This window comes from Furipterus horrens, unplaced genomic scaffold, assembly GCF_987537825.1.
Source record: "Furipterus horrens unplaced genomic scaffold, mFurHor1.1.pri manual_scaffold_5, whole genome shotgun sequence".
NCBI classification, from domain to species: domain Eukaryota; kingdom Metazoa; phylum Chordata; class Mammalia; order Chiroptera; family Furipteridae; genus Furipterus; species Furipterus horrens.
This window is the reverse complement of record NW_028327175.1, coordinates 119,873,936-119,978,879: the sequence shown is the minus strand read 5'-3', so window position 1 is coordinate 119,978,879 and position 104,944 is coordinate 119,873,936. Positions and strand designations below refer to the sequence as shown.

Genomic DNA, 104,944 nt, shown 5'->3' with positions numbered 1-104,944 from the left:
ATACTCATACACACATGCTCATGTATTCATCCACTTAGACATACACACTCATGCTCACATATTCATTCACACACCTGTTTACACAAACTCACATACACACACCTACTCATACACATGATACACTTTCATGCTGTCTCACATTTACAGGTGTGCACATGCCGCAATCATACACTTCCATGTGTGTGGTTACACACCCATGCACTCTTACTCACTGAAGGCAGATCAGAGCAGTTATCCCTTCCTCAGGCTGTGCTCCCCACCCCCAGAAACCCTGCTCCCCCAACAGGCACTCCCAGGCCACCCTGAGCCTATAGCTCCTAAAACCTTTGGGGCAGAGGGAGCAGTACCTGTCTGGCATCCACTCTGTGCTCTTCCCTCTTTCAGAGCTCATCCCTGCACTCTAAGTTCGCCACAACTAGGGGAGGCTGAGGCTGAGACTGAGGCTGCTGGTGGGGGTTACCCAGCATTCCTCTCTCCTGACATTGAAGGAGTCTGTGAAGTCCAGCCACGCAGAGAAATACCTGGGGAAAGGTATAAGCAGGAACTGGGAGTGGTGGAGGGGCCCAAGCCTCCCCTGGATAGTTCATACAATGCTTCCCCTTTTTCCCAGAGAAAAATTGGGCATCCATGACCAGTGTGGCTCAGTTGGTTGGGCATCATCCCACAAAGCAAAAGTTTGCCGGTTTGATTCCGGGTCGTGCACATGCCTGGGTTGCAGGACCAGTCCCCAGCTAGGGTACAGTTAGAGTATGTGCGAGAGATAACCTATCAATGTTTCTCTCGCACATCAATGTTTCTCTTGCACATCAATGTTTCTCTCCCTTTCTCCCTCCCTTCTCCTCTCTCTAAAAGTAAATAACTAAAATCTTTAAAAAATAATAATAACTGGGACCACAGGTCTCCTAAGGACTCTTCCACCAGATGTCGGAATACCTTGGGCACATGAGGCCCAGCCCCTCAAACCTCAGAGGGCCCACAAATGTGTCCTCAAGCTCTTTGCTGGTCTGGGACCAGGTGGCACTCTCCATGGTTAGCAAGCTATGTCCAATGTCTGACTGCAGAAAACAACCTGATCCATGGCTACACAGAAAATAAAGTTGACAACATGAGGTAGCAGCCAACTTACAGGTTGGCCCAGAGCCTGGGCAAGGAACAGAATCCTCTGATTGTATCCCCATCCATACTTTGGAATAAAGAGGTGCCTGAATGTTCCAGGTCCTCTATGAACACAGGTATATCAACATGATTCTTAGGTACAGGGACACAATCAAAGGTTTGGAGGGGCTAGAAGGGACTCCTTCACTAGTGGAGGGGGGTGACTACAGGTGCATTGGGAACAAAAGGCAAGAGGAAGGTTGCCCAGTGCTGATGCCCAGGACTCTTGCAGTCCACACATGCCAACCCTCCCATGCCAGGCTCTCAGCCAGGCAGGGCAGTCTCTCCATGTCCAGCATTCTTGACCCCTGCCAGGGATAAGCAGGCCTTTCCCACCTGGATGCCCATACTGTGGTGACAGGCAGTGCAGCAGTGTCCTCTCTGGAGCCAAGGCCTGGGCTCACCTCCAAAGCATGCACAGCTGGGTATCCAGTATTGGCAGGGCCCTTCCTGCAATGAATGCTCAGACCCGCTCCGCTGCCAGGAGCACCAGCTATAGCCAGCTTATGGCTGAGAACCCCTCTGAGCAGTCACCTTCAGTGGACAAGAGCTACCTTGCCCAAAATTATGCTCCCTCCCCAGAGAGAAGGTGTTCTATGTGTCTGGGAACAGGTAAATGGCCTCTCTCTCATTCAAATTACCTCCAAAGGGCCCAAGATCCAGTGGGATTCACAGCAGTATCTGTTGTAAGCCCTTGCTCCTCACAGGTGTTGCCCCCAAGGCGTGCCCCAGTATACCCTGGCAGGCAAATCCAGGAATCCCAGGTTCTCTCCCCACCTTGGCCTCCTGAGCAAGGACCCTGACATCAGAAGGATGGTGTGAGCAGAGAAGGGTCAGTACATGTGTGCTCAGGCCTGGACCTAGTCCACAGGGACACATGTATGTGCTCTGCCTCAAGTTTGCCCCACTGCTGTACGCCCTGGTGGAGAAGCCCCCTACATGAATACTCTGCTTCCAGTGCCTCTATTCCCTTTTTACCCAGCCCTGGAGAAATGGGCATCAGTTGCAACTGCCTAGCACATGGGTGGGTGACTGGGGGTGGGTGTGTCTGGACCACCCCATGGATGTGAACTTGGCTCTAGGACCTGAGGGGTTGGGAGCTCTGACTGGGAGGAGGAGTCCCTGCCAGCCACTCTGGAATCCTCAGCTCAGCAGGCCAGTCTCTGGGCTTGGGGGGCCTGGATGACCCCAGGACCAGCCCCTGGCTATTTGGGGAAGTGGCCAGAATGGACCAGGCCAGCCAGGGGCCTAAAGTCACTGGCTATTTCTGAGGCAGCTGCCCCTCCGCAAGGGATGGCAAGGGGTCCAGTGAGCACCTGGGCCCAGGCCCAGCTGCAGTGGCAGCACCATCCTAGGAAGGGAGGATGCAGCCCACACGCACCTCCTTCAGCTGCCCTCTCTACCCAAGGACACTTTGACAACACCCCTCCACCCATCAATTCTCCCTTCAAGGGTGTCAGCCGTCCCTAAGTCCCTACCCTAGAGAGAACACTAAGCCAGTGCTGGAGCTGGAGCTCTGACCTCTGTGGCTGATAGAGCAGCTGTCCTTTTTCTCAAGGCTCTGGTGACTGATTGCCCCTCCACAGGCCATGAGTTGGCCCAGCAAGGCTCAGAGCGGCTGACCCCAGCGCTGATCCTTTTGAAAGTAATGAGGGTGTCCTCACCTCCATCTCCCACTGGTATGCTCCAACATGCCTCTTCCAGCCCAGCGCAGGGCACTGGGGACAGAGAAGGCCCCAGGCCCCTCCCCCACCTAGCACCACCTTCTCTCACTCCCAGCCAGCCTGCCCTGCAGGCCACAGTGGGAATGCTTAACCCAACACTTCCAGCCTGCGGTGGGGCCTCAGACCACAGGCCAGGAAGTGGGGGGCTGGAGGGGGGAGCCCCCATTGCAGAGGTTGTGCAAGCCCCAGCCAGAACATCTGGAGAAGTGGGTTGCTGGCGCTGGCCCTGCCTCATCCTCCTGAGGTCAGGGCTGCTCTCCCAGTCGCTTTTCTCAGCCTCAAGATAGAGATGAAACACCCCTCTGGGCATGTGTGGACTCCCATGATCTCTATAAGGACCAAGCAACATTTGTGAAATAAGAATAAAAATTAGTACAAAACAGCACCCACCCTGCCCCTGCCCTCACCAGGGGGATGAAGCCTAACTGGGGCCTCAGTTTCCCTCCCAAAGTGAGGGAGAGGAGGAAGGGAGAAGGGAAGGGGGCTAGGCACACAAGAAGTCTGGAAGCCGGAGTCATTGTTTAGGCAGAGTGGCTGCAGGGGTTGAAGAGGAAAGGAAAGAAAGAGGTGGGCGTCACATCCAGGCCTGCCTTATAAGCAGGGGTTTATGACATACTGCCCACCTCCGGAAGCAGCACTAGTGCCACAAACTGCTGGGTGGCTTCCAGCAGGATGGAAGGCTGCTGCCCCTCCCTCCCCAGGAAGTCCTGGTTGGGGCCCTGGGGTGGGGATGGGAGGCTGGAGGGCTGGAATTCAGCCCGTGGGTTGGTCAGAGAAGAAAGAACATTTGGACACTAGGGTCCTCCCAGCTGGACTTGCCCTGAGACCAGGTGCCAGCCTCCTCTGAGGGCCCCCCAGTCACATGACCCCTCCAACACCTCCCATCCGACACCATTCTATGTCCAGTTGCTCTCCCAGGCCCCATGGGTACCCCCTCCCAGGACCAGGGTTTTCCCAGGACAGGGGTGGGTTGTACAGGGACCAAGACTGTGCCTGCTACAGCAGAGGGACCCTGCAGACCCCAAAAAACCCTAGAGTTACGGAGTAGAGGGGTTGCTCTGTTGCATGTCAGGTGTCACCAGTGTGCCGTCTTTCCCCAGGGAAATTCCCCACAACAGCCCTATGCCTGAACAGCCACTGCCTGGCGGTAGTCCTTCCTTCCTCTGGACCAGGCCCTGACTTACCCAGACTCCCCTTCCTCTCCTGGGGGCACAAATCCGACTTGAGGCATTATAGGAAGAGGGGGTAGTTGGTGCTGGGTGTGGGGAGAGGCATCAGACATGGAGGGCAGCAGTATTCCCCGTTCTATTTCTAGCTGCTGCTGTGCAAAGCTGCATTCACGGGTCCTCTGGGATCCCCGCAGCCCTAGTCCAGGCCTCAGCCTCGTGAGGAGGCTGGCCATGCTCCAGAAGGCCCACTCCAGGACACGGACGGGATCCCCTCAGCATTCTGTGGTGGGAGGGGTGGGGGCTCCACTGGTGGGACAGCATCCTCTGACTGCCTGTGAGGGCCCGGAGCCAACTTCCCACAGTCTTTCCGGGCCTCCTCCCCAGCCCGACCTGTCCTCTCCACCCACATGGCTCCCTCCAAGGTCCAGGAAGTCGTGCCCCAAGGACCAAGTCTACCACTACCTCCCTCACGTGACCTCCACGTGGCCCGCACTGTCTGCAGGCCACTTCCCCAAAGCACTACTCCTGCAACCAGGGCCCCTGGAGGGCCCAGTCAAGATTCATGACGGACCAGTCCTCTTGGTGGTCTGACCACCGGCTGGCGGTACAGTGGGCTCCCCGGCCTTGGAGGGAGCTAAGTGGAAGACGGGCGGGGGGCAGGTCACACTGGGACCGGAGTCGAGGTGTAGCAGGTCTCGCCCCAATCCCGGCCACCTTCTTCTCACACCACAGTGCCTCACAAGACCCGGGCTTTTGTCCAGAATGGGGAGGTGGGGCGCCTGGCAAGGGGACCTCCCTCTCCCTGGAGCCTGGGTCCCGCGCAGCCACCCCCGCGTGGCCCCACCCCGGCCCCGCCTACGGGGCGGAGTCCGCGCCCAGCGCCGGAGCAGCTTCCCCCGGGCTTCCGCCCTCCTCGGCGCAGGCGCAGGCGCTGGCTACAGCCCCCGGGCCGGGGCGGTGTTTCCGGGGTTGGCTCTGGGTGAGCCTGGACCGTGCTGATCTGCGTCGCGAAGTAGTCCCGGCCTGAGCCGCGGGATGCTCGTGCGTAGCGGGGCCCAGGTGAGCGCGCTTCTCGCCCCGAGCACGGCCAAGGAGCTGTCTCCGAGGGCGAAAACTCTCACCCGGAGTCGCACGACCCGCGGGAAACCAGTAACGTGCGCGCGGCGGGCCCGCAACAGGGTCTGCAGTTCCCAGGCGAGTGCCCAGCGGCGCGGTCGGGCTCGCGGCTAGGCTCCATTTGCCAGAAGTAAAGTCGAGGCCCGGTCCGAGGTTTCCAAGCAAGTCTGGGAGGGAACCCCGACACCGGTTAAATGCTGGGCACTTAGGCCCAGCTCAGATGTCCCCTCCCCGAGAAGCCAGCCTGCCGACAGAAGTGACCATGGGGTTGGCCTAGCAGTCAGTTATCCCTGGTGCCTGTCACAAGCAGATAAATGCTCTCCCTTTGTTCACTAATCCCGTTTGCCCAGGTTTTGGTGGAGGGCTGGTGGGTCCCTTGGCAACCTCCATCCAGGCCAGGCCCCTCCAGCCTGGCAAGAGACTCTTATTCCCAGGTTTTGCCCAGAGGTATCTTGGGTGGACAGTGTTTCTTCCATTCATTGAGTGCTTGCTGTATGCTAGCCAAGGGTCTTCCTGGATTCTCTCATTTTATTTGAAGTGCATATGTTGTTGGTTCCCTTACTATAGATGAGGAAACAGAGGTGGACACCCTTCAGTCATTTTCTGGGGCTTTTGACCTAGGGAACCCTCGTTTCTAACCAGGGCCAGGTGATGCATGTGAGGCACTCAGGTGCACGGTTTGAGGCAGCACTCACCCTTGGGTGCAACAGCAGGGTCGCCCCATTCCCCACCCCTCAGTTATACAGCCTGCATCACCATCACCACAAAGGCAGTTTCGAATCCTTGATCTATAATGGGGAGGCTAAGGCCTAAGTCCCTGGACAGCCATGAGTCCCCCACCACCCAGGGTGGGCCAGTGCAGAGACCCAGAGTGACCCAAGTACCATGAGGCAGGCCAAGGGCCAAACTCAGGGTGAGAGCAGGGGCCGCAGCGTCCCGGAGTCTGAGCCCATGGTAGGTATTGGCAGATGGGCTAGACTGCAAAGACGGTCACGTCAGCATCCATTCTCAGCAGACTGGCGGTCTCCGCTTGACATGGAATGTCAGCACTTATGTTAAAAATAATGGGTCTGTCACATGCTAGGGAGACATGGGTACTGCTGAAGATCAGCCATTGAGGATGGTGTTTCCAGGCCCTGATGCTCCCTTTACCTCCCCCTGCTCTTTGGAGATCAGCTGTTCCTAGAACAGCCAAGTATATGTGCTCAGGTTTCCTGGGGGCAGGGGTGGGTGTGGGTGTGGAGGGAGACAGCAGAGGCATTGGTGGCAGGTAGGAGGTGGGAAGTGGTCAGGGTCTCAGCAGATCCTCCTCATCCCTCAGGAGACCTCACAGTTTCCCTACTTGCTCCTTATCATTCTGACATCCTGGTTCATGAGGCAGAGGACAGTTGGGGACTCACTAGGGGGTCATGAGCTTAGAATGGGGCCAAGCAGATGGTCAGCCTGGTGTTCACCCACCTGTGTGTGTCAGACCTGCGCCATTCTGAGGCGGGGTCTGGCACAGTGCATGTGTCAGCTGGGGTGGGGAGGTAGATGACACACTGATCCACAATCCATTCCTCCACCAAATTCCTGGTTAAGGGCAGGTGCAGATGGCAGGGTTCCAGAAACAAGCTCAGACGTTTACTTGATACCCATGTGAGAAATGGGAATCAGAGGATACCAGTTCTCCTGTCCCAGGCTCGTGTGCCCGCTGCCCCTCCCTGGGCCCTGCTGCCCTCTTCCACTGAATTGTATATGTGCATGTGGCGGACGTGTGAAGCAGACTGGTCATCCTGTCATCACTGCCACCAAACTTTCCTCATGTGCACTCATTTCCCAAGGCATCCTGGGGCCCAGCAAGGGGGTAAGTACATCAGGTCTGGCATTCTGTTTGCAAAAATGGTTTTCCTCATTTTGCAGGTGAGGAAATTGAGGTAGGCAGTCAAATACAGTTCCGAAGCTCCACAAGGCTGACTTCACCGCACTGTCCTCTGCCCACTCCTATTCAGATGCTTTATTTTGTTTTTTCTCATTACAGCTTTCCCGCAAACTGGGACAAAAAAAGCAGCAACCTTTGGAAGCAGAGCAGCATCAGAGGCCACCAGATGGATCCCAAACACCTTCCCCCAAGGATCCCCACCTGGATCTTCCCAAGACCCTGGGCCCCCAGTGCAGTATCTATTTTTCAAACCGCCCTGTTCGACTGGGATTAGACTTTTTTGACCAGCCTGCAGTCCCCCTAGCCCGGGCATTTCTGGGACAGGTAATGTAAACGTAGTAAAGTGGCCTCTGCTAAAGTGGTCATCATCATGCACTATCTGTGGACCCCAGACCTCTCACCACTGAGCTCACATCCCTGACTTGGTCCTGCTTATCCTCACACAGTTAGCTGCTTTGACCACACTTGTTCCTGGATAGCTTAACCCAGTCATCTAGGGCAGGGGGTAGGTCTGGGATCAGTTGGGAAGAATGCTGAGATTGTTGGTGGGGGCAGGGGAGCCACTGTCTGCCTGCCTGCTCTGGGCACTGAGGACATTAACCTTCTCCACCTGGTATTGCCCTCAGAGCAGGTGTCTGTGAGGGGTTAACTTTGTCTGCCCTGTCCCCTGACACAGTGCCCCTCTGTAGCTTCCATTGCTTTTAGAGAAAGAGGAAGGGAGAGAGAGAAACATCAATACAAGAGAGAGGGATCAGTTGGTTCCTCCCATACATGCCCAGACCTGGGACTGAACCCACAACCTAGGTATGTGCCCTGACCAGGAATTGAACCTGCAACCTTTTGGTTACAGGGCAATGTTCCAACCAACTGAACCACACTGGCCAGGGCAGTGGTGACAGCTTTTAGCCACATGAGCTTGGTGACCATGGCCTACAGACTGCCCGATGTCCAGATTGCCCTGACACAGCCTCCTTCTCACCGCAGCAGCTGACAGGGCCAGTGCTGGCTCCCCAGAGGCCCCATAGCTCAGAGCAGGTCCCGGACCTGGCCCAGGAAGCAGGGATTGTGCAGGGCCCATGTGCCAGCAACAGTGGAGTTTGGCTGCATCTGTCTGGAGCACCTTCTGGGTGTTGCTCCTGGGTGTCAGACTCCATGCCTGGTTTTCTCGACCTCTTGGAGATTCCATGGCCTACCTATGTCATTTCATGAGGCTACCTTTATGTTAAAAAGGTGAAGGTAAATCCATTTCTGTGACTAATAGAAAAATTGGTGCCAGCAGCTGGGTGCTCAAAGGAACAGACCCTAAAATGTGGGCCAGCGGAGTGCATCCTAAAGTGGGCCTTAGTCGGTAAGGAGCAGATCTGTTCCCACAAGAATGCTTTCAGCTGCAAGGGCCAAGAGATCCCTGTAAAAGAACTCTAGATAATGAGGATTTATGATCTTGCATACAATGGCACGGGGTGTCCCAGCATCAGGTCAAGGGCCCAAGGGCCTCAGTTTTCCTTTGGGCCCTCATCATGCCCATTTGAGCCCAAGGGTGGACAGGGTGACATCCAGCAGAGAAGGAGGTGTTTCACCCTGTGTCCCTTTGGTCGGGGAGGACGGCCTCTTTTACAGCCTCCCAGTGGATGGCCTTGCAGACCGCTCGGCCAGGCTTGAGCCATTCCTCTGCAAGTCATTGCAAGGAGCAAAGAATTGCCATGACACTCAGACCACTCCCAAGTCACCCTCTTGGCTGAGAAGGGTCCTGCCTCCCCCAGGACCTCCACCAGCAAGGAAATGTGTTTGTAATGGGCATGGGAGGCAACCAGTGTCTACTATCTGGAAATTTTATCAGAGTGAAATTCAGAGCAGAAGATTCAATTTAAAAAATGACAGTGAGAAGAGCCATGAGAAGCTCCTCTCCAGAAGGGCAACTGGCCGCCAGGAGGCCTCCTGCAGGTGTGGGAATACCAAGAGTGAAGCTAATAAAGGAATGCCCCCTTCGATCTCCTGGAACGATGGGAGTGGGGCCTCAACTGAGATGGAACAGGGCCTCCCTTTCTTGCCTGGAGATAGGCTTCCAGGGAGGCATCAACTCCCTTCTTTCCTCCACCCTGTCTCAAGGAAGAACTACCCTGAGTGTCCAGGCTTCAGCACTCACCTCCCAGTCCCATGGCACTGATCCTGACCATGGACACACTGGGCTCCCTGGGCCAACGCAGGGGTGGCCTGGCCTAAGGACAAGGCAGGTGCTGGAGACGTGTCTGGGAAGGTGGCTGCCCCCAGAACTCCACTGTGAACCCTGGCTGAGCCTGGCCTGGGACCCTGCACCCTGGGCATAAGGGCTCTTCATTCCCAGGGCCATGCTATGCCTGCAGCTGGGAAATAGTCACCCCACAGGGCAGACGGGCCCCAGTCTAGGGAGGAGCTGACCCCCTGGCATGCTCACACTCCACAGGCCCTCTGGCTCCCCTGGGCTGCTCTCCTAGGTGTTCTGCTGGCCTGAGAGCACCCACCCCTCTGGTGACAACCTTTGTCTACTACCCCGTGTCTTCAGCTGGCCGCTCTGTCCTCTCCTGGCCCCACCCCTGCTCAGGGTACTGTCCAAGCCAACCGCAGCTAGGCTGAGCTTCCTGGGCCACTGCACACTGACCCCATTCCTTGTGGAGCTGGCTACACGCAGGGCCACGGTTCAGGCCAGGAGCACTAGGGGGCAGCCAGTCCTGCTGTTCAGAAAGGCCCTTCAGAGCTGGTAGGTGGGAGCTGAGTATGACAGTGCTTTGTGGTTACTCCACAGGCTCTCCAGCATCCCAGGCAGTCATACAGGGTGAAATCCTCCCTAGCCTGGAGCCCAACTGCCCTGTGGGGGTGACAATTTCTCGGCTGCACAGCACAGCATGGCCCTGGGAATGAAGAACCCTTATGCCCAGGGTGCAGGGCCCCAGGCCAGACTCAACCAGGGTTCACAGTGGAGATCTGGAGGCAGCCACCTCCCCAGGGATGTCCTCATCATCTGCATTGCCCATGCTGCCCTGCCCCAGCGTAAGCATGGACGTTCAGGGGGCCTGGGGGCAGCACTGTGATGGAGGGCTCTGCTGAGAGCACATAGAGTGCGTAAATTCACTGGTGCTGGTTTGCAACCCAGCAATGGCCGCAATCTATGGACAAGACACTGAGTGAGCAAGGTCTGTTCTCTGGCAGTCAGGTGAGACAGGGGACACTGGGAGGAAACTGGCTGGCCCTGGTGTGTCCTGAGCTAGGGAGGTGAGGGCCAGGCTGAGCCCTTTAAGGTGGGATGGACCCATTCCTTCTTGAGCTGAGCTGACACCAACTGCCCCACAGGTCTTGGTCCGGCAACTCGATGATGGTACAGAGCTCCGTGGCCGCATTGTGGAGACTGAGGCATACTTGGGGCCAGAGGATGAAGCTGCTCACTCAAGGGGTGGCCGGCAGACCCCCCGCAACCGCAGCATGTTCATGAAGCCAGGGACCCTATATGTGTACTTCATCTATGGCATGTACTTCTGCATGAATGTCTCCAGCCAAGGTGAGCAGTGCTGGGGCTGAAGCAGGAGGCCTGGGCACAGCCCCCTCAACGGGCAGCTGGGAGGACCAGGATGGGGCAGGTCCTTGAGCGAGATGCCATGGCTAGGCTAGGTCAGGGTTTCAGGAGCTCTGGCTGTCATCACAGGATGGTCAGAGGGGCTGGGGCCCCCATTAGAGGTCACAGGTTAACCTGAACTCAGAGCAGACAGGTTCTATGAGGAGCCACTAGTCCCAGAGCTCAGAGCTGGCATCACCAAGGGCCCAGGGTAGATGCAGGAGGGGCTGGATGTGGGAGAAGAAGGGTGACACCTATCTGAGTTGGACTCAGGCAAGAGCCCTGCCAGGCTGCCAGTTATGGCATCTGAATCAGCTGTTCTCAAGCAGGGATGATGTTGCCACCCTTGGGGAACGTTAGGCAATGTCTGGAGACACTTCTGGTCATCACAACTGGTGGGGTGATGGCTGAACAGCTCACAGTGCACAGGAGACACCACCACCACCACCACCAAAGAAAGCCATCCACCCCAAATGTCAGTAGTACAGAAGGGAGATGTTGGTCTGGAGCTTTCAGGAGAACCCACTCACCTCGTGGGACCTTTCTGGGGCAGCCTCTGTCCTCTGTGAGCAGGCAGCTGTTTCTGGTTGTCTGTGCTCAGAAGAGCGAGCCCACATCACCATCCTATCAGAGCCTGACCAGGAGCAGGGTCTGCCCAGCCCACTCTGGCTAGCTAGTCCCACCGTCTGCCTGCCCACCCAGCTTCCTCTTGGCTGGTCCCAAGATGAACAGGTACTTGAAGCCAGTGGGGGGAGGAGGGGGAGCTTGTTGAATGATTATCCAGGGACTAGGGGGCTGTGATTGCCCTGAGACGACAGCTGAAACAGCAGGGATAGTGGGGACCATCCCACAGGGCCCTGTCATCACCCTGGAGAGCTTATTTTGGTGATCGATCTTTTCTTTGGCAACGGAACCAACCACCTCATGTGAGGTGGGCCTGAACTCAGATTAAGGAGAGGGACTTCCCAGAGATGCCTGGAGCTGTGGTCAGCAAGGGAGGAACCAAGGCTTCTGAGGGTAGACGGGGCGGACGTGGGAGGTGGCATATTACTTTCTGGACACATGACCAAGATGCCCCAGGAACATCTAGTTCAGGGGCAGGAAACCACATTCGTAGAGTCAAGGCCAAAGCCAAAGATTATCCTGGTACATCAAGGAAGAGGGGAGGCGGAGTACATCATCCATGCCCGCCTGCCCTTGGGGTGAAGGCAGTACAGAGAGGACCAGAAGAGGAGATAGCTGATATTGCTGAGGCCAGCAGGTGCTGCAGGCAGAGCAGGGGTGGGACTGGAGACTCAGAGGGAAGAGATTGTGGTATTATGATTTTTATGTCCAGGCGCAGGACTCAGGTGCGTTCCAGGAGGGGGAAGGGGTGATGAGAGGTGGGGTAGGCTGTTCCTTTGATCCATTTGGGGGCTTAGTGACACAGTGAGGGATGTGTTACACCCACAGCAGCTCAGGGTGGACAGAGGTAACCCTGAGGTTAGTGGGCTGAGAAGGGCCCAGGAATTACAGAGCAATTGGAACTTCAAGTCTTTGCTTGTCCTTAGGTATATCTTGAGGTCCTTTGAAAAATGGCTGGTTACAAGTGTCTGGTCACAAAAACCCCACTTGCCAGCTGCTGGCTGGGCAGGAGGATATGGCTGCTGTGTGCAGTCAGGGCCAGCCCCTGAGTGCTGATGGGGACTATATGGCTAGGTCTACGAGTGGGGACTGGGCTACCCATCCTCAGGCTGACCCTGTAAGACTCCCAGGTAGAAGGGGAGGCCAGAGTGAGTCAGGAGAGCCGGTGTCTTAGGAGAGTGGCCTTGCTGGAATTGGGGCTTCTCTGGCCAGGGTCCAGGTAATCACTGCCCTTAGCCATGCAAGGCCAAGGAAATTTGGACAGATGTGTCTCCCTGGGTCCCAGGTGTCAGTTTGCTGCCTGGCCTTGGAAGTAGCCTGGTCTGGTGGGGGAGACTGGGCCAGAAGGGATTCCAAGGGAGGTCAGGGGTACTATTGGCTGTCACCTCCTTCTGCCCCATCAGTCTCCTCACTGGGTCATGGGGTGGGGGTCATCAGCATTCTGTAAACACTGGTAGCTGCTCTGAGCCAACCTTCTGGCTTGCCCAATAAGACACTGAATGGTAGAGGCAGGTGGGGGACTCTGGGCCAGCCCTGAAGCTTTCTGCTTCTAGCTTCCTTGTGGGGTGACTGTGCCCAGGGAGGACTGGCTATCTGGGGTTTCCTTTGCCAGCCTCAAAGCTGCTGCTGATCACCAAGCTAGAAAAGCTAAGAGGAAGCCAACTACAAGCACTTGCTAAGCATTTTTGCCGGTTCTCCCTAGCTGGTGTTCAGGCCCTCTGGCTTCATGGAGGCCCCACCTGGGGCCTTGTGGGTACAGGTGTGCAGGAAGGAGTGGAGGGCATAGGAGTGCTCAGGGAGGCAGCTGCGTCATCCCTGCAGGACTTGGGGTGGGGAGAGTCAATTGCTCTCTGTCTGTCCTACAGGGGACGGGGCATGCGTCCTGCTGCGAGCACTGGAGCCCCTGGAAGGTCTAGAGACCATGCGGCAGTTTCGCAGTACCTACCGGAAAGGCAATACAGGCCGAGCCCTCAAAGACCGTGAGCTCTGCAGTGGCCCCTCCAAGCTCTGTCAGGCTCTGGCCATAGACAAGAGCTTCAATCAGCGTGACCTGACCAAGGACAAGGCCATGTGGCTAGAGCATAGCCCCCCGGGGCCCAGGGAGCCAGCTGTAGTGGCAGCAGCCCGAGTGGGCATTGGCAATGCAGGAGAGTGGGCCCAGAAGCCCCTGCGCTTCTATATTCAAGGCAGCCCCTGGGTCAGTGTGGTAGACAAAGCAGCTGAGCAGGACGCACAGGTCTGAGCAAAGGCCTGTTCAGGACAAGCTTTTTAATTGTTTAAAACAAAATAAATGCTTCATTTCTAGAAAACATGTGTTGCTTGTGTCTCAGCCAGAGCCCCCCTTAATGACCAGGGGCCTGATGTAGCAGGGTACCTAGAGAGCCCAGCCCAGTATGGACACCTGCTTCCTTAGGCCTGTTGCAGGCCCCCCTGCACCCCCCTTTTGAGAGGACTGGGAGCACCAGAGCAGACCCACCCCCAAGGGGGAGCCACATAAGCACCATGGATCGGCCCAGGCCCTCTTGCCTCCAGTGGCAAAGCGGGGTGGATGGCTTTGCCATGAGCTCCCTTGTGGCTGACACAGGGCTATGGTGAAGGCTAGGCCAGGAAAAGGCCACAGCGAGCTGGGAGGACGGGGCAGTGCTGGGCCACACAGGATGGGCCAAGCACTTGGCCCTCACAGTACTGGAATGACTGCAGCGGAGGGGGCCCAGGAACACAGGCAGGATTGGGAGGAAGGTCAGAGAAACATGTGACCCAAATCCCTGTGGGAAGCACGCAGGCCTCACTCAGAGCATGAGTCCTGAACGTTCCGCCCAGCTCAGAGCTTCACTGTCTCAGCTCAGACACTGGGACTGTTCTGAGGACTAGGTGAGTGACAATACAAAGGGAGCAGCCCATGGGGTGGCTGAAGTTGGGCCTTGGGGCTAAGAGGACTCAGGCCAGGTAGGGGGGGGAGTCCTGGGTTGGGGAGACGCCACCCACGGCTGTAACCTGCCTCTGTGTTGAGCCCAGGCTCACGTAAGCAGTGCCTGGAAGACTGCAATGACTGGGTCCTCGTGGGCGGTCACCACCAGCACACTGCGGAACTTGTCAAAGAGCATGAGCAGCTGGGAGCGCCTTGTGTTCTCATTGTACATGATCTCTTCTAGGTGGTGGCGGCCACGGAAGTACTGCAGGAGCCTGGTGGGGAGAGATAGCACAAGCCCAGGCTGGCCTCTGTTCTAACAGCCACTGAGCAGCCCACAGGCCAAAGCAGAACTAGTGGAAGGGTCTCAGAGGCTTAGGAAGGCAACTGCCCATACCCCCTGCCCCCCAACAGGAGCAAGTAAATGTCCTGGACCCACTGTCCGCCATAGTTCCCTAAAGTGGGTCAGTGAGGACACATTGCTGTTCAAATCCCAGAGCCCATGTGAGCCTGAAGGTCACACTCCCCACTCAACACTCTGACATGGGTGGGCAGCACAGGACAGCTCAGCCAGAGGCTTCTCTTTTTGATGCCACTATGGCAGCGAGCGCCTTTGTGGCTCTGGATACAAATGGGGCCACTGGTCCAGGGGGTGTCTGCGGCTGGGGCTGAACAGAGACCTGGATCAGCTGTCTGAAAGTGCTGCCTGGCATATGGTTCTTACTTGGGGGCTTGGTCCCTGACAGCCTGACCTCTCCCAGAAAACCATACACCCTCCAAGTCAGGGGTAGGTGTGACAAAGTCAGTGTCGCCTATGATATGGATTCCCCCACCCCCAGGCTAAGAGTCCTGGGAAAAATCCCTGCCGAGCCCCATGAGGATGAGAACTTCCTGCCCCTTCCTAAGAAGCAACCAGAAACACCCAGGAAGTATTGGTGATAGTCCCAAAGACAGAGGCACCAGACCCAGAGTCTCAGCAACAGACTGAACTCCTCACGCCTGGCACAAATAGGCACCAGGTAGGGACACAAGTGCATGAAGACATCACCTCAACCAGGGAGTGTCATCTGTCATCAACGCATTCAAGTTGGGATCTGTAGGATACATCCCCATCCACTTCCTGTCGTGACCCTAGACTTGGACCCAGCCCCACCAGTCACCCTGCTCCCACCTGGCAAACATGCGGAGATCCTCGGGGTTCTGGGCTGCAGGCACACTGAGGATGGCTGCCCGCTCGTGCTCCGACAGGCTGGCCAGCAGGTTCTCTGTCATCCTCTTGTTCAGTGGGGAGTCCCCACTGGGGAGAAGCTCTGCGCTGGAGTTGTCCATGCTGGGGCTAGTGAGCGTCATGTCATCACTGCTGGCTGTGAGTGGGTGTGGGTCAGGGAGCTGTCGGCCCCCCGAGGACACCCCTCCCACCCAATACAGACAACAAAGAGCCCTGGGCAAGTCAGGCCCTGGCACTGAGCCTGAAGCCTGGGGAAGTGCTGCCTACAAAGCCTTCCAGCCACCTCCTCCCCCAAGCCCAAGGACCTGCAGCTTGGCGATGGACCACTGCCTTTGCGGGCACAGTATGGCTACAATGGCTCTTTCAAGGAGACCATGAAAGTCTCCTCATAGGCCCCGGGATACAAAGGTTTCAGTTGTCCTGCTAGTGATGGATGATGTGGCAGGCTGGGGGCAGGCTGTTCTTGACCTGGGCAAGCCCCTGCTCAAAAGCCCAAAGGTACAGCTTCCTCCTCAGAGCCATAGAGGTGCAGAGAAGTGGTTGCTGTGCTCCTTTAAGGAAGGCTGTCTGCATGAAGACCCAGCCACCCACATGAGAGGCAGGTAATGTGTGCATGTATGGCCATGTGAAGGTACCTCAGTCATTCCCAGCAATACCTTCATTGGACCATCTGGTCACCACTCCCAGGTGTCCCCTAGGAGCTCACTCCCCCACCCTGCCACCACAGAGATGCCCTGGGCAGGGGACTCCTACTTGGGGAGCCAAAGCTGAGGGCATTGGGTGTGCTGAGGCTGCGGCCGCCGACCCTGGTAGCAAAGGGGACCTCGTCCTCACGCAGGCAGGGCTCATCCTGGCTGGGCGAAGCCATCAGGCAAACGTAGGTGTGCAGCTGTACCAGGAGTCTGTGCTGCAGCATCCATACCACCATCTGAATGAGCTGGGTCTGCAGGACAGGCAGTGTGAGCTGGGGCACTGGGAGAGGCTGGCCCCCCAACACATCCCTGTGCCCTTCCTGATGGGAATGGGATGCCTTGGCCTAAGACGCAAGCCCCTCAAGTCACCCTGGAGATCCAGGGGTGCATGAGCTCCAGGGGCCTGACTTAGGGCAGGAAGGCTGCTCCCACCTCAGGAGGGAGCTCTTAGCAGGGAAGGCATTGAGGCTAGGAGAGCAGTGGGGCCATGCCTGCACCTGCTCCCATCTCATACCGGGGCTGCCCTAGCGTCTGGCCTTTCTTGCCTGGAGCTGAGGACCAGGACCTGTGAGGTGGAGGCCCATGTGCCCCTCTGGCTCTGAGCCACCCCCTGCTGCCTTGTCCCCTGCCCATGGGGCCTGCCACTTGAGCCCCACCGCTGCCACACAGAGCTGGGCTTGTGTGCCTCCCTGTTGCCTGGGCACTGCTCAGAAAGCAGCTATGGGCAGCTGCCCCAAACACAGGAATGCCTCTCCTCTCAGCAGCCCCAAAGCCTGCCCAGGGACAGGGACCCCTGCTGAGCCATGCAGTCCCTAGGGCATGACACCCACCCCTCTCCTACATGCCTAGCACCTGCCAAAGAGCAGTGAGGAACCCTACATGGGCAGAGCTCCAGCACCAATGACCAGGAAAATGCACACACACGAGGTCCATGTTCTCAGACACACACATCTGACTGACCATCTTTGCAGGTCCCCACCTGGGGCGGCTGGCTGACCAGGCATGGAAATAGGAGTGTACTGTAGGCATGTATTACCTGGTCACACAGAATAGAACTGAAAAGGACTGTAAAATAAACTTCAGATTAAGAACTAAAATAGAGGCTCCGTAAGCACTGAAGAGCATATTCTAGGCCTGGAGCAGAAGGGGTAAGAAGCAGGCAGCCTCACCCCAGGACTGTGCAGAACAAATCCAGCTGTAGCTGGGCCCCTGATGAGGCATGAGGCTGCCCCTCGGGCACAGCCTGAAAAATCCACGCACCTTTCAGACCATCAGGAAATTTCTGCTGGGGAGGGGGGAGGGTGCAGATGCAAATGTGTCTTTCTTTCAGCTGGCATGACCTGGCATGGTTCCTGGAGACCAAAGGCTCCATGAAAGACGGCATTTAGAACTCTGTCTCACTCAGCATCTAAATGAACTGAGGAACCAGACTCGCCTTCTCATTCACAATTTCACAAAGGAAAGGTCTTGCTTCTAAAAACTGGTTTTGCCTAACAGATCTGCTGCTTATTAAAGTAAATAGTTTATTTTTGAAGACAAAGCCTTGAGAACACCCAGCCCCATCTCTGACATCTGTCCCATCTGGCCCTGCCCTGGGTCCCTGTCCAGAGCCCCAGGGCTTCAGTGGAGGGGAAGATCCAGGCCATACTGAACCCCGCCACAGACAGACAGATCTCACTCTATCATTCCACACGCCTCACACCTCCCTGGAGCCCCTCCACCCGGCCCTCGCCCTGCCTAGGCCTATCCTTTTTCACATGCTCTTGGATGAGATTCTGGTACCAGTGAACCTAGACCCAGTGACCACCTGAACCACAATGGGGAGGGAAAGGCAGGCAAGTCCCAGATTCAGTGAAAACAAAGCCAGCATCCTCCATCTGCGGGACCTAGGCCCAGAAGGGGGCACCAGGCGGCTCTGTCCTCCCAGGAAAGATCAGCATCTCCTGACTGGGCCTCTTAACATGGTTTTAGCCCCAACAACAACCCACTGCAGCCAGGATGGGCTCCAGGGAGATAGGGTGGGAGGGATTTGGGACTGCCCAAGTGTTGGGTCATTGGCCAAGCAGCTGCAGGAGGCCTGGCTGGGGAGCCAGCTTTCTGTTACCCTGGGAGGGCAGAGACCACCTGCACAGCAAGGCCCCTCCTGTCCCCCCAACCGAAGCTAAGGGTGTGGCAGTATTGAAGAGCCTTTGGATCAGGTTCCTGGGCTCCCCCAGTTCCTGAAACTCACCTCTTGCACAGGGGGCGCAAGGGGGTTCCTAAATTCTGACAAGGAGACAGGCAAGGAGAACTTAGCAAGGACAGATGGTAGATCATGTGACGGAAACTGGTGGGAGAACTGCTCGGCCAGTGGGGAGTACCTGGGGACAGTGAGGAAGTGTGTCCATGAGCTTGACAACATCCCCATCATGATTCACAGCTCTTGTGCCCCTGCTGTGAGCCTGTGTGGGCAGCAGGAAGTGCAGCATGGTGGACAGGTCAGGATGGATGCAATAAGCCCAGCTGCTTTCCCTCAAGGGGAGGCAGAAGCCATTGGTACAGGCTGCCCCACAGCACCTCTCAAGCCCCCAAATCAATGCCAAAGCTCCTGACCTCCCATCAGGCACCTCATACAGAGCTCACTAGCTGTAGGCATGGCAGGGGCAGGCCCTTCTTGGAGGCTGCAGGTGCTGGAAAAGCACAAGCCCAAGGAGGACCAGGTTGAGCTGGACCAGAATGGGAGCCTGGGCATAGCAGAGGCCAGGCATCCAGTCGAAGTGAAGGCCTAGCTGACCTGGGGAGCACCGCCTGGAAGGCCCTGCCAACCACACCCCCTTCCCACTCAGGGCCCTAGGCTGTGGCAGCCAGAGGTACTCACAGACACACGCTAGCATTGGGAGAAAGCATGTAGACATTGTTCTCACACAGCGGGTAGATGATGATGGCCTTGCCCCAGTACACCAGGTGAGCTGCAAGCTGGAAAACCTGCAGGCAGAGGGGGCTGGCAGGACAGTGCCTGGGAGGCTGACCCGCTAGGGCCTCTTCCCTGACTACCCAACTTCCCCCAAGGTCTGTACTGTCCTGGCTGACACTGAGGAAAGGTCCCAGGAGCATAGGGACATTCAGGGCACCCAGGATCATGGGGTCAGCTGAGCAAGGGACTTGGCTGGACATCCTAGCAGAGGCAGGCTCTCCACCACCACCACCAGGACTACAACCTGGGGAAGGCTTTCCATGTGACAGTGATTGTGGGAACACAGCACGTGCCCTCTACCCCACGCACTCATCCCGTGTCCCAGCCTCCTGGAGAATATCCCATTGCCCTGCTCTCCTAGACTCTTGGACACAGGATGGGCCACAAAGATGCCAGAAATCCCTTCAGGCCTCACAAGGGGAGGCCTGGGTCTGAGAACACGACACTGATTCACTTCCTAGAAAGAAAGGCACTGGGCATTTCTGATCTGGCATCACCCTAGATGAGCACTGTCCCTGGTGAGCCTGCTGCCCTCTTTCCCCACACTGTGTGCTTCCAAGGGGGTGAGTCACCCTACCCGAGTGCAGTGCCTGCGACACTGCCAGAGCCACCTCTTCCTCATTTCAGCATTTCAGCACGAGACCTCTCATGGCACCACCAACTTGAGCACAACGAAAATTTCAGTTCCACTGACCTGCTTCTTTCTCATCCCAAGTCCCATTGACATTCACGCTAAAGCAAGGACATGCCCACTCTCCTCCACCTCTGCCCCACTCTTACCCAGTGGTCTCCACCTCCTGCCTCCCCCTCCAGCCAGAGCACCATTCTGGAGACCAGAAATCTAAAATCACTATCACATGGCTGGAATCAAGGTATTAGAGGGCAACTCTCTGCACTGTTCTTGGCCTCTGCTAGCTACAGTGTTCCTGGGCTTTGGCTACATCATGGCCACATCCCTCCCTCCTTTTCTATAGTCAAATTCGTCTTTGCCTCCCTCTCACAAGGGCCCTTGTGACCACACTGGGCCCACCCAGATAATATAGGACATATGCCCCATCTCAAAATCCTTAATCACATTTGCAAAGTCCCATGGGGATTAGGACGTGGAGGTCTGTGGGCATTCTTCAGCCAGTCACAAGTAATATACAATGTGATCCTAATTTTGTTATTCAAAAATAATGTCTTAACCTATGAGAAAAACCTAGAAGAATCTACAGTAGTTACGACTGGAATATGGGATTGTGGAGACTTTCTCTTTTTGTGTCTATAATTTGTGTGCTATTTGAAGTTTTATAAAAAAGAACATATTAATTCTATCATGCAGAAAAATATCCCAACACATTTACTTGTAGATGAGATTTAAATTCATCTGCTGACACTCATACCTGATGCTGACAGGGGATCTCCACTGGGCCATCTGCTGAAGGAAGCAGCAGTCCCAGAGGATGGTGAGGTCCACCACCAGGGCTTGGCCTCAGGGAGCTTCAGTACAGCCACACCAGCAAGGGTTGTGCAAGGAAACAACAGTCTCCCCATGGCAAGGCCGGGGCAGGAAAGCAAAGGAGATATCACCAAAACTTTGTCTGCCCAAGGAGACTGACAGCAAGGGTGAGGCATGGTATCCAGACAGACTCCATGATGGGCAGCCTCAGTGGACAGTGAAGGGTCAGCATCTTTCAAAGCTTGAAATGGGAGCTGCAGAGACTCACAGGTATCTGTCACTTAACCAGTACTGGTCAAAACATAAACTCTGCAGCACATGCAGAACGTCAGTTAGCACGTTTACAGGTCTATGTTTTGTGGATGCTATGATGGCAAGCAGGACATATGAAACACCAAGGCAGAATCCAATAAACATTCTCACAGGGGGCAAAGATCATAGAGTGCAATGAAGAAAGGCCTCATTTTGGACAGAATCCAAAATAACTGCTTTGGCAAAAAACAGCCTAAGAATCGGGCCTTGTTGGACAAGCTTCTCTGACGCCTCTGGGGCTCAGGTGGGCCTCTTGCCTGTGCTCCCTCGCTGCCCCTCCTGCGAAAGCTGCCATCCATCAGCCTTTGCAGGAATCACACATCCCTGGGACAGGCCCTGTTGCCCTCTGGTGGCCACATGGTGCCCACTGTCACCAGAGGTTAGGTCCTGGCTCTGCACAATGGCTCTGCACATTGTGTCCTGCTCTCACTTCTGCTTTCTCACGTGGCCACACACTGTGTGCCCCTGCTGCAGCCCTGCAAGCCACCCTGCCCTGGCATCCCATCTTCCAGCACCGGAGGGCCTTACTCCTCTCTGTTGCAGCCTCTCCACACTCAAAGGAGGGAGAAGTCAGTCCTGCAGCTAGTTCACAAGCCAGCCCTGAATTCAGGCTTTACGCAGATTCCAGAACCTCCAGCCAACCCCAAAGCCTCTCGTCACCAGTGCTCATCTGGACAGAGGCCACCTGCTTTCCTGACGCCCCAGCTTCTCCCACCTTCAACAAAGGATCATCTGCTGTGACGTGTCCAGCTCTTCCTCTGGCCCATCCTTCCCTACCCAGAGTGTCTCCCCAGGACCCCAGAGCAATACCTGCAGCAAGGCCAGGTCTGCATCCTGGGCCAGCTGCTGCAGGTTCTTCACAGCTGATGTGGTCTTGATCACACGCACCAGGGCTGGGGAGCAGTCGAGCGGGAGCTCGCCCAGCAGAGACTTCTCATCGCTGAGCAGCAGCAGGGCATGGTACGGGCTGTGGAGCAGAGCCAGGTCAGCAAAACATGTGAGCCACAGGTGCCCTGGACCAGGTGTGCACCTGGAAGCAAAGGTGCTGCTGGGGTCCCCCCGGCACTGAACCTCAGAGAGGAGAGACCACAAAAGGAATTAGAGACAAAGGCAGTGGTATGTCCAGGGGGCTTTAAGCATCTGCAAGAATTACTGTCACTCTAAGAAAAAAAAAAAAAAAAAAACGAACAAAACTGAGGAGGGTCTGACGACCTGACTCTCTCCCACCTCTGGGACTGCCCAGCAAACATTGATTGAAAAAATGAATGAAGCTTTCCTAAGGAAAGAGTCCCAAATACGGGAAAAGTAAAATCGCTGCTGAGACTATGAATAGAACTCCATAAAAATATGCCTAGCAAGGAAGCCAGGAGGAAAGGCACCGACTTGGAGCACAGATTGGGGGAGGGAGAGAGAATGAGGCAGTGCTTTGCTTTCTCATCTTCAAATTTTCTGTAATGTGCCCAGATTTCTTTTTTAATTAAAAAATATTTAAGGAAACTGGGGGCCTGGTTGGAGATGGGAGATTGGGCTCAGCTCTTCCCTTGCAGGAAATCAATTAAATTAAGAAATGGAAATCCCACAAGTTCAGATTCAAATGCAGGAGGAACCAGTGAGTAACACCATGACAACATGCCTCCAGTGGTGCATCTTCTCCCCAGGATGCTCAAGCCCACAGCACACAGGACTAAGGTGAGGATGTCAGCATGGAGCCCCATTTACCCAGGCGGTGCCCAGAGGGCCCAGGGAAAACCTGGGGCTGGTCATTTCTATACAAAAACCAGATACAAGAACATGTGTTTTTACTTCTATAAAGACAAGACCTATCTGCCAATTTCTGTGGCAGGAAGAGGAAAAGAACTTTTGGAACAAAGTAATTGGTGTAACCTCAGGCAAAAGAGAAGGGGCCCCGCAGGGAGTGTGCAGGAGGCCGGCACTCACCGAATTGCCTTCAGGCTCCGCTCTATGGCTTCAGGGGGGATGAGGCTTGCAGCAGCATAGTGGATCTTGTGGGGCAGGCAGAAGCTCACCTCCAGCCAGCTGTTGATGTGCAGCCGCACCACGCCAGATGTACACAAGCTGCAGACAACAGAGTCCGTTACTGTCAGTGCCATCACCCACTCACACAGCAACTTCTGCCCAGACACACCAAACCCCACCTGCAGGGACTTCTTCCCAGTACACTGCTCCTGCTGGTCGGAGGAAACTCTGAAGTGGAGAAAGATGCAAGAAAGCATCTTTCCAGACCTCAGTATGTTGAAGAGAAGAAAATGTGTTTGGAACACATACACATACAAATTGTATTTCTGGCTAGCCCTGGACTTCGTGGTCCAACCAGAGTGTAAGGGCTCAACGGAAGCCTCTTTTATCTCTGTCCCAGAGACTCAATGCACCAGGAGTGTTCAAGTGCCTCCTCCTGCACCTCATGAAGGCCCCATCACAGGTGGGCAGTGAGGCAGAGCAGGGCCTGTCTCCCAAAAGGAGAAGTGGGCAGGAGAGAAAGGGTTGGGGGTGCCAACTCCCTTAGGATGTCCTGTCAGGGAGAAGCACAGAGCACCCACCTCCCTGCAGATGCCAGCAGCACCGCCGGTGCACCGCAGCAACTGTTTAAATTAGCCTCAGCAACAGCAATTTGGTTCTTTCAGGCCAAAACCTTGCTCAGGCCAAGCACGGCAATTCTCCTGACTCCTTGCTTCTCTCATATCCCACCTCAAACTATTAACAAATCCTGTTTGAGTCACCTGCAGAGACCTATAAAGTCTAGACCTTCTCAGCACTGGTCCCCTCTATATGCCCCCACAGACCCCCCAGCTCCCACTTCAGCAGTCCCAGCAAAGACCCCAAAATGCCAGCAGTCCCACATGATCTGCCCACATTTCTCTGACCTTGCTTCCTACCCCAGGTAGGTCCAGCTACACCAGCCACCTTGCTGTTCTCAGGGCCCTTACACTTGCCCTTGACCACAAGGCTCTCTCCAGGTGCCCTGGAGGCTTCGGGTTTCAACTCGAGTGTCACCTTCTCAATGAGATGAACCCTCACCAGCCGCGGCCCCACAGGCAGTCCTACTGCTCACTGTTCACATGTGTCTTGAGCACTTGGTCACAAGACACACCTACTTGTCTGCTGGTTAATGCTGGTTTCTTGACCAGAATCCTGTCATGAGGTGGGGTTCTGTGTTTCATTCACTGCTCACGCACAGTTGGTTCAGTGTGGGATACATGGGGGGCGCTGAGAAGTATTTCACAAATAGAGGAAGGAAAAGGGAGCATGGAATGTGTGTCCCACTCTGCTGGACTCTCTCTCAGGAAGCCCTTGCCCAGAAAGCAGGCCCCTGGCAGCTCTGTGTGGCCCCATACTCCCTGCACTGGGGAACCACATACAAAGGGATTGTTTTCAGTGGGGACTTCTGCTACTCCCCAACAGAGAAGCCAGCCCCACAACCTGGCTGCTCAGCCCCTGTGCTAAGTGCTGACAGCTCTTGGTGTTTGATGCAAAGGAGAAGCAACTGCTTGAGGAAAGTCCCTGTGAGATGGGGACCTGCGCCTACTGTGAAGGCCTGGCCTGCCCTGACCCAGTTAGGTTAAGTGGTTCTCTTTCAATCACATTTCAACCCTGATATACTATTCCCAGTTAGCTGGATACTGCTCAACCATATGCACATGCACTTTTCCATGTGTACCGACATATCCATAACATAAATTCCTTAAAGTGGAATTGCTAGGCCTGATGGGTAATATATATATATATATATTGAATGGTTCTCTGAATTACCATGTGATTAATCAATTAAAGGAACCCTGGCTGGTTTGGCTCAGTGGATTGAGCGTCGGCCTGCGAGCTAAGTGTCGCTGGTTCGATCTTCCAGTCAGGGCACATCAGAGAAGGAAAACTCTGACTCCAAAAAACCTCCGCTGCCTTGCGGCATACCTCTTCAGGGGAAAGGCTAAGGGAGTAAACCCCGACAGAAAATCCGGAGCCGGAGTCCCTAAGGCGGTTTGACGTTGTAGTCAACACCGGCAACTCCTGCGGCGCACCTGAAGCCAAGCTGTATTGACTCCGTCTTTCCCTTGGATCCTTCAGCTGCGAAGAGAGGGGGGTCTGCTGCATGGGCAACAGCAGACCCTCCATATCACCCTGCCCAGGCTCTGTAGCTTCAGCTTCACTGGAGAGGACACTCCAGCGTCATCGCAAGATGTCGATTCAACACGGGAGGAGACAGATACCGTGTCACTCCCGAGTCGGACTGCACAGCCATTCTCGGCGGTGCAGATAGACTCTTAAGAAGCTACACCATCGTCTCTCGAGACGGACGGCTGCCGACGACGACGACGAGTTAGCTGGATGGGCCAAGATGCCCGCATATGGCTGAGCATGGGGCAGGCCAGTGGCTTGGGGAGGGTTTGTGGGAGCCACCACATTGCTCAGTCTCAGACCTCCCTTGGGGGCATACAAATGCACAACACTGGGAAGCAGCCCTATGGCCCTGACTCCCCACACCCACAGGTTGTCCTTATAGTCTGTCTCCTGAAACCTCAATCAGCAGATTAACGACTCCAAGTTTCTCCCCACAGGCCCACTGGAGGGCTGGCAGAATCTGTAATCAGTGGTTTCAAATGCAAAAGTAAGTTTTTATTCTCTCAAGCAGGGAATGGGCAATGGAGAGAGAAAACAGTGGGAAGACCACAGAGCACATCTATCACCTTAACTACTCCTAGGATTCCTGCCAACACCAACCATTCGCTCCCCACAAACTGCCCTGCAGCTCCCAAACACTTCTGCCTGCCCTGCAGTGGCAGTGGGATCACCCATGCCACTCTCCCAGGATCTCAGTGCCACAGGGGAGTACCCCTGGCTGCAGGGGACAGTGGCTAAGTCTGCAAGGCAAAGGTCTGGTCACTACTGGGGCCAGAGCCCCACAGAGTGAAACTTATGAACAGGTCTTGATGAGTGTCATGATTTAGGCAGGAGACACAGGGTCTTCCCCCAAGGTCCCAGAGGAGGACCCCACTCTTGGCTTCTTCCAGAACTGAATGCTAAGCAAGCACATCTGAGTAGATGAAGGCTCCCATAGTCCTGCCCTTCCATGGCTAAAGGTCTCTCCTGGCTGGACATCAAACTCTGAGAAACAGCTCAGCCTCTTAAGAAATCAAAGGTCACACAATGAGAGAGTTGCACAGGGTTCCCAGATTTATATCCTCAGCATCCATATATAAAAGGGAAGAAGAAGGAAAATCAGGGACTGTAGGAATAATGATATGACCAGGCTTCTCCTCTGTTTCACTTTACATGTGGTCAGAAAGGCTGGTAAATAAAAATAAAATTTAGCTAGCCTTGTCTGGTGTGGCTCAGTGGACTGAGTGCTGGCCTGCAAACCAAAAGGTCATTGGATCGATTCCCAGTCAGGGCACATGCCTGGGTTGCCGACCAGGTCCCCAGTTGGGGGAGCGTGAGAGGCAACCAACCACACACTGTGTTTCTCTCCTTCTCTTTCTCCCTCCCTTCCCCTCTCTCTAAAAATAAATAAATAAAATTAAATTTAAAAAAAAAGAAAGAAAAGTCTATTTTTGAGTTGTCTTCTTTAGCATATTGCTCAGAGTAGCTGTTCAAACACCACAGAATCAGAATTAAACAGATTCCTATCATTTTTAAGGTAGCTGGGTGTTTTGTTTTGTTTGTTTTTTTTTAAATATTTTATTTATTTATTTTTAGGGAGACAGGAAGGGAGGGAGAAAGAGAGGGAGAAAAACATTGATGTGTGAGAGATACACCTATCAGTTGCCTCTCGCACACCCTCAACTGGGGGCCTGGCCCGCAACCCAGGCATGTGCCCCGACAGGGAATAAAACCAGTGACATTTCGGTTTGCAGTCCCGCAGTCTGGTGCTCAATCCACTGAGCCCCACCACCCAGGGCGGTAGTTGGTTTTGATGCGCCCAGGTGCCCAGCGATCCCACATGCATGTGCTGAAGCTCCACGTATGGTTCAGGTTCCTGGGGTAAAACCTACAACCCTGCACTTGGTGGGCTCTGATTCAGGGGTGCTGAGAAAGCAAACTGTATGGAACATAAGAAGATGGAAGAGACCTACAGGAAAAGGGACAAGTAGAGGAGGGTGCAGGGGTGTGCATTTGGGGGGCAGGTGTTTGGGGCTTGGGACAGGCCTCATGGAGAGACAACAGCAAACACCCAATTTGGGTGCAAGGGAAATGAATTACCGCATGTATCATCTCCACATGTCAGCTATCCCGGAGCCCTGACCATTCCATCTGGTGTACAGTGGCATGAGGCCCTCTTCTCAGGGAATGGGGGCCCACCCACGCTGATTTTCTGATTTCCATGTGGATACTACTCCACTTTTCCAAGCATCTGCTCACTTCCCAGCAACCTTCTCCCCTGGAGTGCTTTGCACCAAGGCTGGTGCCTCTCTCCAAACAGTGTGGAGACCCTGAATGCCACCCCCAGCAGCATTCCAGGAGGCCAGCTGAAGACCCTAGAATCCCTGGGAAACTCTGGAACAAGTCAGGAGGAGGGAGAATTGCTCTCAAACTCCCAGAGAAGCACGGTAAACCCCCCATGTCAAGAGGTGAGCTAGGAATTGCACTGAGATCTGTCAAAGGAGGAAGAGAAAGCTTTGTGCCTGTTCGTAAAGTATAGTTTTAAGACATGACTAGCAGAGTGGTGGTTTGGGCCCTAAAATGTTCCTACTAAGCTTGTATTTCTCTTTGTGGAGCAGTTAATGGTTTGATCTGGAAACACTGTAGGAGAAACGCTGCTCCCTTGAGAGGCTTATCCATACCCTCACACAGGTCTGGGCCAGAAGGGAGAGACCAGCCCTGTCTGCAACAGGAGATACAAGCTCCCGCCAGAGCCCCAGTCCTGAAGCGATGACTGAGCATAAAGCTATGCACCGGCCTAAAGTTATGTTCTTTATCTTTCACACCCCAAACAGAAATGTGTACAAGTTATTCCACTACCCTCAGATCTCAGAATCTGAGGAAGAATGTCAGTCCCTAACCTTTGGCTAATAACTGAAACACCTTTTGGTCACCCTTCTTTCTGCCTTAGCACAGAGACCTTCAACGCCAGCCCTACACCCTCTGGCCCCTTTGGTCTCATGCAACCAGGCTTCCTACTACAGGCACTGGGACTCTGCACCCGACCCAAGAGGTCTGGGTGCCTCCAAAAGTTTATATGTAGGTACACTTTATGGAAATATGGACTAAAACTCCTAGGATATTCACGGAGAGGTCTGTGGGTCCACATATGCTCTGGACAGGCTGTCATGTGAGGCAGTGAGAAGCAGGCATCAAGTCCCTAGCCCACCTACCACCAACCGCCCAGCCAGACCCTGGACAGCCTTCTGGACCCCACCACAGGCCCTGTTAGCTACGGAGAACAGGTCGACAAACACTTCTTCTTCAAACCCCACAGAATCCACATCGATATGACTCTTCTTTACTCTTCCTTTCAACCACTAGTGGATGAGCTGACCTTCTCCACAGGCCAAGCACAAGGGCTCTGTTATGGAAAGTGATGGGATGTTCCTGACCTTGTGGGAGACACAACTTGACAGTCGCACAAATGAGTGAGATGCTATCACTGAAGTCACCAAGTTCCACAGAGAGACATAGGTGCTAAAACAGCCAGCGTGGCCTCCCAAAGGACTCACAGGCCAGCCTACAGTCACAGACACTTAGGTCCTGGGGCATGGGGCCACCAGGTTACCCAGCCATACCATAGCCCCAGATTTTATTTTTTTAATTTTATTTATTGTTCATTTTTAGAGAAGGGACGGGAGGGAGAAAGAGTAGCAGAAAAACATCAATGTGAAGAGAAACAATGATTGGTTGCCTCTCACACACCCCCAACCAGGGACTTGGCCCACAATCCAGGCATGTGCCCTGACCAGGAATCAAACCTGCAACTCTTCACTTTGTGGGACAACCACCAACCAATTAAGCCACACCAGTCAGGGCTGGATTTTTAAGTAAAACACCAAATCCAGAACGATTCCTTTGAAAAGTCCCACCCCAATCTCCATCATCACTGCCTCACAGCTTCCTTTTATTTCTGCTGAGAAAACCTTTCCCAGGGATCTGTAAGGAAGTCGCCATCTGTGTTCTATGCTGCCTGATCAGTAATGGAAACCCAGTCTCCCTTTCTTAGCTCCAAGGTGCAGTCCATTCTTCAGGAGCAGGGGCAGGCCAGGGCAGACCCTCAAGGCCAACTTGGACCTGGTCGGACAGAGTCAGAGGGATGGCCACAGGCCATAGGCAAGGGAGGTTCCTGGGTGGTCGCAGAGCCATTGCTATGCCAGGTACAAGGGTGAACACAATTGCCCTGGCTTCCCTGAGGGCCGGCCCAGGACCAGGACTGGTCAGGGTGGGGTCTGGTAACAGGGTGGCTTAGGGGTTCACCTGGAGGAAATTTGATCCTGGGCACTAACACAACAGAACACCTGGGTTTAAGGAAGGAAGCTAAGTACTGGACTGTAGATCCTAGGAGCTGTTTTTGCCAAAAACTGATTCCTGTCCTTTTCCTTTAAACTGATGCCCACTAGGGGGCACTGGCTGCCTCAAGCTCTAAACTGCAGCCGGCCCTCAGATACACAATCCAGGATCTCATCCTCAAGTTCCAGCGCAGTTCAAACAGAAGCAACTGCCCTGGACCCATGTGGCTCAGTTGGTTGGAATGTTGTCTTGTAACCAAAAGGTTGCGGGTTTGATTCCCAATCAGGGCACATACCTGGATAGTGGGTGGGTTCAATCCACAGTTAGGATGTACACGATCCCTTGTCTGGGTGCCTACAGAAGGCAACTGAGGCAACTAATTGATGATTCTCTCTCACATCAATGTTCCTTTCTCTCCCTTCCTCTCTTGCTAAAACGAAAAAAAAAAAGTTCTCGGGTGAGAATTTTCTTTTAATTAAAAAAAAAAAAAGAAAAAGAAATCATAGTCTATTCTTTCTCCAGGAATATATAAAGTCTGTTTCTGTTTTCCTTTTTATTTTAATTCCAGGTTAGCCTGAATTTTGCTGTAGTCTAATTATAGTTGAGATTGCCTCTTGGCCTTTTGGCTAAGATCAAATGTAATCCTAGCTGAGGCATGCAAATTTCCACTCAGATTAAGGCAATGTTTCCAGTGAAGAGATTTCTGATACCAGTAACCCAAGACCAGAGGGCAGCAATTCTTTTACTCCAGAGAAAACTTCAATGTGGGACAGAAAGACAGGGTCAGACTCCAAGACCAAAAATCCCATTCTGGGTCAAGTTCTCCAGAGCAGGAAGGACCATAAATGAAAACCATCATACAGCAACGGCTGTTTTAGGCTGCCCTGATGTTCTCTAAAACCCAGGAGATACAACCAGCGGTTACCAAAATAAAGACAATGGAAACATAAGCTGCCCTCACAAAGGACAACTCTCCTTCTCTTATTTTTTTTTTTAACTTACCTTTTTTATTGATTTCTTTTTAGAGAGAAAGAGAAAAAAAAATCAACTTGTTTCACCCATTCATTCATTCATTGGTTGACTATTACATGTGCCCCAACTGAGGATAGAACCCACAATACTGGCTTATCAGGACAACACTCCAACCAACTGAACTACCCAGCCAGGGCATCTCTCCCTCCTTTATAAAGATACTTACACCTCCCAACAGAAAAACAAGCAAGGGATATGAGAAGAGAGCTAAGAGAAAAGGAAACATGGTTTAAACATGTGAAGACATGCATAAGCTGTAATGAGATACCATACTCTATGCACTATATTGGTTAAAACCGAAAAGCTCACCAAGGCCCTGTGTTGACAGGCATCTCACGTGCTGGTGGGAGGCACAAATCCTATATATATATATATATATATATCGTCGGCAGCCGTCCGTCTCGAGAGACGATGGTGTAGCTTCTTAAGAGTCTATCTGCACCGCCGAGAATGGCTGTGCAGTCCGACTCGGGAGTGACACGGTATCTGTCTCCTCCCGTGTTGAATCGACATCTTGCGATGACGCTGGAGTGTCCTCTCCAGTGAAGCTGAAGCTACAGAGCCTGGGCAGGGTGATATGGAGGGTCTGCTGTTGCCCATGCAGCAGAACCCCCCTCTCTTCGCAGCTGAAGGATCCAAGGGAAAGACGGAGTCAATACAGCTTGGCTTCAGGTGCGCCGCAGGAGTTGCCGGTGTTGACTACAACGTCAAACCGCCTTAGGGACTCCGGCTCCGGATTTTCTGTCGGGGTTTACTCCCTTAGCCTTTCCCCTGAAGAGGTATGCCGCAAGGCAGCGGAGGTTTTTTGGAGTCAGAGTTTTCCTTCTCTGATGTGCCCTGACTGGAAGATCGAACCAGCGACACTTAGCTCGCAGGCCGACGCTCAATCCACTGAGCCAAACCAGCCAGGGTTCCTTTAATTGATTAATCACATGGTAATTCAGAGAACCATTCAATATATATATATATATATTACCCATCAGGCCTAGCAATTCCACTTTAAGGAATTTATGTTATGGATATGTCGGTACACATGGAAAAGTGCATGTGCATATGGTTGAGCAGTATGTCTTACAGCAACAGAAGGTGAAACCAACTAAATGCCCAAGGGAGGGGGGTTGACTGACTATGTAGGGGGGGGGAAAGTCCTTATTTACCAGTACGGGCACAAATCTAAGTTATACTGTAAAACTGAGAAGGCAATAGGCTAACTGGATGCGGTATGCTCCTGCTGCATAAAAGGGAGAAAGTGTGTCAGTATTTGCCTGTATGCACCTTAAACGCATTTGTGAGGAAGGATGCATGGCATGTGACTGCCTGCTGAAACTCATCCTGCCATCAGGATGAGAACCTGGTGGGAGTACAGCAGGAGAGAAACTCAACACTCTAATTTTCAAACCTGATGAATATGTGACTTTTTCAAAAACTGAAGTTAAAGAAAAAAGAAAAAATTATCAAAATGTTCATAGTGACTATTATTGGGTATGACATTATAGATGACTTTTATCTTCTTTATACTTTTCCTTATTTCCTAAATGTCTATAATGCTAGTAAAACTCAGAAAAAATAACCTAATAAAGGGAAGGGCTCCTTGGTGAACCACTGCCTCTGGGCTTAGATGACACCCGGTGCGGTGGCCACAGTTCTTAGATGAGGACCACCTCCAGTGGGGAGAAAAGCCCCCTGGAATGCAGTGAGGCCTGGGAGGGCAGGAGGGAGCACTGAGCTGTATGCACTTGCAAAGGAGAGTGTGGAAAAGTAAGAGAGGGAGGGAGGGAAGGAAGACTAGAAGGCGGAAAGCAGCGATGGACCTGGAAGTCACTAAAGAAGCCTGCACCTATGTGCCGTCTGCCCAGGGCTGTGTGGTGCCCTCAGCTGTAAGTGATGACCCCCTGGGAGCCAGTGGGCTAGGTGCAGGGCTGGGAAGACAAAGTTGCCAGGTGAGCCGTCACATGGGCACCCACCCCCACCAAACCCTCATCCCCCTGCTGTAGACCCAGGGCCAGGGAGTGGTTGTCAGAGCCATAGGACCCCTTCAAAAAGAAAGTAAATTCTGCCCTGACTGGTGTGGCTCGGTGAGTTGAGCATCAGCCTGAGAACTGAAAGGACACTGGTCTGGTTCCTGGTCAGGGCACAGGCCTGGGTTGTGGGCCAGGTCCTCGGCTGGGGGCGTGTGGGAGGCAACCGATCGATGTATTGCCTGCACATTGATGTTTCTCTCCCTCTCTTTCTCTCCCTTCCCCCTAGCTAAAAGTAAATAAGTAAAATCTTTATTAAAAAAAGAAAAGAAGTTCTTTGCTTGTCCACATTTGAGTAGCTGCTGAGCCACAAACATAACCAGAACAGCAAATGTGAGGTTTCCACTGTGTCTCCAACACCTTGCTGCACTCAGACACTTACTGTCCCAAACTCCCACGTCTCCCAGGGCAGGGAGGAATATGGCCAACCCCAGCTCCACCCTCTGGGCCTCAGTTTCCTCGTGGGTGAAAGGGTGACAGTGACACCCACCTGATGGAGGTAGAACAGAACTTGGCATTGTGTCATGCTCAGTAAAATCATCTTGCTTTTGAGGATTCAAAAGCACTTCCAGGCTCTCATGAATAACTTCAGGTTTATTTTCTGGTTTAAAAGAAATCTGGAGGTGACTGCTCTAGCCAGGCATACACCAAAGGGGCTGGCACTTCTTGCTCTCTCTCACCCCTATTTCAGCAGCACAACAGAAGAACAGCACCCAACATAGGGAGTCCCATCTTCAGACACCGCTCAGGCAATAAGGCCCATGGGAAGGATGTGCATGGAGCATGTGCTGTCCACCTGTCTTACCTGTCATAAGCTTCCTTCAGGTCCCTGGCCAGCTTGCACTTGGGCAAGATGTGATGGAATGGGGATTGAGGACCATCATTTGCTGCAAGAATAGGAACACAGAAGGATTTAGAACCTCCAAAGCAAGGAAACTCACATAAGCTAGAATAGAAAATAGCTTTTAAAAAGAATTTTAAGTAATTTTAAGCCTAACATCAGGATATTCACAACTGCTTCTTATAAAATCTTTGCATTCAGTTGAATTAAAATTAGACTTAGGCTAATTTGTTTTACTGCTTTTATATAAAATAAATGTATTTAAACTTCAGCACTGGCCTCACCTGACCCTGTAGTCAGAGGCATCACAAGAACAAACTATTTCACTGGCTTCCCCTGAAGACTTCGACCTCAGACCACTAGAGCCACCTTCTGCCTCAGTGACCATGGAATTCCATGCCTTATCCCACCCTTTCTGCCACACGTTTATGCTAATGTAATTTATTTTTATGGATGAAAGTCTTTTTCATTAATCCTTTCTCATAAATGTCTAACAAATAATATATGTACTAAACTGAATATTTTTAAATTCCTGTGATAAAGTCACAGACTCTAAAGAAAATGTTTTTAAAAAATAAAACTTCCCAATTGTTATTAATTGGTATATAAAGCCAAAACAGAAGTATATTATATATTTTGATAGCAAATTGTCAAACATAAAAAGTGAATTTTGCCCTGGGCGGTGTGGCTCAGTGGATTGAGCACTGGCCTGCAAACCAAAGGGTCGCCAGTTCAATTCTCAGTCAGGCACATGCTTGGGTTATGGGCCAGGTCCCCAGTTGGGAGCGTGTAAGAGGAAACCACACATTGATGTTTCTCTCCCTTTCTTTCTCCCTCCCTTCCTCTCTCTCTAAAAATAAATAAAATCCTTTTTTTCTTAAAGTAAATTTTTACTAAAAATGCACCTGAGTGGGATAGTTCATGTATGGTGACCATTAATTTTCCTTATTGCTAAAATTAGACTGGTTCATCTTTAAATGTGTTCCTAGTTTCCTCTTTTGTTACAGAGGTGCTGACCTGAGAAGATGAAGGCGGAGATTTGTTATAGGTAGATGTCTCTCTGCACTTTGAAATGCTGACAGTATGCCAAAACCACAAAGTAAATGTATCTATCAGCAAAAAATTATCTTAATAATTTGTCAGCTGATAACTCCATTAGGTCCTCCTTCAATTTAGTTGGAAACAAAGACCTGGAAAGCACCCACCTCGTCTGATCAATATTCCCTCTGGCCCCTCTCATGTCCTCTATCCCAGGGTAGCCTGTCCAGCAGCACCAGGGCCAGCAGACACCTCCTGATCTGCATTAAGAGTCATCAAGCAGCACTTGTAGGGGTAGGAGAACGTTTCAGGCTAAAAAATGACTTTAGCACATCAGTTCAGGAAAGGGGGTCTATAGCTACATCCCTGGGAAGTCTTCCTTTGCACCAGGGGCATGCTCAGCCCAGGGGGAAGATCATGAAACCTCTGAGTACCTCTGCAAAACCAGATCAGTGTCCTGCCTGGAAACGATGCCTGTTCTGTGGTGCTGGGCCAGGAGAGGCTCCTGCCACCCTTACCGTCGGCCACAGCAGACACCTCGTCCTGCAGCGCGAGGATCAGCTTGGCCTCCCGAGTGAGGTACTGGCAGCGGCGCTCCTCGTGCTGCAGCACGGTGGCAATACGACGGGAAAGGTTGTGCAGGCAGTTGATCACCGAGGGGTCCGCGTTAGCCTGTGGGAGAGGCCACACACCACTCAAATGCAGCACACGTTCTCAGGTAGTACACGAACACAGCAAAAGCTCAAACCATAAAAGAATCCTTCTCTACTCCCTTTGCCCAGGCCCCTCTCTAAGTGCCACTGCTGTGCCCGACTGTCCGCTCTAGGGGCCATCCGCAAACACCAGTCCACTCAGCACCCTACCTTAGGGATAAGGCCTGAATGGCAGCACAGAGATGGCTCTGTGGGGTCACCCAGTGTGGGGTAGGAACCAGGCATTTGTACTCAGTAGAGAAAGGCTCCCACGCTGCACGGCACCACACCAGGGCTATCCAGGAAGGAGGGCACAGATCAGGTATCCACTCTGGGCCTGGCAGAGGCAGCCAGCGGGGCAGTGGAAGGTATACATCTCTCTACCCACTTGCTCTTTGACCCTGAGCCACAGGTTCCCACATGAGAAAGGACAATAGTGGCACATCCCTCACCAGTCAGTCAGAAATGTGAAGTGCTCAAGACAGCACCTACCCAGAGCAAAACCCCTGGCAGTGTTTGCGCTCACCAGTGTACTGCTGGCTGCTCACGGACCAGACTGGCTATGTGAGAAATCAGTCACACAGCCCCTATGACAACGGGGACACACAGTATAATAAACAGAAGTACATGGCTAATTGTTCACTGAACATTTGCCGTCCTCAAGGTTAAGCAGCTCTTCCCAGCAGAGATGACGCTGGCTAACAGGAAAGGACAGCAGGCTCCAGCCTCTCCCCTCCCCCTGAGCCCCCCCACACCCGAGTTAACTCTGGAAACTATCAGGGGTCCCAGCTGGGCCAGGCCAAGGGTGGAGCAGGTGGCTGAGGGGTCTGTGAAGATGCTCCTTGGACGAGATAACAGGCCAACCATGACTCAGCATTTCAGAAGGCCCCCAGGGCAGCTGAGTCATCCTATGGACAAATGGTGCTGCTGATTAGAACCTCTGGGCTGCCTCCCTCTCCCTGCCTACAAAGTGTCTACAGTAAACACTTTCATCACCTGGAGTTGGACAGATTTTCTAAACTCCCAGCAGATCTCATGTTCACAAACAGAACTTACACCTGGCAGCATAGCTATGCTGGGGAGAGAACCAAAGGTTGCTCCCATGCCATGCCCATCACTGGGCAGCAACCCTGTCCCTTATGTCAAAGGCATCCCCTAAACAGTGTCCCCTGCAAAACTACAAAATTGTAGAGTCTGGGTTATAGGGTATATACAATTGCCTCAAAGCAAAAACATTTTTAGAAGAATCTGTGTAAAAGTACTCCCACAGCAAAGCAGAGGTAGGAGAATGGACCTGGGCACATGATTATTCCCTTGAAGAAGTAATCAAGTCACACCTGAGAACCCAACTCTCTGCTAGAGGGCCCACCGGCTGGGGAGTACAGTACTGTCAGATGCGCAGGGCCTGTCTGTTCTACATTCGCAGAGATGCAAGGTGGTGCTCACTCAGGTGAGGCCCAATGACCAGCACTGATGGAGTGTGCCAGGGTGTCCCGTTTGGCTAAACAGGCCAGGCACTATTCAAGGTGCTTGCAGAGCCTGAGGTTATGTGTGGCCACACTGAGAGAGCTACCACCTAGGAAATGCCAGTCCTGACTGGGAGCGCTTAGAAATGCCACACTTTCCCCATATGTGACGTGAGGCAGCATGAAGTTTATGGCATCACCTGTGAGACGTTCTTGTCCCCAAAACTTGTATCCAAATAGAATCAGGCCTTCAGAGTTAATGTCCAGTTTGCAGGAACTACAGGGACAGAGAGCAAGGCTGACTATCTCTACAATGAGATGAGTCCAAACATGGAACATCTGATAGGACAAAGGGAGGGGAGAGTCCTACACTGGCAGAGATCTAGGGACAACACCACCTGCTTGTGTGGGCTGGGTTTCCATTCTGGTTCAGACAGGCCAACTGGAAAAAATGTTGTGGCAATTGGGGAAAGTTCCAATGGACCATGTACTAGTTGATACCAACTTATGGCAGATTTTCTCAAGTGTGAAAAGGTATTCTGGTATAAAATAAATGTCCATATTGTTATAGCAATGCCTTCTGAAGTATGTAATAGTGAACAGACATGAGATCTTAGGCTTATCTTGAAATAACTTAAGTGACAAGGTTGGAGGGGTAGGTGGAGCTAGGGGGTGCAAAGGCAATAGTTATGGGATCTCAGAGACAGGTGTATAGGTTTATTAAACTACTGTATTCAAATTCTTAAAAAGTGTACCTTTTTATATCACTACTGAAAAGGGAAAAAAAAAACTTGTCTACCCTAAAATACCAACTCTTTACATTACTTAAAATTCCTTCCACTTTCAACATTATGACCCATACTACCTGAAGTCCTATAGTCCTATACTATCTAGCTTCCTACTGCTTTTACCTGGCAGTAATCTGTACTCCTCCAAGTTCTGGTATTGTCCCCATTTAATGGCCACAAACATGCCAGTGAATAATAACCACAACCTTTTCCAATCATTCCCCAACTACTGGATAATAGAATTATTTCCAGCCTAATTATTATTATAAAAATCTTTACACAATTTTAAAACATGCTTGTTTTCTTGACTGCTACACATTCTGCTATCACACTCTGCCCAGAGATGAGGGACTGCCTGCAGCATCTGGGGTGGGGCTGTGGCTGCTTCTCTCTACCCAGGCCACAGGGGCTATCGGTGCTGACAGGTGGACAGTATTTGTCATGGTTTTTTGTTGGCCTGATTTTTTTACTTAATTTGAGTTCTCTTTGTGGATGTTTTTATATCTTGTAATTATATAAGTAATACAAGGATACTGTGAAGATGTAAACATTATGAAAGTTTACAAAGTAGGAAGTAAAGATCTTTTGGAACCTCATACTCCCACCACTAACAAATCATTTTGCTTTAACTTATAGTTTCTTATTTTTCAACAAGGCATGCGAGTTTGGAAGTTAAGCTCCATTCTAACGGAGCTTTTCTCTAGCATTATTTTGATACTGAGCCACTGACAGTGAGACCGGTATAGTCTCCACACCAAAAAAGCCACCGTGGAAAAAAACACGTTGAGACTTAGAATGACACCTAATTTTACAGGTTCCCTTTCTACTCAAGTCTCATTTCTACCACTCTGAAGGTTTTCAGAGCACACCCTGTTCCTTGTCACTGAAATCCACATACTGTCTCAGTCACATTTCTGCACAAAAGCCATCGAGCAGATCACATGCCTAGCCAGAAAGAACTGAGTTCTTTGGTGAAAACTGATACTGGGATATTTCAGAGGAATGCCATTACTTAATGGTCACTGAATATAAATTTCCTAGGTATTCCAGAGCCCCTTCATAATATAAGCCAGTCTTTACCCAGGGGTGCTTTTTATGTTTATTTGGACAGCTTTACTGAAAAGGAATTTCCTGTAACTAGTTAAAATACAACTTCAGAGAGTACTGAAAACCAATTAAGAACAATTAGGCTTAATTATTTTAAAATGGAAAATAATAAGTGTTGTCAGACGTAAAGAAATTGGAACCCTCATACATCGCTAGTGAGAATGTAAAATGGTGCAGCTGCTATGGAGAAGAGTGTGGCAGTTCCTCAGATGGTTAAACATAGAATTATCATATGACCCAGCAATTCTACTCCTAGATATATACCCAAGGGAAATTAAAACATTATGTCCATACAAAAATTTGTACACAAATGTCTTTAACAGCATTGTTCATAATAGCCAAAAGGTGAAAGAAAACCAAATGTTCATCAGCAGATGAATGGATAAACAAAGTGTGGCCTATCCATACAATGGAATATAATTTGACCATAAAAATGAATAAAGCCCTGGCTGGTGTGGCACCGGCCTGCGAACCAACTGGTCACCTGTTTGATTCCCAGTCAGGGCACATGTCTTCCCCAGTTGAGGGTGTGTGAGAGGCAACCAATCACACATAGATGTTTCTCTCCCTCTTTTTCTCCTTCCCATCCCCTCTCTCTAAAAATAAATAAATAAAGTCTTTAAAAAATGAATAAAATGCTGATATATATGACAAAGGATAATCTCAAAATCACTATGCTCAATGAAAGAAGCAGACACCAAGGTCATATATTGTGGGTTCCCATTCATATAAAACATGCAGAACAGATAAATCCACAGAGCTGTGGTTTCCAGAGGTTGGGAGGGAGTGGAGGAGAAAAGGAGGATAATTGGTCTCCTTTCAGGATAACAAAAATGTTCTAAAACCTAGAGAATGGTGATGGTTACACAACAGTGTTACTAGAGGCCACCAAACTGTACACTTTAGAATGGTTAAAATGGTAAATTTTATGTGCATTTTATTTTTTTTTTAAAGAGAGAGGAGAAAATAGTGAGAGTAGAGCAGTGCCATGCCCACTGCAGTCTAAGCTCTGTGTCAATGACACCCTCACTGGGAATGAGCTGCTCTTGTTATTCCCCCGACCCTCCTCCCTCTTCTGCCCATGCTCTCCAGCCATTTACACAAACACTCACCCTCAGTGCAAATACCACATTAAAAAGAATCATGGTGGGAGCTTCCCTCTTTGGGGATGGGTCTGTTTTGGAGACCTGTAAAAGAGGCATAATTCTTTTTTTTATTATTTTTAAAAGGCAATTTATTTAAATAACACTGAATTCTGAAATTTTTGGAAAGATAATTCAATCACATTAAACATTTTTATGAAAATAGAACTATGTGCAGTCCTAGTACAAAATGTTTATCAAAATGCCAATGTAAAAACTGGCATCTTAATTTTGTCCATGTTATATCTAGACTCCTTAAAGCTACTAAAATGATTGAACCTTTGTTTATGTGAGTTACTTCTGAGAGGCATAATTCTAACGAATGGGAGCCACCACTTCCCAAGAAGAGCTATTTAAAGCTATTCTACTTCAGACATGGGAAAGGGTTCTAGAATATAGTAGAACCAGAAGAAAACAGAGCCCCAGGGTCTTGGAGAAGTGATCAGCACTTGGCTGCACTGACAGGTGAGTCACCACTGAGATAAGAATAGGAAGGTCAGTGCTGACTCAAAGTGACAAGGCTAGGGTTCTGGCAGATGGGAGTGTTTCCTGCCCATAGCTCCCCTCCACTGCCATCCCAGTGTCCATCTGAGTTCTCCAGACTGTTTCTCCCTGTTCTGACAAGTACTCAGGATGATTAATAAGACAGGAGAATGCTCAGAGCCAGCAGAGACAGGGCTGCCACACCGGCATCCAGCCGAGCCAAGTCACCAACACCAAGTTGATTACAAGCGTTGCCACCAGGGGGCAAAGGAGGCCAGGACCCCAGCTCTCCCTGGGCCATCCGAACTGGATGATTACTATCTTGACCATCACTCCAGTTTTGCAGACCTGTGACTGCTGGCAGGCTGCCAAACCTCCCCTCCACCTCCCACAGGTCATAATTAGGGACTAATCCCCACCTTCAGGAGTGTCAGTGAGGAGGGAGGGTGCTGTCTGTGGGGCCAGGTGCACCCAGCCTCAGCTCCTGTTTTGGCACCTCCAACCACCTCAGAGCCTCCATAGGCTTAGTCATGGAGGAGATTTGAGGACCACATCGCAGATCCTCAGATTTCTGGATCAGGTACATGGAGCTAAATCTTTTACTGTCATATTAAAACCCTTTAGAATCTGAGTGATGCTGTCACTGATTCTGGCTGTGTACAAAGGACTGACTCACAGGTTATGGTGTGCAAATTCCCTTGGGTTACAGTGCATTCAATTTTGTTAAAAATCCCCAGTACTGTAACATTTCATTCATCAAAGAATGCATATAAAGGGTTTAGCACAAAAGTAAGAGCTGAATTAATAACATTGGTTGTGTTATCACTTAATAAGAAGAAATGCTTGTACCACTATACAAAAGCTAGGGGCAGGGACAGAAACTCTGGGGGCAAGGATGCCTGTCTCCTTCTCTGAGGGACCCATCCTCAGGGCTTGTGTGGCTGTGTAGCTGGCAGCAAGCAGCTGACCAGGCCGGCTGCACGCTGGCTGCGGTTACCTGGCGCTCCCTGAGGGCCCCAGATCGTGAAGGGCCAGCCTACCCAGGGAGAGCCTTATATGCTCAGGGATGCCCTTACCTGCCCCAGCGCATGCTGCAGGAGTGTCGGGTGCCCAACAAAACGCACATTATCAATCTTCAATTCAAATTTTTGGCCACACATTTCAGATTTGGTTGCCAAAATTGTTGCCAGAATGACATCTGAAAACCTTAAAATGAAAGAGGTGGAGTGGAAATAAGCAAACAAAGTGTCACAGTCCCATACCCACTGCCCTCAGAGGGGAAGAGTCTCAGTATACGGCAGCTTTGTGCGCAAAGTGGCTTGACCCGCACTGATGACCTGGAAGCTTCTATCAGTTGCCTTTTGAAGCAATCCCCAAGATTTGGGACATAAAATCACCAAAATTACAAGGTCAAAGGCATGAGAAGCATAGACTGAAGGCACATGCTATCAATTTTTTGGCATGCTCTATGAAATTCAGGAGAGAAACAAGTTGCAGTTTGCTTTTAAAGGGAGGAACAACAGCTGAAGCTGGCGCTGCCCTGAGGAGCTGCTCATTAAGGCTCACAGGTTGTGGGGGCTCTACCACCAGGCCCAGGTTTACCAGGCTGCACCCCTCCACTCCTAGGAACACCCAACCGCTCTGTGCTGTGTAAAGGGCAAGGATATAGCACTAATGGCAGCGTGCTAATTCCCTTCCTCAGCACAGCTGCTTGGCCCTTCCCTTACCCTGAACACCTGCACCTTCCCGTTCTTATTAGGGAGGAAACTTAAGATGTAGAAAATATGCAGAGCTCCAGATGTGATATGAACAAAGGGTGCACCAGACTGGATGCCACGTAAGAGTAGGTATGGCTGTGGTGTAGGTGAGAGCTGATTTGGATACGAGTTCACCCCTTTGCAAAACGCATCTGCACACTTATGTTTTCTTAGTGGCAACCGTGTTCCTTCCTGCCCAGGGTGGGGTGGGGGTCTGGATAAGGAAGAGTTGCCACAGGGAGGAGTGCTGGGCGGTGCAGTGTAGACTCTTATCTCAAGAGCCCAGGCTTGGGGGGTGCCTCCAATTTAGAAACACTGATGTACTGTATCTGAGCTGCACCCAGAGGAGAGACAAGTCCTGTGCTCATTTCTCCACCTGGGGAAAGCATTTCTAGCATCCAGGTTGGGAGGGCACACTGTACTGGGGAAAGTGGCCCCAGTTCCCCCAGAGCCATGCTCTGCCCTGGGCAGAGAGACCCCTATAGACCTAGAGGCCATCAAGGACAGACATTCCAATGTGCATACTGAGCCTTTGCTGAGGAGCTACAGTGAATCAGGCCCCTTACCAGATGCTTTTGTCCTGAAGGACCTCATGTGGGGACAGGGAGCGACTAACACCATACCTCTCCATTTTCTGAAGAAAAAAGATGGTCTGCTCCAAACTGCTGCTTCAGCTCAACTCTAAAATAACATGACTAAGATAAAAGGCTCTAGGAAGGGGGCCATTTGGTCTGGGCCCCTTACAAAGGCAGGGCTCACAACCTAATCTAAGGCTGACTTGGAGCCAGCCTGCAGCAAGGGCCTTGCTGACCAACCAGCTCTCAGACAAACTGCAAGACAAGGAGCTAAGGGACTTTCCCACAGGCAGGAGGGGAGCCTGGAATTGCTACGGCCTTGGGGGGGGAGGGTGTCACATTGGTTTCCAGCCTTCCCCAGAACTGACACGGTCCTCTAGGTTGCCCCGTGGCCCCCGGACAAACCAGATGTAGAGGGTTTGCCTCTTGCACAGTTAGGACTGCACTTGGTCCTTTTGACACCAAGGTTGTCAGAGACAGTCTGGGAAAAGTGGGACCCCCAGCTCAAGTCCTCAGCCACCCAACATGGGTCTCTCTTTGCTGGAATACTGCTCTCTGGAACAATTAAACCAGAGATGGAAGGTTCCAGTGTCTTAAACCAGAGGCATTAATTACATGCTTTCTTCAAAAACTCTAAATGGCTCACTCTGCCCTGCATAACTCCTGTCTGAGGGACACAGTGATGGTGAATGAGAGCTCAGGGCGATAAACCTGGACAAACACTTCTGCCCTAATGTCTGATCCAGTGCCAACACTTCACATCCTATCTGAACAAACAGCCCCTCCACTCTGCCACCCAAGGACCCAAGGACACAGAGATAAGGTATAGGAAACAACTTTCCACTACTCCGAAGAGTTCACTTTTTTCTGTGATCTCTAAATACTGCCATTAAAAAACTCTGCTCTGTCATCAAGACCCCCAAATGAGCCTCAGCCCTGGCCCTCAGCCACCAGCCCAGGAACCTAAGTTAGTTTGGCTGTGGGATGGGTCCTGAGATTCAGAGGCGGGCAGTGGTGGCATGGTAAATATCTACAGACACCCAAATCCGAAAGCACCCTTCCAAGAGCCAAATATAAAAGTGCTTGGCCCCAAGACCAGAAAGGCCAGGATCTACAGAAGGAGCCAAGTGGAAAGCCACATGCTGCTGAAATTAAAAGCCACACTGCCCTAAGTGGCCATTCAGGGAGGGCCCTCTGGGGCGGCCAGCAGGACAGTATTTGGCCGCTCTGCTTGTCTGAGCAAGTCTGGCTCCCATAGAAATCCACTCACCACTGCAATATTCACACTTATGATGAGAAACACTTGAGTGGCCTCATACTTTATAAGCTGTGTCTACTGACATAGTGTACACAAAGGCACAGAGTTATATCATGATATTTGGATGTTAGGGAGCATTACTATTGTAAAGAGCAAATTAAAACAAAAACAAGTGACAATATTTGTTTATTGTTTCCAAAATTTACAAAAATCCTTTTCCCTTGTTTTGATGGTAAAAGGCCTGGTAAATATATTGCACGCAATAAAACTGTTAGAAAAAAAAACAACATTCTAAGAATAACTTAGAAGTTAAAAAAAAAAACATACACATTTAGGAAGATGAACCAGCACAGCTGGAAAACAGGCCAAGACCTTCCATTCCCTCTGAAACATTTGGGAGCAGGGCTTGGTCTCTGGCTTGGCCAAAAAAGGGGACAGCACAGCAGGGAGCTTGACTCTGCCCCCTTCCATTATGGGGGGCTCTAAGATGCTCTGTGTACCTTCAATGCCCAGAGTGGATACCCTGTCGGGGGAACAAGAGGGTCCCACTTATTCACGCCCTCCTGGAAACGCGCTATATAAACTCCATGGGTACATTTTTGCCTCTAAAGAGCACACACAACAGTATCTAAGTTCAAGCAGTACATCTAACACCCAGCCCTTGGGAGAGGCCCCCACTAAACCCCTCTGAGAAATGAAGGCAAGGAGCAATAATCAAGGATCTCTCTAGGGAGCCAGTAAGCTAGGGAGATAAGGAACCTTGCTCCTGCTCACCTACCACCCTCACAGGGCCACTGGTGCCTGCCTGGAGGAGGAGGCTTGAGGGCATACCTGGTCCCAGAAGTCTTCCTGGTGCCAGCCAACCTTGCCTAGTCCTCTTGGGTACTGTGAAATAGCTGAGTAACTCCCAACAGAGAATGGGCAGGGATTGTGGGAAGCCTAGGCTCGTAAGGGCCAGGGGCAGTGAGTCTGAGCGAGAGCCTGTGGGCCTCATTAGTCACTCTTCAACACTGAAGGAGCTCAGGGGTCAAGCATAATTACGAGAAAAGAAGGCAGCAGGAATCAAGACAGAAAGATGGCGGAGAAGGCTTGGTCTTACCCTGCAACCAATTGCTCATCGGTTGGAGGACATGGCTCGCTGAAATGGGAACAGGACCATCAAGACCAAACAAAAACACATTGATTTTAAAAATCATGAAAATTTATAGTTGTTTTATTAAAACAGTATTAAAGTCTAGCAGAAGTACCACCATTAAGCATTAACTGTTGAGGTCAAGGCTATGCAACTTACCAGACAAGAAAGGATACAGACACTCTCGAAGTTAAAGACTTATCACACAGTTTTCTCACTAAAGCTCAAATTCTCACGGAGACACAGACTAGGCAAGAATGAGAGTCAGTTTCCAGAAACAAGAGCAAGGCCAGAAGACCAGGGCCGGAGCCACATGTATTGGCTAGATGCCTATGCACAAGTATTTAATCTGACAAACCGTCTCAAAAGGATCAAATAAGATCCCCCTAGGTAAAAGCCTTGTGAAAACCACAGAATGCCATTGAATATCTAAGCCTCAGTTCTTGAGATGCTGTGACTGCATAGCTGATCTCACTGAGCCACTGCTCAGAACGGCCAGGGCAAGGCAGTCATGGCAGTTCTGTATATACTTATGTTGGAAAATGTCTGAGACCTCTACACTATCCAACCTGAGCTTTTTTAGAAAGTATATTTAAAAGTTAAAGTTTCTGCCCTGGCTGGTGTGGTTCAGTGGATTGAGCACTGGTCTGCAAACTGAAAGGTTGCTGATTCAATTCCCAGGCAGGGCACATGCCTGGGTTGGGGGTGTGCGAGAGGCAACCAATTGATGTTTCTCTCCTTTTCTCCCTCCCTTCTCCTCTCTCTAAAAATAAATAAAATCTTTGAAAGTTAAAGTTCCCCTAAAGAGGCCTGTGTCCTGGGATATGCTGCTTTCCTAGTTTCCTGGAAATAGAAAGTAGGCCTGAACCCCATGGTGCAGATGGCACTGGAAGAGCGACAGCCTGCCATGATGCCACGCCATGCCCACCAGGCTGCCCTGCTGGGACTGCTGTTACCCACAGCTCTCACCGAGAAACACATATCGCCAAAGACCCATGCAAGAGAAACACACAATGCCTTCTTTTCAGCAGCTCCCAAACTTTAGCTCATCGGTTTATATAGTAGTAAAGGGGTCAGATGTTCTGTGGACTTTCCCAAGACCACCCAGAAAGTCGGAATCCAAAGAAGCTTGAGTGCAACTCCCACAACTTTATCTCCTATAACTAGACGGGTCACAACAAAATCCCTTGACTTTCAAAAGGGGATTCCAAGTGTCAGCAGTGCTCCATTCCCTTACTGGGAGTGGTGGTGACATGTTAAACTGCACAGGCATGTTTTACGGACTTGTGTCTGCCCCTCTGAGAAAGGCAGAGCCATCAGCAGGTACTCTCCCCTAACACAGATGTTCCCATGACATCTAGACCTGGGAGGGAAAGGCAGAGGTGTCTGCCACCTGCAGGCATCTTATAGAAGAGGCTCACTATCTAAGGAACATGCCCAAGATCATACACTGTAGGATGCAGAGTGAGAATCAGACCTGGAACACTGAACCTGCCCTGGTACCAGCATGCTGCCCTGTAGGGACATGCCAGTGTGGACACCAGTGTGGACCCTGCTGGGCCAGGAAAAGGGAAGGGAGATACCTAAGCTTGGGGACAACACTGCTTGCCCACATCCTTGTGTATTGACCTCAATTCCAGCAAGTAGGGGAATCTTTCTAACATATCTCAACACAAGTGCCACACAGATGAAGCTGTCAAAAGAGGCTCTGGTGGAGCCCCGTGAGTGCATGGTATGGAGGACTTGCATGTAGTGTGCCAGTGCACACTATGGCCCACCTGGCCAAGGCCTCCTTCCAACCTAGGATATGACTGTGCCTAAAAGCTGGACCCACTGCTTCAAGAAAGGTAGCCAAGTCTGAGAAGGGCAGCAGCGGCACCTGATTCCAGTGCCCCACAATGCCAACAGAGAAGTAAAGGGGAGAGACAGAAACGTTTCACAGCTATGGGAAGGTCTTCTGGATGATTTCTACAGTAAAATGATTTCAGAGTGTTTTGAAATGGAGTCAGCTCTTCTCCCAGCCACCAGCATCTCCTTCTCTGAGGTAGTAGCCAGAACACTGCTTGAAATGTGGAGAGGAAGCCAGAAATGGCCGTCCACGTTAGGAGTGACCGTGCCCACAAACGCCCTTCTGACAAAAATCAGACTTCCTCTCGTACCTCTTCCGGTGGCTTTGTCCCTGCCAGTGTGGGTGATGAAACCACAGATGTGATTAAGCATGAGTAACCTGGCCCCTAATGCCCAACAAACAAGGATACTACAACTGTTCTAAACTTGAATTTCAAGCCTTAGAGACAACGGACAATATCTATTTTCTTCTCTCCCTTCTGAATTCTAGTTAAGGTTTTTAAAAAGTGACCGTTCCTAGTCAGTGCACATGACTAGGTTGCACGTCAGGTCCCCAGTTGGGGGAGCGAGTGAGAGACAACCACACAGTGATGTTTCTCTCCCTCTCTTTCTCCTTTCCCCTCTCTCTAAAAATAAATAAATAAATAAACAAACAAATTAAAAAAAAATAAGTGACTGTTAATTCTTATACCCTGAAATGCATCATCCTGATGATACACCTTATAAAACCAGCCCACTCTCTAAGCCAGTACTGTCCGACAAGACTATCTAGTGCAGTGGTTCTCAACCTTCCTAGTGCCATGACCCTTTAACACAGTTCTTCATGTTGTGGTGACCCCCAACCATAAAATTATTTTCATTGCTACTTCATAACTGTAATTTTGCTACTGTTATGAATCATAATGTAAATATCTGATATGCAGGATGTATTTTCATTGTTACAAGTTGAACATAATTAAAGCATAGTGATTCATCACAAAAATAATATGTAATTATATAAATGTTTTCCGATGGTCTTAGGCGATGCCTGTGAAAGGGTCATTCGACCCCCAAAGGGGTCACAACCCACAGGTAGAGAACCACTGATCTAGTGATAGAAATACTCTAAATCTATGTCATTCTGTATAGCAGCCACTGAGCACCTGAAATGTGGCAAGTGCAACTGAGGAAATAAATTTCCAATTTTATGTAATATCAGCCCATTTCTATTAAATGGCCACAGTGGCCAGTGACTGTAACGCTGGGCAGCACCGCTCTGCACCCTCACTTCCCTGAGGCAGGCCACACCCCCATTCAGAAATTACCCAGGTGCCTGCTAACAGTGCTTCAACCTGGCAAACTGACAAGCAGGAACCTTCCACTGGTTCCAGAAGAAAAGTACCGCTGAGAACAACAATCAGGGAAAACAGGGAACAGGTATGACGCCCTTCACAGCAGTGCTCCAGGAAGATGCCTGAGGTATCACAGGCTTCCCCCAGGTGCCAGGGGCAGAGCAGCAGCTGGGCAGGCCTATGTGACAAAATTAAGCTGGGGTCCTAAGGGTATTAACATGTATCTCTGAAAATGTAGGGAGTGGGGTCATCAGATGCTATAATGTGCTAACATTACCAAATGGCATTACTTTATAGTCATCTTATTGTAAGCTTCTGGAAATTAACTGCAGGAACTACATGCTCCTGGCCCTCCTAAAAAATGCCTCTACACAGAACATTCCTAGAGCTCTTTCTGAGTCTTCACATCCTAAGCCTGAGCCTCACATCCATGCAGCTTGGAGGAAGAATGGCAGGCAGCTATCCAGCCCTGCTCTAAACTAATCTGTGGCACAGGTGGAAGACAAAGCAAACCCACCCGGTGTGGAGGGGTGAAAAGCTTTCTGTGTGCCTGTAATAAGAGTTTGTTCCAAGTTTCCAACTTTAAAGGACAAGACAACCACCGGACTCTACATCAAGCAGACAGACCCACGGAATGTCCAACAGCCTCCCACACCCTATCCTCTCCTGCTGGTCCCTCTTCCAAAGTCCGCTCCCTTCAGAGACAGCCACTGGTCACTTCAGAGGCCCCCAACATTCTCACACACACAGAAATAAACATGACACTTTTGGAACTGCACAACACTATGGGAGCTGTGGTGTCTTGCCAGAGAACCAAGGGAAACTGTGCTAACAGTATGCATGTCAAAGGCCCGATGTGGGGACCTCAGCTACCTTCCCATGGGACTGTGGAGGCAAGTCCTTTAGCTCACAAAGACCCCAGCTATGTTTAGGGGCACCAGAACAGGCAATTTACAATCTTTACTCCCTCATCTGGGCCTGTGTTACTATTTACTAAGCTTTAAAATGAACATAAGAAGGCAAAAGTGGTCACTTCTCATGTTTGCATGTAGCCCTTCCCACAGAGAATGGGGGGGGGGGGTGGCACACACAGGAAGGAACAAGACACACTTTTCATCTGTGCCCTAAAAGAGCAAGGGTCACATCAGCCCAACTCTCAGCCCATATCACCATCTGAACAGGCTGTACTGCCGCCAAGCACCTACATCTGACCTCTGGCACCTGCTTGAGGAATAAGGTCTGAGGACAATACTGGGGTCTGCTTTGCCCCATGTTCCTCTCATAGGAGATAAATGTCCCACAGAAACATGGCCTCATCTGTTCTCCGACCTCTCCAACTGCACCGCGCACAGCTGGAACATGTGACTGAATTATGCAGCAAGCCAGAATTATGTAAAAATCCCCAGCTCTGTGCTACCCCAAACACCCACCAAATGAGCAAAAGGAGCACTAGGTTTTTCAGGGGAAATACCTAGGTCAACAGGAGGTAGGGCTCTTCCCAGGCCTGGGGGCAGGACTAGCTTCAGACACCTTACCTGGAGTCACCGTCCTGATCCTCCGCATTATCTCTGGTGTTGTTCACAGCATATCTGCTACGAGGCTTATCTGAGTGAGAGCAAAAAGGAGACAGTGGCTAAGAAACCAGGATCCATCCACATATGGAGGATTGTGGAGTCAGTAAAAGTGATGGTTTTTAAAATGTGGTATATACACCCAATGGAGTATTAATCAGCCGTAAAAAAGAATGAAGCTCTGCCACATTCTACAATGTAGATGAACTTAAAAACATCATGCTAAGAAAAAGAAACCAGACACAAAAGGACAAATATTGCATCTATATAAAATATCTACAAAAAGCAAATTCATAAGAGACAGAAAGTAAGTAGATTAAAGGTTACCAAATGAGGGCAGGAGAAATGAAGAGTCATTGCTTGGTTACAAGCTTCAGTTTGGGGTAATTAAAAATTTTGGAAACAATGGTGCTAATTATACAATATGATAAATTAAGTATGGTGAATGTGATTAATGCCACCCAACTATACACTTAAAAATGGTTAAAATGGCGCCATGATGGGGTGGCTCAGCTGGTTGGAGCATCACCCCATACACCAGAAAGTTGCAGGTTTGATCCCCAGTTGGTACATGTACGGGAGGCAACCAATGGATGTTTCTCTCTCATACTGACATCTCTTTCTCTTTCTCCCCCCACCGCTCACTCTCTCCTCCCTTGAAGCCTCTCTCTCTCTAAAGTCAATGGATATATCCTCAGATGAAGATTTTTAAAAATGATTAAAATGACAAATTTTATTTTATTTTTTACCATAATAAAGTATTTTTCAAAAAAAAAAAAAAAAGGCTTCCAAGAAGTTATGACAACATAGGAAATGCTGTTGCTACTATTAAGCTAGAAAAAGAGAATATATACACACATACACACACATCCACTCAGTGTATGTCAACCAGGTTGGGAAAAGCACAGATTAAAAAAAAATTTTTTTTTTAATTTTTTAAAGATTTTATTTATTTACTTTTAGAGAAAGGGGAAGGGAGGGAGAGAAATATCAATGTGTGGTTGGTTGCCTCTCACATGCCCCCTACCAGGGACCCGGCCCACAACCCAGGCATATGCCCTGACTGGGAATCAAACCAGAAACCCCTTTTGTTCTCAGGCCAGCATTCAATCCACTGAGCCACACAAGCCAGGGCAGAAAGAATTTTTAAATGTCTACATACCAGTATCCTTCATACACACAAACAACAATACCTTACCAGACCTAAGGATGAACTTAAGTTCATCATGAACAGCTTCACCATGCACAAAAGGCCCATGAAGAAAACAGAAATGCTAACAAAAGAGATAAGAATGAATAAAAAACATACTATTTTCTTGAATGGGAAGCTTCAACATAAAGATAACCTTTCTTTCCCATTAATCAAGATATTTAAAATGACCTCCAAAACTACACCAAAGCTTTGGGAGTGGGGTCTAACACAGTCAATACGAACAGGGAAAAGTAAGCAAGAACTGCCTTATAATGCTGAAAAAGAAAAGTAACAATAGTGAATAATCCTGATGGTATATAATACAGTACAAAGTTACAACAATTCATTAATGTGGAACACACACACACAAACAGATAGACCATTGGGAGAGATATGAAATGTCAAAAATAAGCTCAAATAAACACGAGAATTTAGTATGTGATAAAGGTAGCAGAACCAATCAGTGGGGGCAAGGAGAATTATTCTATAAAATGATGTTGGGACTAGGTAGTCATATGGAAGAGAAAATTATGTTGGCTTTGAACTTTCCCCAGCTATGGGGTCCCATGTTCCCATGTCCTTCCTCATCCATCACATTGCCTGCTCCTCAGGGCTCCAGAAGGCAAAGAGGAGGCACACACATATAGCTCTCAGCAGGTACCCAGAAAATACCAACTCCTGGTAGGTGCCTTCACCATACAGCAAGATAAACACATTTAAAAACAAGACAATAAACGTTTGACAGAAAAACATGACACTCTTTTTCTTAATAATACTGGAAAGGAGAAGCCTTTCTATGTATAACAAAACTTAGAAACCACAAAAGAATAGACTAAAATCTTGACTCCATAAAAATCCAAACTCTATGTAGCAAGAATTACACAGAGGCAAACTGGCTAAGTAGATACATCTTTGTCACAGACAAAGGCCTGTTTTTATCCTTAATATATAAAAAAACTCCTTCAAATCTGTAAGGTGAAAAAAAAAAAAAATCAAACAACCCAAGAAGAAATTAAGCAAAGGTTATTGTTGGAGGAAATCAGGCCTCTGAGGAAGGACATGTTCCCATGCCTTTCAGCCCAGGCGTCCTGTGTCTCAGATAAGCAAGCTGGCTTTGCTGAGGCCTGCAGCTGCAAGCTGTATCAGGCCGCTGAGCCGTGGTATGCTGAGAGCAAAAGAGACCTTGCTGAGTACTCCATCTCCTTGCCTTACAGACAACATCTTGTTTGAAACCAGACCTAAGGACAAAGTTATAAATCTTTAGGAAGTTAAAGCCTCATCATATGTTATTCTGCTTAACTTTTGTAGATAATGATTATGTTCTGTAAAATTTTTTAAATTCTTTACCTTGAGCCTGTTCTCATTAATCTATTTTTTAGTATCATGTTAAACTCAATTAAAGGATGGACTTCTGCTCTGCTCTTGGCTGACTTGCCTGAGCGTGCAGCAGCCCCCCATTCGTCCAAGAATTCTGTCTGCTGGAATTACCTCAGTGTCACTTGATCACATACAACACTACATCTACAGTTATAATAGGTCTTTCACTAAAAAGGAAATACAAATGGCTCTGAAACAAGGAAACATGCTCACTCTCAACCCTAGACAAATGCACAATAAAACTACTATCAGCTCTGGATGGTAAGGCTCAGTGGATTGAGTGCTGGTCTGTGATCCAAAAGGTTGCCAGGTCAATTCCCAGTCAGTGCACATGTCTGGGTTGTGACCAGGTCCCAGGCTGCGGGCATGCAGTAGGCAACCAACTGATGTTTTTCTACCTCTGCTTCTCCCTCCTTTCTCCTCTCTCGAAAAATAAATAAGTAAAATCTTTAAAAAATAAAGGTATTACCATATAATGTATATAAAAACACTACTATCAGATACAATTTTTTGAAAGATTTTATTTATTTATTTTTAGAGATGGGGAAGGGAGGGAGAAAGAAAGGAAGAGAAACACTGATGTATGAGAGAAACATTGATTGCTTGCCTCTCACCCGCCCCCAGCTGGAGACCAGGTCCCCAATGAGGCATGTGCCCTGACTCGAATCAAACTGGCAACATTTCACTTTGCAGGAAGATGCTCAACCAACTGAGCCATGCTGGTGAGGGCAAGATATAATTTTTCACCTATCTATTTAATAAAGAAAAATCTGATCTATTAAAATAACTACGCTGGATTTCCAGCCAAGATGAAGGTGTAGGTAGACACTGCTGCACCTCTCTTCACAACTAAAAAGGAATACAACTACCTCAAAACTGGAGACAACTAGAAGTTTCAGAAAATCCAGCTGCATGGAAGTCCAACAAAGATATAAAGAAGAAATACTCATCCGGACAGGTAGGAGGGGCAGAGCCTGGGCAGAGAGGATGTGGTGTGGAGGTGGCAGCAACAGCAGATGTGGCCCACCAGTGGAAAGCACACTAACTCATTTTAAAAAGTAGGGAGAAAAACCTGGGAGCACTCCCAGCACCAGACCAGACTGTGCAGCTCACAGTTCCAGCACCGGGGAAAATAAAGCCTCATTGCTTCCGACTGTGAAAACCAGTAGGGGTTGGGGCAGAGGAAGAAACTGCTGGTCTCTCAGCAGAGTCCGCTTGTTTAAAGGGCCCCCACAGTCCTAGAATGTTCACAGACCCACCCACTCTGGAAACCACGGCCAGGGCAACAGCTAGAGAGGTGCCAGTCCCATACAAAAGTGGGACAAGTGCCTGGAAAAGGGGTGAGTGCTGAGCAAGCGACACTATTCCCTCTCAGACCCCTCCCCCGCATACAGCACCACAATGTGATGAAACGAGTTGCCCTCTACTGACAAATACCTAAGGCTCTGCCCCTTACAATGTAACAGGTGAGACAGCTCTACCAGAGACGCAGAGGCAAACAAACACAGGAGCCTGTCAAGTTGAGGAGACAGAGAAGTATGGCCCAAAAGAGGAAACAGATCAAGGTTCCGGTGGAAGAACTAAGCAACGAGGAGATAGCCAATGTGACAGACGCAGAGTTTAAAACACTGGTGATAAAGATGCTCACAGAATTGACAGGCATGATTAAGTGTGGCAAATGCAGAACGGAAGAAGTAAAGTCTAGACTAAGTGAAAGGAAGGAAAATCCACATGAAACCAATGGTGAAGGGAAGGAAACCAGGATTCAAATCAGTGCTTTGGAACATAAGGAAGAAATAAACAGTCAACCAGTACAGAATGAAGAAACAAGAATTGAAAAAAAAGAGGGGAGGCTTAGGAACCTCTGGGACAACTATAAATGTGCCAACATTCAAATCACAGGGGTGCCAGAAGAAGAGGAAGAGCAAGAAATTAAAAATTTATGTGATAAAATTATAAAGGAAAACTTCCCTAATTTGGCAAAGGAAATAGACATACAAGTCCAGGAAGCACAGAGAGTCCCAAGCAAGCTAGACCCAAACAGGACCACATCAAGACACATCATCATTAAAATGACAAAGGTGAAAGATAAAGAAAGAATCTTAAAAGCAGCAAGAGAAAAGCAAAGAGTTATCTACAAAGGGGTGCCTATAAGACCATCAGCTGATTTCTCAAAAGAAACTTTGCAGACAAGAAGGGACTGGTGAGAAGTATTCTAAGTGATGAAAAGCAAGGACCTACAACCAAGATCACTCTATCCAGCAAAGCTATCATTTAGAATGGAAGGGCAGATACAGTGTTTCCCAGACAAGGTAAAGCTCAAGGAGTTCATCATCACCAAGTCATTATTATATGAAATGTTAAAGGGACTTATCTAAGAAAAAGAGGATCAAAACTATGAACATTAAAATGACAACAAATTTACAACTATCAATAACAGAACCTAAAAAAATAAAAACAAAAACAAACTAAGCAAACCAGAATAGGAACAGAATCATAGGTATGGGGATCATCTGAAGGGTTATCAGCTGGGAGTGGGGAGGAGCAATGGGGAAATGGTGCAGGAATTAAGAACCATAATTGGTAGGTACAAAACACAAGGGTAAGATAAAAACAATATAGGAAATAATATAGGTGAAGCCAAAGAACTTATTTGCATGACCCATGGACAGGAACTAAGGGGGGTGGGATTGCTGGATGGAAGGGGGTTACCAAGAGGAGGGGAGCAAAGAGAAAAGAAATTAGGACAACTGTAATAGCATAATCCATAATATATACTTTAAAAAATAAAATAAATAAAAGCAAATAAAAATGACTATGCTCTCTCAAATAACAAAAAGCTGAAGTTCACCACCACCAAACCAGTATTACAAGAAATGTTAAAGGGACTTCTTTAAGAAGAAGAAAGGAAGGGAAAAAGGAACATAAATATGATCAATAAAATGACAACAACTAGGTACCTATCAATGATCACTTTAAATGTAAATGGTTTAAATGCTCTAAACAAGACAGGGTAGCTGAATGAATAAGAAAACAATATCCATACACGTGCTGTTTACAAGAGACACACTTCAGATCAAAAGACAAATACAGACTGAAAGTAAAGAGATGGAAAAAGGTATTTTACACAAATGGAAACAAAGCAAAAAAAGCTGAGGTAGCAATACTTACATCAGATAAAACAAACTTTAAAATAAAGGCTATAGCCCTGACTGGTGTGGTTCAGTGGGTTGGGTGTCATCCTGCAAACCTAAAGGTCGCCGGTTTGATTCCCAGTCAGGGCACATGCTGGGGTTGCAGGCCAGGTCCCAGGTTGTGACGTATGTAAGAGGCAAATGTTTCTCTCACATGTTAATGTCTCTCTTCCTCTATTTCTCCCTGACTTCCCCTCTCTCCAGAAAGAACTAAATAAAATCTTTTAAAAAATTATTTTAAATGAAGCAAAGGCTATAATAACAAAGACAGACATTTCATAATGATAAAGGGATCGATCTAACAAAAGGATCTAACCCTTGTTAACATTTAAGCAACCAACATAAAGCAAATATTAAGGGACATATTGAGAGAGATCAACAGTAACAGTCATAAAATGGGACTCTAATGCCCCATTGACATCAATGAATAATAGATCTTCCAGACAGAAATCAACAAGGGAACAGCAGCCTTAAATTGCACATTAGACCAGATGGACTTAACTGATATTTTGAGAACATTTCACCTAAAAGCAGAAGAGTATAGATCCTTCTCAACTGAACATGAAACATTTTCCAGGATAGACCACATGTCAGGCCACAAAACAAGTCTCAGTAAACTTAAGAAGAATAAAACCATACCAAGCATCATCTCCAACCACACTAGTATAAAACTAGAAATCAATTCCAAGAAAAAAATAAAAAACACACAAACACATGGAGGCTAAATAACATACTACTAAACAATGAATGGGTTAACAATGAGATCAAAGAAGAAATGAAAAGATACTCTGAGACAAATGAAAATGAAAACACAACCCAAAATCTGTGGAACACAGCAAAAGCAGTCCTAAGAGGGAAAAGTTGTAGAAATACAGGCCTAGGTCAAGAAACAAGAAAAATCGCAAGCGATTTAACCTTACACCTACAGGAACTAGAAAAATAACAACAAACAAAGCCCAGCCTGAGTAGAATTAAGGAAATTATAAAGATCAGAGTGGAGACTTCTGGCCAAGGTGGAGGTGTAGACAGACATGCTGCGTCTCCTCCACAGCTAAGAAGGAATACAACTACCTCAAAACTAGAAACAACCAGAAGTTCCAGAAAAATCAAACTGCATGGAAGTCTAGCAAACAAAGATATAAAGAAGAAATACTCATCCAGACAAGTAGGAGGGGCAGAGCCAGGGCGGAGAGGACGCAGTGTGGTGGTGGCAGCAGCGGAGGCAGTGGCAGGCCAGCAGAAAGCACAGTCACACGTTTAAAAGTCAGGAGGGGCACCTGGGGAGTGCTCCCAGCACCAGACCAGACAGCACAGCTCACAGTCCCAGCATCGGGGAAAATCAAGCTTCATTGCTTCTGACTGTGCAGACCAGTGGAGGTTGGGGTGGAGGCAGAAAATGCCAGTCTCTCAGCAGAGTCTGCTTGTGTAAAGGGCTCCCACAGTCCTAGAACATCCGCAGACCCACCCACTCTGGGAACAATGGCCATGGCAGCAGCTAGAGGGGCGCCAGTCCAGTGAGAAAGTGGGAGAGGTGTGTGGTAAAGGGGCGAGTGCTCGGCCGGCAGCATTGTTCCCTTTCGGACCCCTCCTCCGCATACAGCGCCACAACGTAGTGAAACAGCTCACCCTGCACTGACAAATACCTAAGGCTCTGCCTCTTACAACGTAACAGGAACGACAGCTCTACCTGCGACGCAGAGGCAAACAAACACAGGAGCCTGTCAGAATGAGAAGACAGAGAAGTATGGCCCAAAAGGGGGAACGGATCAAGGTTCCAGTGGGAGAACTAAGCGACAAGGAGATAGCCAACCTAACAGATGAGGAGAGAGACAAACTAACAGACGCAGAATTCAAAATACTGGTGATAAAGATGCTCACAGGCTTGACAGATATGCTTGAATATGGCAAACACATAAGAGAAGTGAAGGCTATGCTAAGTGAAGTGAAGGAAAATCCACACAAAACCAGTGGTGAAGGGAAGGAAACCGGGGTTCAAATCAATGATTTGGAACATAAGGAAGAAAAAAACAGTCAACTAGGACAGAATGAGGAAGCAAGAATTGAAAAAAATGTGGAAAACTTCCCAAATTTTGCAAAGGAGATGGACATGCAGGTCTGGGAAGCACAGAGGGTCCCAGGCGAGCTGGACCCAGAAGGCACCACACAGGACGCATCATGACTGAGATGCCAAAGGTGAAAGATAAAGAGAGTCCTGGGGACAGCAAGAGAGAGGCAGAGAGTTGCCTACAGGGGAGTGCCTATAGGACTATTAGCTGATTTCTCAGAGGATGCTTTGCAGGCAGGAAGGGACTGGCAAGCAGTATTCCATGTGATGGAAGGCAACCTGCAACCAGGACTACTCTATCCAGCAAAGCTATCATTTGGAATGGAAGGACAGATGAAGTGCTTCCCAGACAAGGTAAAGCTCAAGGAGTTCATCATCACCAGCGCATTATTATATGAAATGTCAAAGGGACTTACTTAAGAGAAAGAAGATCAAAACTATGAACACTAAAATGGCAACAAAATCACAACTATCAACAACTGAATCTAAAAAATAAGAACAAAATCCAACTAAGCAAACCAGAATAGGAACAGAATCATAGGTATGGGGATCATCTGAAGGGTTATCAGCTGGGAGCAGGGAGGGGGAGAAATGGGGATATGGTGCAGGGATTAATAGACAGGAGGAAGTTAAGAATAATATAGGAAAGGGGGAAGCCAAAGAACTTATATGCACGACCTATGGACATGAACTAAGGGGGGGGGGGGTGCCAAAAAGGAAGGGTTGTACTACGCAGAGGGGAGCAAAGGGGGAATAAATGGAACTACTGTAACAACATAATAAAATATAGTTTTTAAAAAATCAGAGTGGAAATAAACAAAATGTAGTCTAAAAAATACTAAAAATATCCATGAAATCAAGAGCTGGTTCTTTGAAAAAATAATACTGATAAACGTTTAACCAGACTCATCAAGGAAAAAAGAGAAAGAAAAATTGGGATAACAGTAATAGAACAACAATAAAATATTTAATAAACTAAATTAAACTAAATGTATTTAACAAGATAAGAAAAAAGAAGAAAGGGCTCAATTAAATAAAGTCAGAAATGAAAGTGACAATTGACACCATAGAAATATAAAAGATTATAAGAAAATACTATGAACAATTATATGCCAACAAACTGGACAATGTGTAAGAAATTAAGAAATTTCTAGAAACATACAATTTTCCAAAACTATAACAAGATGAAAGAGAAAATCTGAACAGAATAATTACTACTACTAAAATCAGATCAGTTATCAAAACACTCCCAAGAAACAAAAGTCCTAGACCAGGTGGCTTCGCAGGTGAATTTTACCAAGCATTCAAAGAAGTAACATATATCCTTCTCAAACTTTATTCCAAAACATTCAAGAAGAGGAAGACTCCTAAGATCATTTTGAGGCAGCATTACCCTGATTTCAAAACCAGATAAAGATATTGAAAGAAAGAGAGAGAGAGAGAGAGAGAGAGAGAGAGAGAGAGAGAGAGAGAGAGAGAGAGAGAAAGGAAGGAAGGAAGGAAGGAAGGAAGGAAGGAAGGAAGGAAGGAAGGAAGGAAGGAAGAAAGAAAGAAAGGAAGAAAGGAAGAAAGAAAGAAAGAAAGGAAATTATAGGCTAATATCCATGATGAACATAGATGCAAAGATCCTAAAAAAAAAAAAACTAACAAAGTAATTTCAGCAATACATTTAAAAAATTATATGGAATTCATTCCAGGGATGCAAGGTTGGTTCAATATTCACAAGTCAATTAACTTGATACACCACATAAACAAAATGAAGCATAAAAATCATATGATTGCAGAAAAAGAATTTGACAAAAGCATGCATGCATCCATTTATGATAAAAAAAAACCCTCAGCAAAGTGGAAATACAAGGAACATACCTCAACACAGTAAGTCCATATAAGACAAACCCACAGCTAACATTATACTCAATGAGGAAAGGGTGAAAGCGTTTTTCCTTAAGATCAGAAACAAGACAAGGATGTCCACTTTCACCACTTTTGTTCAACATAGTATTGGAAGTCTTAGCCACAGCAATCAGACAAGAAAAAGAAACAAAAGGCATCCAAGTTTAAAAGGAAGAAATACAACTATTTGCATTTGGCATGATACTATATAGGCAGAACCTAAAGGTTCCACCAAAAAAACTCTTAGAACTGATAAATGAACTCAGCAATATAGGATACAAATTAATGTTGAGAAATAGGTTGCATTTTTATACACCAATAATGAACTATCAGAAAAATAAATTAAAAAACAATCCCATTTACAACTGCATCAAAAACATTTTAAATACCTAGGAATATATTTAACCAAGGAGGTAATAGACTTGGAAAAATTATAAGATGTTGAAGATAGAAACTGAAGAAAATACAAATAAATGGAAGGATATACCATGCTCATGGATAGAAAGAATTAACATCATTAACATATCCATACTACCCAAAACAATCAATATATTTAATGCAATCCCTATCAAAATACCAATGGCATTTTTCACAGAACTAGAACAAATAATCCTAGAATTTATATGAAATCCCAAAAGACCCTAAAGAGTCACAGCAATCTTGAGAAAGAAGAACATACTTGAAAGTATCACTCTACCTGATTTCAAACTATACTACAAGGCTACAGAAATCAAAACATCATGGTAAAAACAGGCACATAAATCAATGGAACAAAATAGAGAGCTCAGAAATAAACCCATGCCTATAGGATCAATTATTCTATGACAAAGGAGGCAAGAATATACAACGGGGTAAAGAATGTCTCTTCAAGCCCTGGCCACATAACTCATTTGGTTAGAGCATCATCCCACTATGCCAAGGCTGTGGGTTTGATCCCTGGTCAGGGCACGTACAAGAAGCAACCGATAAATGCATAAATTGCATAAATAAATGGAACAAGAAATCAATGTTTCTCTCTTTCTAAAATCAATTTTTAAAATATTTTTAAAACAGTCTATTCAATAAATGATGTTGGGAAAATAGACAGATACATGCAAAAAAAAAAATGAAACTAGACCACCTTCTTATACCATATACAAGAATAAACTCAAAATACGTTAGAGACTTAAATGTAAGACCCAAAACCATAAAACACCTAGAAGAAAACAGGCAGGAAACTCTCTGATACTGCTCTCAGTAATATTTTTTTTAATATATTTCCTCAGGCAAGGGAAACAAAAGAAAAAATAAACAAATGGGACACATCAAACTAAAAAGTTTTGCACAGAAAAGGAAACCATCAACAAAATTCAAAGACAACCTACCAATTGGGAGAAGATACTTTCCAATGGTACACCTGCAAAGGCGTTAATATCCAAAATTTATAAAGAATTCATGTAACTTAACACCGGAAAAACAAACAATCCAATTTAAAAATGGGCAGAAGACCTGAATAGACATTTTTCCAAAGAGAACATACAAATTAGACATATGAAATTATCAAAGAAATGCCAATTAAGTCCACAATAAGATATCACCTCACACCTGTCAGAACGGTTACCACCAATAAACCTACAAACAAGCGTTGGCAACAGTGTAGAAAAAGGGAACCCTAGTGAACTGTTGGTAAGACTGCAAATTGGTACAGCCACTATGGAAAGTAGTATAAAGTTGTCTCAAAAAATTAAAAATAGAATTACCTTTAACCCAGCTATTTCACTTCTGGGTATTTATCTGAAGAAATCCAAAGCACTGATTTAAAAAAAGAATATGTATATATACACATATATGTGTGTATATACACACATATATGTGTATGTATATAAAAGAATATATATATATGCGCACATACACACACACACACAGCATTATGTTCATTGTAGCATTATTTACAACAGCCAAGATATGAAGAAACTTAAGTGCTCATCCATAGATGATTGGATAAATATGTGGTGTGTATATACAATGGAATATTACTCAGATAAAAGAGAATGAAGTCTTACCATTTGTGACAACATGAATGGACATGGAGGGTATTATGCTAAGTGAAATAATTCAGAGAAAAACAAATATCATATGATTTCACAAATATCATTCTAAAGAACAAAATAAACAAAACAGAAACAGCTTCATACAGAGAACAAACTGATGATTGCCAGATGGGAGGGGTTGGGGAGCTGGGTGAAAAAGGTGAAGAGATTAAGAAGTACAAATTGGTAGTTAGGAAGCAGTATGGGGATGTATAGTACAGCATAGGAAGTATAGTCAATAATATTGTAGCCCTGACCAGTGTGGCTCAGTTGGTTTGGGCATCACCCCACAAAAAGAAAGGTCGCTGGTTGGATTCTCAGTCAGGGTACATGCCTAGGGTGCAGGTTCCATCCCCGGTGAGGGTGCATATGAGAGGCAACTGATTGATGTTTCTCTTCTTCTCTTCCCCCCTCCCTTCGCCTCTCTCTAAAAAAATTAATATTTTTAAAAACAATAATAATACTGTAATAACTATGTATGGTGCCAGGTGGGTACCAGACCTATCGGAGGGGTCACTTAATAAATTATACAAATGTCTAACCATTATGCTGTACACCTGAAACTAATATAAAAACAAGTAAAAAAAGAGTAAAATATAAATAAATATGTTCATTATCCCTTAGATCCAACCTTCCCAGTTATGGGAATTAATCCTATGTCCAGCAAAATAATAATATATATGGAAAGGACATTTACCTTGGTTATAGTATCAAAAGATTGGGAACAAATTAAATGCCCATCAACAGAAGACTGGATAAATAAATCACAGTATGTTTGTCCCATGATTCTGACCATAATTCTGAAACTATATCTAAGATGTAAAGTGAAAATGAAAACAATACAGTGGAACAGTTTAGTGTGTTCACTTGTGCTTAGAAAAAAGTAAAATGTGTGCATATGCTTGTATTTACACAGATTTCCTACGGTGTCTATGTAGAGGAGGGACAATTACTAAAGTAGTAAGCAGTTACCCCAGAAACAAAGAAGCAAAACCGAGGGTAGGCAAAGAAAACTTCAGATAGATCTGTGATTTCATATTTTTTCCTAGCTGAATACATTTATATGTCAAAAAATAATAAATGGAGCCACTTTAAAACAGAGCTGGAGCTGCCGTCCCAGAGGAACTGCTTTGCTTGTCTTTTGCCTCAAACCTCTGAAATGGTAAAACAGGGCATAATAACCTCTGCACTGGCTTAAGCAACCTTGTGCTCCCAAAGAAAGACACAGTGACTACTGCCAGACTGAAAATGAAAAACGTTTAGAATTAACATCACTATGTTACCTGACCAATAGAAGTGCCTTTCTTTCAGTGATTTAATTGTTCCCCTTCCTTTTCTCATAAACACCCAAAGCCTTTGTCTGTCAATCAGAATACTATTTGGGACATCCCAAAATAGCTATTCTCGGTGATCTCCAATAGATGTTTGTTGCCCCTCACTTTGGCCTTTTATTTTTAGGTTAACACATGCAGTGCTTACATATTTTCTTAAAAGGCTTACAGTTTTTTAAAAGGCTGCAGACATGTATGAAATGTTAGCAATGGTGGCTTTGGCCTGTTGAATTATGGTTTTTCTCGTTTCTTTTTACTTTTCTATTTTCCAAATAGTACTCGATAAAGAGTAGGCAGTGGCTGTATAATCAGGGAAAGAAAGAAAAATAATAATAATAAAGGACTTTAATTTAAACGTGCGAGGCGGCGAAGGAAGGGGCCCCGCGGCTGGCCGCTCTGGTCCAGCCGCCAGGCTCATACTTGGAAGCGCGAGGCCCGCTCACAGCGCTCACTTACTTGTCTGGGACGCCTGGTGCTCCTGGCTTCTCTGGAAGGGGTACCTGAATAGCAGTTTATTGCCCCTGCTCCCCGAGCTCACCAGAATCACGCTGATAGGGCTGGTGTTGTCCCCCATCCTACAGGGGGACCCCGGGAGCGGGAGTGGAGGGCTGGGTGGGCTCTGAGGACGCGCCGGGGGTTGGGGTGGGAGACCTTAGGGAGACACGCTAAGGGCTGGGGCGGGCCTGAGGACCACTGGACGGGGGTGTGGTGTTGGGGACATCGGAGGAGGCCCGGAACCGGAGAGGTGGAGGAGCCTTAGGAAGATGCGCTCCGAGGACAGGGGGTAAGGAAAAGGTGTCCTGACAAGGACGCGACCGAGGCCAAGGAAACGCCCGACACTGACAGCCAAGCCGAAGGACCCAGCGCCACCGTCACCAAACCTACGCACCGCCTACGACGTCCCGCCCGGCCAGCGAGATTTCCGCCACAGGGCCAGGCCAAAGCACAAAAAGCGCCCGCGCGCGGGCCGGGCGTTTGCGCAGGCGCGGCGGCCGTGTGCGCAGGCCCGAGGCTTCCTCTAGAAAGCTACGCCTGCGCGAGGAAACGCCCGCTTCCTGCTTGCGACTAGGAGGACCGCCCACCAACGTGAAGGGAGAATTGATGCTGCCTGAGCCCCGGGGTTCCAGGCAGCTGTTTCTAAATGTTGCATTCTTCATTATAAAAGTAACACTTGCTTTGGGCAGAACGTTTAAACTTACAAATATAAAGTACTAGAAAAAAGCTTTAAAAAATCACTTCAATGCATCACAGACCTAAACATGAGAACTAACACTATAAAATTCTTACCAAAAAAATAAAAAAATAAAAGCATATGGGTAAATATTCGTGACCTTGAACTGGGCAATGATTACTTAGATATGACACCAAATGAACAAGCAACTAAAGGAAAATTTAATTGGACTTTAGCAAATTAAACACTTTTGTCTTTCAAAGGACACCACCAAGAAAGAGCACCCACAAGAGAAAATATTTACGATTCATATATCTGATGAGGAAATTGTATCGAGATTAATTTTTTTTAACTTTTACAATTTACAACGCAACAATAAAAAGACAAGTAACCAATTGAAAAATAGGTAAAGGAAGTGAGTTGATATTTCTCCAAAGGATATAGACAAATAGCCAATAAACACATGAAAAGTCGGGTCGGCAGCCGTCCGTCTCAAGAGACGATGGTGTAGCTTCTTAAGAGTCTATCTGCACCGCCGAGAATGGCTGTGCAGTCCGACTCAGGAGTGACACGGTATCTGTCTCCTCCCGTGTTGGATCGACATCTTGCGATGACGCTGGAGTGTCCTCTCCAGTGAAGCTGAAGCTACAGAGCCTGGGCAGGGTGATATGGAGGGTCTGCTGTTGCCCATGAAGCAGACCCCCCCTCTCTTCGCAGCTGAAGGGTCCAAGGGAAAGACGGAGTCGATACAGCTTGGGTTCAGGTGCGCCGCAGGAGTTGCCGGTGTTGACTACAACGTCAAACCGCCTTAGGGACTCCGGCTCCGGATTTTCTGTCGGGGTTTACTCCCTTAGCCTTTCCCCTGAAGAGGTATGCCGCAAGGCAGCGGAGGTTTTTTGGAGTCAGAGTTTTCCTTCTCTGATGTGCCCTGACTAGAAGATCGAACCAGCGACACTTAGCTCGCAGGCCAACGCTCAATCCACTGAGCCAAACCAGCCAGGGTAAATTTTAAAAGTACATCTTCAAAAAACATATAAATATGCCCAATATAATTATGCTTCCAATTATTAAAATTTATCTGTTCTATAGACCAAACAGAAAATTACAAGAAAACATTTAAAAATTTTTATTCAAGCTAAAGAAATCATCTCATCCATTTTTAAGAAATTTAACATGTTCTCTTGTGAAGATTTTAAAAATTATATAAGGAAACTAGCACAGAGCCAGGCATGTAGCAACACATTAGACCCTTCTGGCTATTTTCTCTGGCTACTCAAAATTTTAAAACAAGGAATGTGGCGGTGTTAACCAAGTCTTTTTGTTCAAGGAACAAAATTTCTAAAAAAATGTTTAAATGTCAAGGCCTCCCAAAGTAAGACATTAGAACACATGAAAAGACGCTCAGCATTATTACTCATTAGGGTAATGTAAATCAAAACCAAAACAAGATAACACATTACCCCCACTAGGATGGCTATAATCAAAAAGACAAAATAAGCTGTTGGCAAGGAGGTGGAGAAATTGGAAATCTTGACACACTGCTGGGGGGTATGTAAAATGGTGCAACTGCTGTGGAAAACAGTCTGGCAATTTCTCAAAAGGTTAAATAAAGAGTTTCCATACAACCGAACTATTCCATCACCAGATGTATACCCAAGAGAAATGAAAACATAATTCTACAGAAAAACTTGCATATTCAAAGCAACATTATTCATAATAGCCAAGAAGTGCAAACAAGCCAAATGTCCATCAATTGATGAGTAGGTGAATAAATTTGATACAATCCATACAAATAAATAGCATTTGGTCATAAAAAGTAATGAAGTACCAACACCTGAATGAACTTTGAAAAATACATAGTGTATGATTTCCTTTATATAAATGTCCAAAAGAGGCAAATCCATAAGGACGGAAAACAGATTAGGTTGTCTAGGGTTGGGGTAGTTGGAAGTACGTAACTGCTAATGGGAATGGGGTTTCTTTAGGGATGATAAATGTTCTAAGTTTGTGGTAATGGTTGCGCAACTCAATAAATATACTACAACCACTTAATTACAACATTTTTTCCCAAATCAATACATGGCTTTTACTGCATCTTTAAAATATCACAATTAAGAGGAATCATCCAGCATCTCGCTATTTCTATAGCTGGACAGCTTAGATTTTATTCATCAGCCTGCTGAACTGCTTCTTCCTTAGAAACATAGGTACAGTCCAAATTTTTTCTGATATCCTTGTTTTTGATTGTTGTGGCTTGCTGAACAAAGCAGCTGAATTTGATACAAATTCAATGTCATTTCCTTCAAGAATTAACCCATTTTTCTGGGCTTAAGATAATTGAACAAGCAATACCTGGCCTCATCCAAACACTGCAGATGTATCTTTTTGCCTAAGAAAATCCTGATTTCAACAAGAGAACCATTCTCCTGAATTACAGTGTTGATGGGGAAGTAAGCATATGCAGACCTCGTTCTGTAACAGAAGCCCAGTGTAACACCTTTGATCATCTTCTGTACATGACAGCAGATAATGCGAACAGTGGCCAGTGCCTTTCTATTTCCTCACCATTCGTCAACTCAGAAACTATTTTCTTTCCAAGGAGACTGATGTGGTTGAAGTCTCTCCACAGGGTGTCTCTTGGGCTCTTCATGATAATTGTGCATCCCTTACAGTGATGTCGATATTTTCTGGAATGTCGACAATTTGCTTGCTGAGAACGGTCTTTATCCTTACAGTAAATGCAGAGAGAAAAAACTGAATTGCACACTTTAAATGGGTGCAAATTAAAAGGTCAAAAAAAAAAAAAACAAAAAACAAAAAAAAAAAACAAGCCATCCCTGGCTGGTATGGCTCACTTAGCTGGAGCATCACCCCGTAATTGGAAGGTTGCAGGTTCCATTCTTGATCAGGGCACATGACTAGGCATTGGGTTTGATCCCTGGTCTGGGCGTGTATGGAAGGGAACCAACTGATGCTTCTCTCTTGCATCTGTTTTTCTCTCTCCCGTCCTGTCTCTCTAAAAGCAATGAAAATATGTCCTTGGTTGAGGATAAAAAATAAAAATAATAAAAATAAATCACCACACCCACACCATCCCAGTCTTCTCCAGGAAGTGACTTAACTGTCTACTGGGGCTGTTTCCAAATCTTTCTCAAGCACTTGAAAAGCATGAGAATGTAACCATTTCACTGAAGGAGAGCTGAAGTAACCTCTCGCCCTGAAGCTGACACAAACGTCTATTTTGCAAGGCAGATTCATAGATTGAACCTGCCAGGGTGAAGGGTAAGTGTATCTGAAATGCCTCAGACATTACCAACAAATGCATTGCCCTATACAGGGCTGCATAGCTTTGACTTTATTTTTTTCCATAATTCCCAAAAAGGAAAATAGTGTCTTATTCTATGTTGCATTTCTTTGATTATTACTGAGGCAGAGAACTGTATCACTTGATTATTTGACAATATCTGGGAATCGCCTTCTTGTTTTCCTTATGGGTTGTTTGTTCTTCTTTGATGGTTTGGACATATTCTCTTCATGATAGTTATCCTCTGTTACAGATTCTGCAAGCCTTTTTTCCAGTCTTGTATGTTTTGATATTATGTATAATCAATAGTTTTCTGAGTTCTCCCACCGTTCCCAGGAGTGTCCCTGGAATGAAAATAAGAGCACAGAAGAAGGAGGTGAGGCTGGGAGAGCTGAGCAGATGGGGAAGGGGGAGCCCACTGTCTGGAGAAATGACCAGCTATGGTAATGGTGGTGTCCCCGCAAGGGCACCAGTATTCTGTGGGTGCCCAGACATAGGGACCAGGACTCTGGCTCCAGCCTCCTTCCTCCAACTTCCTTGGACTGGGCAGCTAATCCATCAGACAGTCCCATGGCCCCTGAACCTGGAGGAGTTGGTCTGGTGTCCAGAGACTCCGGGAGGCAGACTCTGAGCTTGGGAAAGGCCCAGACTTGGAGGAACCCACCATGCCCCAATTACCCCTCAGGGCCCACTTCCTGCTAGCATCATAACGCACACTGGAATCCATGAAAGGTGAAAGGAGATCACCATGATCCCGGCACACAGGGGTTCTGAATACATTCCTTCCCGGGCTGTCTTCCCAGGACTCAGGAGCAAGAATGTACAGGGCTGGACTGGAGCCAGCAGAGGTCTGAATCCCACTCCACCCTCACCAGCAGCACCTCAGTGTCTACATTTGTCAACTTCATTGAGCTGTTACAGAAATCAGAGCTCCTGTCACTACCTGGCCAGTCCAGCCTGGTGCTGGCAGCCAGTGTGGCTCCAAGGCAGGCTAGCCATGCTTTGGGCCTCAGGTTCCCCACCAGGAACAGGACTGGGAGCAGATGGTCTCTGAAAGTGCAGTCTTAGCTTGAAGCCCTCACACTGTCTTCTGGATAATCATGTGCCCAGGGCCAGCCTTCTCTCACCACAGGATAAGGCCTTGAAGTCTTCCCTGCAAAAAGCCCACACCTCTCAGTTCTCATTTTTAATTTAAGTAACCTACTGTTTTGAAGGTAAGTGGATTCTTTGAATCCGAAACTTCTGACACTTCCTCCCAGCCTAGGTCCCCTAAACAGGGCCAGGCCTTATCAGGCCTGCCACTCAGTCTGGACCTGATAGAGCCCCCACTGTCTGTCAGAGGGCCGGGTGGGGCTTGAAGACCCTACCTTGGACCTACTTCCCCACATCCACCTTCTCTGGTGCAATGTTCCTGCCCAGGAGGAATCACACATCAACAATAGCAACTACAATAATCTCGAATTCATGGTGCCGTTATCCTTCCTAACAGTAAAGTGGAGGCTGCTCTAACCCCCACCTGAGAGGTTAAAACAGTGAAACTAAGGCTCACAATGTTAATGAGCCTGCCCAGAGTCACCCAAGAGTCGCTCTCAGGGGAGGGTCTGCAAACCCTTGTCTCCACTGAGTGACCCTGGCCTCTCTGAGCTCAGTTCCAGCTACACAAGCTCAGGCTTGGACTCCTGTGTCACAGGAAACCAAGGCCTGGAGACAGAACAGACTTGCCCACCCCAAAGGTCCAGCAGCCTGGCTCACACCAAACCTAGGTCTCCTCTCCTATTGGGAATGATTCCCTCCTCTGCTGAAACTTGGACATATTTCATAACTTTCCCAAGCCTCCATTTCCTTATCTTAAGTCGTGTAATGATGGTAATATAAAACTTCTCTTACAGAAAGCTGTGAGAATCAAATAAATACCCAACCTGAAGAGTGTCTGGTATTGTGCCCAGGACTTAGAAGGCACTAGGTAAATGTCAGCTAAAACCAGACAGCAGACCTTACCTCACATCCACACAAAGATCAGTCCAAGAGGGACTGTCACCCAACTCAAAACACAGTAAAGTTCTTAGAATAGTAATATAGGCAGTTCTCTACACCTCAGTATTTGGCACTATGCTTATTTCACTTTCTTTTTTTTTAAGTGAAGTAAAATTTGCTTAACACAAAAGTAACCATTTTAAAGGAAACTATTCATTAACATTTTATGTATGCACAGTAGTGTGCAACCATCATCATTATCTAATTCTAGAACGTTTGCATCATCCCAAAAGGAAACCTAGCACCCTTTATGCAATTGCTGCCCATCCCCTTAAGACCCTGGCACCCACTGATCCACATTCTGTCTCTAAGAATTTGCCTATTCTGGACATTTCATATAAACAAAATCATAGAAAAACATGGTGATTGTGTCTGGCTTCATTCACTTAGTGTAATACAGTAATATTTTCAAGGTTTATCCATGTTGTAGCGTGTGTCACTGCTTCATTTTTATGGCTGAAAAATATCTTATTGTCTTCATAAATACCATAATTTACCTATGCATTCATTGATAGGTATTTGGGTTGCTTCTACCTTTTGGCTATTATGACTAGAACAGTACAACATTTTCAAACAGGACCCAAAAAAATCACTAACTTTGACTGCATTAAAATTATAAACTCTGTTCAATCAAAAACAGCATTAAGAGAGCAGAGGCAAACTACAGACTTGGGGGATATATGATCCATCAAACTGATGAATAACTTGTATCCAGAGTGAGATTGTAAAAAGGAGGCAGGTAGGGCTTTCTTAGGGGGTGATTGAGCCAGTGTGTGTCCTGATTTTGGTGAGGGTTACACGATTCTATACACATCAAAATTCACAGAGCAGTACACTAAAAAAGTCAATACTTTGTATGTTAAAATAAAATTAAAAGGAGTATTTGTCTCATTGTTAAAATAATGATATGGTGTCAATATTGCAATACCTAACAGCAGATGACATTAGCAGAATTCTCTTTTATTGACCTAGTTTTTTAAGGGACAGATCCAGTCAGTACATCTTTCCTCAGTGCCAGGTGGGCAAAACTACTGCTGTCTCAGAAAAAACCCCAAAATCTTAGAGCCAAGCGGGAGGGAACTAACATGTGGCCACAGTGGGCTAGTCACAGGATCCCACCCAGGAGCGATGCAGGCAGCACAAGTCATGTTCCAACCCCAAGAGAGTGTGTTTTGGGCCCTGCTCCTCTGGTCTCCCTCATTTTGTGAGCCCGAAACGGGCAAGGACCGTGCAGAACTGGGCTGCAAATGCAGGCATGAGTTCCTGGGCTGGCTGGGCCCCTATCTCTGCTGGACTCTGGTCAGGCTGTGGCCAACGCCCCCTCTAAGACTCAGCAAGGGTGGTAAGGGTGATAACCCCTCACCCCACCTGTCCCACCAGACTCTGACTGCCCATTGTCACTGGATCTGATAAGAGACCTCACCCCCATAGCGCTCACAGCCTGGCCCCCACCCTGACTCTTGTGTATATAAGTGGACCCTGGGGGCTGAGCACCACAGAGGTCAGTCCTGAACACGCCCACCTCTAGCTCAGCTACAGCCATGTCTCTGACCAAGGCCGAAAGGACCGTCATCATGTCCATGTGGGGCAAGATCTCTGCACAGGCGGATGCCATCGGCACCGAGGCCCTGGAAAGGTGAGTGCCAGACAGGCAGAGATGGGGCCAGGTAGGTGACAATGTAGGGTGAGGGCAGGGGACAGGAAAGAGGGAACAGTGAGGAGAGGTCAGTGAGGAGGGGAAGAGTGAAGAGGGGAAGAGTGAGAAGAAAGAGGGAAGGGATCAGTGAGTTAGAGTAGTGGTGGAGAGGTGTTGAGGGTTGATGATAGTCAGTGAGCAGGTGAATGGGGAGGGGAAATTAGGACTGGGTCTCTCACAGGGAACCCAGTACACAGGTCTCCACAAACATTTGTTGAATGAATAAATAAATGAATGAACGGACAAACAAATGACTGAAAGATGGGGCAGTGAATGTGAGTGCCACGCTATACTGGATCTGATTCTGATTCTGTATTTCAAATTTTAATGTTTGGTTCAACGTGAATTTTTTGCATTTATATTTATGTTTTTAAATGTTGCATTAAAATATGATTTACCCTGACTGCTGGATATTCCAGGACCCGCTTAAATTTTGCACCCAAGGCAAGGGCCGTATTGGCCTAGCCAAGGTCTGGCTCTCCTCCCACCCTTCAGGCTCTTCACCAGCTACCCCCAGACCAAGACCTACTTCCCACACTTCGACCTGCACCCTGGCTCTGCGCATCTGCGTGCACACGGCTCCAAGGTGGTGGCCGCTGTGGGTGACGCGGTCAAGAACATTGACAACATCGCCGGCGCCCTGTCCAAGCTGAGCGAGCTGCACGCCTACGTTCTGCGCGTGGACCCGGTCAACTTCAAGGTAGGCGCGGGGGCTGGGATCCGGGCAGGGTCAGGACAGAGGCGGGGCCGCAGTGGGAGGAGTGCAGGGTCTCCGCGAGAGGGGCTCCGTTCCCCACCAAAGAGCACCCCAGCCCCACTCCAGCCCCGCGCGAAGAGCAGCCCTCCCACCCTCTAGCTCCTGTCCCACTGTCTGCTGGTTACGGTGGCCTCGCACTTCCCCGCGGACTTCACGGCCGATGCCCACGCCGCCTGGGACAAGTTCCTGTCCGTCGTGTCTAGCGTCCTGACCGAGAAGTACCGCTGAGCGCCATCGAAGAACCCCAGAGGACAGGATGCGACCCCTCCCCTGATCTAGGTGGCCTCCCCAAGCCGTCGCCAACCCGGTGACGCACCAATAAAGAGATCAACGTATACCGCGCCTGCTTGGTCAATGGGGCCACTGAGGGGAGGAGGGCGGAAAAGGGGGAGGGATGGGCTTTAGGGTCGCCCGGAGGGCTGCGGGGATCCTTTGCACTGAGCACGGGGTCTCTCAGAGGACAGAGGGCAGCACCCTAGGCATGAGGAGCACTTGAGATCGGGCGCGTGGCAGAAAGGGCGCCCTCGTTTTTTACTTCTAGGGCGGTGGAGCCCACCTGGCCAGTCTTGCTCTCCCTAGGGCCCACTATGTTACTCTTTCTTCTTACTGTTGAATTTTTACTATTTCCTGGTTTATGCACCAGGAAGGAGGTGGTAATGAAGGCATTCATTCATTCACTCATTCATTCACCCACCCATTAAGCAAACATTTATTGCCACATAAGAAGCTCAAGCAGTTTTCTAAGCCGGGGCTTTTCAACCCCTGTGCTGCAAGAATTTTTTTTTTTTTTTTTTTTTTTTTCTAAAGTAAAAATTTAGTTTATTCATTTGTTTACGACACAGTACACAAGAGGCAAAGTGTTTCACATCATAGATCTCACTTCCAACTCCTTGGAATGTTCATTTCTTTGGCTAAAAGGAGAGACTAGACGGGAAAGCCAGGCAACACTTGGGCAACTGAAATAAGGTCGGGGCAGGGGCAATGCTGACACCTTCCTCACGGGGATGGGCAAAGGTGGCTATTAGTTGCAAGGTGATTTTCTAGAATCATTAGCTGGAAGCACAGGAGCACCTCTCCTGGACGCTTGAGCCGCCTCGGCCTCAGTCATCCCCACCACACAGGTATAGCAGCGCTTTCTGGTAGTCACCCTTCGTGTCTTGCTGGATGTAATAGTACAGGGACTTGCCGTACTTTTTCTTGAATTCAGACCTGATTTTCAACATGTCCACTTCACTGCGGGAGATCATGATTCTGATCAAGACCTTGTCGCGTGTCCCCTTGCCCTTCATGGAGTCATACAGTCGGTCAGCAAAATACAGAGGCTTGTTCTGGATGCACTGGACCAGGTTCAGGAAAGCATTTTCCAGGTCTCCCTTGACTTCCTTCTTGATGCTCTCCAGCATGTCATAAGGGCTATAGCTCTTGTACCTTTCAAATACTTTCTGGAGGTGACACACGCTCCGCTCGGTCATGATGCTGATCCACTTGGGAACATCAGTTCCTTTCCTCTTCACTCCAGCATCATAGAGATCCCGGGCATCTTGGTCAATCAGCTCATAATCAATGACAGAGCCATCTTCTGCTCTTCTACCCTTTGCAAGGGCAACCATCAGCTTGCGGAAGTCACCAGATGTGTCAGAAATAATGTCCTTCTCCAGGTCAGTCTTGTACATCTCCTTGTAGACTCTGTTAATTTCCTGCAGCTCCTGGTTGGTCCTGGAGCAGATGATCTCGATGAGAGAGTCCTCATCAGTCCCCAGCCCCTTCATGGAGGCCTTCAGTTCGGAAGCGTCATACTGAGCAGGTATTTTCAACAGGCCCAGAATCACTGTCTCCAGGTGGCCGGACAAGGCTGACTTCAGTGCTGAAGCAAGATCCTTTTTGGTCCTTCTCTGGTAGGTGAAGGCGATATCCTGTCTCTGCTCATTGCTGCGGTTGGTCAGAATGTTGACGATGGTGACCTCATCCACACCTTTGGTCTTGATGGCCGTTTCGATGTTCAAAGCATCCCGCTCAGCATCAAAGTTGGTGTAGGCTTTGACTGACCCGTATGCATTTGGGGGTGTCGAGTGATCACCCTCCAAGCTGAGCTTGCACAGAATTTCATGAACAGTAGACATTTTGAAAGAAGCTGGGCCAGGCGCTCAGAACCGCGAGAGTCCCCTGATGCAGAACCTGCAAGAATTTTTAAGACGTGCAATACCTGACTAGTCAGGGACACTGACCCCTTTTCCTTTAGACTGTCAAATAAGAAAGTGACAGCAGCTAGCACAACAATAGCTGTCTGTTGTAAATGAATCAAAATCATACCTTTTTTGTGAGATCAGCAAAAAATTTAATATATTTTTTGGTGTGCCACAGAATTTTAGTAATTACTTTATGTGTGTCATGAAATTTTAAAAAGGTTGAAAATCGCTGCGTAGGTTATGAATACAGCAGCTAAAATCAACATAACTCCCTGCCCCGTGGAGCTGACAATCTAATGGGGGTATAGACATGATTTATAGTCAGATCACAGTTCACAGAAATAAAAAAGGAAAAGAGGCTCACTCTTGCTCACAAGAAGAAAAATGCAAATTAACACTACACTAAAATTTGAATCTCACTGAAATCCAATTTTCACCTACCTGATCGGCAAAAATTCAAGACTTTGACCACACTCCACTGAAAACCCCTCCTACCTAGTGTGTGGGAGTAGGACATGGATGCACAAAGCCACGGTGGCAGCTTAATTTGCTAAAGGCCAGAAAACCGAGAATCCACCATGAGACACTGAATAAACTGTGAATATCCACACAGCAGAAAACTGTGAACCGGAAAAGAATGGGAACAATTTCTGATAATGGCTGTGAAGTGATGACCTGGATTTGTTACGTAAAAAAGAAAAGGACAAAGAAAGAAGTAAAATAGTGTATATACACATGTATATATAAAAGCATGGTAGCTTTTCTGTAAGAAAGAAGGGGAAATAGCCCTGACTGGTGAGGCTCAGTGGGTTGGGCATGGTCCTGCAAACTAAAAGGTCACCAGTTAAATTCCTGGTCAGGACACTTGCCTGGTTGCTGGCCAGGTCCCCAGTTGGGGGCCTGGAATCAATGTTTCTTTCCCTCTCTTTCTCCCTCCCTTCTACTCTCTCTAAAAGTAAATAAATAAAGTCTTTAAAAAACAGGAAATAGAAATGTGTGTGCACACACGTGAGTGTGCATTGCATGTGTGCATTTGTACACGTGTGTCTTCGTAGACTTGTGTGTGCACTTGTGAATGTTAATGTGTCTGTTTGCTGATTTTTTAAAGTATATTTTATTGATTATGCTGTTACAGTTGTCCCAATTTTCTTCTCTTTGCCCCCATCCCCCCCATTACCCCCATCCCTCCAGCAATCTGCCCCCTTAGTTGTGCATGTAAGTTATTTTGCTTCTCCATTTCCTATACTGTTTTTAACATCCTGCCTGTCTATTCTGTTCCTACCAATTTTGCACCTTGATCCCTGCACCATTTCCCCATTTCTCCCCCTTCCCCATCCCAGATGATAACCCTCCAAATGATCCCCATACCTATGATTCTGTTCCTGTTCTAGTTGTTTGCTTAGTTTGTTTTTGTTTTTTAGATTCAGTTATTGATAGTTGTTTGTTGTCATTTTTAATATTCATAGTTTTGATCTTCATTTTCTTAAATAAGTCCCTTTAACATTTCATATAATAATGGCTTGGTGATGATGAACTCCATGAGTTTTACCTTGTCTGGGAAGCACTGTATCTGCCCTTCCATTCTAAATGATAGCTTTGCTGGATAGAGTCATCTTGGTTGTAGGTCCTTGCTTTTGATCACATTGAATACTTCTTGCCAGTTCCTTCTTGTCTGCAAAGTTTCTATTGAGAAATCAGCTGATAGTCTTATTGGAGCATCTTTGTAGGTAACTCTACTTTTCTCTTGCTACTTTTAAGATTCTCTCTTATCTTTAACCTTTGGCATTTTAATTGTGTGTCTTGGTATGGTCCTCTTTGAGTCAAACTTGCTTGGGACTCTGTGTTTCCTGGACTTGTATGTCTATTTCCTTTGCCAAATTAGGGAAGTTTTCCTTTATAATTTTTTCACATAAGTCTTCGATTTATTGCTCTTCCTCTTCTCCTTCTGGCACCCCTACGATTTGGATGTTGGCACATTTAAAGTTGTCCTAGAGGTTCCTGAGCCTCTCCACATATTTTTCAATTCTTATTTCCTCATTCTGTACTCGTTGACAGTTTATTTCTTCCCTATGTTCCAAATCATTGATTTGAACCCCAGTTTCCTTTTCTTCACCATTGGTTTCATGTGGATTTTCCTTCATTTCACTTAGCATAACCTTCATTTCTTCCCTTATGCGTTTGTCATAATTAATCTTGTCTGTCAAGTCTGTGAGCATCATTATCACAGTGTTTTGAACTCTACATCTGTTAGATTGACTATCTCCTTGTCGCTTATGTCTCCCACTGGAAACCTGATCTGCTCCCTCTTTTGGGCCATACTTCTCTCTCTCCTCAACTTGACAGGCTCTTGTGTTTACCTATGTGTGTTACATAGAGCTGCCACACCTGTTACATTTAAGGGGCAGAGCCTTAGGTATCTGTTTCACTACATTGTGGCACTGTATGTGGGGGAGCGGTCTGAGAGGGAACAATGCCACTTGCTCAGCACTTGCCCCTTTTCCAGGCACTTCTACTTCTTTCTATATGGGACTGGCGCCTCTCTAACTCTTGCTCTGGTTGTATTTCCCAGAGTGGTGGGTCTGCGGATGTTCTAGGACCATGGGGGCCCTGTATACAGGCAGAGTCTGCTGAGATACAGGCAGTTTCTTCATCCAGGTCAACCCCTACTGGTTTTCACAGTCAGAGCAATGTGGCTTCATTTTCTCTGGCACTGGAACAGTGAGCTGCATGGTCTGATCTGGGGCTGGGATCACTCCCCAGGTGTCCCTCCCTACTTTTAAAATATATGACTGTGTTTTCCACTGTTGGCCACCAGTCACTGCTCTGCTGCTGCCACTGCCATACCACATCCTCTCCACACCAGCTCTGCCCTTCCTGTCTGTCTGGATGAGTATTTCTTCTTTATATCTTTGTTTGTTGGAATTCCATGCAGTTTGATTTTTCTGATATTTCTGGGTTTTGTTTTTGTTTTTGTTTTTGTTTTGAGGTAGTTGTAATTCTTTCTTAGTTGTGGAGGGAATTTGCCACATGTTTACCTATGCCTCCATCTTGGCCAGAACCAGCTTCTGATATTATTATTACTATTACTATTATTATCATTATTATTATCACTATCCTACTATATGTGAAGTGGTACTTTATTGTGGGTTTGATTTGCATTTCCCTGCTGAGGAACTAAGTTGAGCATCTTTTTTGTGTGTGTATGTTTTCAGAAGAAAAGTCTATTCAAGTCCTTTATATATTTTTTAATTGGGTTGTCTTTTTGTTGTTGAGTTTTAATAGTTATTTCTATATTCTGGGTGCAAGTTCTTTATCAATATATGGTTTGAAAATATTTTCTCCCATTCTATGGATTGTCTTTTTATTGCCAAGTACTAACCTGACTCTTATCAAGCCTTTAGATCTGACTTCTAGTGTATAAGAAATACATGGATGAAGGGAACCAGCTAAATATACTTCAAGGAAACCATTAGACCAATACAAAATGTGGAATACTCTACAAGACAGTTGGCTGTACTCTTCCAAAAGTCATTGATATGAGGACAAGGTGGGTGTGGAATGGAAAGTTTCTGGAACAATAGAAAAAAGAGACAACTAAATACTACATGTGAAGCTGGGTCAGATCCCAATTTGAACACATTGAAAAAAGTATGGGCATGAATGAGGAAATTTGATGACAAGGGATGCTTTTAGTTCATTTAGATTTACAATAGACTTGTGGTTGCCTATGTAGAGACAGAACTTCACAATGCCCACCACACAGTTCCATATTGTTCAGAAGAAAAATAAACACACTCAGATATATCCCTATATAAACAAGGCAAATGTTAACAATTATTGGATCCAGTGCTTGCTTTGGCCGCATATATAACTAAAATTGAAATAATACAGAGAAGATTAGCATGGCCCCTGTGCAAGGATGACACGCAAATTTGTGAAAGCATTCTGTATTTTTCATTTAAGAAAAAGAAGATTAAAACTATGAACAATAAAATGACAATAAATACATATCTATCAACAATTGAATCTAAAAAACAAACTAAGAAAACAAGAAGAACAAAGACAGAATCATGGATACAGAGAGTGTTTTGATGGTTGCCAGATGGGAGGGATTGTGGGGGAATGGGTGAAGAGGTGAGGGGATTAAGAAGTACAAATAGGCAGTTACAGAAGAGCCATGGGGGTGTAAAGTACAGTATAGGAGATGGAGTAGCCAAAGAACTTATACACATGACCCATGGACATGAACAATGGTGTGGGGATTGCCTGAGGGAGTGGGGGATGCTGGGTGCTGGGGGGCAAAGGGGGAAAAGTTAGGACAACTATAATAACAATCAATAAAATATAAATTTTTAAAAAACAATTATTGGATCCAGGTGGTGAAAGTAGATGGGACCATCATATTATTCAACTATAAAATCTGACCTCGATGCTACTCCTCTCCCCCTCAAACAATCTGCCCTAGCTACTGGCCCTTCTCTCAGGGCCTTTGTATTTGGGTATTCCCTCTCCACTTGCTACACACACTCTTCCTGCAAACATCACATGACTTACTCTTCCAACTCCTTCATATACTTGCTAGAATTTACCATCTCAGCCCTGACCCGTGTGGCTCAGTTGGTTGGGCATCATTCTGCCAGTTTGATTCCTGTTCAGGGCACATGCCTGGGTTGCATGTTCCATCCTCTGGTCAGCGGGTATGAGAGGCAACCAATCGATGTTTCTCTGTCACATCGATGTTGTTGTCTCCCTCCCTTCTCTCTCTAAAAATAAATTTTAAAAATTAAAAAATTACCATCTCAGTGACATCTTCTCCAGCTACCTTATCTAAAACTGCAACCCCTCTCAGCAAATACCTATCACTCCTTCCTGCTCCTTCCTTTCTGATGTCAAAGCTGTCCAGTCAGAAACCACCTGGAACTCTCCTGGGGTCAAACAAATTTGGTATTGTTAACTCATCTCCACAGAGGAGGCAACTCACCATGGGGAACCACGGGTGTCTAAGTGACAGAGTTAAGCCTGGTGTTAGGTGATGTGGACTCAAAGAAGGAGGGCCTTACTCTGGACTGGATGCTGCCAAGAGGTGGGAGAAATCCTATGACTGAGCATCTTAGTCATTCTATCTAGGAAATGAGAAGAGCAAAGGAAGCTGGAGCTGCCATTGGTAAGGGAGCACCAGTCACTCATATAAGCCAGGACAGGATGTTTGGTTATTCTGTGGTTTGGACAATTCATGTTTCCCCTCTTCAGACAGGGTTCTTCTTTGTCTCAAGCATCACAGTCACAGGTAGCCCCATGTTTGATATCTGTGTTCTAATGTTTTTATTCATTAAATCACAGGATTTGCAGTGAGAGCCTGGGAAGCAGGGGCTGCTTTCTCTTTCTCACTGGTGTACTTACCTGCTGCGCTCATTCTGTATTGCATACTTCCGTCACCAGAACATCAGCTCTAGAGAGCAGGTGTTTCTGTCTGTCTCTTGCTGTGTCCCCAGATGTTAAATCTGGCCTGGCACAATACAGGTGGCCAAATATAATCCATGAAGAATGAATGGAGCTTCTAGAGGCATTCACAAGCCTGCCCAAGGCTGCTCCTGCTGCTCACCTGACTTTAGGATTCAGGGGGTTCTTGACTATGCAGACAGACTCTGTCCCAGGGGAGGTGCCTGACATGGGTCCCCTTTCTTCACGGAGGACTCTGACCCAGAGGGACTCCTGCCCAAGAGTGTGGGTGTGGGGTGTGGAGTGTAGGCCTATGTGCCTACCTACCCTGGAGCTGCCTCTCAGGAGCTGGGCCTTTAGACTCAGCACGTGGAAGAGGCCCATGGAAAGGCCTGGGTATCAGGAATCTCTCTCCTGCGGCCCTAGCTTCACCTCCAATGGGCTTTGTGACCCTGGCAAGATCTTCATCCCCTCTAGGCCTCAGTTTCCCCATGACCCCAGGTGACTACAGAGACCTTTCACATTCCAAAGAATCAGTGCCTGTTTGTGCTGGTTAATTTGAAGACAGAGTGTGTCAGAGCTCCATAAAGACAGGTGTCAGCTCCTTGTCCACCCTCAGGTAAGTACCCACCAAGCACTCCTGGTGCTCCAGGTCCTGAGCCCAATGTTCAGGACGCAGGGCAGGCAGGACCATCAGCTCAGGAAGAAGGCAGTGGATGTGCTCCATTACGTTGAGGCTCAAGGAGCACCAATTCACTAAACAAGTACTTTGAGGGTGCATGCCCTGGGCAGTTCTGACTGTTTGGGATGCTTGGAATATATCAGTAAATAAAATTAAAGTAAAAACCCTTGTCTTTCCTGAGCTCACATACTAGTGGGGAGAAAAAAATTTTTTTTCAGTTCTAATTTTTAAAAATTAATTGGGGAAACATTGGTTAATAATATTATGTAAGTTTCAGGTGTACAACTTTATAACACGACATCTTTATACTCTATTGTGTGCTCACCGCACAAAGTCTAGTCTCCATCTGTCACCATATATTTGACCTCCCTTTACCCTCTTTGCCACACCCTCCAAAAAAAAAACACTTTTTTTTCCTGTGGAAAAAAGAAAAGTAGAGCAGCTAGGAGACTGGACAGTCAAGTGGTGGGGGTGGTGGGGCCTTGCAATTTTAAATGGAGTGGTCAATGTGGGCCTATTAACAAGGTGACATTTGAGGGAGTGACAATATTAGGGGAGGAGCTTTTAGGGAAGAGGCCCCAGGTGAAATCCAGGAGTTCCAAGGGTGGGGAGCAGAGCTAAGAGGGAAGGAAGCAGAGAGGGATGGGAGGTTTTACCTCATGGCAGATTAGCAGCCATTGCAAGTTTCAGGGGTGAGAGAGGAAGGTCCAGGAGGGCTGTAGTCTCTGGCCCGAGCCTCTGGAACTAGAGATGAGGACCATGGCAGCCCCAGACTTCTGAATGGGGAGAATAACTCACAATGTCATGTGAGCAGTCAGGCATGATTTCAGTAATTACACATATATTTGTAATTTATTGAAGAGTTCTAGGAAATGGTTAAAGGATTATCTCTGGGAGTGAAATGAGAAATTTTGTTTTTTTAAGCTGTATTTTTGCCAGGATTTCTATTACAATTAATGCATTTAATTTTTATATAAAAAATTTAAAAATATTTAAAATACATGCACAAAACATATATTCAAGAAAATGTAGAAAGAAAAGGCTGAGTGTGCAGAGATTATGTGTTTTTTTCTGTATGTGTAATACACCAAATTACAGAAATATGCTCTGAGTCCATTTGACCAGTGAAAATGAACATGTAGATAGATTCTACTCATCATGTGAGAAAATGCTCAACCTCAACAACAAATAAACACAGGTGCCACTACACAAAATACCATCGTCATCAGCAGCCGTCCGTCTGGAGAGACGATGGCGTAGCTTCCTGAGAGTCTATCTGCACCGCTGAGAATGGCTGTGCAGTCCGACTCGGGAGTGACAATCCCTGCCGCACTTGTTACAGGTGAAGGCAGATGGCTGTTGTTGCTGCTGTTGATGCTGCTTCCGCCTCGATCTTTTCTGGACCGCCTTCTCGTTGTGTGCAGCCTCTGCGCGTGACGTACCTTGTCTGACCGTGAGCCTCCAGGCTAGGCGGTCGTCTGCTTGAACTTCCCATGTGTTGAGATTGATGGAGCATTGTGTCATATCCTTTTTGCAGATGTCTTTGAACCGCAGTTTTGGGCGCCCTGTCATCCTCTGGCCTTCTGCTAGCTCGCCGTAGAGGAGGTCTTTGGGAAAACGGCCTGCATCCATTCTTTTGACATGGCCGAGCCACCTGAGGCGTCTCTCACTAAGAACTGCATGCAAACTGCTCATGTTGGCTCGCTTCAGCACCTCGGTGTTGGGAACCTTATCCTGCCAGGCGACATGCAGGACGCATCGCAGGCACCTCATGTGGAAGCTGTTGAGTTTCCTTTCATGCCTTGCGTAGGTGGTCCACGTCTCGCTGCCATAGAGGAGAGTGCTGAGTACGCAGGCTTGGTAGATGCGCAGTCTGGTTTTCTCAGTGAGGCTGGAATTGTTCCACGCTCGCCGGTTCAGTTTGGCCATAACTGTGGCTGCCCTGGCGATTCTCCGGTTGACCTCCAAGTCAACTGACAGAGAGCTCGAGATGGTGGACCCGAGGTAAGTGAAGTCGTTGACGACCTCCAGGGTGTATCCGTCGATGGTGATGCATGGGGGAGTCCCCGTGCCTTGAGCCATAACGTTCGTCTTCGTCAGGCTGATGGCTAGTCCGAACTCCTTGCATGCGTGGGAAAGGCAAGTGACTAGCTGCTGGAGTCCCTCTTCGGAGTGTGATGTCAAGGCTGCGTCGTCGGCGAAGAGCATCTCACAGATGAGCACCTCTTTGACTTTGGTCTTGGCTCGTAGACGGGCCAGGTTGTAGAGCTTGCCATCGGATCTGGTGTGAATGAAGACACCCTCGCTGCAGTCCTTAAAGGCGTATTGGAGGAGCATGGAGAAGAAGATTCCGAACAGCGTAGGCGCGAGGACGCAGCCCTGCTTTACTCCGCTGCTGACTGGGAAGGCCTCGGAGGTTGCGCCGTTGTAGGACACCGTGCTGTGCATGTTGTCGTGAAAGGACATGACCACAGCAAGCAGATGTGGTGGACAGCCAATCTTCCGTAGCAAGCTAAAGAGTCCGCTTCGACTGACCAGATCAAACGCCTTCGTGAGGTCGATAAAGGAGAGGTAGAGTGGTTTATGCTGCTCGTGACACTTCTCCTGCAGCTGGCGTAGGGAGAAGATCATGTCCACTGTTGATCGGCCAGCTCTGAAGCCACACTGGGACTCTGGGTAGATGCGGGAAGCAAGGGTCTGCAGGCGGGCAAGAGCGACCCGGGCGAATACTTTGCCGACGACGCTGAGGAGAGAGATGCCCCAGTAGTTGTTGCAGTCGCTGCGGTCTCCTTTGTTCTTGTACATGGTGATAATGTTGGCGTCTCTCATATCCTGGGGGATGTAACCCTCCTTCCAGCAGAGACAGAGTAGATGGTGGAGCGGCTATAGCAGGACTGGTTTCCCGCTCTTCAGGATTTCTGGAGGGATTCCGTCGCTTCCTGGTGCTTTCCTGGAAGCGAGGCGGTCGATGGCTTTGCCGAGCTCTGCCGCAGTAGGTGGGGTGTCTAGCTCCTCCATGACTGGTAGGTCTGGGATGGCGTTAAGAGCAGTGTCTGTTACGGTGTTCCTCGTCGCGTACAGCTCGAGGTAGTGCTCGGTCCACCGCCGCATTTGCTGTTCCTGGTCAGTGATGACCTCACCTGTCTTGGACTTAAGGGGGGCGATCTTGGAGGGGATTGGGCCTGTTGCCTTCTTGATACCCTCATACATTCCTCGTGCGTTGCCTATATCGGCGGCTTCCTGGATGGTTCTGCACAGGTTTAGCCAATAGGTGTTGGCACAGTGGCGGGCGGTCTTCTGGACTTTGTTCCTGGCAGCCCGTAGAGCTTGAAGTGTACTGGGAGTGGGCGTGGCCTTGTAAGCCAGTAGGGCCTTCCTCTTAGCCTCGATCACGGGTTCCATTTCTTCCCAGTGAGCCTCGTACCAGTCAGCGTTCTTCCGCTCTTTCTTCCCATAAGCAATAATGGCCACAAACAAATAAAAGTCATAACACTGAGGGACTGAGCAAAGAGGGTAAAGGACTCATGGACATGGACAACAGTGGGGTGATTGCAGGGGGTAGGGGCATAAAAGGGAACTAAAAGGTAATGGAAAAAATACAGTAAAAAAAATTAAAGCTTAGAAAATTAGTCGTAATACTGAATGTTGGCCATGCTGGACAGACACTGGTCTACACTGCAAATCTCAGGCCTCAGTCCAGACACAGAGCTATTGATGGAGGTTCTGTCCCTTTCTCTGAGCACCCCTGGGCGCTTTCTATGAGGCAGCCTGGGAGGTGGTTGTGGGAGAAAGTGTGATAGGAGGAGCTTTGTGGTTTCCCCACCAAACCCAGGCCTGGGCTCTGGGATTGGTCTGCAAGCCCCCTCTGCCAGGAGGCCCCAAATTTCTAGCTCAGACACAAAGACAGGTCAGGCTCTGGGGCAGCCCACAGCTCAACTCCTACCTCATGACCTTAATGATTTTAGTAACAAGTGCTCAATGTGGAAGCCCAGTGAAAAACACCCAGAAGCAAAGAAACATGAATAACCCTGACCATCATCACTTAGGGATAATTGTTGCTACCAGTTTGCTGTAGTTCTATCCAGCCCTTTCTTCTATTTAAAGAACACTATCATATTGTATGTCCTGTTTTTTCCCTTCTTACTACAAAATTCCTATATTTCAAAAAAGATGTGTTTATTATAATTAAAATTTTTAAATCAAATTATTGTGTTTGTTTGTTTAACTTAAAAATACATATATGGCTCTGGCTGGTGTGGCTCAGTGGATTGAGTGCCAGCCTGCGAACTGAAAGGTTTCTGGTTCGATTCCCAGTCAGAGTACATGCCTCGGTCGCAGGCCAGGTCCCCAGTTGGAGGCATGTGAGAGGCAACCCATCCATGTATCTCTTGCCCATTGATGTTTCTCTTCCTCCCTTCCATTCTCTCCAAAAAAAATTAAGTCTTAAAAAAAAAATACAGCAGAGGTGAGAGAGGGTCTGAAGCCAAAACTGTCACTCACACCCTGTGATACCTGGTCTTAGTTTCCCTCTGTGGGCTTCAGTTTATTTATTTGTAAACTGGTGTTTATGAGGTCATGTTACAGAAGCTTAAGGAACAATAAAAATAATAATTAAGGAAAAATGTATATGTTTGTTATATGTACATGATGAGAGAAATTTTTTTAAAGAAGCTTAAGGAACGAAGAATGCTTCTTCGAGGGCCTTCTTCCATCAAAAGGACAGGGAGGTCAGGGTCAGTCATTACAGAAGCCAGTCTCTGGGCCAGGCTGACAGCCCAAGCCTCAGCCCAAGCCTGGGCCCCTGTCTCCTGGAACCTGGGCTCTGGCTGTGGCCCAGGAAGGGATGCTGGAGTGATAGCCCCTTACCCCACCTGTCCCTTAAGGCTCTGACTGCTCATTGTCACTGGATGTGAAAAGAGATCCACCCTTATAGCCCCCTCCCTTCTCCTGACTAAAGGATCACAGCCTGGCCCACACCCTGACTCCATATATATAAGGAAACCCTAGGGGCTGAGCACCATGGAGGCCAGTCCAGGGCTCACTCAGCTCAAGCTCAGTCACCACTGTGTCTCTGACCAAGGCCCAGAGAACCATCATCATGTCCATGTGGGGCAAGGTCTCCACACAGGCGGATGCCATCAGCACTGAGGCCCTGGAGAGGTGAGTGCCAGACAGGAGGAAATGGGGACAGGTAGGTGACAATGTAGGGTTAGTGAGGACAGGGGACAGTGAGGAGCGGTCAGTGAGTTTAGGGGTTCTCTGAGGTGGGGGTCAGTGAGTTGGGGAAGATGAATTACAAAGACATCTGACTGACCCTGGGCTCAGTGAGGCCAGAGTAGGAACATGCACATGGAAGAGCGTGGACAGTTTCTTCCAAGGTCTTCCAACCTGAGACAGTCAGGTTGCTACCGGCATTGATATTGGGGGGTCTCTGAACCTGAGGAAACCCAGGTCAAAATAGGTTGCTCAAAAGAACCTTCCCAGGATGCCTCTGGAGAGACCAGTTTTTTCTGGCAGAAGGAGAAGTGGGGAGCCATTTAGGGGATGGAAGGAGTCCCCTCCACCCATGGGAGATGAAAGCAACTGGATGCCAAGGCAGTGGGAGTTGAAGAGCTGGCTGTGCAGACCCAGTTAGAAGCAAAGAGACAAGCAGGAGTTCCTATGGTCTGGAATAGGCAAGGTTGGGTAGTTGGAGGGCTGCGGGGGGCAGAGAACGGGGCAGGGTCGGGGGAGCAGCTCTAGCTGAGGAGGGTGGAGCTTAGGTGGGAGACTCCAGGCTGAGAGAGAAATGGGACCTGCCAAATTTGCAGGGCAGCTGGTAGGATTGAACTGGGGTCCTCAAGCTCAAAGAAGAGGGGAGGGATGATAAGGAGGTGGACAGATTGCCCTCTTCCGGAGCTCACACCCCTCCCCCACCCTGCAGGCTCCTCACCAGCTACCTCCAGACCAAGACCTACTTTCCACACTTCGACCTGCACCCTGGCTCTGCGCTTCTTTGTGCACACGGCTCCAAGGTGGTGGCCGAGAACATTGGCAACATCGCCGGCGCCCTGTTCAAGCTGAGCGAGCTGCACGCCTACGTTCTGCGCGTGGACCCGGTCAACTTCAAGGTAGGCGCGGGGGCTGGGATCCGGGCTGGGTCAGGACAGAGGCGGGGCCGCAGTGGGAGGAGCTCAGGGTCTCCACTAGAGGGACTCCATTCCCCACCAAAGAGTGCCCTAGCCCCACTCCAGGCTCGGGGACCGAGCAGCCCCAGGCACACCCACGCCGTTTTCTCCGGGTGAGTTTACACCTCAAACCGTCTTTACGAATCGCCCAGACTGTCGCTTTACTGAGCGTGCTGACTGCGCGTGTGGAGACTCAGGGGACGTTTCTTCAAAGCATGATGTCATAGCTCCTGTGCTGCTGGGATCCCTGATGCGGTTCCCTTCCTGGCCCCTCCGAGAAAAAAGGGGGTTCCGTGCCCCGCACTCTTCCTCCTGATACCTCCATGGGCTCCCTCCTGGAGCGCGAAGCAGTAACTCTGCCCGCAGGGAAGTAATTACAGATCCCCCTAAAGTCTGCAGCAATCACGCACAGCTGCGTCAGTGCCAGTGAACTGGGGACACCCGAGGCCGTGGCCTCCGAGGCTTTGTGAACCTGGGCTGGCGACCATTCCTGAGGCGGGCCGAGGGTCCCCGCGTTCTGGCCGCGCTCCTGCAGATAAAAGCTGGGCGGGGCGCCGGAGGTGGGGGTAGGTGGGTACTGCTATAAGGAGGCCCGGGCGGCGGCCGGGGACTCGCAGAGTACGCTACGCCCGCGCCATGCTCAACGCTCAGGAGCGCGCCCATGTCACCCAGGTCTGGGACCTGATCGCAGGACACGAGGCGCACTTCGGGGCAGAGCTGCTGCTCAGGTGTGTAGGGAGTAAGTCTCCAGAATCGCAGGGAGGTGGAGACAGGGGTGTTATGCCTAAGACAAGGTGGGATCGGGGGGCGTGGCGCAGGAGTGAGGGCGGTTTCCAGGGGTCTGGGCAGTGCAGGAGCTGGAGGACTCTACGCTGCCCGCCCTTCCCACTGACCTGCTCCCGCAGGCTCTTCACTGTGTATCCCAGCACCAAGATCTACTTCAAGCACCTGGGCGCCTGCCCTGATGAGGTGCACCTACTGAGCCACGGACAACGCATGCTGGAGGCAGTGGGCGTTGCCGTGCAGCACGTGGACAACCTGCGCTGGGCCCTGAGCCCGCTCGCGGACCTGCACGCGCACGTGCTACGCGTGGACCCCGCCAACTTCCCGGTGAGGCAGCCTCAGCCACAGTGGGGTTCTCGCTCGAAGCCGGAGGTTGGGGGATACCGAAAGAAACTGGAGGGGGCAGATACCCTTTAACCCGCCCGTGTGCCCGCAGCTGCTGATCCAGTGTTTCCAGGTGGTGCTGGCCTCCCACCTACAGGACGAGTTCACGGTGGAGATGCAGGCGGCCTGGGATAAGTTCCTGACGGGCCTAGCCATAGTGCTGACCGAGAAGTACCGCTGAGTCCTGTGCCCCGCATGTCAATAAACAGGCCTCAAAACGGCGAGACCCTGAGCATGTGTAGTCTTTGGGCCGACGTCACCGTTGCTAGGCAAAAAAGCTTCTGGCTCCCCTGGCAGCCTCCTGGAATCTTAGGGAAGGACCCCAAAACTTTGCCAATAAGGAAATGGGGCCCGAGAGCGGACGCTGTGCTCTCCGGACTTAGAATGAGGACGATTCCCAGGCTGACGATCCCAAGTCTGGACAACATACCGGAAGTCTTGAACAAAACAGTTGCCCTTCTGTGGTAGGGGAATGTGGTGGGGCAGAGTGGGTGCTTGAATGAGGGGAGTGTTTAAGGGTTTCAGCGCGCATCCCGCACTCGCACATACCATAGCGTTCAACAAATCACAACTCATTCACTCATTCATTTATTCTCCCTCCGCCCCTACCTCACATGAGCAGCTGCTAGTGTGAATCTTGGCCTCCTTTGCAGAGAGCCGTGCACACCCAGGCACAGGGGCCAAGTTCCTGAACTGAGGTCAAACAGAGTTCCGAGTCCAGGGCTCCTTGGACCCTTTTCTCTGTTCCTTTCCCACTTCCTCACACAGCCCTCAGCATCACCATGCTCAATCTGCAGCAACCCTTGGTATGGACCAGATTAGCCTCTTACTCTGAATTTCTTGGTTGGGGGATGGGGATACGAAGGAATTCCTAGATAGCCACAATCTGGCAGACAGAGCAGGTTTCCAACCCGGTTCACACCAACAAGCTGTGTGATCTGAGCCTAACGCATCAATGAGAGAGAAAAACAAAAACCCGACCTCGCTTGGTTTTGCAATAATTTTTGAGATCATAATGCTGGATCCGTGTCTGGCAGGACCATGGCTGCTCAACCTCCACCCCACACCCCAGCCCCAGCCGCTGCGTCTCAGTATCTGAGGATTTATTGGCCAAAGACCGCCCCCGCCCCCCGCCTCCGCCTCACAATCTCTTCACTCTTCTGCTTGGGGCAGAAACCTCAGCGCTTCACCCCATAACCTTTGTGGACAATAAAACGGGAACCCGGAGAGGACTCTAGTGCTCTGCAAACTCAGTGGAGACGGTCTGCGGGCTGACGGGCCCCAGACTGTGTTGGGGGGGGGGGGAAGAACTGAACCCGGCAGAGGGATGGGCGCCCGACTCTGAGGGGGATACTGGAGGCTAGTCCTGACCGTGGCTCAGCAGAGTTCCCCCGTGCTGACCGGAATGCACTGGGAATAGGAAGGTATGAAGCATCCATCCCATATTATCCTTCATTTTCGTTGTTTACATAAACAATTCACAGCTCTTGTTACAGGCAAAGTCTGGTGGGAAAGCAGCATGTTCCACTTTGGAAAAATTTGTGCTCCCCATACGGATAGGCAAAGAGACAGCTCGAAGTTTTCCCCGGCTCCGACTATACGTCGGTGCAAGGGGGATTTGAGTGGCTCGTGCACGTGTTTGAGAACCGCTGGAGCGCAATAGAGAGCTGGAACTCGGCTTGTGCTGGAGCGAGAGTGTGGGAGTGGCCTTGGAAGCCCCGCCCGCCCCTTCTCTCCAGATTGTGTCCTAGACTTCACTTCCTGGAACTGCGCCAACCAATGAGCGCGGCCAGGGTGGGCGTGTCCCTTGCGCCCCAGGCATAAAAGCTCAGCACACTCCTCGCTCACCACCCTTCTGGTCCTTACACAGACTCAGAAAGAACCAACCATGGTGCTGTCTCCCGCCGACAAAACCAACATCAAGGCCGCCTTTGGTAAGGTCGGTGGCCAGGCTGGCGCATACGGTGCAGAGGCCCTGGAGAGGTGAGGACCTCCTTTTCCCTGCTTGGACCCCGGCCTCAACACCCGCCCACCGGCCTGCCAGCAACGCCTCGGTAGGCTCCGACCTGGCTGGCGCCCACATCCCCAAGATCTCAGGGTCCAGACCAAGGACCTGCACCAAGAGGCCAGCCAGGACCTCGGATTCATCTGAATCCAAGGCTCATGACCCTGCCCTGGACCCACCAGCCCCACCTTCAACCCGCCACTCACCCTCCTCTCCCCGCAGGATGTTCCTGAGCTTCCCCACCACCAAGACCTACTTCCCCCACTTCGACCTGTCCCACGGCTCCGCCCAGATCCAGGGCCACGGCAAGAAGGTTGGTGACGCCCTGACCAACGCCGTGGGTCACTTGGACGACCTGCCTGGTGCTCTGTCGGCTCTGAGCGACCTGCACGCCTACAAGCTGCGTGTGGACCCCGTCAACTTCAAGGTGAGCACTGCGGCCGGGCCGGTAGAGATCTGGGTGGAGGCCCCAGTGGGTTCCAGAAGGTGGAGCGCGGGAGGCCGCGCTCCAACGCTCTTCATACCGCCTCTCTTTACAGCTCCTGAGCCACTGCCTGCTGGTGACTCTGGCCTGCCACCACCCCGCTGATTTCACCCCTGCCGTCCACGCCTCCCTGGACAAGTTCTTGGCCTCCGTGAGCACCGTGCTGACCTCCAAATACCGTTAAGCTGGAGCCGCGGCTTTCCCTGCCCTGTGTCGGGGCCCCTTTGCGCTCCGCGCACCCGCACTTCCTGATCTTTGAATAAAGTCTGAGTGGGCTGCAACCTGTGTGGCCTCGGTTCTCTGTGCCCCCGCCCCCGGCCCCACAAACGAACGTGCCAAGGGTGGGGGTGGTTCTCCTTGCCTTAGACCAAGGACCTCTCCGCAGCAGGCAAAAGAGGGAAGGAGAGGGAGAGAAGGAGGGAAGAGATCTAAGGAGGACGCTTCCAGGAATGCGCTGAGCCAGGCTGCTGTCCTAGGAGTTGCCAGACTTCCAAGGGTTCCTCTCTGGGACATAAGTGGGGGGTATTAAGAGTCACCACCTGCCCAGGCCAGTGTGGCTCAGTTGGTTGGAGCATCATCCCATAAACCAAAAGGTCGCGGGTTCAATTCCCAGTCGGGGAGTAAACCCAGGTTGCAGATTCAATCCTGGGTTTGGGCACATAAACATTCTCCCCCTCTCTTTCCCTCCCTCCCTTGCTTTTCTTGGAAGGATTGAAAAAAATGTCTCCAGGTGAGGATTTAAAAAAAAAGAAAGTTGAAGTCTCTCTGATTGATCACTCTTAAACAAAAACAAGAGATCAAAATAAAACCCCCTAAATTTGCTGCTCCTCATGCAAAGGCAGGTGCTAGACAATTTCCATGAGACCCACCTCCTCCTTACTACAGAGAAGGTGAGTTGGAATGAGGATCAAAGTCCCAAGCACCCTCTGCAAAGTCACAGAAAACCTCTGCAGGCAGGGGGGCAGGATAGTCTGGGAAGAGGGGCATGAGCTGCCTGCGGCAGTCAGGATGCCCCAGGGGGAAGACTTAAGCACAGGACCTTGCTCCCTTGTTTGGCATTTCACGAGTCACATTAATAGTTCACTGTGTTCCCCGATTCTGTAGCCAGAGGTTCCTACCGTCTCCCAGCTGATTTATGGAGCTGGGAGGAATAAATAGTGGGATAGGCCCCTGTCCCAGGTGCTGAAGCCCTGGATTCCACACAGGAATCTCACACACCCCATCTGGCTCTGCGGCCACCTGAGGGGCACCATCAGTGCCCCATCCCAGACCCTATCTCTAGGGCAACACACAGTGCTGGATAAAAGTTTGGGAGGGTGGCAAAACCCTTGCTCTCCACTTTATTTTTTGGACATGGCACTCTGAAGAGTTGGGGAGTTCTTGCCCTGCTTCACCATGCATTTGTTCTCTACCTCACAGTCCAACACATTTTTATTTAAAAGGAGAAAAACAATTAAAAATAAGTTAAAATCCACTTATGCTTACACACACACACACACACACACACACACCCTTTTTGTGTTATTCAAAGTAGGGAGAAAGTGTCCCTCTGCCCTCTCATCCCACCGCTGCAGAAGAAGTTCAAGTCAAGAGCTTGGGACCAAGCCCACTGGCTCCTATCCTGTGCTGAGGGGACATAGCTACATCGACAACTACACGGTTTTTTTTTTGTCAGAAGTATAATCATAATATAGATATTTGTCTGCAACATGCTCTTTTCACTCAACAAAGTCTTCTCCATATCTCTTCTGGTAAATTTATTCAACTGTCTCATTTTCATCAACATATTGGTTATTTCTGTATTTTTGTTAATTTGCTTTGTCAATTTGTCTCTTAAGCCATTTGTGTTTTACCTTATATAATATGTGAGAGTTCTTCCTACATAAAAAAATGTAAGCCATTGACTGAGATATGTTCTCTAAGTCTTGCCTTAAAAGGACTTGAGGTAGGAGGATTGGAGCAACATGAATAAGGAGGGGGTTGTCCCAGGCCTGGGGAGTGGAATTTGGTGCTTCTAAGCCCCAGGGTCTTATCCTTTTTATTCTTCAGAGCCAGGAGTGGATCTGAGGATGTGGACAAAATCAGGAAAAGAGTGAAGAGTAGCAGGAAGGAGAAGTGGAATGAAGTGGCGCGGGGGGGGGGGTGTCCAAGAGGAACAAAATGAGAAGAGCAGACACAGAGGACAAAGCCCAAGAGAGCCTTGCTAAGGCTTGTCTGAACTGCTTTCTTCTCTGTCCAAGTCAGTTTAACCATCAATTCCTCCTGGACACAAGCGCAAGTCTTTTTTTTTTTTTTTTCCACAGTGCAAGTCTTCAGTGAAGGTCCCAGGGGAGGGATGGAGGTAGACCCATAGGCATATCAATGACTTCCCTTTTCTCTCCACTCACTTCTGATGTTTAACCCCATCAGTAATTCTTTACCACCAACTAGACAAGGGACCATCACTTGTCACCTGTAAGGGGACTCTACCAGCTGGAATTCCTGCCACTTCCCACTGCTTCACTATAAGTCCCTCTCTCACCCCATGCTGCAGGGTCTGACCTGCTTCCTCACACTCACATATCCCCACATCCATTCTGCAGCCACAGAGGCCCTCTCTCCCCCTGGCCCCCTACAAGTCAAGTCGAAGGTCCCCCTCCACCATACTCCACCTCATACTTACTCATCCTCCAGTCTCACCTCCTCAGGGAAACTCATCATGAGCTTCAGACTAACCCTAATATCCTTAAATGCCTCACCCACTCCCTTCATCCTTTCTCAGGGCCTTTAATGAGGTTCAAGACTACATGTACTTGAAATGATTTGATGACTATGTCCCTAACTAGGTTGAAAGCTCAGCTCTTGTTAAGCAGTTGCTTTACTTACCAATTCAACCACTATTTACCTACTGAGTCTTACGTCAGGCAAAACTTGGGAGACTGGGGGGTATAACTGTGAGTGAGGACCATTTGGTCAGTCAGGGAGTGAGACAGTTATTCACACAGGGATCCTGAATGGGAGAGACCACCTTGATGAGTTTCCAAGATGGGGCTGCAGGACCACCACCCTGCAAGAAGCTTAAGCCAGAAGCGCACCACCCCAGCCATATGAATCATGTTCTTTGGTATTTGTTTCTCCCAGACTGCTGCTCAATGAGAGGCAATGATTATTTGGGGGTGGGGGGGAGGGGGCTGGAAGAATCAAGACTGAAGGGGAGCAGGAGGGATTCCAGGCAGGACTTCTTGACAACGTGTGAACAAGGATCTCCTTGTGCACACATCTATCTCTCTGCCCTGGACTAGGGGAGGCCTTTCTTCCTTCCTATACTCAATAGCCCATTCATTAATTAATTTTGCCAAAGTTAAACATGTCCAGCGTGTACCAAGCCTAGGTCCAGAGCGGGTCCTCAGGAGAGAGCAACCTGGGGCTAGGGCAGTTCATATATGCTGGAAGAGCCAGCATCAACCCACCTCTAGAAACTGACCTCCACCAACTGGGGGGTGAGAATATCATTCCAGAGGAGCGGGATGCAGCGGTCAAGAAGCAGCAACCGGGAGGAAGAAACATCCTTGCCCCGGGTCACTGGGTGCCTCCGCAAACCAAGAGCAAAGCCCCCATCCTCTAGCCAGGCGCACATTCTGTGCGGGGCGCCCCCTGACGTGCTGGTCCAGCGACGTTTTGCTGCTCGGAAGCAGCCAATGAGCCGGGCCAGGGTGGGCGTGTCCCTTGCGCCCCAGGCATAAAAGCTCAGCACACTCCTCGCTCACCACCCTTCTGGTCTTTACACAGACTCAGAAAGAACCAACCATGGTGCTGTCTCCCGCCGACAAAACCAACATCAAGGCCGCCTTTGATAAGGTCGGTGGCCAGGCTGGCGCATACGGTGCAGAGGCCCTGGAGAGGTGAGGACCTCCTTTTCCCTGCTTGGACCCCGGCCTCAACACCCGCCCACCGGCCTGCCAGCAACGCCTCGGTAGGCTCCGACCTGGCTGGCGCCCACATCCCCAAGATCTCAGGGTCCAGACCAAGGACCTGCACCAAGAGGCCAGCCAGGACCTCGGATTCATCTGAATCCAAGGCTCATGACCCTGCCCTGGACCCACCAGCCCCACCTTCAACCCGCCACTCACCCTCCTCTCCCCGCAGGATGTTCCTGAGCTTCCCCACCACCAAGACCTACTTCCCCCACTTCGACCTGTCCCACGGCTCCGCCCAGATCCAGGGCCACGGCAAGAAGGTTGGTGACGCCCTGACCAACGCCGTGGGTCACTTGGACGACCTGCCTGGTGCTCTGTCGGCTCTGAGCGACCTGCACGCCTACAAGCTGCGTGTGGACCCCGTCAACTTCAAGGTGAGCACTGCGGCCGGGCCGGTAGAGATCTGGGTGGAGGCCCCAGTGGGTTCCAGAAGGTGGAGCGCGGGAGGCCGCGCTCCAACGCTCTTCATACCGCCTCTCTTTACAGCTCCTGAGCCACTGCCTGCTGGTGACTCTGGCCTGCCACCACCCCGCTGATTTCACCCCTGCCGTCCACGCCTCCCTGGACAAGTTCTTGGCCTCCGTGAGCACCGTGCTGACCTCCAAATACCGTTAAGCTGGAGCCGCGGCTTTCCCTGCCCTGTGTCGGGGCCCCTTTGCGCTCCGCGCACCCGCACTTCCTGATCTTTGAATAAAGTCTGAGTGGGCTGCAACCTGTGTGGCCTCGGTTCTCTGTGCCCCCGCCCCCGGCCCCGCAAAGGAACGTGCCAAGGGTGGGGGTGGTTCTCCTTGCTTCGGAGAAGGTCCTCTCTGTAGCAGGCAAAGAGAGGGAAGGGGATAAAAGGGCAGAGAATGGAGTGGAGCCAGTCCTGTCACTGCCTGGGATTCACGGGGCAGCCCCTCACTCTCACCCTGGAGTGTTTTGCTGCATCCATATCCCTTTCTACATTTCATTCTCGCACTTTGGCTGTTCAACACAAATTTCTTTAGATAATGGAATCGTCTCTTATCTTTATATTCTATAGCATTTACATTCAGCGTTGGGGGGCCTCCATCCTAGTACTGAGCTCTCCAAGGCTACTCCCAGAGTTGGACAGTGGAGAAGCCAGACGGGTCACATTCTTTCAGAGCTGAACTTAATGCTCCCCTCTCCATCAAGTGCCTCTCAAACACATGCACAGTCTAAATAAAATTGGGGTTGAGCAGCACAATTGCAGATGCCAGGCAATTTCCTAGAAGCACCCTTTCACCTGGGGCCACCCCCAGCATGCTCACTCTGTAGACACTGACATCCTGGAGATATTACAGTTTTAGAGACCCAGTTTGGGGGCCCAGCTCGACATACATTGCAGGATGGTACCTCTGACTCACCCCAGTGCTGCATGGGAGAGGAGAGCTAGGGCCAAGGAGCCTGAACTCTGATGTGTTTCCTCCCCAGGGAATAGGGTGCTGCAGCCTCAGAGGGCTTGAGGTGTCAGGTCCTGGCTGCTGTCCAGCTCCAAGCTTCCAACTGGAAAGCAGTGTCTTTTCTTCCCTGGGTTCAAGAGTGGTCCTTGGAAAATGAGACAGCAGGTGCTCTGCCTCAGTTTGTGATGCTTATAGCATAATTTATGGCAAAGACTGAGCTCTCAGTAAGAGGCAGTCTTTTTTACTTTATTATCAGGAAAAATGAGGGAACAACCCAAAGGTCCATCAACTGATGAACAGAGCAACAAAATGTGGTTCATCCATACAATGGAATTTTGTTCAGCCATAAGACCAATGAAATATTGATACATAATACAAGGTAGATAAATCTTGAAAATGTGCTGAGTGAAAGAAGCCATACACAAAAGACCACATACTGCATGGTTCTATTTATATGAAATGTCCAGAACAGGCAAATCCACAGAGACACAGAGCAGACCAGTAGTCACCAGGGGCTAGAGGAGAAGGGTTATGGAATGACTACTAATGGATACAGAGTTTCTATTTGGGATGATGAAATAGTTCTGTAACTGGATAGTGGTAATAGTTGCACAACAGTGCAAATGTAATTAAGGACACAAAATTGTACACTTTATTATTTTTATTATTTTTATTTTTTAGAGAGGGGAAGAGAGGGAGAAAGAGGGAGAGATACATTGACCCAGAGGCCACTGGGTCTGGGGATGGAACCTGCAACCCAGGCATGTGCCTTGACAGGGAATCCGACCCACAACCTTTCACTTTGCAGGACGACGCCCAACCAAGTGAGCCACAACAGCCAGGGCCTAAATTGTACACTTTAAAATGACTAAGATGGCAAATTTTATGTTATATTAATTTTACCACCACCACCACCACAACAACAACAAAAAGAGCAGTGCCTGGCACAGAATGAGTGCCACATAGGTATTAGCTATTATTACAGTATATCCTAGGCACTCAATAAATGTTCACTGTCCTGAAAGGGATATCTGCTAAGAGGGAGGCACTTAGCATTTCTCATCCATTTAATCCTTACAACCACCTTTGGAAGAATAAATTATATTCATTTCATACAATAAGTGAGAAAATAGGCTCAGGGAAGTAGGTGTCAGACTTGGAAGGGAGGTAGAATAAGCTGACAAGCAATGCCAAAATCTATGCTAAAATTTAGTGTTACCTAATAATAATATGTATTAAATATTGGTTTCCATAAACACTACAAAAATGGGGCCTTGGAATCCAGGGCAATTGGGAAGGTCCCAGGTCAGAGCAGATGGAGTGTGGATGCTCCCAGACCCCTCGGGACCAGACTCTGCAATGTGGCAGCCTCTAGAGGCAGTGGCGAGCCAATTGGAGCTGGCACAGTTGGCGCTAAGCTCGCACCACGGGCCGGAGCTTCCACGATGGTGCTGCCGGCAGCGGACAGGGCGGCACTGCGCACGCTGTGGAGAAAGCTGGGTAACAACGTGGGCGTCTACACGACAGAGGCCCTGGAGAGGTGCGGACAGGCCCTAGTGCCCTCTAGGCTCACCTGCTTTCATGACCGCAGCGGGAATGGGTCCCCCTCCTCTCCTGATGCCCTCCTCCTTAAGCCCCCACTCCAGGGCAGCACCTCACTCGCTGTTCCTCCCGAAGAACCTTCCTGGCCTTCCCTTCCACCAAGACCTACTTCCTCCACCTGGACCTCAGCCCCGGCTCCGCCCAGGTCAAAGCCCACGGCCAGAAGGTGGCCGAAGCGCTGACCCTGGCCGTGGACCACCTGGACGACCTGCCCAGCGCGCTGTCGGCTCTGAGCGACCTGCACACGCACAAGCTGCAAGTGGACCCCATCAACTTCAAGGTGAGGGCTGGATCCTCTCACGGGGTTTGGGGGGAGCTCCCACAAGAGACAGATGAACCTCGGTGGGGACCACTCTGTCCCTCCGCAGCTCCTGGGCCACTGCCTGCTAGTGACCCTCGCCCGGCACTACCCTGGAGACTTCAGCCCTGCCCTGCAGGCCTCGCTGGACAAGTTTCTGAGCCACGTGATTTTGGCTCTGACCTCGAACTATCACTAAACTAGGGCTGGGTGATCGTGGGATCCCCCAGCCTTTCCTTCCTGCTACGTTCTAGTGTTTGAATAAAGTCCCCGAAAGAAAGCCCCAGCTGCGTGCCTGCATGTGTTCCCTGGTTGGTGCGCGCAAGGGTGCTGATGGGATTCGGGAAGAGGTGCTGCCCTCCCACCAGAGGAAGGGTGGAGGTCTGGAGAGGCCCGAGCTGCATATTCCATCATGGTCTGACCCGGGATCACCCTGGCCCACTTCCGCGAGACGCCCTGAGCGGCCAAGGGGAGAGTCAGGTTGCCTTCACCCTTGGTAACCAGGCGTTTGGCACAACAGGTCCCAGGTGCATATCGTAAACCCGGATCCACCATGTCCTTGTCTGCAGCCACTTGGAGAGGAAGATCAGACGTTTCAGACCCTCAGGAGTAGGGTGGCATGTCGCGGGTCATGGACTTCCCCTAACTGGCTAGGCCAGGCCAGGCCCCTCCCCAGAGCTGCTTGCTTTGGGCGACTCCACACAGCTCTAGGTGCGCGGAGAACTGGTCCCTCACCCATCTAGAACTGAGGGCAGGGTGCAGGACGGCGGGGTACAGCCCCTAAGAAAATTAGAGAATGGCGCCCTCTGTCGCTGAGGTTAGGACTTACTCAGATACCAACCTGAACAAGATACAGTGGCTTTAGGATATTGGGGATTTTGGGGGTCCAGGAGGCTTGGGGTGAAACGCCCCCTTGCCAGACTCTGGACCTGGTGGAAGGAGGTGCGTCCTGCCCCAGCAACCAGTCATGTAGCAAAGTGGACCAGGGAGCTGGCCTAGAGTCCTGCCTACAGCCACATTTCTACGAAGACGGAAGTCAGGACTGCTTTCTTTTTTAAGAATTTCCTCATAAAATCAATCGCGATCATTGTAGAAAAGTTCAGGAAATGCAATAACTACTCCACTTACTGTACCTTCTTATGTATCCCAGTGCGTCCAGCACATCCATTATTTCTTCAATTCCCTCTTGACACATGGGGAAATAGCCTCACCCAGAAATGTAACAAGATAACATTTAATGTACAGCCTTCCAGGTAGTTCTAGGGACATTTAGAGATACTTTTCTTAAGAAATGGTATCCTTGCCCTAGCTTGTGTGGCTCAGTGGATTGAGTGCTGGCCTATGAACTGAAAGGTCGCTGGTTCGATTCCCAGTCAGGGCACATGCATGGGCTGCCCACCAGGTCCCCAGTTGGAGGCTTTCAAGATGCAACCAATCAATGTTTCTCTCACACGTTGATGTGTCTCTCCCTTTCTCTCTTAGCCTTAACCCTTACGCTCTCTAAAAAGTAAATAAATAAATAAACATTTAAAAGAAATGTTATCCTCAAAGTGACTTTGGAAAAACTAAGCACATTGCACTATATAAAGAGAAAAGTACTTGGTATGGGGAGAGAAAAAAAAAAGCAAAGTTAAAAGAGAAACTGGGAGAAAAATATCTGCCACAAACTGCAAAGGGTTATTATTGCTACACCTCCCATTTTTTTTCTCACTCTGCACCACCTTTTTAATTGTTTATTGTTTTAAAAGATTTTATTCATTTATTTTCAGATAGAGGGGAAGGGAAGGAGAAAGGCAGGGGGAGAAACATCAATGTGTGAGAGTTACATCATTCGTCTGCCTCTTGTGCTCCCCCAACGGGGGACCTGGCCTGCAACACAGGCATGCGCCCTGACTAGGAATCAAACAGGCAACCCTTCAGTTCACAGGCCAGTGCTCAGTCCACTGAGCCACACCAGCCAGGGCCAGTTTTCTTTTTGCAGTCAACTCAGTAGAAAAATAACAGGAATAACATGCAATTCAGTGTACCAATGGTAAAGACATTTACAATGATACACAAAGCCATGACAATTAAAATGCTCATTAATTAAATACCTGTTATGAAAGAATATTTTAAAAGCAAGATTCGATAATACTCTTCTGGTGGAAGTGTAACTTAATATACAACTTTTTAATAATTTACAACTAATTCAGTTGTATACAGTTGTGGGCCAGCAAATTGTTTAGCAACTGCTACTCTGGAAAAAGAGGAAGAGGGTTGGTTTGTAGTATTTGCTAATTTCCATTGTTTAAATATTGCCATCATGCGTAATTTCAAGCTATCCACATGGTATCAGTGAATGGGAAATTAGGATGAGATGCACAGATGCTATTATTGTGTTGTTTTTCTATATTCCAGATATGAGATGTGAACTCAAATAACAGTAAAATGTAGTAACAAGGCAGTAATGAGTTTTCAGTATTAGCTTTGTTTTTAAGATTTTATTTATTTTTAGAGACAAGGGAAGGAAAGGAGAGAGAGAAACATCAATGTGTGAGAGGTATTTCAAATTGGTTGCCTCTCGCACACCCTGGCCCGCAACCCAGGCATGTGCCCTGCTGAGAATCGAACCTGTGACCTTTTGGTTTGCAGGCTGGCGTTCAACCCACTGAGCCATATCAGCCAGGGAAACATAATTTAATTTTTAATAGTGGCTATGTTTAACAATAAGCTCTCAGAATTCCAAAACTTTAACACAAAATAATCTAAGCAGGCTTTAGCACACCACTGTCACATCCTTTAAATTTAAAAAGTGCAAATTCTCTAAGCCCTCAGTACTGCTTCAGGAAATTTATCCTACAGAAAAGAGTGGCATACATGTATGAAGATGTTATGTACAGTGATGTTCTTTGCAGAACTGTTTACTGGAGCAGAGAAATAATAGGAAAAAAGTTAAATAAATTATGGTAGTTATATAAGAGACCACTAAATAGTCATGACAGAATGAGATCAGTCTTCGGGCACAGACATGAACAATGCCAAGGCATTCATAAAACAGCATGCTGCAGGTCAATGTGTAGAGTACAAATCCATTTTTATATTGATATAATCATTACAAGAAAACTTGAAAATACACACTAAATGTTGGCAGTTTTCCACAGGCATAGGACAAAAAGGACAGAGAAGGCAACTGTCAACAAACTTTATATAACCTCAGAAAAGGAAAGTGGTTGGGGGGGGGGTATGAGTGATTTCTCATTTGTATGTATGTTTTTCATTTTCACAAATAATTTGCAGAAAACCTTGCCCTGAATATTTATAGCTAAAATTCTACACATAAATATAATTATTTCCTTGGGGGATTTTTACAGCAGAATTTCTGGGGTAACGGTATGTCCGCTGCTATTGCTTTTTGATATTACCAAAATTGCCTTCCTTACAGGTTCATCAGCAGGAGTGCCTGCACCCCCTCCACTGTTTCCCATGGTTGCTAGCTTCCATTTATATATTTGATTACTCATAAAGGTAAATACTGTTGATTCCATCTCCTCTTGTGAATTGCCCATTTGTGTTCTTTGCCCATTTCCTGCTGTGGTGGTGTCAGATTAATCCACAGAAGCCCTTCTTTAGACCTGAAGAAAAACATCAGTCCATCTTATACACTGAAATTTCTTGCCCATTTTTTGGTCTTTATTTTTTTTGGGGGGGGGGGCAGATACTCTTCCATCAGATATATCCAGATCTTCCATCAGGTCTCTGGTCCTTATCACTACTCCAAAGCTTTGCCTGATCTGACTGCCATTTCCATCCCGAGAAAAGAGGCTACCATTTCATTTATGGGTAACTAAAAGTGCTGGATAAAATGGTTTATAATTTATAATGTTTTATTGATTGTGCTGTTACAGTTGTCCCAATTTCTTTCCCCTCTGCTCCCCTCCACCCGGTGATGTCTCTCCCTCCAGTTGTCCCCCCCCCCCTTTTAGTCCATGTCCATTGATTGTGCATATAGTTCTTCTCAACATCTTCCTGTCTACTCCACTCCCTCCTACTATGCTTCCTAATTCCTGTACCATCTCCCTCCCTTTCCCCCTTCCCCTTCCCTGCTGACCTCCCCCCAATATGTTCCCCATACTTATAGTTCTTTTTCCACTCTCGTTGCCTACTTAGTCTGCCTTTGTTTCGATTCCTTAGCTTCTGTTGTTGGTTGTTGTGATGCAGTTTTCATTTTAATGTTCATAGTTTTGATCCTCCTTCTTCTAAACCAGTCCCTTTTAACATCTCATGTAATAGTGGTTTGGATCTAATGAACTCCTTCAGTTTTACTTTGTCCTGGAAGCACTTTCTCTGCCCTTCTATTCTGCATGACAGTTTCGCTGGATAGAGTATTTGTGGCTGTAGGTTTTTGATTTTCATTACTTTGAATATTTCTTGCCAGTCCCTTCTTGCCTGCAGGGTCTCCTTTGAGAAATCAGCTGATAGTCTAATTGGGACCACTTTGTACATAATTCTTTTCTTCTCTCTTGTTGCTTTTAAGATTCTCTCTTTACCTTTAATTTTTGACAATTTGATTATAATGTGTCTTGGAGTGGTTCTCCCTGGGTCCAGGTTTTCTGGAACTCTCTGTACTTCCTGGACCTGTGAGTTTATTTCCTTCCCCAAGTTCAGAAGTTCTGCTTCACTATTTTTTCACATAATTTTTCAATTTCTAGTTCTTCTTCTTCGCCCTCTGGGAATCCTATAATCCGAATGTTCGTTCACCTATAGCTGTCCCAGAGGTTTCTGAGCCTCTCCTCACATTCCTTACTTTTTGTTTCCTCTTTCTGCACTGGTTGACTCTTTGTTCCTTCCCTATGTTCCAATTTGTTGATTTGATCTCTGGTTTTCATTTCCTCACCACTTTTCTCGTATGTGTTTTCGTTCGCTTCAGTATGACTAGCTTTCATTCCTTCCCCGTCTTGTTCCAAATCTTCTGTTAATTCTGTAAGCCACCTTATGACTATAGCTCTGAACTGAGCCTCAGAAAGATTTCCTATTTGTTCATCGGTCAGGTCCCGCATCTGCTGCCTGGTGAACTGCGTCACTGGGATTTCAATCGTGATCTGCTTCATCCTGACAGCTTTGTGTTTAGCTTTGCTTCCTTCCTGGTGGGCTATAGGGGGCAGAGCCCCATGCACTTGTCACTACCTGGTGACAGGCAGCGACCTTTTTTGCCACACTGTGGTGCTTTGTGTGGGGGCGGGGGTCCAAGATGGATTCCTGCCATTACTCTCCGCTGAGAGACCAGGATCCTTTTCCTCCGTCCCCACGTCCTCTGTGCCTCGCAGTCCAAGGCATTGGGGGTTCTGCCTTCCCCAGCGTTGTAATCTTGACTGCAGCCAGGATTGCTCCCCTGGCGTTCCTCGCAGTCCCGCTGCTATCTCCACTGCTACCATAGACAACATCGCCCGACCTTTCCACTCCGATTTTTGCCCCTCCTACCCGTCCGGACAAGCACCGCTGGTTTATAACTTCATATGCTGGGCTTCCATGTAGCTTTTTCTGGGATTTCTGGTTATCTTTGGTTTTGAGGTAGTTGTATTCCTACTTAGTTGTGGAGGGAGACCAAGCGTGTCAGTCTAAGCCTCCATCTTGGCTGGAAGTAGTTTAAAACTTCTTAAAAGCATCAAAGAGCAAATGACATATACGAGGTCTGTTTGGAAAAAGTTCAGCCATCGTTACTATAACAAGAATGATTTGTGACATCAATGTAACCTGGCGGCCAAGGAGTGGACTGGAATGTGCATGTGTGAACAATGATGACTTCACTGTACTAGTTAGTGGGGACAGTAGATGCTGCTGAGTGAGCACGTGTACTGTGTGGCCACCGCATTCAAATTACAAAGTAGAGCAATAAATTTGCATTAGATTTTGCATTAAGTTTGAACATTTCTCTGTGGAAACTATTCAGTAATGATTCAGAAGGCTGCAGCTGTGGGCAACTGGTGATCAGCAGCTTCATCACAACACGCCCGCTCATACATCACATCTTGTGCAGTGTTTTGGTGAAACATCAAATCATCCAGGTGACTCAGCCCCTCTGCAGCCCAGACTTGGCACCCTGAAACTTCTGGCTTTTCCCAAAACTTAAAATCACCTTTTAAAGGGAAGAAATTTCAAACTGTCGATGAGATTCAGGAAAATACAACAGGGCAGCTGATGGCAATTGGGAGAATTGTGTGAGGTCCCAAGGTGTCTACTCTGAAGGGGAGGTGTCACTGTCCGATTTACAATGTTTTTGTATCTTCTTCAATAAATGTCTCTATTTTTCACATTACATGGCTGGATACCTTCTGGACAGACCCTGTAAAAAAATTTCAGGCCAAAAACCAAGTACAGGTGAGAACCCAGAAAGGTGATCAGAGCACTAAAATTACCTGAGCTATAATTTTCTTCCTCGTGGGCACATGCATTAAAACAGCCAATATAAGGTGATGTACCTAACTAGGTAATTTTTTTTAAAGATTTTATTTTTAGAGATGGGAAGGGAAGGAGAGAGGGAAACATCAATGTGAGAGAAACGGATAGGTTTTCTCTTGCACACACCCTGACCGGGGACCGAACCCACAACCCAGGGATGTTCCCTAACTGGGAATCAAACCAGTGACCTTTCTCTTTGTACTTCATCACCCAACCAACTGAACAACATCAGTCAGGACCCTGATAGGTGATTCTTGCCCATAAAGCTGGGGCCCCCAAAAGCAGTGGACTACACAATTCACTGTGTTTCACAAGAATGGAGTCTGGGAAAAAAAAGAACATAAAGCCACCTTGGTGGATTTGCTGACACTTTGTGGCTTTGCAGTCCAAGTTCTTTCACCTGAGTGATTCCGCCCCCCCCCAAATTTTCTCAGGCACCTGGCAGAGACAAATCCTTCCTCTAAAAAGGCACTTTATTATAGGCCACAAAGGGCAACAACTGGCAAATTCATCGAGCACATGGAAATAAGGCACCATGAACAAAAAGCCAGCAGACACACAAATCAGTAGAACAGACTCACAATGCGTCAGGCACTGAAGGGGTCACATTCAATTACATACATGCTATACTATGTTTACTAAATTAGAGATGAGATTTTAAGTACCTGCAGGGAGCCATAAAATATAAAAAGTGACATAACATGTAAAAAAAAGTTTTAGAAATGAAGAAATAGCATCAAAAATTAAAATTCAATGGGTAAGTTTAAAAGATAAAATACAACCATAGCATTAGCTGCCTTAGAAATAAGTCAAAATAAATTATCCAGACCATAGCCCCTGAACACCTTTCAATTTTGTGCCCTTGGTGCCTCACCTGCCTCACCCAATCCTGATTCTACGAAAGAATGTACTTGAGGCAGAACATGAACCTAGGGATAAGACTGAGATGAAAGAGAATGAATAACAAAAAAAGTGGTAAATACACTGACTGTGTGTTAAACATGGTCTGTGGAGTTAAAAAGAAAAGAGGAAACCTCTCCTTTGCTGGCTTTGAACATACAAAGCAAGCTCCCGCGTTGTGGGCTGCCTCTCTTGCTGAAAGCAGGAAGGTAAGCTGAATGCTGCTGACAACCATGCGAGCCTGGCCTTCTCCAGCATAGCTCAGAAGAACCCCAGACTGCAGCCTATGAGAATCCTGCTGAGACTTGACTACTGATCCTCAGAAACTGTGAGATAATATGTCATTTTAAGCAGTTCAGTTTGTGGTAAATGATTTTCACATGTCAGAAGAGCAATGACCTCTGGAAAGAGGGGTTGTGATGGGGGATGATGGGGATTCCCAAGAGCTAACAATGTTCTATTGGGTTAGCCAGAAAGTTCATTCAGTTTTAAAGTAAAAATAAGATACATTTTTTAAAAACTTCACCAATAACTTTATTGAACACATTCACTGTTTTGTCCGCTACCGTCTGTCATTTTCAGACAATTTCATAACTCCATCTTTCCAAAACTTCTTGAAATCTTTTTGAGCAAAGAACTGTTCCAGGTGCCTTTTGCAGTCTCTCAGGGAATTGAAATTTCTTCCATTAATTTTGTAAAGACCGAAATAAATGGAAACCCAAAGTTGCAATGCCTAGCAAATACAGCAGATGAATCACAACTTCGCAGCCAAGTTATAAGTTTT

At 48.4% G+C, this 104,944-nt stretch overlaps 9 protein-coding genes, 1 non-coding gene and 1 pseudogene across 14 annotated transcripts; 8 read left to right on the top strand and 3 right to left on the bottom strand.

Moving 5' to 3' along the window:
- Nucleotides 1–4,969: 4,969 nt before the first annotated feature.
- On the top strand, nt 4,970–13,601 carry MPG (N-methylpurine DNA glycosylase). The gene is made up of 4 exons (XM_090277414.1): nt 4,970–5,107; nt 7,185–7,409; nt 10,410–10,614; nt 13,158–13,601. The coding sequence occupies exons 1-4, from the start codon at nt 5,084–5,086 to the stop codon at nt 13,532–13,534; spliced, it is 831 nt and encodes a 276-aa protein (XP_090133540.1). The 5' UTR covers nt 4,970–5,083; the 3' UTR covers nt 13,535–13,601.
- Nucleotides 13,530–63,442, bottom strand: NPRL3 (NPR3 like, GATOR1 complex subunit). 3 transcript variants are annotated; one of them, XM_090277413.1, is made up of 14 exons: nt 62,928–63,442; nt 49,315–49,384; nt 44,568–44,606; nt 40,955–41,084; nt 39,366–39,440; nt 34,719–34,872; nt 33,127–33,208; nt 22,765–22,902; nt 21,637–21,793; nt 18,978–19,084; nt 18,351–18,480; nt 16,263–16,371; nt 15,372–15,564; nt 13,530–14,475 (listed from the first exon to the last, which is right to left on the bottom strand). In XM_090277413.1, the coding sequence occupies exons 1-14, from the start codon at nt 63,043–63,045 to the stop codon at nt 14,310–14,312; spliced, it is 1,668 nt and encodes a 555-aa protein (XP_090133539.1). In that variant the 5' UTR covers nt 63,046–63,442; the 3' UTR covers nt 13,530–14,309. The 3 variants fall into 3 exon arrangements, with proteins under 3 accessions (XP_090133539.1, XP_090133536.1, XP_090133538.1); XM_090277410.1 differs by having other exon boundaries at nt 16,182–16,371; nt 62,928–63,441; XM_090277412.1 differs by lacking the exon at nt 44,568–44,606 and having other exon boundaries at nt 16,182–16,371; nt 62,928–63,440.
- A 2,364-nt stretch (nt 63,443–65,806) lies between these two features.
- On the bottom strand, nt 65,807–67,945 carry LOC150009571 (large ribosomal subunit protein uL6 pseudogene; annotated as a pseudogene).
- A 2,548-nt stretch (nt 67,946–70,493) lies between these two features.
- On the top strand, nt 70,494–71,751 carry LOC150009570 (hemoglobin subunit zeta). The gene is made up of 3 exons (XM_090279194.1): nt 70,494–70,616; nt 71,172–71,376; nt 71,533–71,751. The coding sequence occupies exons 1-3, from the start codon at nt 70,522–70,524 to the stop codon at nt 71,659–71,661; spliced, it is 429 nt and encodes a 142-aa protein (XP_090135320.1). The 5' UTR covers nt 70,494–70,521; the 3' UTR covers nt 71,662–71,751.
- Nucleotides 71,752–72,398: 647 nt separating this feature from the next.
- Nucleotides 72,399–73,602, bottom strand: LOC150009569 (annexin A2). Its single transcript, XM_090277409.1, has one exon. The coding sequence runs from the start codon at nt 73,551–73,553 to the stop codon at nt 72,534–72,536; it is 1,020 nt and encodes a 339-aa protein (XP_090133535.1). The 5' UTR covers nt 73,554–73,602; the 3' UTR covers nt 72,399–72,533.
- A 3,863-nt stretch (nt 73,603–77,465) lies between these two features.
- LOC150009568 (U6 spliceosomal RNA) lies at nt 77,466–77,574 on the top strand. Its single transcript, XR_016511460.1, has one exon. It is a non-coding gene; the product is annotated as a U6 spliceosomal RNA (small nuclear RNA).
- A 7,175-nt stretch (nt 77,575–84,749) lies between these two features.
- Nucleotides 84,750–86,397, top strand: LOC150009567 (hemoglobin subunit zeta-like). 2 transcript variants are annotated; one of them, XM_090279192.1, is made up of 3 exons: nt 84,750–84,900; nt 85,664–85,850; nt 86,060–86,397. In XM_090279192.1, the coding sequence occupies exons 1-3, from the start codon at nt 84,839–84,841 to the stop codon at nt 86,132–86,134; spliced, it is 324 nt and encodes a 107-aa protein (XP_090135318.1). In that variant the 5' UTR covers nt 84,750–84,838; the 3' UTR covers nt 86,135–86,397. The 2 variants fall into 2 exon arrangements, 1 of the variants encoding a protein (XP_090135318.1); XR_016511366.1 differs by lacking the exons at nt 84,750–84,900; nt 86,060–86,397 and adding an exon at nt 85,511–85,558 and having other exon boundaries at nt 85,664–85,728.
- Nucleotides 86,398–86,477: 80 nt separating this feature from the next.
- HBM (hemoglobin subunit mu) lies at nt 86,478–87,298 on the top strand. Its single transcript, XM_090279191.1, has 3 exons — nt 86,478–86,635; nt 86,813–87,017; nt 87,127–87,298. The coding sequence occupies exons 1-3, from the start codon at nt 86,544–86,546 to the stop codon at nt 87,253–87,255; spliced, it is 426 nt and encodes a 141-aa protein (XP_090135317.1). The 5' UTR covers nt 86,478–86,543; the 3' UTR covers nt 87,256–87,298.
- A 1,618-nt stretch (nt 87,299–88,916) lies between these two features.
- On the top strand, nt 88,917–89,844 carry LOC150009565 (hemoglobin subunit alpha-like). The gene is made up of 3 exons (XM_090277408.1): nt 88,917–89,057; nt 89,302–89,506; nt 89,619–89,844. Exons 1-3 carry the CDS (start codon nt 88,963–88,965, stop codon nt 89,745–89,747), a joined length of 429 nt encoding a protein of 142 aa, XP_090133534.1. The 5' UTR covers nt 88,917–88,962; the 3' UTR covers nt 89,748–89,844.
- Nucleotides 89,845–93,301: 3,457 nt separating this feature from the next.
- On the top strand, nt 93,302–94,231 carry LOC150009564 (hemoglobin subunit alpha). Its single transcript, XM_090277407.1, has 3 exons — nt 93,302–93,444; nt 93,689–93,893; nt 94,006–94,231. The coding sequence occupies exons 1-3, from the start codon at nt 93,350–93,352 to the stop codon at nt 94,132–94,134; spliced, it is 429 nt and encodes a 142-aa protein (XP_090133533.1). The 5' UTR covers nt 93,302–93,349; the 3' UTR covers nt 94,135–94,231.
- Nucleotides 94,232–96,281: 2,050 nt separating this feature from the next.
- Nucleotides 96,282–100,348, top strand: HBQ1 (hemoglobin subunit theta 1). 2 transcript variants are annotated; one of them, XM_090279190.1, is made up of 3 exons: nt 96,282–96,465; nt 96,603–96,807; nt 100,247–100,348. In XM_090279190.1, exons 1-3 carry the CDS (start codon nt 96,371–96,373, stop codon nt 100,325–100,327), a joined length of 381 nt encoding a protein of 126 aa, XP_090135316.1. In that variant the 5' UTR covers nt 96,282–96,370; the 3' UTR covers nt 100,328–100,348. The 2 variants fall into 2 exon arrangements, with proteins under 2 accessions (XP_090135316.1, XP_090135315.1); XM_090279189.1 differs by lacking the exon at nt 100,247–100,348 and adding an exon at nt 96,896–97,105 and having other exon boundaries at nt 96,289–96,465.
- The last annotated feature ends 4,596 nt before the right edge of the window (nt 100,349–104,944 follow it).

Bases quoted from the DNA above. Each gene is read 5' to 3' on its own strand.
- LOC150009570 (XM_090279194.1), top strand. From the start codon at position 70,522: ATGTCTCTGACCAAGGCCGAAAGGACCGTCATCATGTCCATGTGGGGC. The intron at 70,617-71,171 runs GTGAGTGCCAGA...CCCACCCTTCAG, and splicing joins GGCACCGAGGCCCTGGAAAG to GCTCTTCACCAGCTACCCCC. The intron at 71,377-71,532 runs GTAGGCGCGGGG...CCCACCCTCTAG, and splicing joins TGGACCCGGTCAACTTCAAG to CTCCTGTCCCACTGTCTGCT.
- LOC150009567 (XM_090279192.1), top strand. From the start codon at position 84,839: ATGTCCATGTGGGGCAAGGTCTCCACACAGGCGGATGCCATCAGCACT. The intron at 84,901-85,663 runs GTGAGTGCCAGA...CCCACCCTGCAG, and splicing joins AGCACTGAGGCCCTGGAGAG to GCTCCTCACCAGCTACCTCC. The intron at 85,851-86,059 runs GTAGGCGCGGGG...CGAATCGCCCAG, and splicing joins TGGACCCGGTCAACTTCAAG to ACTGTCGCTTTACTGAGCGT.
- LOC150009569 (XM_090277409.1), bottom strand. From the start codon at position 73,553: ATGTCTACTGTTCATGAAATTCTGTGCAAGCTCAGCTTGGAGGGTGAT.
- HBQ1 (XM_090279189.1), top strand. From the start codon at position 96,371: ATGGTGCTGCCGGCAGCGGACAGGGCGGCACTGCGCACGCTGTGGAGA. The intron at 96,466-96,602 runs GTGCGGACAGGC...TTCCTCCCGAAG, and splicing joins ACGACAGAGGCCCTGGAGAG to AACCTTCCTGGCCTTCCCTT. The intron at 96,808-96,895 runs GTGAGGGCTGGA...GTCCCTCCGCAG, and splicing joins TGGACCCCATCAACTTCAAG to CTCCTGGGCCACTGCCTGCT.
- MPG (XM_090277414.1), top strand. From the start codon at position 5,084: ATGCTCGTGCGTAGCGGGGCCCAG. The intron at 5,108-7,184 runs GTGAGCGCGCTT...TTCTCATTACAG, and splicing joins TCGTGCGTAGCGGGGCCCAG to CTTTCCCGCAAACTGGGACA. The intron at 7,410-10,409 runs GTAATGTAAACG...ACTGCCCCACAG, and splicing joins CCCGGGCATTTCTGGGACAG to GTCTTGGTCCGGCAACTCGA.
- LOC150009565 (XM_090277408.1), top strand. From the start codon at position 88,963: ATGGTGCTGTCTCCCGCCGACAAAACCAACATCAAGGCCGCCTTTGGT. The intron at 89,058-89,301 runs GTGAGGACCTCC...CTCTCCCCGCAG, and splicing joins GGTGCAGAGGCCCTGGAGAG to GATGTTCCTGAGCTTCCCCA. The intron at 89,507-89,618 runs GTGAGCACTGCG...CTCTCTTTACAG, and splicing joins TGGACCCCGTCAACTTCAAG to CTCCTGAGCCACTGCCTGCT.
- LOC150009564 (XM_090277407.1), top strand. From the start codon at position 93,350: ATGGTGCTGTCTCCCGCCGACAAAACCAACATCAAGGCCGCCTTTGAT. The intron at 93,445-93,688 runs GTGAGGACCTCC...CTCTCCCCGCAG, and splicing joins GGTGCAGAGGCCCTGGAGAG to GATGTTCCTGAGCTTCCCCA. The intron at 93,894-94,005 runs GTGAGCACTGCG...CTCTCTTTACAG, and splicing joins TGGACCCCGTCAACTTCAAG to CTCCTGAGCCACTGCCTGCT.
- HBM (XM_090279191.1), top strand. From the start codon at position 86,544: ATGCTCAACGCTCAGGAGCGCGCCCATGTCACCCAGGTCTGGGACCTG. The intron at 86,636-86,812 runs GTGTGTAGGGAG...CTGCTCCCGCAG, and splicing joins GGGGCAGAGCTGCTGCTCAG to GCTCTTCACTGTGTATCCCA. The intron at 87,018-87,126 runs GTGAGGCAGCCT...GTGTGCCCGCAG, and splicing joins TGGACCCCGCCAACTTCCCG to CTGCTGATCCAGTGTTTCCA.
- NPRL3 (XM_090277410.1), bottom strand. From the start codon at position 63,045: ATGGGGGACAACACCAGCCCTATCAGCGTGATTCTGGTGAGCTCGGGG. The intron at 33,209-34,718 runs GTAAGGGTGGCA...CTATTCTTGCAG, and splicing joins GGTGTCTGCTGTGGCCGACG to CAAATGATGGTCCTCAATCC. The intron at 22,903-33,126 runs GTAAGACAGGTG...TGTTGTCTGCAG, and splicing joins CTGAAGGAAGCTTATGACAG to CTTGTGTACATCTGGCGTGG.